At 43.4% G+C, this 121,896-nt stretch overlaps 1 protein-coding gene across 4 annotated transcripts; it reads left to right on the top strand.

Moving 5' to 3' along the window:
- The first annotated feature begins 7,026 nt into the window (after nucleotides 1-7,026).
- On the top strand, nucleotides 7,027-65,537 carry SS18 (SS18 subunit of BAF chromatin remodeling complex). Of its 4 annotated transcripts, XM_040354091.1 has the most exons (12): nucleotides 7,029-7,452; nucleotides 18,803-18,879; nucleotides 24,613-24,697; nucleotides 37,261-37,414; nucleotides 40,215-40,436; nucleotides 42,810-42,977; nucleotides 46,511-46,615; nucleotides 51,707-51,799; nucleotides 52,466-52,615; nucleotides 59,225-59,358; nucleotides 59,468-59,535; nucleotides 64,079-65,537. In XM_040354091.1, the coding sequence occupies exons 1-11, from the start codon at nucleotides 7,384-7,386 to the stop codon at nucleotides 59,531-59,533; spliced, it is 1,323 nt and encodes a 440-aa protein (XP_040210025.1). In that variant the 5' UTR covers nucleotides 7,029-7,383; the 3' UTR covers nucleotides 59,534-59,535; nucleotides 64,079-65,537. The 4 variants fall into 4 exon arrangements, with proteins under 4 accessions (XP_040210026.1, XP_040210025.1, XP_040210028.1 ...); XM_040354092.1 differs by lacking the exon at nucleotides 59,468-59,535 and having other exon boundaries at nucleotides 7,027-7,452; XM_040354093.1 differs by lacking the exon at nucleotides 51,707-51,799 and having other exon boundaries at nucleotides 7,052-7,452.
- Nucleotides 65,538-121,896: the final 56,359 nt, after the last annotated feature.

Genomic DNA, 121,896 nt, shown 5'->3' with positions numbered 1-121,896 from the left:
TTGTCGCTCTCTCGCCCCCTATATACGGTATGGGACGGTTGTCGCGCTCTCGCCCTCTATATACGGTATGGGACAGTTGTCGCTCTCTCGCCCTCTATATACGGTATGGGGCGGTTGTCGCTCTCATCGCCCTCTATATACGGTATGGGACGGATGTCGCTCTCTCGCCCTCTATATACGGTATGGGATGGTTGTCGCTCTCCTCGCTCCTCTATATACGGTATGGGGCAGTTGTCGCTCTCTCGCCCCCTATATACGGTATGGGACAGTTGTCGCTCTCTCCGCCCTCTATATACGGTATGGGGCGGATGTCGCTCTCCTCGCCCTCTATATATACGGTATGGACGGTTGTCGCTCTCTCACCCTCTATATACGGTATGGGACGGTTGTCGCTCTCTCGCCCCCTATATACGGTATGAGACGGTTGTCACTCTCTCGCCCCTCTATATACGGTATGGGCGGATGTCGCTCTCTCGCCCTCTATATATACGGTATGGGACGGTTGTCACTCTCTCGCCCTCTATATACGGTATGGGACGGTTTGTCGCTCTCTCACCCTCTATATACGGTATGGGGCAGTTGTCGCTCTCCGCCTCTATATACGATATGGGACGGTTTGTCGCTCTCTTCACCTCTATATACAGTATGGGGCAGTTAGTCCGCTCTCTCGCCCCCTCTATATACGTATGGGACGGTTGTCGCTCTCTCCTCGCCCTCTATATACGGTATGGGGCAGTTGTCGCTCTCTCGCCCTCTATTACGATATGGGACGGTTGTCGCTCTCTCACCCTCTATATACAGTATGGGGCAGTTGTCGCTCTCCTCGCCCTGTATATACGGTATGGGGACGGTTGTCGCTCTCTCGCCCTCTATATACGGTATGGGAGGGTTGTCGCTCTCTCCCCTCTATATACGGTATGGGGCGGTTGTCGCTCTCTCGCCCCGTATATACGGTATGGGACGGTTGTCGCTCTCTCTCGCCCCCTATATACGGTATGGGACAGTTGTCGCTCTCTCGCCCTCTATATACGGTATGGGGCGGTTGTCGCTCTCTCGCCCTCTATATACGGTATGGGACGGATGTCGCTCTCTCGCCCTCTATATACGTATGGGATGGTTGTCGCTCTCTCGCCCTCTATATACGGTAATGGGGCAGTTGTCGCTCTCCTCGCCCCCTATATACGGTATGGGACGGTTGTCGCTCTCTCGCCCCCTATATACGGTATGGGACAGTTGTCGCTCTCTCGCCCTCTATATACGGTATGGGGCGGATGTCGCTCTCTCGCCCTCTATATATTACGGTATGGGACGGTTGTCGCTCTCTCACCCTCTATATACGGTATGGGACGGTTGTCGCTCTCTCTCGCCCCCTATATTCGGTATGAGACGGTTGTCACTCTCACGCCCTCTATATACGGTATGGGGCGGATGTCGCTCTCTCTCGCCCTCTATATATACGGTATGGGACGGTTGTCACTCTCTCGCCCTCTATATACGGTATGGGACGGTTGTCGCTCTCTCACCCTCTATATACGGTATGGGGCAGTGTCGCTCTCTCGCCCTCTATATACGATATGGGACGGTTGTCGCTCTCTCACCTCTATATACAGTATGGGGCAGTTGTCGCTCTCCTCGCCCCATCTATATACGGAATGGGACGGTTGTCGCTCTCTCGCCCTCTATATACGGTATGGGGCAGTTGTCGCTCTCTCGCCCTCTATATACGATATGGGACGGTTGTCGCTCTCTCACCCTCTATATACAGTATGGGGCAGTTGTCGCTCTCTCGCCCTGTATATACGGTATTGGACGGTTGTCGCTCTCTCGCCCTCTATATACGGTATGGGAGGGTTGTCGCTCTCTCCCCCTCTATATACGGTATGGGGCGGTTGTCGCTCTCTCGCCCCGTATATACGGTATGGGACGGTTGTCGCTCTCTCGCCCTCTATATATACGGTATGGGACGGTTGTCGCTCTCTCACCCTCTATATACGGTATGGGACGGTTGTCGCTCTCTCGCCCCCTATATACGGTATGAGACGGTTGTCACTCTCTCGCCCTCTATATACGGTATGGGACGGTTGTCGCTCTCTCGCCCTCTATATACGGTATGGGACGGTTGTCGCTCTCTCACCCTCTATATACAGTATGGGGCAGTTGTCGCTCTATCGCCCTCTATATGGTATGGGGCAGTTGTCGCTCTCTCGCCCTCTATATATGGTATGGGACGGTTGTCGCTCTCTCGCCCTCTATATACGGTATGGGAGGGTTGTCGCGCTCTCTCGCCCTCTATATACGGTATGGGACGGTTGTCGCTCTCTCACCCTCTATATACGGTATGGGACAGTTGTCGCTCTCTCGCCCCCTATATATGGTATGGGACGGTTGTCGCTCTCTCACCCTCTATATACAGTATGGGGCAGTTGTCGCTCTATCGCCCTCTATATGGTATGGGGCAGTTGTCGCTCTCTCGCCCTCTATATATGGTATGGGACGGTTGTCGCTCTCTCGCCCTCTATATACGGTATGGGACGGTTGTCGCTCTCTCACCCTCTATATACAGTATGGGGCAGTTGTCGCTCTATCGCCCTCTATATACGGTATGGGGCAGTTGTCGCTCTCTCGCCCTCTATATACGGTATGGGGCGGTTGTCGCTCTCTTGTCCTCTATATATGGTATGGGACGGTTGTCGCTCACATCGCCCTCTATATACGGTATGGGACGGTTGTCGCTCTCTCGCCCCCTCTATATACGGTAGGGACGGTTGTCGCTCTCTCGCCTCTATATACAGTATGGGGCGGTTGTCGCTCTCTCGCCCTCTATATACGGTATGGGGCGGTTGTCGCTCTCTCGCCCTCTATATACGGTATGGGGCGGTTGTCGCTCTCTCGCCCTGTATATACGGTATGGGACGGTTGTCGCTCTCTCGCCCTCTATATACGGTATGGGGCGGTTGTCGCTCTCTCGCCCTTTATATACGGTATGGGATGGTTGTCGCTCTCTCGCCCTCTATATACGGTATGGGACGGTTGTCGCTCTCTCGCCCTCTATATACGGTATGGGATGGTTGTCGCTCTCTCGCCCCCTATATACGGTATGGGACGGTTGTTGCTCTCTCGCCTTCTATATACGGTATGGGATGGTTGTCGCTCTCTATATACGGTATGGGACGGTTGTCGCTCTCTCGCTCTCTATGTACGGTATGGGACGGTTGTCGCTCTCTCGCCCCCTATATACGGTATGGGACGGTTGTTGCTCTCTCGCCTTCTATATACGGTATGGATGGTTGTCGCTCTCTATATACGGTATGGGACGGTTGTCGCTCTCTCGCTCTCTATATACGGTATGGGACGGTTGTCGCTCTCTCGCTCTCTATGTACGGTATGGGACGGATGTCGCTCTCTCCCCCTCTATATACGGTATGGGACGGTTGTCGCTCTCTCGCCCTCTATATACGGTATGGGACGGTTGTCGCTCTCTCGCCCTCTATATACGGTATGGGACGGTTGTCGCTCTCTCGCCCTCTATATACGGTATGGGACGGTTGTCGCTCTCTCGCTCTCTATATATGGTATGGGACGGTTGTCGCTCTCTCGCCCTCTATATACGGTATGGGACGGTTGTCGCTCTCTCGCCCTCTATATATGGTATGGGACGGTTGTCGCTCTCTCGCCCTCTATATATGGTATGGGACGGTTGTCGCTCTCTCGCCCTCTATATATGGTATGGGACGGTTGTCGCTCTCTCGCTCTCTATATACGGTATGGGACGGTTGTCGCTCTCTCGCCCTCTATATACGGTATGGGACGGTTGTCGCTCTCTCGCCCTCTATATACGGTATGGGACGGTTGTCGCTCTCTCACCCTCTATATACGGTATGGGACGGTTGTCGCCCCCTATATATGGTATGGGACGGTTGTCGCTTTCTCGCCCTCTATATACGGTATGGGATGGTTGTCGCTCTCTCCCCCTCTATATACGGTATGGGACGGTTGTCGCTCTCTCGCCCTCTATATATGGTATGGGACAGTTGTCGCTCTCTCACCCTCTATATACGGTATGGGGCAGTTGTCGCTCTCTCGCCCCCTATATACGGTATGGGACGGTTGTCGCTCTCTCGCCCTCTATATACAGTATGGGACAGTTGTCGCTCTATCGCCCTCTATATACGGTATGGGGCGGTTGTCGCTCTCTCGCCCCGTATATACGGTATGGGACGGTTGTCGCTCTCTCGCCCCCTATATACGGTATGGGGCGGATGTCGCTCTCTCGCCCTCTATATATACGGTATGGGACGGTTGTCACTCTCTCACCCTCTATATACGGTATGGGACGGTTGTCGCTCTCTCGCCCCCTATATACGGTATGAGACGGTTGTCACTCTCTCGCCCTCTATATACGGTATGGGGCGGATGTCGCTCTCTCGCCCTCTATATATACGGTATGGGACGGTTGTCGCTCTCTCACCCTCTATATACGGTATGGGACGGTTGTCGCTCTCTCGCCCCCTATATACGGTATGAGACGGTTGTCACTCTCTCGCCCTCTATATACGGTATGGGACGGTTGTCGCTCTCTCTCGCCCTCTATATACGGTATGGGACGGTTGTCGCTCTCTCACCCTCTATATACGGTATGGGGCAGTTGTCGCTCTCTCGCCCTCTATATACGATATGGGACGGTTGTCGCTCTCTCACCCTCTATATACAGTATGGGGCAGTTGTCGCTCTCTCGCCCCCTCTATATACGGTATGGGACGGTTGTCGCTCTCTCGCCCTCTATATACGGTATGGGGCAGTTGTCGCTCTCTCGCCCTCTATATACGATATGGGACGGTTGTCGCTCTCTCACCCTCTATATACAGTATGGGGCAGTTGTCGCTCTCTCGCCCTGTATATACGGTATGGGACGGTTGTCGCTCTCTCGCCCTCTATATACGGTATGGGAGGGTTGTCGCTCTCTCCCCCTCTATATACGGTATGGGGCGGTTGTCGCTCTCTCGCCCCGTATATACGGTATGGGACGGTTGTCGCTCTCTCGCCCCCTATATACGGTATGGGGCGGATGTCGCTCTCTCGCCCTCTATATATACGGTATGGGACGGTTGTCGCTCTCTCACCCTCTATATACGGTATGGGACGGTTGTCGCTCTCTCGCCCCCTATATACGGTATGAAACGGTTGTCACTCTCTCGCCCTCTATATACGGTATGGGACGGTTGACGCTCTCTCGCCCTCTATATACGGTATGGGACGGTTGTCGCTCTCTCACCCTCTATATACAGTATGGGGCAGTTGTCGCTCTATCGCCCTCTATATGGTATGGGGCAGTTGTCGCTCTCTCGCCCTCTATATATGGTATGGGACGGTTGTCGCTCTCTCGCCCTCTATATACGGTATGGGACGGTTGTCGCGCTCTCACCCTCTATATACAGTATGGGGCAGTTGTCGCTCTATCGCCCTCTATATACGGTATGGGGCAGTTGTCGCTCTCTCGCCCTCTATATACGGTATGGGGCGGTTGTCGCTCTCTTGTCCTCTATATATGGTATGGGACGGTTGTCGCTCACTCGCCCTCTATATACGGTATGGGACGGTTGTCGCTCTCTCGCCCCCTCTATATACGGTATGGGGCAGTTGTCGCTCTCTCGCCCCCTATATACGGTATGGGACAGTTGTCGCTCTCTCGCCCTTTATATACGGTATGGGATGGTTGTCGCTCTCTCGCCCTCTATATACGTTATGGGATGGTTGTCGCTCTCTCGCCCCCTCTATATACGGTATGGGACAGTTGTCGCTCTCTCGCCCTCTATATACGGTATGGGACGGTTGTCGCTCTCTCGCCCTCTATATACGGTATGGGACGGTTGTCGCTCTCTCGTCCTCTATATACGGGATGGGACGTTTGTCGCTCTCTCGCCCTGTATATACGGTATGGGACAGTTGTCGCTCTCTTGCCCCCTATATACGGTATGGGACGGTTGTCGCTCTCTCGCCCTCTATATACGGTATGGGACGGTTGTCAGACGTTAGCTCCATACACATTGTATATAATTGGGAGAGGAGGGTGTTCTCAGGTCTCAGATGACACCAGGCTGACACTCACCAGCCCAGCACCAGGCCGCAGGTGACCAGGAAGCAGATGAAGACCACGGCGATGTAGAAATGGGGGGAATATCCATACAATGTACTGAGGACTGTGGCCGGTGTATTGTCACAGTCTGCTGCCTATCCTAGAATGCTCCGGAAGTCACGTGGCGGCCAACTGCGCATGCGCGATGCGTTCCAATTGATTCACGACAGTGCACACCAGTGAAACCTCGGTCGGCATCCAGGCTCATTCCTTAACATCCCCGTGGATTGGAGGATGTTAAAAAAAGAGCCAGGAGGCCGAGCGAGCGGAGCGAGGACGTGAGGTCGACTGGCCACTTTCCTCTAATTCCACGTCGCCCTGAATGCCGGGTTCGCTGGTTTGTACTGTCGTAAATCCATTGGAACGCATCGCACTTGCGTTTGGAACGCATCGCGCATGCGCAGTTGGCCGCCACGTGACTTCCGGAGCATTCTACGATAGGCAGCAGAATGTGACACTACACCGCCCCCTCCCCTCCTAGCACTTTTTATACAGCGGCGGCCATTTTTCCGGAGACATTTCGGCCCATATTATGAAGACAAATGTTAGCGATTACATTTGGGGTGGACCATTGCGCACATGGGGGTGTGCCCGGCACACAATAGTCCAGTGGTTTACACGGACATAGATAATGGAGTGAGTTGCGGTCACACGTTCCCACTTATCAGCCCGGAATTGTTCTATAGAACACCACAGAGCACTCCCGTTATCAGACCACATGCCGTATCGGCTCTTCATCCCGGACGGGGACAAATAAAGCCAATGGGGGGCTACATAAGAACACTGTACAGTTCTCTATCACAGCGCGTCATTCAAATAAGAGGAGGAGAAACATGGCACATTGATTGAATTGTACCCGCACCCCCCCTCCCCAGGACTGTACCAAGTGCGCGTTACTCATGCCTCAATGGATTCTGGGATGACCGGACCTGACCCAAATGACGTCAGAGGGGTGTTTGAATTTGTATGTAAGGATTTAGTAACTCTTACGGCTAAACTGTTACCTATGTGACTCCCCGGGCCGCTTGTATTCCCGTGCTCTAGATTAGGATTAGTGAATTCCCCTAGGCGAGGCATGAATAACTGAGGCGGAAGTTGGAAGTGTATTCCTCCTCCCCCCGTTATTGTTTAAGGTGGTACAGTCCGGGGGTCTGGCAGTATCTCGGCGCGGGGACTGTGCTCATCTCCAGCCGTTCTTCCTCCGGTGTGGTGTCCGTTCGGTGTGTACGGTGCGCGGCCTCTGTGGTGACATGTCGGTGGCATTTGCAGCTCCCCGGCAGCGGGGGAAGGGGGAGATAACCCCGGCTGCTATCCAGAAGGTGAGACACAAAGGAGGGACGATTGTTATCAGGGGGGAGGGGGTTCTGGTCACACTCACTGCCTATGAGACACGAGGATAGAGAGGGGGATGGGCTCAGCTGAGAGTGTAGGTTTATCCTGTGAGTGGAGAGCCCAACTTTATTTATATCTGGAGAACAATAACATCTCAGGCCAGACTTTCCCTCCACAGACAGACAGGGGTACAAGAGGGCCCCGCACTGACATCTCAAACCAGCCTTTCCCTCCATAGACAGACAGGGGTACAGGAGGGCCCCGCACTGACATCTCAAACCAGCCTTTCCCTCCATAGACAGACAGGGGTACAGGAGGGCCCCACACTGACATCTCAGAACAGCCTTTCCTCCCATAGACGACAGGGGTACAGGAGGGCCCCACACTGACATCTCAGGCCAGCCTTTCCCTCCATAGACAGACAGGGGTACAGGAGGGCCCCACACTGACATCTCAGGCCAGCCTTTCCCTCCATAGACAGACAGGGGTACAGGAGGGCCCCACACTGACATCTCAGAACAGCCTTTCCTCCCATAGACGACAGGGGTACAGGAGGGCCCCACACTGACATCTCAGGCCAGCCTTTCCCTCCATAGACAGACAGGGGTACAGGAGGGCCCCACACTGACATCTCAGGCCAGCCTTTCCCTCCATAGACAGGGGTACAGGAGGGCCCCACACTGACATCTCAGGCCAGCCTTTCCCTCTATAGACAGACAGGGGTACAGGAGGGCCCCACACTGACATCTCAGGCCAGCCTTTCCCCTCCACAGACAGACAGGGATACAGGAGGGCCCCACACTGACATCTCAGGCCAGACTTTGCCCCCACAGACAGACAGGGGTACAGGAGAGCCCCACACTGACATCTCAGGCCAGCCTTTCCCTCCACAGACAGACAGGGATACAGGAGGGCCCCACACTGACATCTCAGGCCAGCCTTTCCCTCCATAGACAGACAGGGGTACAGGAGGGCCACACACTGACATCTCAGGCCAACCTTTCCTCCCATAGACAGACAGGGGTACAGGAGGGCCCCACACTGACATCTCAGGCCAGCCTTTCCCCTCCACAGACAGACAGGGATACAGGAGGGCCCCACACTGACATCTCAGGCCAGACTTTGCCCCCACAGACAGACAGGGATACAGGAGGGCCCCACACTGACATCTCAGGCCAGCCTTTCCCTCCATAGACAGACAGGGGTACAGGAGGGCCACACACTGACATCTCAGGCCAACCTTTCCTCCCATAGACAGACAGGGGTACAGGAGGGCCCCACACTGACATCTCAGAACAGCCTTTCCTCCCATAGACGACAGGGGTACAGGAGGGCCCCACACTGACATCTCAGGCCAGCCTTTCCCTCCATAGACAGACAGGGGTACAGGAGGGCCCCACACTGACATCTCAGGCCAGCCTTTCCCTCCATAGACAGACAGGGGTACAGGAGGGCCCCACACTGACATCTCAGAACAGCCTTTCCTCCCATAGACGACAGGGGTACAGGAGGGCCCCACACTGACATCTCAGGCCAGCCTTTCCCTCCATAGACAGACAGGGGTACAGGAGGGCCCCACACTGACATCTCAGGCCAGCCTTTCCCTCCATAGACAGGGGTACAGGAGGGCCCCACACTGACATCTCAGGCCAGCCTTTCCCTCTATAGACAGACAGGGGTACAGGAGGGCCCCACACTGACATCTCAGGCCAGCCTTTCCCCTCCACAGACAGACAGGGATACAGGAGGGCCCCACACTGACATCTCAGGCCAGACTTTGCCCCCACAGACAGACAGGGGTACAGGAGAGCCCCACACTGACATCTCAGGCCAGCCTTTCCCTCCACAGACAGACATGGATACAGGAGGGCCCCACACTGACATCTCAGGCCAGCCTTTCCCTCCATAGACAGACAGGGGTACAGGAGGGCCACACACTGACATCTCAGGCCAACCTTTCCTCCCATAGACAGACAGGGATACAGGAGGGCCCCACACTGACATCTCAGGCCAGCCTTTCCCTCCATAGACAGACAGGGGTACAGGAGGGCCCCACACTGACATCTCAGGCCAACCTTTCCTCCCATAGACAGACAGGGATACAGGAGGGCCCCACACTGACATCTCAGGCCAGCCTTTCCTCCCATAGACAGACAGGGGTGCAGGAGGGCCCCACACTGACATCTCAGGCCAGACTTTCCCCCCCATAGACAGACAGGGGTACAGGAGGGCCCCACACTGACATCTCAGGACAGACTTCCCCCCCCCCATAGACGGACAGGGGTACAGGAGGGCCCCACACTGACATCTCAGGCCAGCCTTTCCTCCCATAGACAGACAGGGGTACAGGAGGGCCCCACACTGACATCTCAGGCCAGACTTTCCCTCCATAGACAGACAGGGGTACAGGAGGGCCCCACACTGACATCTCAGGCCAGCCTTTCCCTCCATAGACAGACAGGGGTACAGGAGGGCCCCACACTGACATCTCAGGCCAGCCTTTCCCTCCATAGACAGGGGTACAGGAGGGCCCCACACTGACATCTCAGGCCAGACTTTCCCTCCATAGACAGACAGGGGTACAGGAGGGCCCCACACTGACATCTCAGGCCAGCCTTTCCCTCCATAGACAGACAGGGGTACAGGAGGGCCCCACACTGACATCTCAGGCCAGCCTTTCCCTCCATAGACAGGGGTACAGGAGGGCCCCACACTGACATCTCAGGCCAGACTTTCCCCCCACAGACAGACAGGGGTACAGGAGGGCCCCACACTGACATCTAAGGCCAGCCTTTCCCTCCATAGACAGACAGGGGTACAGGAGGGCCCCACACTGACATCTCAGGCCAGACTTTCCCTCCATACAGACAGGGGTACAGGAGGGCCCCACACTGACATCTCAGGCCAGACTTTCCCCCCCATAGACAGACAGGGGTACAGGAGGGCCCCACACTGACATCTCAGGCCAGACTTCCCCCCCCCCATAGACGGACAGGGGTACAGGAGGGCCCCACACTGACATCTCAGGCCAGCCTTTCCTCCCATAGACAGACAGGGGTACAGGAGGGCCCCACACTGACATCTCAGGCCAGACTTTCCCTCCATAGACAGACAGGGGTACAGGAGGGCCCCACACTGACATCTCAGGCCAGCCTTTCCCTCCATAGACAGGGGTACAGGAGGGCCCCACACTGACATCTCAGGCCAGACTTTCCCCCCACAGACAGACAGGGGTACAGGAGGGCCCCACACTGACATCTCAGGCCAGCCTTTCCCTCCACAGACAGACAGGGATACAGGAGGGCCCTGCACTGACATCTAAGGCCAGCCTTTCCCTCCATAGACAGACAGGGGTACAGGAGGGCCCCACACTGACATCTCAGGCCAGACTTTCCCTCCATACAGACAGGGGTACAGGAGGGCCCCACACTGACATCTCAGGCCAGACTTTCCCTCCATAGACAGGGGTACAGGAGGGCCCCACACTGACATCTCAGGCCAGACTTTCCCTCCATAGACGGACAGGGGTACAGGAGGGCCCCACACTGACATCTCAGGCCAGACTTTCCCTCCATAGACAGACAGGGGTACAGGAGGGCCCCACACTGACATCTCAGAGCAGCCTTTCCCTCCATAGACAGACATGGGTACAGGAGGGCCCCACACTGACATCTCAGAGCAGCTTTTCCCTCCATAGACAGACAGGGGTACAGGAGGGCCCCACACTGACATCTCAGGCCAGCCTTTCCTCCCATAGACAGACAGGGGTACAGGAGGGCCCCACACTGACATCTCAGGCCAGCCTTTCCTCCCATAGACAGACAGGGGTACAGGAGGGCCCCACACTGACATCTCAGGCCAGCCTTTCCTCCCATAGACAGACAGGGGTACAGGAGGGCCCCACACTGACATCTCAGGCCAGACTTTCCCTCCATAGACAGACAGGGGTACAGGAGGGCCCCACACTGACATCTCAGGCCAGACTTCCCCCCCCCCCATAGACGGACAGGGGTACAGGAGGGCCCCACACTGACATCTCAGGCCAGCCTTTCCTCCCATAGACAGACAGGGGTACAGGAGGGCCCCACACTGACATCTTAGGCCAGCCTTTCCCTCCATAGTAAGACAGGGGTACAGGAGGGCCCTGCACTGACATCTAAGGCCAGACTTTCCCTCCATAGACAGTGGTACATGAGGGCCCCACACTAGCAGAATAGCCCATCCTTTCCCTCCATAGATGGGTACAGAAGGGCCCAGGCTTACAGGGTGGTGTACAGGGGGGAGGGGGTCCATCATTCTCACCTTCTGATCCTACTTTTCGCAGCATTCTTACTTGCTGGAAACACTGACCCTGAACAAACCTACCTCTAGCATTAATGCATGTTAAAAACGCACCCAGGGCTTCTTATTTTTTGTTTGTAGTTGGTAACAAGGCCTAATACATCAGAAATGTGTGCCGGCGCGTTTCATATTGCATTATTATAGACTTGAATGGAAGGAGTTGAGCTGCTTTAACTCCTTTTTAAACTCGACATGGAGCTTCATTTATAAAGCACAGCAACTCTATGCGACACAAACTCTTCATGTTTTCATAACATGAATGGCTCTGTGCACTGTCCGTATAATCTAATAATATAATAGAGACTGCTTTACAAGGCGTTCAAGGAGCGCTAAACGTGTCTCAAATGTCTGCTTTTAATGATAGTGTGACTTGGGGCATTAGAGTGTGATCTGTACATGGGAAGGGGTAATGTGGGAGAAGAGAAATGCGTAAAGTAGTTGTAAAGCTTAGACATTAAATATGAACAAAGCATATGCCTCTATAGCAGGGATATGCAATTAGCGGACCTCCAGCTGTAGCAGACAGAAAGCACACTGTGCTCTGGATTGAGACATACTATAGAGCAGGGATATGCAATTAGCGGACCTCCAGCTGTTGCAAACTACAAGTCCCATCATGCCTCTTGCCTCTGGGTGTCCTGCTTGATGCTGTCAGAGTCTTGCTATGCCTCATGGGACTGTGATGGGGGGGGGGGGGGGTGCTGTCCCTTCCCCTCCCCTCCAATCAGCTCTCTGAGCTCTGCAGAGTGTAATCTGGGAGCTCAAATAAGCTTTATCAATGCCAGTGTTATACAGAGTAATTGTACTCGTGCAAATGTTCCGATGCTTTATCCAATGACTAGGCAGCTTCACAGGTGATCAGTGAGGCCGTGGGGGGAGTTATAAACACCGATCTCCCTGTATAGCTTTCAATAATGCAGCAATTGTAGTTGCTGCAGCTCACATTTGCACTGGCACAGCAGTCCATTAATTTGTTTAGGATCCAGTTCAAACACTGCCTTCCAGATCCTGCAGTAGGTTTAACTGAAAAGTCTCACTTAAAAAAAAAAAAATTCATACTTGCCTTGATGGATGTAGCATCAGTTTGATGCTGCAACTGACGCACAGCGTCTCTGCACTGAGAACTAAGCAATCAAACACCATCGATCGCTTGGTTCTCATAGCTCCCCAAGCAGAGAGCTGCAGACTGTTAGTCACCGCCCTCTACCATGCCCCCTCCTCGCTCACTGGAGTGCTGAGCTGTGAGGCTGAGCCGGGTGTTGGTCTCGGGATCCATTCTGTGACGTCAGCAGAGAGCAGACTTCAGCCCGCTCTCTGCTGAAACCGGGTCACAGGAGTGCAAAACGATCTGCATTCCTGTGATTCAATAATGGAATTTCCAACAACAAAAATTTGAGAGCTGGTTCTCAAATTTTCCGACAACAAATTTCGTTCTCGTAAATTGCGATCGTGTGTGGACAATTCCTACACACAAAATTCCACGCATGCTCTGAAACAAGTACGAGACGGAAGGGTTCGGTCTGGTAAAACTATCGTTCGTAATGGAGATGGCACATTCGTCACGCACGTACGCGGCATTAGAATTAATAAAGCAGTAGTGCCAAAAAAAAGAGCTGCATTAGATACCGAAAACTGGCCAAGAAATAATTCATATAGTGTGAAGTCCAGTGATCAGGAAATATAAGGCTGCATTCACACCTATGCAGTTTTAGTGCTTTTTGCATTTTGCAGATTTGCACTACAGTCCATTTAACATGGTTTCCTATGGAACACATTCTGTAGTGCAAATGCACCAAAAATGCATAGGTGTGAATCCAGCCTTAGGCCTCATACACACGACCGAGGAACTTGACGGGCGAAACACATCGTTTTGCTCGTCGAGAAACTTGACAAGCCAATTTTCTCCATTCCCGTCAAGGAAATGGAGAACTTGCTCTCTTTTTGGCTCGTTGAGTTTCTCGACAGTTTCCTCGACGAAAATGTACACACAACCGGCTTTCTCGGCAAAAAAATATCTCCCAGCAAGTTTCTTGCTGGTTTTTGCCGAGAAACTCGGTCGTGTGTACGAGGCCTCAGTGAGCGAAATCCACCACCCAATGTGGAATGGACTCTTACCAGAATTACAGGACTCTATTACAGAGTCAAATGTGCTCAACATAATATATCAGCGGGAGTTCCAGATTGCATATCCTTTTCCAGAACATGAAGTATTAAGTGCTTCCAATAAACCTTGGTGGATGTACACTATAGTCGTATAAAAAAAAAAAAAATATATATATATATATATATATATAATTTTTTACAAAAGAAAACATCAACATAGTGTAAAAATCACTCTTTAAAGTTTATATAAAGGTATTAAGAGTTCTCACATTGTAGTAATAAAAACAATCCATGCATGGAGATGGAGTCTGTATACACCGGAAACAGCGTGGCAATCCGAGGCAACAGCGTCAGGCTGCCGTGGATGCATTTGTATTTTGGCTGGGCATAGATCTCACTTATCTTACCACCACTTCTATGTGGGCACCGAGAGGTTACCAAATCCATGTCAGAAGCAAAAACAAATAACTGTGCAGTGCACTGACTCTTGTGCATGATACAAATAACCTGGACCCTTGAATTGAAAAGAGTACAAATAATGCTATGCTGGACAGAGTCGTACGAGTCGTTCTTAACTCAGGGACTGCCTGTACAGTTGCCGTCGACGGGCCTCCTGTTTAAAGAGGAACTTCACCTCAATTGTACTCCATTCAGATACGTACCCACCCAGCAGATCTAGAATTGCCTGCTGAGATCCTCTTCTCTGCAGCCACCTCTGTTCCTTTGCCGCCATGTCCCCCTCTGATGTCATCGGGAGGCTGCCCCTCTCCTTTTAGTAAATGGAATGATGTTGATGCTCCTGGTTCCTCTCGGAATATGCACGTCACAGATCCCAGGAGACATTGGGGGTAGAGACGTAATTTGCCAAGGTGATCAGAGGGGGTAGGGAGAGTGAGAGTCTATTTGACAAAAAAAGTGAAAGGGATACAGTGGACTTTAATGACATCTCAGTCTGAATTTGTAGGGTTGAATATTGAGTTGGCCCACCCTTTGTAGCTATAACGGCTTCAACTCTTCTGGGAAGGATGTCCACAAGGTTTAGGAGTGTGTCTATGGGAGTGTTTGACCATTCTTCCGGAAGAACATTTGTGAGGTCAGGCACGGATGCTGGACGAGAAGGCCTGGCTCACAGTCATCTCAAAAGTATTCTATCGGGTTGAGGTCAGGACTCTGTGCAGGCCAGTCAAGTTCCTCCACCCCGAACTTGCTCCTCCATGTCTTTATTGGCCTACTTTGTGCACTGCTGTGCAGTTATGTTGGAGTTGCAGTTATTTATTATTATAAACCTTTCAGGGTGGATTTGATTTAAATCAAGTCGATTTACATCACTAGTAAAAAGGCTTGATTTAAATAAATTCAAATCAAAATTTTTAAAGAGCAACTGTCATCTCTGTCCCGCAGCGGCTCCTTTTCTGACCTGCTGTTGACTCACCGACAGTTCATTCGCTTTAGAGGGATGGCTGGTGATGCGGCAGTGACACAACAAGGTGAGAGACGTGGCGGAAGCAGGTGATGCCCACTAACAGGTGCTGCCATGATAGAACTGAAATTGCAGGTGCTCTTTAACCACTTCAATACCGGGCTTTAAAACCCACCTCCTTCCCGGGCCTATTCTGGCACTTCTTTCCTACATGTACAAATCCTCATTCTTTTGCTAAAAAATTACTCAGAACCCCCAAACATTATATATGTTTTTTTAGCAGACACCCTAGGGAATAAAATGGCGGTCATTGCAACTTTTTATCTTGCACCGTATTTGCGCAATAATTTTTGAAACGGCTTTTTTTTGTAAAAAAAATGGTTTCATAAATTAAAAAATAACAAAACGGTAACGTTAGCCCAAATTTTTGGTAAAATATGAAAGATGATGTTACGCCGAGTAACTAGATACCTAACATGTCACGCTTTAAAATTGCGTACACTCATGGAATGGCGCCAAACTTCGTTACTTAAAAATCTCCATAGGCGACACTTTAAAATTTTTACAGGTTGCCAGTTTAGAGTTACAGAGAAGGTCTAGTGCTAGAATTGTTGCACACGCTCTAACGCACGCGGCGACACCTCACATGTGTGGTTTGAACGATGTTTACATATGTGGGCGGGACTTGCGTGTGCGTACGCTTCTGAGCGCGAGCTACCGGGGACAGGGGCATTTAAATTTTTTTATTATTTTTTCTTTTTTATTTTACTTATTTCTTTATTTTTTACACTTTTTTTTTTTTTTCAATCGCTTTTATTCCTATTACAAGGAATGTAAACATCCCTTGTAATAGGAATGTGTGTGACAGGTACTCTTTAAGGAGAGATGCGGGGTCAATAAGACCCCACATCTCTCCTGCAGGCTGGAAAGAATGAGATCGTGAAAAAAAATTCACAGATCTCATTCAAACTAGCCACAATTGCGCTTTGTTTACTTACGGGGACCCGGGCGTGACGTCATCGCATCGCGCCCGGGCCTCCGACGGTCATAGAGATGACTGGTGACCAGATGGTCACCAGTCTTCTCTATGGCAAACATCCGGCGGACGGCGATCATCTCACCGGGCCCCCGGTGGGACGGGAGAGCCCGGAGAAACACCGGATGGTGGCGGGAGGGGGGATGTCCCCTCCCGCCGCCTGTAAGAACGTTCTAGCAGCGGAACCGCCGCTATGATCGTTCTTACGGTGCACAGGATCGCCGCCGCTAAAAAATTATATCTCAATGATGCCTCCGGGTGCAGGCATCATTGAGATATCCCCCCGCAAAGCCCATCACGTCATATGATGTCCACCCAGGATAACAGGTCCCCGTTTTGGACGTCATATGACGGCGTGCGGGTGTCAAGTGGTTAAATGTAAGACCTCATTCTTGCTGGTAGTTGAAATCTTTAATATTTGCAAACAAGTTTCCTATATAGAATAATAAGCTGTCAGGTTAGTAATACAGCGACATCAGAACTGATACAATCATACCGTTTGTAGTGTACATAGATTTGCAAAACAAGGAATGTTCCTGAACTTTGTTTTATCTCATGGTAAGGCCCCTTTCACACGGGCGGATAGAATGGTGCTTTTAGCTGCGGATTTTACCGTAGCTAGAAGCACACAATGCTTTCCTATGACATCATTCACACACTTTGGTTACCTGCGGTTTCGTTCCTCACGGTTTTGTGCGGATAGAAAAATAGATCTCAATGCGTCCAGCTGCGACATCCCGCAGCTATCGGCACATAACCGCAGTGCACTGCGTCAGCTGCGTTTGGTATGAATCTTGAGGGGGAACTCCACGCCAAATTTCAAATAAAAAACCGACATGGATTCCCCCTACAGGAGTATACCTGGCCCTTGGATCTGCTATGGATTTTAAGGAGACACTGTGTAAATGTCACTGGCAGTGAAGGGGTTAACACTAGGGGCAGTTAAGGGGTTACGTTTTCCCCAAGGAGGAGTTTCTAACGGGGTGGGACTGACTGGAGGAGGAGACCTATTGCTGTTCAAAATTACTGCAAACAGCAGATCTGTCTCTACTCCCCTGTCAAAGCGAGGATTTGTGTGCTTACACACACAAATCCCTGTTCTGGCTCTCGTGCCCGCGATTGCTGGTGGTCTGCAAATTGTGCCCGTGGGCCATGCGCATCGTGTCCCCCGGTGTGCAGCGTGCACGCCTGCTATGGCTTTTAAAGGAGCCACCATACATATATGGCGATTTGCGCAGAAGAGCCATCCTGCTGCCGTATATGTACAGAAGCTGGTCGACAAGTGGTTAAAGAGATAGCTTAAAATGCATCCCCCACTTCTTGCTTTTACTTTTTAGATTTCACAGTACGGTGCCTGTATCTCCCAAAAAGTATGTACTGTTAAAGGGTCACTAAAGGTAATTTTTTTGCTGAAATGACTGTTTACAGGGTATAGAGACATAATAGTTAACTGATTCCTTTTAAAAATCAATCATATAATGTACCTACAGTTTAGTTTAGTTTTTGCTGTTGTTTCCTGGTTCTCTTAAGTACAGAGCCAGAGAGCCAATAGAGGGCAGTGATGGTTTGTAAAACGAAACTGGATTGGTGCTGAGGGGTTTTAGACACATAGTAATCACACCTCCTTGGTTAGTGACCACAGAGAGAAATCTCCCAGTACTGTGGTGATCAGGAAACAGACAACCAGGAAGTGTCCAGAACGGAGAGGAATTACAGCAACATCAAAGCAAAAACGAACAATAAGGAGATGAAACCAGGACTGCAGTAAGGTAAAGGAAGCTATTTAGCAAAAAAAAAAAAATCCTTTAGTGACCCTTTAAGTTGGGGATGAGCTTTGCAGTGTTGGATAGACTTGTCCAAGTTCCAACTTCCATAAATTGTTTGAGTGAGAAGTTTGACAACCTTCTGGAGTATGTATAGTGACAGCATTGGGGTGCGCCAGCTTATATTTGCGGCCCCACAGTATATAGCACACTTTTTTTTTACTGGATAAGCCACTAATTTGGGCATAATTTATAATAAAAAAAAAAAAAAAAAAAAAAAATATATATATATAGCCCAAATTAGTGATTTATCCAGTAAAAAGTGTGCTACATACTGTGTGGCTGCTGTAATGATGGGCCTATTCACACTCATATGTTGTGGTGTTTGCGTGTCTATTTTGAATATAGTAGTGGGCAGCGAGCGTACCCATGCTATAACATGCCACAACTCATCATGACAATGCGCAGCATTGAAAAACATTTGCTTGTGTCGGTTTTTGGTTGATCTTTAGTATTATGGCAGCATATTTAAAATGAATGGGACTGTCTTGATGTAATGTCCTGTAACACAGTATTTGCAAATGTTTTTTTTTTTTTTTTAATAGGACAGGTTATAGTTTTTGTTCATTTTCATGTACATTTCCAGATGTTAACACTACAACTTTGCTTTACAGATGTTGGATGAAAATAATCACTTAATTCAGTGTATTATGGACTATCAGAACAAAGGAAAAACTTCTGAATGTTCACAGTAAGTAAAATGAAACAATCCTTCTGCTTCATAACGGTAACCCTTTCTGCCTATCCAACCTTTTGTAGCACTCTGTGCCCATTGCTGCTTCTTCTGGTGATGGGAGGAATCTGCAGAGATTGGCAGCATGTAATGACGCAATGCCAGGATCTGCAGAATTTTCTTGTTGTCTCAGGGCAGCTATAAGCCATGGTTTCTAAACACAGTGGGTGAGTATTGCTGGGAGAACATTGACGTTTTTAAGATTTTTTTTTTTTTCTTCTTCTTTTCAACACTTTCCTCTATATTGCTGCTATAGTTCTTCTTTTTTTTTTTTTTCATTGAATCCATGGCCATCTTCAGGCTGTTTTTTGACGTGTTACATTCAGACCTAGCTGGGCTGGTTGTTGGATGGTAAGCAATCTTCAGTCACCCCAGCATAGGGTGATTTTCAATTTTTTTTTTCATGACTGTGGTTGAATATGAATGTTGATTTGACCCCCCACTAATGATTCGAAAATTGAACAAATGTTTTTGAAACAAAAATTTTCTAACGTCTATATTTGTATGGCCAGTATTAGATGACCACCTGTTGATGGATCAGTCAGAGTGGGCTCTGTTGGTACAATGTGTCTTTGGCTGTCCAGACACTACATTAACCTCTTGACCACTGGGCACTTAAACCCCCTTCCTAACCAGACGAATTTTCAGCTTTCGGTGCTCTCACATTTTGAATGACAATTACTCAGTCATGCAACACTGTACCCATATGAAATTTTCGTCCTTTTTTTTCCCCACAAATGGAGCTTTCTTTTGGTGGTATTTGATCACCACTGGGTTTTTGTTTTGTGCTATAATGAAAAAAGACAAAAAATTTGGTAAAAAAAAATAATTTTTCTTCATTTCTATTATATGGCACTAATGTGGCACCGATGAGCACTGTAGTGGCACTGGTGCGGCAATGATGGAGCACTGACAGACAGTAGTGGCACCGATGGGCACTGTAGTGGCATCGGTGTGGCACTAATGGACACTCGCGGCACCGATGAGCACTGATAGAGCACTGGCGGCCCTGATGAGCACTGGTGTGGCACTGGTGGGGACTGTGGTGGCACTGGTGGGGACTGTAGTGGCACTGGTGGCACAGATGGGTACTGTAGGGGCACTGATGGGTAGTGTAGTGGCACTGCTGGGCACAGAAAAAAATGTCACTCACTTTTGTAATCTCTTCTCTCCTCACATGCTGTATCGATGTGAGGAGAGAAGAGAGTAAGACCTCAGCATGACCTTTTTTTGTTTACATTTTGATCACTCCCTCATTGGAGGGAGCGATCAGGTGGTGAAGAGCCGCTATCATTGGCTCTTCACCGTGATCCGTGTTGCGCCAGGTCCCATGGACCCGGCGAGCACGGACACTTCCGCAAGACAAGGATGTGCACGAGGACGTCCCAGGGACGTCCTCCCAGAACAACTCGACCGCGCTGTAGCAGTATTTTTGCTATAGCGCGGTCGGCAAGAGGTTAATTTTAGATGGTTCTTGAATAGAGGTTGACCGATATGGGGTTTTCTCTGGGCGATGCAGATATTTAGAAATTGCGGTGGCCGATATGATGCCGGGGTTTTTTTTTTGGATGGAATAATGGATAATAAAATAATGGATTTTTACTTGTAAGCAGCACATCGGAAAAGATATAGTCTTTAAATGGTTAAACTGAGCTTTCTACATAAGTTCATTTCTTTGACAAGTAGAAACATTGTATCTCTTTGCTTTTATCAGCGTTTTTTCTCAGACTTGGCAGGCTGCCCAGATAGAGACTCAAATCGCTCTGACGGAGAGACCACACATGTGAGCTATGGCCGCCATTGGTAGAGCGAGAGCAATAATTCTATTCCTCCTCTGTAACTCAAAACATGCAACCTGTAGATTTTTTTTTAAACGTCGCCTATGAAGATTTTAAAGGGTAAAAGTTTGTCGGCATTCCACGAGCGGACGCAATTTTGAAGCGTGACATGTTGGGTATGAATTTACTCGGCGTAACATTATCTTTCATAATATTAAAAAAAATGGGGATAACTTTTTTAATTAAAAAAAAGTGTAATTTTTTTCCCAAAAAAGTACGCTTGTAAGACCGCTGCGCAAATACGGCGTGACAGAAAGTATTGCAACGATCGCCATTTTATTCTCTAGGGTGTTGGGATAAAAAATATATATAATGTTTGGGGGTTCTAATTAGAGGGAAGAAGATGGCAGTGAAAAATGACATTCGAATTGCTGTTTAACTTGTAATGCTTAGCTTGTAATACCAACTGCCACCATCAGATGGCGCCAGCTCACACATCTGGTGGTAATAACTTGTAATGCCAACAGCTCACCACCAGATGGCGCCAGCTCACAAAAAAAAAAAAAAAATTCGCCAGGACACCATTTCTAGTCGCCATGGCGACCTGGCGCCCGTTATTTGTCAAGCCCTGGGGTGGGCTCCAACTAGCGATGTGTCATATGACACAGGAGAAGGAGGAGGAGAGAAAAGGAAACAAAAGAGACTTAAAAAAATTACGGAGTTTGAACGGTGTAGAAATAAATGTTTCAGGGATTAATCCTTTCTTCAGGTCACACGTTCATCATAGGTATACCTCAACTATGAGAGACAAAATGTGGAAACAAATCCAGACAATCACATTGTCTGATTTGGAAATAATTTATTTGCAAATTATGGTGGAAAATAAGTATTTGGTCTCTACAAACAAGCAAGATATCTGGCTCTCGCATACCTGCATCTTCTTCTTTAAGATGCTCCTCTGTCCTCCACGCATTACCTGTATTAATGGCACCTGTTTGAGGTTGTGGACAGGTGTCTTTTATACCGATAACAAGTTCAAACACTCCAAACTCCACTATGGTGAAGACCAAAGAGCTGTCGAAGGACACCAGAAACAAAATTGTAGACCTACACCAGGCTGGGAAGACTGAATCTGCAATAGGCAAGCAGCTTGGTGTGAAGAAATCAACTGTGGGAGCAATAATTGGGAAATGGAAGACATACAAGACCACTGATAATCTCCCTCGATCTGGTGCTCCACGCAAGATCTCACCCCGTGGGGTCAAAATGATCACAAGAACGGTGATCAAAAATCCCAGAACCACACGGGGGGAGCTAGTGAATGACCTGCAAAGAGCTGGGACCAATGTAACAAAGGCTACCATCGGTAACACTAGGCCGCCAGGGACTCAGATCCTGCCGTGTCAGACGTGTCCCCCTGCTTAAGCCAGTACATGTCCGGGCCCGTCTGAGGTTTGCTAGAGTGCATTTGGATGATCCAGAAGAGGATTGGGAGAATATCATATATAACCAAAGTAGAACTGTTTGGTAGAAACACAACTCGTCGTGTTTGGAGGAGAGAGAATGCTGAGTTGCAACCAAAGAACACCATACCTACTGTGAAGCATGGGGGTGGCAACATCATGCTTTGGGGCTGTTTCTCTGCAAAGGGAACAGGACGACTGATCTGTGTACATGAAAGAATGAATGGGGCCATGTATGTGAGATTTTGAGTGCAAACCTCCTCCCATCAGCAAGGCCATTGAAGATGAAACATGGCTGGGTCTTTCAGCATGACAATGATCCCAAACACAACAACGGGCAACGAAGGAGTAGCTTCGTAAGAAGCATTATAAGGTCCTGGAGTGGCCTAGCCAGTCTCCAAATCTCAACCCCATAGAAAACCTTTGGAGGGAGTTGAAAGTCCGGGTTGCCCAGCGACAGCCTCAAAACATCACTGCTCTAGAGGAGATCTGCTTGGAGGAATGGGCCAACATACCAGCAACTGTGTGTGACAACCTTGTGAAGACTTACAAAAACGTTGACCTCTGTCATTGTCAACAAAGGATATATAACAAAGTATTGAGATGAACTTTTGATATTGACCAAATACTTATTTCCACCATAATTTGCAAATAAATTCTTTCCAAATCAGACAATGTGATTGTCTGGATTTGTTTCCACATTTTGTCTCTCATAGTTGAGGTATACCTATGATGACAATTACAGGCCTCTATAATCTTAAGTGGAAGAACTTGCACAATTGGTGGCTGACTAAATACCTTTTTGCCCCAGTGTGTGTGTGTGTATATGTGTATGTGTGTGTGTGTGTATATATATATATATATATATATATATATATATATATATATATATATATATATATATATATATATATATATATATATATATATATATATATATATATATATATATATATATATATATAGTTAGCTCGGTAGCGGGGTGTGTGACCCCTTGGTTGGGTTCACCACACACTGAATTTATACAGACTGGCAGTCGAAGACTGTTGAAAACAAAGTTTATGGTTTATTTTTCCATCTTGCTGGAAAACAATTGCAAGCATCCAAACAGCATAAACAAAATCAAACATAAAATAAATCCTAGCCACTCTGGGCGTCTACCTTCCACACAGGAACCTAACACAGCCTTCTGCTGGGTAGACAGTGCTGGTCATACAGCACAAACAATAGTCTTTTTTGATTTTTATCACACAGAAAAATCAATGGTCTCCTCACCTCCTCGGGAGACCTTCAGCACTGGGCTCTTTCACTCAGAAAGCCTCAGCATGCAACAACTTAGTGGTAATCGCCTGGATTACTTATAGAGGTCTTAATTGCCTCATTCTGAACAGCTGGAGTCTTCCAATGCCCTCCAACCTTTCCTGGCTATTTCTGGCAGCCGACGCCTAATAATGATTGGTGTATTGTCTTTCAAGGCAGAAATGTATGTCCCGACTGTGACAACACCCACAGATTTACCTTACTTCCTGTCACATATATAATTCAAGACACAAAGGAACCATACATAATGATGGAATCTGAACACCAAATGGGGAGTAAAGCTCATGAATCAAGAGTGTGGGTGTCCAGTTCTTCCTTCAACCTGCGGGGAGAAAGAATTTAACTTGTAGATCCACATGGTTTCCCTTTTACATAGTAACAAGAATCTTTCATTCTCAGTAAGAGAACCCTTGGGGATGTGTTCAATGGGCAATACTGTCAAAGCTTTGGAGTCTCTTCTATGGCACTGGGAAAAGTGACATGGCTTGCTGTTTTATTGATGCCTTTTTTGGATAAATCTTGTGTTCCCCCAACTCTAGTACGTGTGTTTTATTTGGTCCAACCCACGTATAATAAATTGCACGGACATTTCAGAACACAAACTACGAATTGAGTTAAACACATAATGACATATCGTATAACCTAAACCTTGCCAGCCAAGTCTGTAATCAAAGGATGACCATGGGGGAACTTCTAATATTTGTCAGTTTGTCAGACAAAGGTTTAGGGATACTGGGGGCAAGTGTTTGTGTTTGTGTTTTTTTTTTTTTTTTTTTTTAAGCATTTGGGCCCTTAGCAATGTTGCTGCAGGAACAGCTTGATTTATTTTTAGCATAACAAGTACAGTTAGTGCCGGTTCACACAGGGGTAGAGTGACTTGCCGCACGACTCTGCAAGGCGATCTGCACACGACTTCAGAGACGAATTGCAAAATGACTTCTGTATTGAAGTCAATGCAAGTCGTACAGGAACCTTTTTCTTGAGTCGGGCCATAGAACAGGACAGGGCCCAACTTGTCAGGCGGCTAAGTCGCCCCTGTGTGAACCAGCACTTTGAGTGAAGAAGTAGAAAAGTAATTGTGACTTTTTATTTTTTAACAAAGCTTTTTTTTTTGTTTTGTTTTGTTCTAGGTATCAGCAAATGTTGCACACAAATTTGGTTTACTTGGCCACCATTGCAGACTCCAATCAAAATATGCAACCTTTATTACCAGCAGTAAGTTATGTACTGTGAGATATTAATAAACACACATTACAAGTTGTCTTTTCTAAATGCCACATATAGCGCTAGGATTTTATCCTGATAAATGTTACAGATGAATACTAACTCTTTAGACTATGACAGCTGCTAGGATGAAGCTGAATGGTCTCTTGGCCACTGTCAGTAGGCAGGAAATGCTCACTGATTGGTTGACCATGATATCCCCCTCTAACTGCAAACAGTTGTACTAAAACTGCCTATTTCTACTACACCTACTGCTCTAAACTGACCATGGTCAGACAGACCTGCTATGTTCTTTCACCATGGAGCGGTGGAGAAAAGAACAGGAAACTGCAGTTTTACTGCGTGAAAAGAGTTTTCAAAGGTAATCTGAAATTTCTCTAATAAAAAGAATCTTCTAGTGGAATTCTAGCTTTTGTGTAGCATGGGAAAATGTTGTTAGATGCTCAATGTTTCATTGCTGTCCATGTTCCCCTTCGGTAGAGTTTACCTATAGCTTGCCCCTTTTCCAGCTGGTAAAGAAAAAATGGTGAGGGAAAGCTCCCCAATAGATAGCAATTAAAAGAGAGAAAAAAAAAAAGAAGGGTTCCGTCATTGGGGAAACAAAAAGAAAAATTGTGTAGAGTTCAGTTTTAATCAAGATGTGGGTTTTTTGTTTAAACTTTATGTGGTTATTTTGAAGTTTTATCCCCCCCCCCCCCCCCCTTCTTCTTCTTTTTTTTTTTTTTTTTTTTTTAATGTATACACACAAAAATGTAGGAGTACCTTTTATTTAAATGTGTACTTAGAGGTTGTAAACTGGGGGTGTGTCAAACGCATAATGAGCTAGTATGCATCACATACTAGCTCATTATGAAATACTTGCCTTAGTAGGAAGCTGTGCTTAGTAGGATGCTCGTACACCAATGAGATGGCTGACATTTCCCCCCGCAGTTTCTTCTGGGTTTGTGGGCTCTGAAAGTATGATTGGCTGAAGCCGTGATAACGTCCCTTCCCGTGCATGCGCACCGGAGCCGGACTTCATGGCATGTGGCTCAGAAGGAACCGCACTCATGGCCGTTCCTTCAGAGCGCATGCACCAGTGATGTCACTGGCTGCATGTAATGGAAATCTCCCCTAAATGGTACATGTTTAGGAGATCCTTTCACTACCTAATAGGTAAGCCTTTATAATAGGCAAATGTCAACAGAGGAAGTTTTACTTCCCCCTTTAACCACTTAAGCCCCGGACCAATATGCAGCCTAAAGACCCAAGGTGTTTTTACAGTTCGGGACTGCGTCGCTTTAACAGACAATTGCGCGGTCGTGCGACGTGGCTCCCAAACAAAATTGGCGTCCTTTTTTCCCCACAAATAGAGCTTTCTTTTGGTGGTATTTGATGACCTCTGCGGTTTTTAGTTTTTGCGCTATAAACAAAAATAGAGCGACAATTTTGAAAAAAAAGCAATATTTTTTACTTTTTGCTGTAATAAATATCCCCCAAAAACATATATAAAAACATTTTTTTTCCTCAGTTTAGGCCAATACGTATTCTTCTACCTATTTTTAGTAAAAAAAATCGCAATAAGCGTTTATCGATTGGTTTGCGCAAAATTTATAGTGTTTACAAAATAGGGGATAGTTTTATTGCATTTTTTTTTTTTTTTTACTACTAATGGCGGCGATCAGCAATTTTTTTCGTGACTGCGACATTATGGCGGACACTTCGGACAATTTTGACACATTTTTGGGACCATTGTCATTTTCACAGCAAAAAATGCATTTAAATTGCATTCTTTATTGTGAAAATGACAGTTGCAGTTTGGGAGTTAACCACAGGTGGCGCTGGAGTTAGGGTGCACCTAGTATGTGTTTACAACTGTTTGGGGGTGTGGCTGTAGGAATGACGTCATCGATCGTGTCTTCCCTATAAAGGGAATGACGCGATCGATGCGCCGCCACAGTGAAGGACGGGGAAGCCGTGTTTACACACGGCTCTCCCCGTTCTTCAGCTCCGGGGAGCGATCGCGACGGAGCGGCTATAAACCAATAGCCGCGCCGTGGTCCCGGATCGCTCCCCGAGCGGACCCGACCGCCGCATGTAGCGGGGGGGGTCCCGATCGGACCCCCCACCCGCTAATAGGCGAGGACGTACCTATACGCCCATGTGCCTGTACGTGCCATATTGTGGACGTATATGTACATGCGGTGGTCGGGAACTGGTTAAAGTGATTGTAAACCCTTACTGTAGGTAAAAGTGATGTGTAAGCCATTAATAAGGCTTGACTGTATGTTTCGTGAATAACTCCTAAACTTGCACCGTTTAGGAGATCTTCACTGTATCAGCATGTGTTGACGTCATCGGCACATGCGCACTGAAGAAACGGCTCGCTTCCTTCCTCCTTGTTTGAGCAGCACATGAAGTCTTTCACATTTGGGTTAATATGGAACCCACAGGAAAAAAAACTGACAAAACACAAAAATTGCAGGCTAGCATCGGATAACCCCCTTCCTACCAACTAGTGGTGTGTTCTCTTCGATGACGGCAATCCAGCATAGCTGTCCTTGTCCTGGCTTTTTGGATTGCAGTGTCTGGACCCTGTTGGGATAGCCTGGAAATGATATTAATGCACTAGGTTATATAGTGTGCCATCTAAACTCTGTTCTGGTAGAAATTATTCTGCAGAGTACCTTCTTTGTTCATATTTCATGTCTGAGGTTTACAACCACTTATCTTTTTGGATGTGTGGACAAGTTGCATCTCAGACCTTTGGGTGCGGGAGTTGTTATCCCAGGGACACAAACTGGAGTTTTGCTCAACGCCCCCTCGTGGGTTACTCACCATCAGCCTACCTGTGTCACTGTTCAGATTAGCAGATTTCCATCAAGCCCTCTTTTTAAGGATTTTCGATCAACATTTTTTGTTCTCAACCCCAAAAGGGGGATCTGCCTCATCTTTGATCTTAAAGCTCTGAATTTCTGTTGAGGCCCGAAATTTTCTATGGAGTCTACCAGGTATCTCGTGGCCTTCCTACCTCCCTCCCCATTTTCCTATCGCATGGTTTTCTGCATTTTGCTGTGCTGTATAAATAGTTACAGCAAACTTTTTTTTTTTCTTTTGGGACAAAGGTTTTACATAAAAGCTGACCATTTAAAGCTCCCCCGTCAGTGTTTAAATGGTTTTGTCTCGTTCTTGTAACTGATGCAGTGTCTTGAAAAAGAACCCTTACCCCTTGAAATCTTCCACATTTTGTCACGTTACAAACGTAAACGTATAAATGTGTAGAAAGTGTGGCGTGCATTTGTATTCACCCCCCCCCCCCAGTCAATACTTTGTAGAACCAAATTTCGCTGCAAGTCTTTTTGGTGATGTCTCTACCAGCTTTGCACATCTAGAGTAAATTTTTTGCCCTTTCTTTGCAAAATAGCTCACGCTCTCTGATTGGATGGAGAGCGTCGGTGAACAGCAATTTTCAAATCTTGCAACAGATTCTCAATTGAATTTAGGTCTGGACTTTGGCTGGGTCATTCTAACACATGAATATGCTTTGATCTGAACCATTCCATTGTAGCTCTGGCTGTATGTTAAGGGTCGTTGTCCTGCTGGAATGTGAACCTCCGCCCCAGTCAAGTCTTTTGCAGACTCTAACAGGTTTTCTTCTAAGATTGCCCTGTATTTGGCTTCATCCATCTTTACATTAACTCATCTAATGATCAGCTTCCCAGTCGCTGCTGGAGAATAGCATCCCCACAACAAGATGCTGCCACCACCATGTTTCACAGTAGAGATGGTGTGTTCAGGGTGATGTGCAGTGTTAGTTTTCTACGACGCATAGCATTTTGCTTTTTAGGCCAAAAAGTTATATTTCTCAAGTCGTCTTCCAGGACGGCACCTTGAGAGTAGACTGGCTCCACCTGACAGGAAACACAATCAGAAAGAGGTTTAAAAGCCCCGCCCCTCCCCGTGCAACTCAGTTATTGATTGTGTTTCCCACCAGCGAAACAGTTTGTTATTTTTTGTCAGACCTAAGGCCTGGGGCTGGTGGTCCCCCTCCGGGTACTGAGCAGTGGGTCCTGGGAGGCCGTCCCTGCCTCAGCTAAAGGTGTAATGCCTGTCCCGGGGGGTTTTCCCCGTGTGATAGGGGGGGGGAGGAAGATTGCAAACAATACCCCCCTTCTTTCCTTTCTATAGGAATCCCTGGGATAGTGGCTATCCCAGTACTCCTATTTGGCCATGTTCCCTCTCCTCCAGGACCCCTTACCTGCTGGGCGGGTGTGAGGGCTTCCTCAGCGTGGCTCCGGTGTACTGTCCTCCCGGGGACATTTTCGAATGGAGCCAGCAGTCGACGCCGCGTCACAGGCGGCGCGCGGTGATGACGAAGCTTCCGGTCTTCACCAAAATGGCGGCCGCCAGCGGCGTCGACTCCTCGCTGTTCTCACTGCAGCAAGGAGGAGAGTGGCGCCTGCACGACTTCGCTATGGAGCGCGAGGATCGTTCGCTAGCAGCCGCTGCCGAGGACACCACCAAGGGTGAGTCTGCCTCAGAATGTCAGGGGGGCATATTGGACTGGGTCCTCTCCTTCCCCCCCCCCCCCCTCCTCTCACACTTGTATGTATGGACTGTGATATTTTGTTTTCTCTCCCCTTACAGGGGAGGAGGTTTCTGCCCAGGGGGAAGCTGCTAATCTCTCCCTAAAACACACTTCCAAAACCAAGAGGTGTGGTAACTGTAGCATTAAGCTGGCTGCAGATTACTCCAAACTTCTTTGTGCCAAATGCATACAAAAGCTGGCAGGAAAGGAAACTTCCCTGATTATGAAAGAATTCCTAACTGTCCAATCCCAAATGCTCTCCACATTAAAGGAATTTAAGGACGCCTTAAAAAATAGGGATCCTGAGCCCTTAGCAGCCGGCCCCTCTTCCCAAGAGAGCTCATCCACCCCAGTGCCACGAGTTTCCAGGGCCAGGGAGTCTCTCTCCTATCTGACACCGAAGATTCAGAGGCCCCAGAAGATGGGGTAATTGATAGCCATTCTGAGGATGAGGATGAGGATGCCAGATCAGGCAAATATATTTTTTCTGCAGATGACATGGGGGGTCTGCTGTCTGCTGTCTATGCCTCTGAAGGGGTCCAGCAGCCAGCAGAGCTGGTGTCGCCTCAGGACAGAATGTACCAGGGTCTAGCTAAACCCCAGCCAAAGGTTATCCCAGTCCATCAGTCACTCAAAGATATAGTTCTGAGGGAATGGGCTGAGCCTGAAAAGAAACTGCTAAGGTACAAGACCTGGAAAAAGCGCTGTCCCTTTAAGGAGGAGTTAGAAAATACTTTGTTTAAAACTCCTAAACTGGATGCATCTCTAGCCCAACTCTCCAGGCAGTCTGACCTCTCGTTTGAGGATGCAGGGAACTTAAAGGATTCCTTAGACAGGCGGGCAGACACCTCCCTTCGCAGGGCCTGGGAGGCTAATGCGGCCGCCCTTGGACCCGCTTTGGCCTCTTCCTGCATCGCTAGGAATGCAGATACCTGGTTAACCAGACTTCTGGAGCATGTACCTCAGACCTCCAAGTTTAAAGAAATTAGAGATTCTCTTAGTCATAGGCAGTGCGGTAGCCTATCTTGCAGATGCATCGATTGAAACAGTCCGATCCTCTGCTAAGACGGGTGCTCTCGTCAACGCCGCCAGAAGGGCGGTATGGCTCAAGACGTGGGAAGGTGATCTTGCCTCCAAGACCCGTCTATGTGCCCTGCCCTTTGAAGGCACTCTTCTCTTTGGGGCAGGACTTGATCAAGCTCTAACTAGGGCCTCAGAAAAGGGGAAACGGTTTCCCCCAAAACCCAGACCTAACGGGAGAAGATTTTTTTCGAGGCCCCCAGAATAAAAACCGACCTTCTGACCGAAGATCGGCCTTTAATAAGCGATGGATCACGGGAAAGGATAAGCCTAAAGGGGGTATCCTTTTCCCCGATCCCAAACCCGCAGGTAAGGACTCCAAGTGACTTAAGAGTCGGGGGAAGACTCTCCCAATTTTTTTCCAAGCCTGGGAGAGTATAACACGGAGTCCTCACATTTTGCAAATAGTGAGGGAAGGTTACAGATTGGAATTCCGCCAACTTCCCCCCCAATATTTCTCCTCACTCATCTACCCCAAGATCCCCTCAAGGCAGCTGCCCTTCTGGGAAATGTGACAGATCTAGCTCAGCAGGGAGTCATAATCCCAGTTCCGCCAGGACAACAGGGTCAGGGGGTGTACTCACATATTTTCATGGTGCCCAAACCTTCGGGGAAATTCCGATTGATCATAAATTTAAAACCTTTAAATACCTTTCTCCTCTACAAGAAGTTCCGCATGGAAAACATTTACAGTCTCAAGGGACTGTTGTTAGAAGGAGTCTTTATGGTAACCATAGACTTGAGGGACGCCTACCTCCATGTCCCAATCTTCAGGGACCATCAAAGGTTCCTCCGATTTGCCATTGCCTCCCCTCAGGGGATTCAGCACTGGCAGTTCACCGCACTCCCCTTTGGTCTGGCCTCCAGCCCAAGGGTTTTCACGAAGGTCCTGGCAGAGGTGGTCGCCTTTCTACATCTGAAAGGGATCTCCCTTGTCCCCTACCTGGACAACCTACTGCTTTTTAACCCCAGCCGAGAGCTTCTTCTCTCGAATCTGGCCACCGTCCTGACTACTCTGGAATCTTTGGGATGGATTGTAAACAGAGAAAAATCTTCTCTCCTCCCAGAACAGAGAAAAATGTATCTGGGGTTCCTAATAGATTCCGTAGAGAAAAAGCTGGTCCTTCCAGAGGACAAGATCCGGAGACTCGGGTCAGTGGTCAGGTCCATCATGGGTTCAATAGAAATTTCCCTCAGGCAGATCATGAGGTTACTGGGACTGATGACCTCATGCATCCCAGCGGTCCCATGGGCCCAGCTTCATTACAGAACCCTGCAGGCCTTCCTGCTCTCCTCCTGGGACGGGAAGGACTCATCCCTAGACTCCAGGGTCAGCATCCCGGAGTCTGTAAAATGCACACTGGGGTGGTGGCTCATTCCTCAGAATTTGGAGGAAGGCCTCCCATGGAACCAGACAAATCCTCTCAGGATAACCACGGATGCCAGCTCCTGGGGGTGGGGAGCCCACATGTCGGGTCTCCAGGCCCAGGGGCCCTGGGATCGACAACAAAGCAGGTCCTCTTCCAACTTCCGCGAATTATTAGCGGTCGGGAAGGCCTTGGAGGCATTCGAGGAGAGAGTCATGAACCAAGAAATACAGATTCTCTCCGACAACGCAACCACGGTGGCGTTCATAAATCACCAGGGAGGCACCAGGTCCCGTTCTCTCCTAAGGCTGTCCTTAGAAATTCTAGGTTGGGCAGAACAGAGAGTCCTCTCCCTTTCAGCAATTCACATCAGGGGAGTCTTAAACCTAGAAGCGGACTTTCTAAGCCGCCAACCCATCCTCCAGGGGGAGTGGGAATTAAATCGAGAAGTCTTCGACTGGGTTCGACATCGTTTCGGCAACCCAGAAATAGACCTCTTCGCGAACAGGAAGAACAGGAAGGTAGAAAGATTCTTCTCCCTCTCCCGGGATCAGGGATCGGAGGGTGTGGACGCGTTGGCCCAGGCCTGGACATTTCATCTGGCCTATGCCTTCCCTCCCCTGAGTCTGATCCCAAGGGTCCTACAGAAACTGAGTCGCTCACGAGGGAAGCTGATCCTGATCGCTCCCCAGTGGCCCAAAAGAGCTTGGTTCCCAATGTTAGAACGTTGGTCAGTTTTTTCACCCCCTTCCTCTTCCGGTCCGAGTGGACCTTCTGCGGCAGTGACCGATCTTTCACCCAGAGCCCGACTTTTTCAGTCTGACGGCCTGGTACTTGAGAGGTGGAACCTGCAGCGGAGAGGATGTTCGGAGAAGGTAATAAATACCCTTTTTGGCTAGTCATAAGGAGGTCACTAGAAAGATCTATGCTAAGACCTGGGGGGTGTTTTCACGCTGGTGTGCAGCCAGGCAAGCCCCACTACCTGAAATATCTGTCATCCTGGAATTTCTCCAGGAAGGAGTTGATCTAGGACTAGCCACAAGAACCTTAAGAGTACAAGTAGCCGCCTTGTCCTACTTTTTAGACAAGAGGCTGGCCCTGGATCGGCTGATCAAGAGGTTCCTGTCGGCTAGGGATAGGTTATGCCCTATTCAGATCTCCAGGGTTCCCCCCTGGGACCTCACCTTGGTACTAGACCATTTATCCAAACCTACGTTTGAACCGATAGACAGCATTCCGGTTAGGCTGTTGACATTTAAATTCTCCTTTCTTCTGGCTATTACTACGGCCAAAAGAATAGGAGACATGCAGGCGCTCTCAATCAAAGAGCCTTATTTTTGTCTTTTTGAAGACAGGGTAGTCCTAAGTCAGGATCCCCTGTACCTACCTAAGGTGGTAACGAAATTTCATAGGTCACAAGAAATTATTCTTCCTTCATTTTGCGCAAATCCACAGAACGAAAGGGGAAAGACCTTCCACTGTTTGGATGTAAGACGCTGTTTGTTAAGTTATTTGGAAAGGGTGAGCGAGTTCAGACGCTCATCTCACTTGCTAATTAATTTTTCAGGACAGAAAAAGGGTTGCCAAGCATCTAGAGCCTCTATATCTAGGTGGATAAGACAGGCAATTTCATTAGCATACATTAAGGCTGGCAAAACAGTACCTAAAGTCAAGGCACATTCCACGAGATCTATAGCAACCTCCTGGGCAGAGAGAAGGAGTTTCAGTGGAACAAATCTGTAGATCAGCAACGTGGTCAAGCCAGAACACCTTTCTCAAACACTACCGTGTGGAACTTCTGTCACCCCAAGACTTGACGTTTGGCAGAAGAATCCTGCAGGCAGTTGTCCCGCCCTAAAGTAGGCCTGAGGGTTACTTGCTTATCTCTCAAGGTGCCGTCCTGGAAGACGACTTGAGAAAATACCAGTTACACTTACGGTAGCTGTTTTTCTGTAAGTCTTACAGGACGGCAGGCCTATTTCCCACCCTGAGGAATTTATATGGTTTGTATTTTTATATACTGGTTCCCGTGCTCTAATGGTGGTTACTTTATCACTAACTGAGTTGCACGGGGAGGGGCGGGGCTTTTAAACCTCTTTCTGATTGTGTTTCCTGTCAGGTGGAGCCAGTCTACTCTCAAGGTGCCGTCCTGTAAGACTTACAGAAAAACAGCTACCGTAAGTGTAACTGGTATTTTTGGTCTCATCTGATCAGGGCACCTTCTTCCACATGTTTGCTGTGTCCCCACATGACTTGCAAATGGGACTAATGGCTTTCTTCTGGCCACTCTTCCATAAAGGCCACATTCACGGAGTGCATGGACTAATAGTTGTCCTGTGGACAGATTCCCCCACCTGAGCTGTGGATCTGTGCAGCTCCTTCAGAGTTACAATGGGACTCTTGGCTACTTCTCTGATTTAATGCTCTCCTTGCCTGGCCTGTCAGTTTAGGTGGACAGCCATGTAGGTTGGCAGTTGTGCTATGCTCTCTCCATTTTGGGATGATGGATGGAACAGCGCTCCGTGAGATGTTCAAAGCTTGGGATATTTTTTTATATAACCTAACCCTGCTTTAAACTTCTCCACAACTTTATCCCTGACCTGCCTGGTGTGTTCCTTGGCCTTCATGATGCTGTTAGTTCACAAAGGTTCTCTAACAAACCTCTGAGGGCTTCGCAGAATAGCTGTATTTATACTGAGATTAAATTACACACAGGTGGACTCTATTCACTAATTAGGTGACTTCTGAAGGCAATTGGTTCCACTAGATTTTAGTTAGGGGTATCAGACTAATGGGAGCTGAATACAAATGCTTGCCACACTTTTCAGATATTTATTTGTAAAAAAAAAATGAAAAGCATTTATAATTTTCCTTCCACTTTAAAATTCTGTGCCACTTTGTTTGTCCATAACATAAAATCCCAATAAACTACTTCCACATTTTGTCATGTTACAACCAAAAAAAATGTAAAACATTTCAAGGGGTATAAATACTTTTTTCAAGGGACTGTACATTCTGCTGGAGAACTTGTTCTTATGAAAAACAGACTTGCTTGCTGGATCACCAGGTGAAAATGTGGGGGGGCAGTACATGGTGGATAAAAACAATACATGGTGTCCTCCAAGCTCACACGTTTCTGCCCTGTGTGGGCCCACAAAGGGTAGAAGCATGTGAGCGTGGGGAAATATGTATTGTATTTATCCTGTTCTAATGATCAGGAGTGTCAAACTCAATTTCATTGTGGGCTGCATTAGCTTTATAATTGCCCTCAAAAGGGCCGGTTTCTATCTGTAAGATTAGATGTTCAGCGCATCCCCCCTCCCATTACATTAGATGTCAAGAGCCACCCCACCCTCCCTTCACAGTGCACCCTACTTACCTTATGCTGCTGCTGGGAAGAAGATGGATGCATTGCTTGAAAGCAGAAAGTAAGGGTCTGGAGTAGGACCCAGAGGAGGGCTGGAGCTCCCCTGCAGTTTCAGGAGAGATGCAAGGGCCACATGCAATAGCCTGGAGGGCCGGATTCGGCCCGCGGGCCTTGTGTTTGACACCTGTGTAGTAAAGCATGGCATGTAACTCCCAGGAGCGAGTGCCAGTGTCATGTGTTTCCACTGAAGACTTGGCTGACAGAAGCCTCTGTGCACCACCACTTGCACCCAAAGCAAGCTGTTTGGGTTGAGTAGTGGGTTTGTGTTTTCCTGGGATCTAGTACACTGACCTGTTAAAGCTCCTAGCAGACTTTTTGTGGGCTCTCAAGGACAGATTTACTACTCTGTACTAATCTTTGGCTGAATCCCAGGATTTTAGAGATGGGGCATCTCTGAATCTGTGGTTCCTACAATGCTAATTGCTAGGAAGGTTGCTTCCCACAAGGGCTATAATTGAACATGGCATACTTCATTTGCTGTGGGTCTTGTGGCTTTCTACATGAGATAAATCTCTGTCCTTCGGCACTATATGGTTTGGCTTTCATCAGTATCGAGGGCTAGGATTCTGCTTTCTTTTCCTTTTTTTTCTTCTTCTCCAGGTTTGAGACGCTTGGCATTTTTTCCTTGACCTTTTGTTCAGGGAGTTTCCGATGTATCTCCCACTGTGCCTCTTTGGAATGTCAAACTGATTCTTGCTGCACTTCAGAAGTTGCTATTTGAACACATTCAAGCCCCTTTTCTCTGCTCTCACCCACAAGGCGGTGGTCACCTCTAAAAGGCGTGACTGGACTAGTGACTTTATCCTGCAAAAGTAGGACAAGGTAACGTTTAAGCCCTGGTAGGTTTTGCATTTTACATTGTCCTCCCATCCCTTTTTTGTTTTTTTACTTTACAAAATCGCTTTAATTAAAATAAAAACCAAAAACCAAACCCCTCAATACTTGCCTGCTCTGTGCAATGGAAGCTTGCCCTGAAGCTCATTTTCCTGGGTTACCCGCTGGTGTTTCCATATTCCCCCTCTCTGTCCAGTGTCCCCAAGGGAAGCCTCTTCCCATTGGCACACCTCGTGCTTGCTTCCGAGTCCCACTGTCCCTTGGCACAGACAGTGGGATTCGGCCCTGCTCCCTCGTCACTGGAGTTGATTAACAGTGGCTGGAGCCAATGGCTCCTGCTGCTATTGTCTGTCCATTAAGGAGGGAGATGGCAGCGAGGGCAACATTCCTATTTGTTATCCTAAAGGAACGCTGCAGGGGTACATCAATTTTTTCTTCTATCTCAAGTTGGCTCAGGTAGACCATCCTCCAGCTTGTGGTTTCCAGGATCAGGTTCTACCCTTTCCCAGCTTCCTAAGGCTGCCCCCTGGTCTTCCATTCATGTTCTACTGGTGGGATTGGGGGGGGGGGGGGTGGTGCTGCAGCCTCATCTGATGCAAGCTGTGGGTGCAAGTTCCCTCAGATGCCTCTTTATGCTGCAGCTTGTCCCCAGGTCTCTTTTTTTTGGCCTGTTAAAGTTTGCTGTGTTCCCCTGTTTCAGTTGGACTGCTTTTGGGAGGGGTGAAGTTTTCCAATTCCCCCCTCAGTAGTCAAAGGAAATAGGATTTTTGTGCTCGCCGCAACACTCTTTTCTTGGAAGTCATAGTCATTGAGGGGCACAGGTCCAACCCCCTCTGAGTGTATTACCATGGTCTTGGTATGCTTTGCTAAAAACCTGAGGCATGCTGGTAGAAAGGTATATCGTGGACTGGCCTACAGGTCTTGGCTGTCTGTCTCAGTATAACCTGAAGATGAAAAACTTTGTGTCCCTTAATGGTTTTTACTAGAAGTACACAAATTCTATTTTGACAATGGAGTCAATATTTTGCAGGTGTTATTTTATTTTGCCATATTGTAAGCTGTAATGGTGCTACTGTTTAGAATGAGAAGTACTGTGTTGTGCGATAAGAAATCATGTAATTGCTCTGAGAAGTTTTCTATATAGCCACAGAGCCATTTTTGTAAGATGCAGTACACTGACATCAGTAGGAATATTTTCCTCTTTAAACGAGCCTGTGTGGCAGTGCGTGGAATTAAATTTGTACCCTTGCATTGAATTATATTTTTAAATCTCTTTTAGCTACCTACACCAAACATGCCTATGGGTCCGGCAGGAATGAATCAGAGTGGCACTCCACAGCCACCACGTTCACACAACATGCCTTCAGAAGGAATGGTAGGAGGGGGCCCGCCTGCACCACACATGCAGAACCAGATGAACGGCCAGATGCCTGGTAAGATTCTCATCCCCTAGGTATTAACACCATGGTTGCTAGGCAACCAATGGATGTGCAGGCTCAGGGGATACTAGATTGCTGATGACAAAACTGCCTTGAATACCCTGAAGTGCAAGCTCTCTTATAGTTTGTTAGCTACAGAGCTACGTGACCTGTATTCACTGTTTATCTTTCTGCCCCTGGGCTTTGATGTGGCTGACACGCAGCATTGCTGTGATGAACAGAACTGTCTAAATTTAGTCTGTGTGAAACCACACAGTACAGCTGGCTCTGAAAAGCTTTTTGTGGAGAGATTGTCCATCGGCTTCACAAAAAAAAAAATACCATTTTGACAGTGGAGGTGTGTGTTTTTTTTTTTTTTTTTTTTTACATATAAAAATATTTTGTTTTGCTTGTCACTCTTTACTGTCAGCTCATTAAGGTTTGCTAATCTTCCCCCTTTTTTTTATTACACATCAGCCTTTATATCTTTTATTTGGTCTGTTTTGTAGGATTCCCTGAAATATTCTAATGATAAATGGGGGGGGGGGGGGGGGCGATGCATCAAATTGGGTATAGAGAATATCTTTTTTATAAAAGTGTTATCCAGAACCACTAGCAACGTGTCATTAGTATGTCATAAGATACTCAGAAGTGAAATCGAAATCCGTGTTGTAAGCCAAGCCTCAAGGCATTTTTCATTAGTCAGTTTACCAGTGCTGCCATCTTTCCACATTGTAGTCCATGGGTATCCTTCAGCTGTTAGTCCCTTGATATAGTCCAAGAGAATTTACAAAATCGACCTCTCTAGCAAGCAGTCATGGGAAGTTATCCTGGAACACAGACACCGTGCTGAGAATGTAAAGAGCTGCTCATGCATGCGTGTACATTCTACAGAATGCTCGGAACATGTCATTTGTTAAGCAAGCCAATGTGAGCCAGGCAAAGCGGTGTAGGACACATGTAAGCAAAGACAGTCAGGAGGATAGAAGCACTTGGCCAGTTGATAAACAGCAGCTACAGTCTTTCTCAAGATCCCAAAAATAAACATTTCTCTTTCATTCATCGAGGTACACCGTGCCTCCTTAATCTTGACCATTGGGTTATATCTCCTCCGTAGGAGTAGAATTGGGCAGAACAAAAAAAAAAAAAAAAACACCTGGCTATGCCCATGGGCTGTCCTCAGTCAGTATATAACCCCCCTCCCTGCTCTAGGTATTCAGTTTTATTTTTGTCTAGTCAGGACCTAGCCCCTTGCTAGGATCTTTTGGTCCTAGCAAACTTTTTGCTTTTTGTCTTTCTTCCATGCATTTTCTCTTGAAAGATCTACAATCAACTGCCGGACTGGGCGACGGGCTGGATAATCTAGATCCAGTGGTCTTCCCAGTGCAGGCCGCGCCATAGCCTTAATGGACGGAGGCTGGCCCACGAGTTAAACGTCTCGCACAGTCGCATACGAATGGGCTCTGGTCCGAGTTGCGGTGGTCTCTTGGCCGACAGAGTACCTTCCTGCCTTAATCTAGGAAAGGGAAGGAGTTCCGTCGCAGATGGGGAGGGGGGGGATGGGGCCTTCCTTCTCAGACCATAAGAAATTCTTCCAGGCTCCCTGGACTGCAGGTCAAGGAAATGGATCTCTCAAGTCTTCCCTGGGAAGTTCCAAGCAATCTTAGTCTGTTAACCTTAGCGCAGGCTTCTCCCGAATCCACTGTCAAGACTGCTTCAGCATGAAGGCCTGCCCTCACCCATTGCTGGATTCCAGATTCATAGACCTCCTTCTAGAGCATCAAGTTCGTCCACTTCAGGGGGCCCTGTGTCTCTTTGTTCTTGTGCCCTCTGTGCAGTTTCTTCACTAGCAAGTGCTGTGACTGATGGCTCCCGTGCCTCTGGCCAGTCAGAGCCGGAGTTTGCAGGTAAATGTCACATAATCGGTTAGTATGCGATGCATACTAGCCCGTTATGCTTGTATTTTGCAGGGGGAAAAAAAGAAGTAAAACCCATCACGGTTACGGTTTACTTCCTCTTTAAGGCCAGCATCTTTTATTTGTATGTATGTACTACTTTTAAAGTAAGGTAGAGCTCATATATAAAATTCAGAACTGGCCTCCAAAGCTTCTGCATACAAGAATCCTATTGGCTGAATTCAGATTTGATTACATTTTATGAAACCTTTGAAAAGGTTTGCTCTTTTAGGACCCTTTCACACGGGGCAGAATTTATTCAAGCGGATCTGCCCGCTCAGCAAGGGATCTCTCTGCTGATCAATGCTGAGCAGACTGATGACAGGTCTGCTGTGCAGAGCTGAAACGGACACAGCCTGCTGTTCTCTATGGGGTGGTCAGATAGAAACGGACTGCAGGATTGGATGCTGGCAGGTGACAGCAGACACACAGAACAATGGGTGATCCGATTGGGTCCTCCTGAAAATCCGACAGATGGACACGATCGGTCTGCTGGTGTGAAAGGGGCCTTCTAGAAATCCACCTGTAATGCATCTTTCTTTCCATACTGTTACCCTATTGTTTTATGTTGTGTATTATGTAGTAAATGGTTATGAATAAAAGAGAAAACTGCTTTAAAGAAACACAGTGCTTGCTAAAACCAAATTCATTAGTGGAATTTCACCCTTCAATTACCCAATGTATAATAATCACCCACATGGTACATTTAGCTTTAAAAATCTTTCTCCGTGTTTCTTTTCTGTCCATGCCCTGGTTTATCGGTTTTCAAAGCTGCTGCTCATATCCCCTCCCCTTCATTTTACTGCAGTATTTTTTTCACTTTCACACACTTGAACATGGGTATTGTTTTCTTTATTCAGGACCCAACCATATGCCTATGCAAGGACCAGGACCAAACCAACACAACATGTCAAGTAGTTCAATGACTATGCCTTCAAATAATCATGGTTCCATGGGAGGATATAACCATGCTGTGCCATCTTCACAAAATATGCCAGTCCAGAATCAGATGAGCTTGTCTCAAGGCCAGTCAATGGGAAACTATGGTCCCAGACCAAGCATGAATATGCAGCCAAATCAAGGTAATGACTTTATTATAGAGTTGGGCTTTTGAAAGTTAAAGTAAAAGCCATGGAGTAAGCTACAGTCAGTGAAAACAACACTGTAACTGAATAACTACAATATTTTTATAACCATTTTAATATTTGTATCCTAAACTGACTGCACTGCTTTTACCAACAGAAAATGTTATGTGAACCTGTGCCAGGATTATGCACGCTATGAGCCCTGTATAAGGCTGCTTTCAAGTCATGTGTTGCGATTTACTCGCACTGTGGGTGCAATGCAGTGCACTTTCCTGCAGCTTAGCTGCACTAAGCCATTGACTTCTATTACATCTTGTAGGTGTGGTGCACTTTCTGAAAACACCAAAACTTCTGCATTGAGAAGTTTTGGTGTGCTTTCAATAAGCGCCCCAAACCCGCAGTATATATTAGAAGTCAGCGGCTCAGTGCGGCAAAGCTGCAGGTACAATGCGCGCTGCACCTGCAGGTCAGTGTGAAAGTAGCCTAATGGCCCTTTTTTAGATGTGCTAATCTGGCCATTGCAAAAGCGGTGTATATGTGATGTTTAATACACTGACCTTTTTCATCTTCCAGCTTCTGCTGGCATCACTCTCCAGGCTGCTAAAAAACGTGCCAGCCTAAATGCGCTTTGGATCACTGCCTGGGACAAGAGCCAGCGCTACAGAGGTAGTATCGGCTGATGCTCTGGGATGGTGGATCGGCAACCTGTTCGCAATCTGGTCTTGTGTTCCCGCCATCCCAGAGCATGGGCTTGCGCTTCACTTGTTTTTAGGTTGCACGTCACATGGGGGGGGGGTTGAGCACCCCTGGTTTGGGTGTTCTGGAGAAATGTAATTTTTCATTTTTTTAAATTTGACAACTGAAGCACAGAAAGCTTTTTTTTTTTTTTTTTTTTTTTTTTTTTTTTTATTGCTTTTGTTCATATCCGAATTATGGCAGTCAGCTAACGCTCCAATGTGCTTCTAAGCCAGTGGTTGCCCACTTTATTAGGGAGCCTTAACATCTCTAAATGTAATGTTTAGTACATGCTAGGGGAAATTGTGGTCATAGGGTGTACTTACTACAGATGTCTTGGAGGGTAAATAACTTCACAGTACAAGCAGCTATAGAGATCAGGGATAGCTTGTTTTAAAGATTTTACTAATTGATGATAATTGAGAAAAAATGTCTGTAGTCTGGGCACAGGTACACTCTAAGTATAATTTAGATTTTGTTTGCTATTCTGTGCAGTTTGACTACAGTTCCTCTTTAACTTGAATCTTTCCTGAGTGAAGCATTGGGGGCTGTTATGACCTCTCTACTAAAATGCTAATAGCCTAGCAAGTGAGCTGACTCATTGACTTTAATACATTCTGAATCACTGACCCAGGACAAGTGACAACCCTTAGAAAATCTGAATGCCTTATCTGCATGCTTGTTCTGGGACTTTGCCTTAAGTTTAAGAACCCCTTTACACTGAGGCCCTTTGCAGGCGCTAAAAATAGCGCCTGCAAAGCGCCCTGAAACAGCCGCTGCTGTGCCTCCAGTGTGAAAGCCGCGAGGGCTTTCACACTGGAGCGGTGCACTAGCAGAACGGTAAAAAAAAAAGTCCTGCTAGCAGCATCTTTGGAGCGGTGTGTATACCGCTCCTGCCTATTGAAATCAATGGGCATTGTGGCTATACTGCCAGCAAAGCGTGGCTGCAGAGGCGCCTTGTTGTGGTTTTAACCCTTTCTCAGCCGCTAGTGGGGGGTAAAAGCACCCCGCTAGCGGCCGAACAGCGCCACAATTGACAGAAAAGCCCCGCTAAAAATAGCGCCGCTTTACTGCCGCCACCGCCCCTGTGTGAAAGGGGCCTTAAAGACAGAAGGGTCAGCATTGCATCCAGGAAACTAGCATTCACAAATGGCAGCTTCCACTTCACTCGCAAAAGATTTTTGTTAACGTTTTGGCATATTTAAATCTCTGCAGGGCTTGAGGAACAATTATTTTTTTTTTGCTTCCTCCTGCTAATGTGCTAGGCACACACTTCTCAGTCTAATCAGTATGTAAGCACAGGTTTTGGCTCTACAGTTTCTTGTTGGCTAATTTTAAATTATTCATTGTCATGAAACATCTGGAGGATAGGTAGGTGGGCAGACTTTCTGCCAGGATTATAAAGACTTAGTTTTGTTCTTACAGAATATACAATGGACTGTGTAGGCAAATATTTTGCATACAATTTAGGATGGCCCCTGGAATATTTATTACAGGTTTAGAAATAAGTGAATCTGCAGACATTTGAAATCTCACCAGCACAATTGCTGCAGTCAGTGGCTTTGTATTATGCAGTGCTATATAGTTTAAATGTAAATGTGCAGGCCTTACACTATTTTTTATTTTGCTTTGCAGGTCCCATGATACACCAGCAGTCTCCCTCACAGCAGTATAACTTGCCTCAGGGTGGTGGACAGCATTACCAAGGGCAGCAGCCACCTATGGGTATGATGGGTCAAGTTAACCAAGGAAATCACATGATGGGTCAAAGGCAAATTCCTCCATACAGACCTCCACAGCAAGGTACTGTTAGCAGTATTTGTCTAAGACTGATGCTATAAGGTCACTTTCACACTGACAGCGCTGGGGCATCAGTGGAAAAGCGGCACTAGTTTTAGCGGCGCTTTACCGTTGTTTTAGAGACACTTTTCGGCAACTAGCGGGACACTTTTTTACCCCGGTTATCGGTCGAATAAAATGTGCTTGCAAAGCGCTGCTGCCGAGGCGATTTGTATGCGGTTCGCCGGCGATGCCCATTGATTTCAATGGGCAGGGATGCTTTAGGAGCGGTGTATACACCACTCCTAAAGCACCTCAAAGATGCTGCTTGCAGGACTTTAATGTCCTGCCATCGCAGCTCCCCAGTGTTAAAGCACTCTGCGCTATTTTTAAGCGCTAAAACACCTCCAGTGTGAAAGGGGTCCAAGAGCATCATGTTGTTAAAATCGGTGTGGTGTTTTGCTAGAAGATTACTTGGAACACCAAACATTTATATATTTTATGAAAGTAGAGGCCCCGGAAAATAAAGTGGTGGCTGTTTGTTTTTTTTTGTTTTTTATTATTACTTTTCATATTGCAGAATATTTGCACAGCCATTTATCAAATGCAGACGTTCAAAAAAAATACGCTTAACCACTTAACCCCCGGACCATATTGCTGGTCAAAGACACTTTTTGCGATTCGGCACTGCGTCGCTTTAACTGACAATTGCGCGGTCGTGCGAAGTGGCTCCCAAACAAAATTGGCATCATTTTTTCCCCCCACAAATAGAGCTTTCCTTTGGTGGTATTTGATCACCTCTACGGTTTTTAGTTTTTGCGCTATAAACAAAAATAGAGCGACAATTTTGAAAAAAAATTGTATTAAAATGTTTTGCTTTTTATCATAATAAATATCCCCCAAAAATATATAAAAACATTTTTTTTTCCCTCAGTTTAGGCCGATATGTATTCTTCTACATATTTTTCGTAAAAAAAAATCGCAATAAACGTTTATTGATTGGTTTGCGCAAAAGTTATAGCGTTTACAAAATAGGGGGTAGTTTTATGGCATTTTTATGAATAATATTTTTTTTATTTAAATTTTTGTCGGTACTGCGACATTATGGCGGACACTTTTGACACATTTTTGGGACCATTGGCATTTTTATAGTGATCAGTGCTATAAAAATGCATTGGATTACTATAAAAATGCCACTGGCAGTGAAGGGGTTAACACTAGGGGGCGGGGAAAGGGTTAAGTATGTTCCCTGGGTGTGTTCTAACTGTAGGGGGGGTGGCCTCACTAGGGGAAATGACTGATCGCTGTTCATACATTGTAGACGGTCAGGCATTTCTCCCCCTCGCTCTCCACAGACTGCAAAAAGTAGGTAATGAGAAAACCCATGCAGTTTAGCTTCTAAAAATATATACTAAACTTTTTGTATATGCATTTACCCTCATCACTTAAGGTTTTTAATATAGTGTGTGTGTGTGTGTGTGTGTGTGTGTGTGTGTGTGTGTGTATAGATATAGAGATATAGATAGATATTATATAATAATATATGCACTAAACTGCGTGGGCGTTTTAATTTCCTACTTTTTTCTGTCTATTCTATACAGCAGATACATTTTTTTTTTTGTGGTATTACCGTGTTTGGTTACATACACCCTTGCCATCAGTGGTGTAACTAGAACCTTCAGAGGCCTCGATGCCAGAAAAAAACCATAAAGGGACCACCAGACGGGGCCCTTTCCTCCGAGCCGGTAGTGGAACGCCAGGGCCGAGTCGCAAGTGCGATGTTTGTTTGTGTGGTAGTTCTGCCATAGGTGTCATTACACGGGGGCAGCAGAAAGAAGCTGGATAGGAGGAGCGGCTGCATATAAAGGAATCAATCTCTCAATTTTCCACGCTTCTCCTCTTCTCCCTCCCGCAGGCATTCAGTGGCTGCAGGAGGAAAGTGGAGAGATTGGTTCCTTTGTCAGTGTTTCTCAGTATTTATCCATTCAGGGCACCCTTGAAGTATACCCCTAGGTGAATGGGGCTGCACTGTTGCATTGCACACAGTTGCAGCATAGTGGTGATGCATTTAGGGGTTAAAACAGGTGGGGAAAAAGCGATCTGAGCACGGATCGCTTTTCAGAGGAATGGCTTTTTCTTGCTGGTACTTTGAACAATTATTTAAAAAAAAAAAATAGATTGTACACATAGGGGGTCAGGATTAAAAATGATGTACATGCATGTAAATACGTGTGTGTGTGTGTGTGTGTGTGTAATATAATGTATGCTCACACATGCACAAAAGCATACGCACGCGCACACTACATATATAGCCTTTTAAAAACCTACAATACTGTACCTCTCTTCCTGCTGGGTACTGCACTGTAGGGGGAGACAAAGCACCGCACACTACTTTCACTTTGGCTGTAAACCGTGTGACCAGCTCCCAGCAATGCCAATTTACAGTTCGCGCTGAGGATTGGGGAGCTCGGTCTCAGCCGCCCTTGCTGCTCTTCCTATTCAGGCACAGGCTGGGTTGGCAGTGGTTAAAAGCAACGTTGAGGCAAGGTTATATCACTCCTAGCTCTAAAGCTGCACTATAGGCAGTTTAAAATAAAAATCCTTAACTTTAAAACATAGCTAAAGTCCCAATGTTACTCAGTGCAAGCAGGCAGCTCATTTATTGCAATAGAGACATGCAGTGTCTGCAATTAAAATATATTTATATGCCTGCTCTTGGCAGTCGCTGGCTTCTAAAGTGAGCTGCAAGCGCATTTTTTTTTTTTTTCTTTTTTCTTTTTTAAATGCTTCTAAACATAGCATGTAAAAGTGGCAAAACTGACGTTTTTTTTAAGCGTTGTTTACTATCTGTCCAGTTAATTTTTTTCAGGGGAGGTTGTAAAATGTCGTGTGTACATTAAGCCTTACAGTAGTACAAATCTCAACCCCTCTTCCCCAAACAATACCAGACAGAGACCCACCCTGGCAAAGCACCTTTTTGCCTTGTTGACCTGTCTGTGGACTGGGTCTTATCGGAATCTGGAAGCCCTCTTTAACAATAAGGGCCCCCCCCCCCCCCCCCCCCCCCCCCCCCCCCCCCGATTATCTATAATTAATGTGTGGGTCCTTGTCCATCACTATGAATGAAGGCCACCAACAGCTGATTGAGTCACCGCCGATTGTAAGCATGCAGGCGGGTGCTGACAACCAGCATCTCTGAACTGGAAATATCCCACTTAGCAGTGATTGGAATTCCACTGATAACTATTTCACTTCCCGCTGGAGGGCTGGTCTGTAGTTAAAATGTGCAATATATAAATACTGCATGAATTATTTTAACGCAAAAAATGAATGCAGTATTTATCTTTTATTTAACCTCACAATGTCGCTCATGGAAGCACTATTATACAATGGACATACTTTGTCTTCTGTGCCAGTTTTGGCAATGGTGGAACTAAAACGGGTTTAGTTACTACCTATAAAAAAATTTGCCCAATGTCCTGATTTAAATGCCATTGGAAACTAACCTTACTTAAATTTATATCCAATTATTGAAAATTATGTGTGTGTAATTTTAGGTCCACCTCAGCAGTACTCAGGCCAAGAAGATTATTATGGTGAACAGTATAGTCATGGTGGGCAAGGAACTCCTGAAGGCATAAATCAGCAATACTATCCAGATGGTAATTATGTACATTATATTTATGTTTACATAAGTGTACATTGTTCTGTAGCTCTCAAAACATAGAATAAGTAGGGCATTTCATGTCTGTGCATACATGTTTTTTTTTTTTTGGGGGTAGTCAAACATATTTTTGCAAAGCATTTGTCTTTTTTGCGTTTTTTTTAAATGGTAGTATAGCAAATTTAGTTAACATGTTTGCTGATTTGGAGTCCTATAGCGTACAATGTTCTTGCACAGGGTCCCATTAGCTGAAAAAACATAATATCACACAAATTGCTTGTGGTTCCCTGCGCTTCTGTCCAGTGGGGGTAATCCACAAACACCCGGCGCAACGTAACTTTTGTCATTTAAGTTACACCGCCGCAAATTGCACAAGGTAGTGCCCGATCCACAAAGCACTTACCTTGAAATTTGCAGCTGTGTAACTTAAAATCTTCCGGCGCAAGGCGTTCCTAATTTAATGGGGCGAGTCCCATTTAAATTAGGCGCGCTCCCGCGCCGGACGTACTGCACATGCTCCCGACGTCATCTTCCCGACGTGCTTTGCGCGGTTTTACGTTGCGCCGGGTTTTGAGAATCGCGACAGGCGTAAAAAAAAAAATACGCGTTGCGGCGGGAAAAAAAAAATAAAAAAAAAAAGACACCGTCGCGGGAAAGAAGGGTCTACTTTTACATGGTGTACTAACTTTACACCTTGTAAAAGCAGCCCTAATTTTGCGATAGCAAACTAATACTTACGGAGAAAAAACAAAGCTGAAAAGCTTTGTGGATCTCCGTAAGTGCTAATTTGCATACCCGACGCGGCATTTCGACTCGAAATGCCCCCAGTGGCGGCCGAGGTACTGCATCCTAAGATCCGACAGTGTAAGTACACATGTCGGATCTTCTGTCTATCTATGTGAAACTGATTCTGTGGATCAGTTCCATAGATGGAAACAGGGATACGACGGCGTATCCCTTTTGTGGATTACCCCCAGTGTTTGTAAAGCCAAAATGTTCTTTGAGGTAGAGTACAGAAAGTTTAAAATCCCTGTTGGTTTTTCTTTTTGTTGTCTGTGTCCCTTTTTGGGAAGATTTCCCTTCACTTCTTGACTCTGATGTAATGGGAAGTGAGGAAATGTTAACATTTTACATATCCGAAATTATGTCCCTTTTTGTAATGTTTCCACCCGTTAAGGCGAAAACTGTAAAATTTGGAATCTCTCGTCACTTTCTTAGTTGGTGGTTAACTGTAACCAGGGCAAATACAGTGAATGAATCTATCTAGCGGGGAAAGATGACAATGAAAACTACACAGGGAATTTAAATCTTTTGCCACTCCATCTAAAACCTAATAAATGCCTTCTGGCTATACATTTACTTTAACCCCTTACAGACCGGAAGATTTGCCGGCTTAATGACCAGACCATTTTTTGCGATACGGCACTGCATCACTTTGCGCGTTCATGCAACCTTTCTTTTGGTGGGTGGTATTTGATCACCTCCTGCGGTTTTTTATTTTTTGCACTATAAACAATAAAAAATATCCCCAAAAATGTTTTAAAAACCAAATATCTATCGGCTTTGGCATATATATATATTGATTGGTTTGCACAAAAGTTATAGCGTCTACAAACTATGGGAAAGATTTATGTTGCGTGTGTGTATGTATGTATATGTGTATATATATATATATATATATATATGTATATGTATTTATATTCCTAGTAATAGTGGCGATTTTTAGCTGTACTGCGATATTGCGGCGGACAGATCGGACACTTTTGACAAATTTTTGGGATCACCGACATTTATACAGCAATTAGTGCTATAAAAATGCACTGTTTACTGTATAAATGTCACTGGCAGGGAAAGGGGTTAAGTGTTCCCTTGTTTGTTTCCAACTTTGGGGGGATAGACCTGACATATCGTTGTTCATAGCTAGTAGGTGCAGATCTGTCTTTCCTCACAGAACAGGGATTTGTGTGTTTTTATACACACACGCACGCGCGTCCCTGTTCTGGCTCTCGTGCCTGTAATTGCACATGGCCAATGGTCATCTTGGCCACACGCACCAGCTCCTTCACTTGCAGTTGGCGCACACCTGCTATAGGCATTTAAAGGCCCGACGTACAGCTACGACGGTTCACGTGATCGTACCAACCTGCCACAGTATGATGATGGCGGCTGGTCGGCAAGTGGTTCTGCTTCAATGATCTGACATCCACGAGGTCCTACACCAGCATTTTCTCCCTGGCTTCTTCCTGGTGCAGGTCTTTGGCTATCTTAATTGGCTGGTGTGGGATGACATCACTCCTGCACATGCACAAGAGTCCAGTCAGTCAGGAACACAGGCACTATGCCAGAATGTAAACTGAGCTGTGGATGTGCAGCTCTGTACATTCTACAGAACATGCCAGTTAGGTAGGTAGGTTTTTTTTTTTTTTGCCTTGCATCCCTCTTCTGCAATAAGAGCCTGCCTGCTCACAGTTTTTTAATTTTAAACTTCGTTTCACTTTGTTTGCCTTTTCTGTGCACAGGAATTTTTGAATTGGATCAGATTCTTTCAAAATATTTAAATGATTTATATACTGTCTTATACTTTTTGGTAAATATGTAAACTGCTTTTTATATATGTATTTAAAAAAAAAAAGCTTATACCAGTATTAAACTGATTTTTAATTATTTGCAATGATTATATTGTATTAATCTTGAAATATGTCTAGTATTCTCTGTTGTGCAGCCTACTGTGTATGATGCAAACAATGGAATTCTCATTCACTTTGAAGGGTATATTAAGTTGAATACTAAATACGACTTGGGTATGCTTTCTCTTTCTATGTATCTGAAACATTATACAGTACACCTTTTTTGGAAAGAAAATTATTATTATAAAGGCCAAGTTCACCTCTGTTCCCCTTTTTTTTTTTTTTTTTTTATAAATTCCAGCTCCCCTGTGTACCAATATAGCATTAATGTACTTATTTTGCAAAAATAAAACTGCTTTCCATTAATTCTGCACAGGCTTGCCTCTCTTCATAGCTGTTTAAACACATTTGTGATTACTTTTGCCTTACTCACTGAATTGACTCTAGAAAGAAAATCTAGTGCACACGGAAGGACACCTTTTTGCCTGGTGCTAAAAAAAAAAAAAAAAGCATCCGAGTTCCAGATAATACTCTGCTTATATCAGGCTTTTCTTCAGTCTGGTCTTCCAGTGCTTTGCTTTAAGCAGCCTTGAGCACCCTCAAGGGACAGGTTTTTACCCCGCACATCTTTTTCCAAAAACCCCCTTGCTTCAGTTTCCAAATGGCTCATGAGTCAGACAGATGTCTTTGGACGTTCTCACATGTCGGGAAGCCATTACGTCAGTTTAGGCATGTTGGTAATCCTTTCTTGTAAGGAACCTTTTCTTGTATTGCACAAGAACAAAGTGGTGTTGAGACCAAGACTTTCTTTTCTACCCAAAGTGGTCTCTTTCTTTCACCTCAATGAGGCTATTGTCTTTTCTCTGTCCTGCAGCCAAAACACACCAAGGAAACTGCCTTACACTGCCTGGATGTTGTCAGGGCATTTAGTGTACCTGGGAGACACTGCTTTTGTTTAACAGACTGTGTCCCTTTTTGTCTGCCCTTCAGGCCTTTTTTTAAAAAGGGCACCCTGGCTCTCACTCCACTGTTGCCAGGTGGATCAGGCAACGTAAGCCTATGTCTCATCACCGTACTGTGCTTGAAGTCTTCTGTGGGTATTAAGTCTTCCATTTCAAAGGGGTTGTAAAGGTTAATTTTTTATTTTCTAAATAGGTTACTTTAAGCTAGTGCATTGTTGGTTCACTTACCCTTTCCTTCAATTTCCCTTCTAAAATTTTTTTTTTTTCTTTTTGTTTTCTTTGTCTGAATTTCTCACTTCCTGTTCCTCCTTCAGAAAGGTGTTCAGTAAGCTGTTCTGGCTGACTTTCCACCGCTTGGGTGATGGTGGAAAGCTTACTGAGGAGAAACAGGAAGTGAGAAATTCAAACAAAGAAAACAAATATTTAGAAGGGAAATGGAAGGAAGGAAAAGGTAAGTGAACCAACAATGTACTAGCTTAAAGGAACCAATTTAGAAAATGAAAGACAAACCTTTACAATCCCTTTAACGGTCTCTGGACTGGCCCGTGACATCAGCACCGCCCATCAATAATAGGACACACTTTCCACCTAATACTGCGTTGTAGTACTGCCATGCTAACCTCCCCCCCCCCCCCCCACCCCCTTTTTTTTTTTTTTTTTTAACCTGTCTAGATGGTATATGGCTTAAGCTTATGCTTAGTACAATGTTTTGGTTAGCAGGGATCTTTCTTATTGCCGGATCTATGGGTATCACAGCTATAGATCTGCATAAATGTGTTTCCCTGAAGGCCCTTTCACACTGGTGCGTTTTTCCTGCGTTTTTGCGGTAAAATTAGCGCTATTAAAACGCTCCCCATGCCCCCTCCATTGAAATGAATTCAAAACCGCTGTAAAAAAGGAGTGTTAAAACACTGCGTTTTTACCGCGTTTTTAATTCATTTCAATGGAGAGGGGCATGGGGAGCGTTTTAATAGCGATATTTTTACTGCGAAAACGCCGCAAAAACGCACCAGTGTGAAAGGGCCCTTAGTCATTCCTATTGCTTTTCTGCATGCAAGACTTCCACAGCCCTTCTTTTGCTTCTTCCTTTTTTTTTAGACCATAAATCTATCTACTTGTGTGTTAGGCAATTTAAATGTTCACATTGAAACTACTGTTTCGTGTTTTTTTTTTTTTTTTTTTACTTCTATATGAATTATTTTGTTTCTATGATACTGTTTTTGTGGTGTCTGCTACAATAACTTTTATATTTTCAGTCTGTTAAATCAGTTAAGCCCTTTAATTGATAAGCAGATCTTTACAGTTTTATATTACTACTTTAATTGAGGTTGTTAGAAAAGCATTTTCAGCCATTATTGTGCTTCAAATTGCTTAATAACTTTCTCTAAGTCTTTTAATGTGAAAATATTCTTAGCATTCGTGAGCAAGTAAAACTAATTATATGCATCTCCAGCAAAAGGCCATTAACGTTTCTTCCTGTTTCTTGTCGAATTGATGTAGGTCATAATGATTACGGTTATCAGCAACCGTCGTATCCTGAACAAGGCTACGATAGGCCTTACGAGGATTCCTCACCACATTACTACGAAGGAGGTATCTATATACCTTCACACTCACACACACACATATATATCTATTTCCATTTGTAACTCCCCCGGAATGAGATCTTTCACAGAACATGTCCATATTAAGCTATATAACAGAGTTTTAAATTTTGACTTAGATTTTGACTTCACTACAAAGCTAGGTCTCAAACGACAGTTTTCACAAACACTCACTGACAGTAAACACTCACTAAAACATGGTAATTTTCTCAAGATTTCCAGAAAAGCAACCCATTCGATCTTTCTCCAAGCTATCTTTCTACATACACACAATTTTGTCTTTTAGGAACTAGCTTTCTGATCTTGTCTAGCTAGTCTGTGCTCCTTCAGCTGTCTCAATGTCTTTTACTTTACTCTTGCTATCATGGTCCCAAGACTGTGATACTTTAACTTTATTGCTCATTTGCCAAGGATGCTCCAACAATGCTGCAGTCCAAACTTGTAAAACTAGCTTTAAGTTTGTGGGCTGATTTCCTTATGTTTTATTTATTTATAATTTTTTTATTGTTTTTATGTTTTGGTGTTTTTAGCATTTTTATATTGGTTTGGTTTTGTATTTTTATTTTTCCCTGTTTTTGTTTGTGTTGGTTGTAAAAACTTGAACTAAAGGCAAGCATTCATTTTTCTTCCTTTTTCCTAAATCATCCATCCTTAGGTAATGCTCAATATGCACAACAGCAGGAAACCTATCAAGGTCCACCACAGCAGCAGGGATACCCATCTCAGCAGCAGCAGCAGCAACAGCAACAGCAGCAGCAACAGTATGCTGGCCAGCAAGGATATCCACCCCAGCAACAAGGATATGGTAGGTAGTAACCCATTTGTGATCACCTGTCGTAGATGTAAATCTCATAGGCTGTTTTTATTTAATGTAAATGGCCTAGCACAACAGCAAGAACGTCCATCTCAGTAATGGCAGTACCGCGAAGGGTGGTGGTTGTTCCGTTTTGAACAATGTCCTGTGCACACAATGCAGCCTATTTGACATAAGCAGATCTTTTTTGCAACTAGATTTGTATTTTTGGAAAGCTATTGGCACTCTCAAAGGCTTGGGTTTCCAGAGGCCAAATTTCTTTGAAGTAGTTTCCTTGGGGTACAAGATAATTTCTCTCTTGTCCACCGAACAGATTTTTTCCTTCCAACCTCCAGCTTCCTCCAGATCGCCGGAAGGATCTGTCAGGGGCTGTCCAGGATCTTCTGGTCAGGGGAGTGATTGTGTCTGTTCCCTCGATGGAACGGTTTCAGGGGTTTTACTCCAATATGTTTGTAGTCCCCAAGAAGGAAGGGGTCTGTCCAATCCTGGACCTCAAGGCCCGCAATTGTTTTGTCAAAGTGCAAAAATTCAGGATGGAGTCGATTCGCTCGGTGGTGGCAGCGCTCCATCAGGGGGACTTTCTGGCATCTTTGGATATCATGGACGCATACCTACATGTTTCCATATGCACAAAGCACCAGAGGTTTCTGCGCTTTGCGATCGGGGAGGACCATTTTCAATTTGTGGTCCTCCCGTTTGGCCTGGCCTCAGCACCACGGGTTTTCACCAAGGTGCTCCCCCCGATCCTAGCCCTGCTGAGGCAGCGCGGGATCGCTATTGTAGGATATCTGGACGACCTTCTCCTGAGAGCTTCCTCAAGCTCAGAGTTAGAAGAGGACGTGTCTATCACGTGTCGGAATCTCAGAGTTCGGCTGGCTTCTGAATATCCAGAAGTCAGTCTTGGTTCCGTCTCAGCGACTGGAATACCTGGGGTTAATCCAGGCGAGAGTTTTTCTCCCAACAGAGAAACTTCAGACACTGAGATCTGTGGTGCAGCAGTTGTCGACCCAGAAGTGTTCATCTCTTCGATTCTGCATGAGGTTTCTGGGTCTGATGGTGGCCTCTTTCGAGGCAGTTCCATATGCCCAATTCCACACCCGAGTGCTACAGAAGGAAATTCTGTCACGTTGGGACAAGCTCCCTTCATCTCTGGATTACCAGATTCAGATGAGTCACCTGGTCAAGTTCTCCCTGGTGTGGTGGCTGACGTCTCTGGTGCTTCGGACCGGGAAGTTGTTTCTGCCGTGCCATTGGATGGTGGTCACGACGGATACCCAGTCAGCCCAAGGGCGATGGACTCAGGAGGAGTCCCGGCTTCCAATCAATGTACTGGAGCTCCGAGCAATCAAGTTGTGCCTTGCCAGGTGGTCCCTGGAGCTGCAGGACCGACCGGTCAGGATCCAGTCCGACAACGACACGACCCGTCTCAATCGGAAGGTATCACGGTTCGTGGCCAGGTCGAGGGACCCGTGGGCAGACTCATCAGATGCGTTGGTGGCACCTTGGGGTCACTATCGCCTAATTTACGCCTTCCCTCATCTGAAGCTTCTTCCTCGCCTGCTGCGCAGAGTGGAAGCCAAAGGGATTCCAACAATCCTGATCGTCCCAGATTGGCCGCGCCGCACCTGGTACGCGGACCTTGTGAGTCTGGTGGCAGATGCCCCTTAGCGTCTACCCCTGAGAGAAGATCTTCTGTCGCAGGGTCCAATCTTCCACCCTGCTTTACAGTCGCTGGCTTTAACGGCGTGGCTGTTGGGCCCCGGTCCACAGTACCTGGCTCTCGTCGGGCTCGGTGGTCTCTACCATGCTGCGTGCACGGAAGTCTACTTCACAAAGAATTTACCATTGTACGTGGAAGGCCTACATCTCTATGTGAAGAGATGAAATGGCACCCCCGTACATACATGATGTCCCGGATTCTGCTGTTCTTACAGCGGGGGGTGGATCAGGCTCTCGCCTTGAGTACCGTTAAGAGTCCGATTTCGGCTCTAGCTGTTTACTTTCAGCGACCCTTGGCAGCGCACTCCTTGGTGCGTACGTTTGTGCAGGGGGTCCGGCATGTGGCCCCTCCTGTGCGTCCTCTACTGCCCCCATGGGACCTGAATTTAGTCCTCTCGGTGCTTCAACACGCTCCCTTTGAGGACATTCGGAAGATCCCTTTTTTGACTCTGTCACAGAAGGTGGTTTTTCTGGTAGCAATTATCTCAGTCAGACGGGTGTCTGAACTGGCGGCCTTTTCCTGCAAGGCTCCCTACTTAATCATCCATGAGGATAAGGTGGTGCTGCGGCCGCAGCCGTCTTTTCTCCCAAAGGTCGTTTCGGCTTTTTTACATTAATGAGGACATTGTGTTACCATCATTGTGTCCTCGGCCGAAAAACCCGAAGGAGGCCACTTTACATTCCCTGGATGTGGTTCGGGCCCTACGTGTGTACTTATCTGCTACGGCTCCGTTCCGGAAGTCGGACTCACTGTTCGTGTCGGTGAATGGTCCTAAAAAAGGTCTGGCGGCCTCGTCGGCCACCATTTCTAGGTGGATCAGACGGGTTGTGCTTCAGGCCTATGCCCTGAAGGGGCGGGCGCCTTCCTTTTCAGGTTACAGCGCATTCGACCAGGGCGATCGGTGCCTCTTGGGCTTTCCGTCATCAAGCCTCTGTGTTACAGTTGTGTAAGGCAGCGACCTGGTTGTCAATCCACACCTTCTCAATTTTACAAGGTGGATGCGAGTACATCTTCGGATGCTTCCTTCGGCCACAAGGTGTTACAGGCGGCAGTTTAAGGTTGGAGTTCCTCCGTTGAGAAACTCCTGGTTTTTGTTTGGGGTGTAGCTTGGTTTGCTGTGGTGTTTTCCCACCCTCAAATTTTTTTGACACTGCTTGGGGACGTCCCTAAGGTCAAAGGCTGCGGTGTCCGTCCATGAACGGAAGAGAAAATAGGATTTTTGTACTCGCCGTAAAATCCATTTCTCTGAGTTCATGGACGGACACAGCACCCACCCCTCCTTTTTGTTTGTACTGCTTGTTACAAACTGGAGCTGCTGAGGCAGAGTGTGGGTTATACCTGGGGGACCACGCCCCCTGGGAGGAGCTGTGCTGAGGAAAGTTTTTTTAACACTTAAAGTGCTGTTTTCTGCCTAATCTCTCCTGGAAGGAAGGATATAATACCCTAAGGTCAAAGGCTGCTGTGTTCGTCCATGAACTCAGAGAAATGGATTTTACGGTGAGTACAAAAATCCTATTTTTTTTTTTCTTTAGGCTTTTTATTTTTTTTCATCTGGTAATCAAGCCGGTAAGTCTGTTATTCAAGAGATAAAGTTGTCCTGCAGAATGTATCAGTTACAGAGATAATATGATAAGCTTTTATTCATGTAAAACCTTTATCCTGTCAGCTACAGTACCGGGAACAGGTTACACCCTATTTTAGGGTGTAACATGTTCCCAAAGGTGAACTTCTCCTTTAACCACTTCAGCCCTGAGCCTCTTTTTTTTATTTTTTTTATTTTTTATTTGTTGATTGTTCCCCCCTAATATCGTAGAGAATAAAATGGCGGTCGTTGCAATACTTTGTTACACCGTATTTGCGCAGCGGTCTTACAAGCGCACTTTTTTGGGAAAAAATAAAAATATACTTTTTTGAATTAAAACTAAAATAAGACAACGGTAAAGTTAGCCCTTAGGTTTATTTTTTTTTAATAATAAAAATATCTATCTATCTATCTATCTATCTATCTATCCCGTCGTATCTTTAAGTGTATTCTCAAAATGAGATACACTTAAATCTAGCTAAGATACGCCGGCCTGCGCCGTCGTATCTTAGCTTTCTACTTGGGCCGGCCGCTAGGGGCGTGAACGCTGATTTACGCCTAGAATGCGTAAATTAGCGAGATACGCCTATTCACGAACGTACGCTTGCCGTCGCAGTAAAGATACACCGTTTACGTAAGGTGTTTTCAGGCGTAAAGTTAGTCGAACAAAAAGCTGGACTAGCCAATGTTAATTATGGATGTCGGTCCCGCGTCGAATTTTGAAATTTTTACGTCGTTTGCGTAAGTCGTCCGTGAATGGAGCTGGACGTAATTTACGTTCACGTCTAAACCAAGAAGTCCTTGCGGCGTAATTTGGAGTATGCGCACTGGGATACGTCCACGGACGGCGCATGCGCCGTTAGTTTAAAACGTAATTTACGTGGGGTCATGGTTTATTTACATAACACGCCCACCTCTTCACAATTTGAATTAGGCGCGCTTACGCCGGCCCATTTTACGCTACGCCGCAGTAACTTAGGAGGCAAGTGCTTTGTGAATACAACACTTGCCTCTCAGACTTACAGCGGCGTAACGTAAATACGATACGCTACACCGGCTGAAACATACGCCGCCCTATGTGAATCCAGCTAGTGGTCTATGAATAAGAGCCCTATGCTGTATTCCAAAATGGGACATTTTACGGGCTAGTCAAAAAATTTTTTTTTTATGCAGCCTTAGTGTATAGGACATAAATGTTACTTTTTTTTTATTTATCATTCTGCTTTAAATAAATATAGCTGAACTCCTACCTGGTAGTAGTTGGTCACATTCAACTGAACTTGTTTTGTAATGTTGAAGAGATTACATGGCTTATTCAAGGGATTCTTTAGCTCTGAATCTCTGGCACATACCCCAACATTTATAGCCTTACAGGCAACTCTGTTGCATTAGTCCAGTTGCCATAGAATGTGTGAAGGCCCTTTCTCCTGTGCAACAGTTCTGGTTCTTGGTGTTTGCTGAAAGACAAACATTTGTAATCAGTAGCCAGAGCAATTTGGAACTTGAACTGCTTCCTTTCCTCATTCCTAGTGAGTGAGCTAGGTAAGGTAAGTATATATAGCTGGGGAGGAGGGTATCCAAGCAAATCTGATCCCTTTTTATCTGCATGGGCAAAGCCTAGGTTTCCTTAAAAGGAATCCTGAAGGGAAATGTCTAGGCTCTAACTGCTGGGCGTGAAGGAAGTAATTGCAAGTAATTTGTTGCAAACAGTTTGGATCATTAGCTGCTTTGCTTAAAAAAATAAAATGTGAAGAATGGGGTTCTTGGAGCTTCTGCATTTAAGGTGCCTAGTCCTAAAATTGTTTAGCTAGGACTTTCAATCCAACAAAAATGATCCCACAATGAGTTGTGTAAGACCCCTTTGACACTGGAGGGGTTTGCAGGTGCTATTGCGCTAAAAATAGCGCCTGCAAACCGACCTGAAACAGCGCCTGCTGTTTCTCCAGTGTGAAAGCCCCGAGGACTTTCACACTAGAGCGGTGCACTAGCAGGACCGCTCCAAAAGTCCTGCTAGCCGCATCTTTGGAATGGTGACGGAGCGGTGTGTTTACTGCTCCTTCCCATTGAAGGCAATCGGAAACCGTGGCTATACCGCCGGCAATGCGCCTCTGCGGCGGTGTTGACCCTTTTTTCGGCTGCTAGCGGGTGGTAAAACCGCACCGCTAGCAGCCGAATACAGCCACAATTCCGACTGTATAAAGCGCCGCTTTACCGCCACCGCACCTCCCGCCCCAGTGTGAAAGGGGCCTAACTGAAGATTTCAATGTTTGGACATACTGGTGGAAGTGGGTAGAGAAGTGAATTATTATATTGATTTGTGTGAAAGTTATAGCGTCTACAAGCTATGGGATATATACTAGAATTTTTTTTAAACTCCTTCCTTTTTACACACACACACGTGACTGCATTTGTGCAGAGGCAATCTGACGCTGGGGGGAACTGACTAACTGCTACTGACATTGGCAGTGACATTTTATCAGTGCCAATATGCACTGTCACTTTACTAATAACAATGGCCAGGAAGGGGCACCCTTAACACCCTAGGTGTTAACCCCTTCCTGGCCATTGTTATTAGTAAAGTGACAGTGCATATTGGCACTGAAAAAATAAGGGGTTAAATGTGTGTCTAACAAGTGTTTTTCTTTGTACTGCGTGCTGCTTTTACTGGGGATCTAGTTGCTTTCATTACTCTAATGAACAAACTAGCTCCTCTGTCACTGAACACAGCTCTGTGGTGTTTAATTTCACAGAGCTGTGTTCGTTGATTCCAATGACTGACCACCGTTAGCTGGCATGTTTTGTGATGAATAACAGCACCAGTAAGTGTGCGCCCCCGCCACAGCACGCGAATCACGTAACTAGGTACATGATCCAGCGCAGAGGGGTCGCTCAGCCGCTGTATAGGTAAGCTATACGGTCAGCAAACGTTTAAACCCATCAAACTGAACCACCCATTTACAAGCAGAATGGAAATTTAAGGGTTCAGGAGTTTCAGGCTTTGTATGTGTTGAGATGAACCAAAATTATGCGATGAATGGCTCCATAAATATGAACATCCAGAATGCTATTTGCATTGCAGCATATCCCAAATGTAACTTACTGTAACATTGGGCTGCTATGAGAAATGTCAGATTCTCTGGCCTGCTTTATTCCGTTGCAAAAAACAAAGTGATGCCCTGACATTTTAATTTTTTACTGCTATTGGAGCCCTAATATGACATGAAATGATCTGTGTATAGGGTAACATTTATAAAAGCTTTTTAAATAATACATATATTCTATTATACATTTTCCATAGGTCCTTCACAAAGTGGACCAGGTCCTCAGTACCCTAACTATCCTCAGGGACAGGGTCAACAGTATGTGCAATACAGGCCTTCACAGCCAGGACCCCCACAGGCACAACAGCAAAGACCTTATGGATACGATCAGGTAAATTCTAGACTATCACCTTCTATTGATTAGGCATCAAAAACAAGTTAAATGTCTGTGTATAGCTTGGTGTTCTTGCACTTAATATGTGTGTGCATTTTTGGTTAAGGAAAGTCTTCATGTGAATCAACGCTGTATGTTGCAACAAATACAAATAGTTCAAAAGCATGAGTAAAAGTAAGTATGCATTTGCAGTACAAGGTGAAGGTGATGTATTATTTTTATTAGAAAGGCTTTCTGTAAATACTCTTGTGTAAAATACCATGGCAAGACCTATAAAACTAAAATTTATGTGACCATTTAGAACCACTTGGGATCTTGTAACTTATTTCTCAACTCGACTTTTTAAGTGTTCATGTTTTTTAGACTTTTAGATCATTTATACATGCACAGCTAATTTTAAAGCTGAATTCCAAGCAGATAGTTTAAGTGCGCAGTTAAATTTTATATTTGTGAATGGTTTTACCTGCGTAGGGACTTGCTATAGTTGCGCAGACATTCAGATACCCCTGCTAGAGAGCACAGCTAAGTCCTGGAGACTATAATACACAGTTAAACAATATAGCCTCTTTAAGGACCCACCCCATGCCTGTTTTTGACAGTGACGGAGCAGTAACACATTCATGATGATGTCCCTTTTGTTCCCCCTTTTGTAAGCATGTTCACAGGTTTACACTGACAGAATGCTGACCATGTCTTTCATGGTCTGTGCACTGTGCAGGGAACTACATAAAGCCGATACCAGGAAAGATCCAGGTTCTAATGCCAAAAATTGCTAAATAAACAAAATAACATTGTTTTGCCAGTCTTGTGATCCAGGTTGGCAACCTCAGTTTTGGCAAGTGTTTAAAGCGGAACATTACCCGAAACAATTTAATAACAATTCATTTTCTTTAACGAAAGAACATACATTCCCCATTAATAATTATGCTGCTAAAATTAGTGTTAGTTGCCGGCAGTATTGCTTCTGTTTTTGCTAGAGACTGCCATTTTGTTGAAGCCCAGAGCAGTCACTACTTATTGGAAATTCTCTCCCTCTCCTTGGTCTCAAAAAATGTATGCCACATTTTGTAAATAAAATGTGTGCAATACCAGCCTTGATTGTATGTTTTGGCTCAGAGAGTGCATCTGACAGAAGCTGCACAGTGCTGATGTTCACAGGCTGGTGCTGCTGCCACCAAGGTAGAAAGGGGATTTTAGGGAGATAATAGACTCTATAGATTCCCTCTCTTTTGCATGTCTCTGGCAACAGAGTTTGTCCTGTCACCTCTCCTGCTTTGCTTTTCTCACTCCCTAATCTGTGTTCTTCTGACACAGTCTGTGTCATTCCCATCACACACACACACACACACACACACACACACACACACACACACACACACACTCCGTAGCAGTAAATCTTGAGGCTATCAGCAGATCGGCTTCTAGTGGCTCTGATTTTCGGCACTGTACCTATTTTGAATGTTTTGCAAAGCTATACCTGCAAAAGAGGCCAGCGTGAAGTATTCTATCAGGACTTAATTTTCTGACAAAATTTTCAATTTAATTGACCAACAGTACTGTTCAAAGCAGAAAAGTTCCAACCTAGCTCAAAGTGCGGACATGTCTAAATAAAGAAGAAAAAAAAAAAAAACCTAGTCATTCTTAGTTATGCTTTTAATCTGGGTTTTTGCCGCAACAATCACCTCTGTTGTTCACATTCAATGAACTTCTTAAAATATCCTAATCCTACAGTACAAAACACGGGCAGATTATTCATACACCATGGGTATAGGCATGTGCTTTCAACTGATTGGCGACTGGCAAAGCTTTTGAAGACATGCCCCCTGGAAGCCTCCCATATGATTTTTTTCCCACTCTGCTTTACTAAATTATTACATTTTTTTTTTTTTTTATGTTCAATCAACACTCACTGTCTTCTCATATAACATAGAAACATTTTATCCGGATCAGTGCAACTTTGGTAAAACCTTGGTAGTCATACCTGCACTCTTTGCTGTGGGAACAACTTGTAATGTTGCTTCAGGCAATGGAGGCTCATGCACGTTTACTTGGTGCAATGTGTTGTATAAGCTGCACGGTGCTTTTACAGGTCCAGGACCATAGTCAGTTGCTATGGAACCCACTCCCTGAAGACCTCTTCTGTGATATGCCCACTATGATGGGCGAAGCCTAGACTTTATATAGTCCAGCATCATAGACTAATAAGACGGGGTCACCCTGTACCTCTGACGGTCACTGTGTAAACAAAGCTATGTTAGAAATGTATTGCATGTGTGAACTTTTCAAACTTGGCACTTAAATTCAGCTACTTTATAGCTCAGGCTCTGGTAAATGACCATCACACCACTGTTCGCACACTTTAACGCTATTTCTGCTTGGAGCCATTATAGGGTACTCATGCACTTCCTTTCACCATGATAATTTGTTTCAGGACGTATTACAATTGGGTTACCGCATACTCCTTACCGACCTGTTAATCCTAAATAACACAGATTAAGATATCAGACAATCAAACTACCAAATACAAATAATACGCCACCCCAAATAACCAACACAATACCAACGTACTGTAAAAACAAACAATCCTGATCATAAACCAGAATTAAATCTTCACCTCCAGCCCTCGCAGAAAAGCACTGTATATCTTGATCGCGACAGTCAAAAATGATTTCCTGTGTCCCTCTGTGGTGCATCATGGGTGTAACAATCTGTCACTGATGGTACTTCGTAGACTGTCCAGCGTATATTGTGGAGTGGGTGGGAGGAATTGTCCAAGATTGAACAGGGCTTGCACATTATTCTCCTCTCAAACTTTAATAAAATACTCCAATTTCAATCCAACAACATTACTGGCCTTGCGAATCAGTTTGTTGAGTCTGTTGGTGTCAGACCCCCCCCCCCCCCCCACTTCTGCTTCCCCAGCATGCCACTGCATACAGGAGAGCCCTGGCCACCACAGACTCATAAAACATCTTCACCTTCCTATAGAGCACCTCGGTGTTCTTGCTGCAGTCCAGCTTATTATCTATGTGCCCACCCAGATACTTGTAACTCTCTACTACCTCCACATCCACTCCTTGGATGGAGATTAGGTTCACTGGTTGCTTCCTCTTTCTGAAATCCACAACCAGCTCCTTTGTCACATTTAGATACAGATGATTAACCTCACACCATGTGACAAAGTTCTCCACCACAGTCCTATACTCGGTCTCTTCCCCATCCCTGATACATCCCACTACCGCAGAGTCATCGGAAAACTTCGGAAAATGTCTGGTAGCTGATATCAGTAGTGTAGTCGTGTAGTCAGTAAAAAGAAAGGGGGAGAGAGAACTGCCCCCTATGGAACCCCAATATTGCTGATCACAACAGCAAGATTTGTCTCGAACACCACTGTCATCTGATTCTGGCTCTACTTCAGGAACAAGATCAGCAGTCTAATTGACTAAAGCAGAATTCTCTGCATCTGTTTCTTTTCTTCAGACACATTACGTTCCTAATACAGCCAGCCGTCTTTGTCCTTGGGACCTCTCAAGGGACAACCCGCTTCAAAGTCAACCCTTGCACGATGGATATGGAATCTGTAAGAGCTGACATTCTTAAAAATATATCTCCTCCTGCTCTTTTGGATGCCCACTCCACCAGATCAGTTTGAGTTTCCTGGGCATTTTGACTCCAAGCCACTGTATCCCAGTTGTGTAAGGCCGCCACCTGGCTTTCTGTTCATAATATTTTTCCAAAGTTCCCGGTGGATGTACAAATCTTCTGCTGGTACAGGTTTTGCCCGCACGGTTCTTGCAGCGGCACTCTGAGCTGTGTCTTCTGACCCTTGTTGTTTGGGCCTGTTGGGGTTGCCTACCCTTCTTCATTGCTTGAAGATGTTGGTATATGATCTCTCTTCCTGTGTCCTGTACTGTATGATTATAATATGAGAAATTTAGACTTTCCTCTAAATTCCATATCTTAGAGTACAGCACAGCACACGGCCACCTCCCCTTTTTTTTTTTTCTTATTATAAGGGAGATGTCCAGGAGGTATGTCCTCCAAAGCTTTGCCAATGTCCACAAAACACACTTGTAACCCATGGTGTATAACTAGGTTGTCCGTGTCCTGCGCTGTACTCCAAGATATGCAATTTACAGGCAAGTCAAAATTTCTCTTTTCTTTCCATGTTTGTATACATTTCCAAACCTAGTTGTGGGTTACCTAACTTTCACAAAGATTGGTGCTGCAGTGTGTGAGCACTTGTTCATGCCTATGGGAAGAACAGTAGGTTAAACTGGAAGGCGAGTCAGTAATGCAGTATTCTGTAAAGAGGAGGACCCTTGAGAACTAAGGACACTAAGAAAAATTAATATCCAAAATAAAAATAGTCACCTTAAACTTCAGGTTCCAGACACTTTATTTAGGCGATGGTATGGTTTTAAGGATCTTGGATACTAAAAAAAAAAATCCCAATTTCTCACAAGAAAGTCACCCTACATTGTACAGGAACAACTTTTTGAAGTATCTGTTTCCTGCTGTTTACAGGCCTTCTTTTGCCAGAGAGTTATGAAAAAAATGTACACCTTCTATTTTTTCACTGTATCAAAAAGACTTTCCTTTCAATAATATAATTTGAACTTGCTGTATTGATCTATTTTATGCTTCTAGATTCTTTTATATTGATTATTTTGGAATTATCACGGTCTTATTGTAATGTGTGTTCTCTTTATTTTAGGCTCAATATGGAAACTACCAACAGTAGAAACTCCCAGGTTCCTGTAGCCAGTCCTTGTAGCTCTTGTACTTTTTCCTCAGAACTGTGGTCATCTTCCTTTTGAAGAGCTCATTAACTTTATCTCTTACACTTGGGGAAAACGACGTGAATTGATGGCAGCTTCTAAGTTTTTTTTAGTCTTTATGTGTTAATCATGGAAGACTACAGTAATTCACATGCCCAGCCTAATTCACGTTGTGTACTCTAGGTGGTGATGTTGCATCACAGATTCCAAGACCTCCATGTGTCGCATGGAAAGCAGACCTTTTAAATTGTAAAGTTTTAGGAAAACTTTTTTTCCTCTTTGTGATAGAATTCAATTTGTTCTGTGAATTTTATCACAGTGTAATGTGTAAACCAGAATAATACGGCAGAGAACAGTGTATTTAAATGTAATCATGGAACATTAAATGTGTTATCTTTAAATAAATAAGTGAATAATTGTTTTCTATAACTTGAGTTCTTTGAATGTTTTCTTGCTATTGTCATTTCAATAACATTAGAGAAAGGAAAATCTGCACAAAAGTGAAGACATTGCCCATAGCAATCAATTAGAATTTGTTGCATTTTAATAAAAACTTGATTGCTGTTGGCTACACTGTTGTGCATTTTTTTTTCTTTGGTTTTAATAAATTTAGCCTCAATTATTTTTCATTGTCCTTGCCAGAGTATTTTACTGCTCCATCTTAAAGGAGATGTAGGTGGAACGGAGCTTAAAAAAAAAAAAAAAAAATGGAAAACAGTCTTGCCATCACAAGTCTATGTAAGGCTTTAGGAACTGCATGTTATGACAAAAGGAAGCATCCATTGTTTCCATGTTATCCCCCGTTCATCCAGCATTTTTGTGGCATTCTCCTTTTGAAGATGTCTATATTCTGGGGACCTGATCCAAATATTGCAGTCCTAAAAAGATGGAAGGTCCCTTTGCTTGTAAACTGAAATGGGATAATGGTGCTGCTACTGCAGTTTCACCAGCAGGTGGCGCTGCAAGTGAAATCTTAGACTTTTTATTTTTCTTTTGTAACTAGGAAGCATTGAAATATAACCAGTGGAAGACTTATGTGGCAAATAAACAAAGACCAAGTTTATTTTTAATTTTTTTTGCAGATAAGTTTTCAGGTAACAAAGTTAATTCTTGCAAAGTTGGGTATGTGATATAATGTATTTGCATATCTATCAAACCAGCACACAGTTTTACATAATATAGAGCACTACAAGTTGCAATACACGCTATTCTCCATTTCTAGGCAACCTTTATGCAATACAGTTCCAGGGGCTTTTTTGGTATACGGTAAAAATGCATCCTACACCTTTTTATTAGTATCTGAAAAAGTAAATGTTATGATATTGTATGTTATTTTGCAGAGGAATATTTTTTTTTCCTGTTTTAAAACCTAATAAAATACACAAGAAATGCAAACTAACCTAGTATGGGCAGTTATTGCCATTCATTTTTTGGGGTCTGTGCCAAACTTACACTTGTACGTACTTTGCTATTTAATATGTACTTTACAAGAATAAATCATTTTGTGACCCTCACTTTTTTTTTTTTTTTATATACTTTTTTTTAAATATACAAGGTGTGTATGCTTGTGTTTTTTTGGAGCATATGTTTACAACTTTTTAGAATCGTAAGATGTATTGAAGAAATATGCTCTGTACTTACAAGCCCTTCAAGCTTATAACACACTGTCTTGAAAGCATGCTGACAGAATGAATGGTTAAAATGTGTTTTTAGGTGTGGTGCTTTAAAAAAAAAATATGCTGCTTGCGGCATCTTTTCTGTGCTTTTGTCAATCCATTTTATAGCGCTAAGTGCTAATGCAGTGCACGAATGTGAACTAAGCCTAAGACCAGGTTCACACTGGTCGGCGGGAATGAAGCCGTGCGAGTTCAGCTGAACTCGCACGATTTTACTCCTGCTTGTCAGTCCCGATTTCACAAAAAGTAGTACAGAAACTAAATCTGTGCAGATGCAGCGTGGCACTGATTAGGACGGTGCAATTGCCACCACTTTGACGTGTCAAAACTCACCAGTGTGAACTAGGGCTAAAAGTATCCAAATTATTGACCAGGCTGGCATATTTTCCTGATGTCACCAGCAGATGGTTCCAGACACAACTTTCCAACCGATTACTAATACAAATTCAAAATGAGATGTTGATGGGTATGCAAGCCACAGATAGAATTTGAAAGATATCCACAAGGATATATATGGTAATGTCACTGGGGAGGGGGCGGGGGGGGGCAGAGGGTCTCTGCAATGGTAATGCACACTATAAATGATTTAAAGCTCTTATCCCCAAAAAATGTAATTGAGTTGCCTATTCTGAAAAGGGTATCTTTTGACTGGCCAAAGAGAAAAAGAGCAGAGAAGGCACCTCCTAAGTGTAGAAAGCCAGCAATGTTTATTTTATAACACCGTTAACACTTGACAACACTAAAACATGTTCCTGGTGGGGCTCTCACTGTATACCCTGACCAGCAACTGGAGCGAGGAGTAAAATGCCCAGTAAAGATGGCTGCCACTCTTCCGGGAATGCAATCTCTGGACGTGACATCAGGAAACGGGCATTGACACGTGGTGGAGCATGCGTACTAAGCTCCTTTTTAAAAGTTTTGAAGAATAAGGTTAGTACGCATGCTCAAACGTGTCACTGCCCCTTTCCTGGCGTCACTTCCTCTTTCCTGACGTCGCTTCCGATGCATGCGTTTCAAACACGCAGCTTGCGTTCAACCACGGTCCCGGAAGAGCAGCGGCCCATCTTTACTGGTCATCTTGCCAACACATTTGAGTTGCTGGTTGGTGGAGACAGATATACAGTGACAGCCCTGCCAGGAACCTGATGTTGATGAGCCTACCTTTATGCTTTTATGTCCTGTGCGTGTTTTTTAAATGTTACCAAATAAACATTGCTGACCTCTACACTTAGAGGCACCTTTGCCCTTTTTCTCTTCATGCTAGAGTCTCTTCTGCTCATAGTAGAACTGCTCAAAGGTCAACTGTGTATATTTCTCCTCGTCTTGATCTACACTGCCAAGACCCAGTAGGCAGAAGTGTCCTATTTCTCCTTTCGACTGGCCAAAGTGTGTTTAGGGCCGACATACACCTTTTGCAATTTAGTTGGGTTGCATTAATGTCTGTGTTAGCATGTTTCTGTGCCAGTCATATTGAATGGCACCCCAATGCACTAAGGCAACACGGCTCTGACACATGCTTTGCAGCTCCTCACAGTCCATGGTTATGCACTACAATCCATTGTTACACACTGCTTCATCAAAAGTCCACTTTTTGGTCTGTTCCTGTGTATTGGCAGCCCATATGAATGGGCTGCCATGACAGACTGCATGAAGAGGAAAGCTACCGTGTTTCCCCGAAAATAAGACCTAGCGTTATTTTCCAGGAGGGCTGCAATATAAGCCCTACCCCGAAAATAAGCCCTAGTTTAAAATGCTTGTAACATCCTATAATCCACTCTATTACAGTAGTATATAATGTACAATGTGTGTGTTTCTGTAATATAATTGCGGGGAAGAGAGCTCCGGCAGGTCACAGAAGCGCTGAACGGAGGTATTTGGCACAATTATATTACAGAAACACACACATTATACATTATATAATACTGTAATAGAGTGGATTATAGGATTTTACAAGCATTTTATCTCCGTTTACACTGGGGATTCCTGTTAGGCAGGGAGAGAGAGGGGGAGAAAAGACCGCACATTACATGGTAAGACCTACCCCGAAAATAAGCCCTACTGTGTCTTTTGTTGCCAAAATTAATATAAGACCCGGGCTTATTTTCGGGGAAACACGGTAGTTGTTTTTTGTGTTTTTAATAAAAGTCAATAGCTTGACTTAATAAACAAACACACACACACACACACCTGTCCCAGGATCCAGTGATGTGCTCACCCGAGGGGTATTACAGACTGGACCTTAAGTGCTTGATGGATGCATTTATTTTTTATTTTTTTGTATACACATTCTTGATTAAAACCACAGGAGTAGACTGAAATGGGACCTCTATTATGAATTGTTCCCTGTGTGCAAGGCTGACCTTATGGTGGTAAGTAGAAAGATTTCACTAATGGAACAATGTACCATCTCTCAATTTTCATTGCTTACAAGTCATAACATGCACTACAGCTACAAGAAGGCGTGGGCCTAGTGCATTTTGCCCAATGCTGGCTAAATTAATTAAACAAATGAGTATCCTACACACAAATAAAAGCATATCATACCATTTCTCCACATGGGTCCATGTGGAACCATCTTGCAGAGGCATATGCAAATGCATTTTGGAGAAAAACCTCTTTCTCCAGAGCCTACCGAACATGTCTAGTTTACATGATATGCTGGATTGATAACAGCCCAGGGGGTGTTCTCTGCAATGGATGGATAAAATCCTCAATCTGTAATCCTTTATGCTTTTCCCCATGTCATGCCTAGTGGGTGGATGGGAGAGTCTGTTTTATATGGTAGGGCTGTGGTACATAAGTGTTTCACTTTTTGATTTCCACAGGGCAAGTTATGTGTTTTAATGCTATCCCCTACATATGCCCAGTTATTCAAGATTCTGGTATAATCCGATGAGCAGTAAAGTCCCCGTAGGGGTAATCAAGCTGTGTTGTGCACGCGTGGACTTGACTAGCCACGATGCGATAGTGCGTGGTGCTGCTATCTGTCCTTGTCTGTTTCCATGAGGTTTTACCAATAGATTGTCCGATTTTCTAAAAGTGGCTATAGCCAGCAGAAAATTTTGTTAAGGTGGATTTTAGATCCAAGGCATGTGGTTCACCCTGATCGTTTGTGAGTTTGATGTCCTGATTGTAATGAAATGATGTTGCCACCTTCAGAATAAAGCGGTCCGAAGGTCTCTGGGTAAAAGACCATATAATGTTCTGTTATTATTAATGCTTGCATTTTCAAGACCCTAGCTGAGGTAATGGCGATGAGGAAGGTTGGCTTCAGTGTTAAGTCCCACAGTGAGATAGAGTTAACCGGATGAAAAGGGGAGCTTGAAAGTGCGTTCAAAACTACTGATGGATCCCATGCTGGAAACATTGACCTTGGAGGACTGATCTTTAAGCATGCCCTCATGAATTGAATGAGGAGAGGATGTGAGGCCCATCTGAAGCCTGTTTTTGCAGATAAGGCTGAAATTTGCACCTTAACCACTTCCAGACCTTAGGTGTTTTTCAGATTTGGTGTTTGCAAGACTAAAACAGTTTTTTCTGCTAGAAAATTACTTAAAACCCCCAAACATTATATATATTTTTTTCTAACACCCTAGAGAATAAAATAGTGGTCATTCCAATACTTTTTGTCACACCGTATTTGCGCAGCGGTCTTACAAGCGCACTTTTTTTGGAAAAAATTCACTTTTTTGAATTAAAAAATAAGACAACAATAAATTTGGCCCAATTTTTTTATATATTGTGAAAGATAATGTTACGCCGAGTAAAATGATGCCCAACATGTCACGCTTAAAAATTGCGCCCGCTCGTGGCATGGCGTCAAACTTTTACCCTTAAAAATCTCGATAGGTGAAGTTTAAAAAATTCTAGAGATTGCATTTTTTGAGCTAAAGAGTAGGCCTAGGGCTAGAATTATTGCTCTCGCTCTAACGATCGCGGCGATACCTCACTTGTGTGATTTGAACACCGTTTTCATATGCCGGCGCTACTCACGTATGCGTTCGCTTCTGCGCGCGAGCTCGTCGGGACGGGGCGCTTTAAAAAATTTTTTTTTTTGTTTTCTTATTTATTTTTATTTATTTTATTATTTTTTACACTGAAAAAAAAAAAATTATAATTTGATCACTTTTATTCCTATTACAAGGAATGTAAACATCCCTTGTAATAGAAAAAAGCATGACAGGTCCTCTTAAATATGAGATCTGGGGTCAAAAAGACCTCAGATCTCATATTTGGGCTTAAATGCAAAAAATAAAAAAAAAATAAAAAATGTCATTTTTTCAAATGACCAAAAAAAAAATTTGTCTCTTTAAGAGGCTGGGCGGGACTGACGTTTTGACGTCACTTCCGCCCAGCCGAGCTATGGGAAAGGGCGAAGGAGATTTTTCCTTTAGTCTCGTCCCCGCTCACCAGCCGACAGCACCCGATCGCCTCCGCTAACGGTGATCTCGCGGTGAATCCGCCGCGGAGACCGCCATTATCGGATTCCAGACCGCGCACACTAAAGATTGATACCTCGATTGTGGCAGCAGCTGCTGCCGTTACCGAGATATCAGTCTTTAAAAATAGGACGTACATCGTCGTGCGCAGGTCTGGAAGTGGTTAAGGATATTTGAGCTTAGACCCTTAGCTAGGCCTACTTGGAGAGATTCCAAAATGTGTATAAAGGGGGGAACTAATGCGCAAAACCAAACTAACCATGGGCAACTAAATATAGTATAATTAAAAATAACAATACTAAAATATGAAAGCAGCAGCCACTACCAAAACAGTGCTCACGCACCAAATGACATATGTAAAGAGGGGAGTGCAGTGGCGCTTGCCAGTGGAGAAATATAAACAGAGAAGCCTAGTTAAAAAAGCCAAAAAAGACACTACACAGCGACCCATCAGCGATCATTAATGAAGCACGTCAGAGACAAATTGGTGTTCAACCCACCAGGTTGTACTGTCCCCAACGTGTGTATCCAATGCGCCTCACGGCGGAGTAGGGATCGCTTACGATCGCCACCCCTGTAGGGTGCTTTAACATGTTCAATAACCATACCACGTAGTTCGTGGACCTGGTTGTCTGTTTCCTGATCACCACAGTACTGGGAGATTTCTCACTGGTGACTAATCAAGGAGGTGTGATTACTGTGTCAGCACCAATCCAGTTTCGTTTTACAAAGCATCACTGGCCCTCTATTGGCTCTTTGTCTCTGTACATCAGAGAACCAGGAAACGACGGCAAAAACGAAACTAAACTGCAGGTACATTATATGATTGGTTTTTATCTGTTTTTAATCATTTTTAAAGGAATCGGTTAACTATTATGTCTCTATACCCTGTAAACAGTCATTTTAGCCAAAAAAAATTCCTTTAGTGAACCTTTTGTAAAGGTCTGTTTTTTATTTTCTAAATAGGTTCCTTTAAGCTAGTGCATTGTTGGTTCCCTTACCTTTTCCTTTTGATTTCTCTTCTTTGTTTTATTTGTCTGAATTTCTCACTTCCTGTTCCTCCTCAGTAAGCTGTTCTGGCTGACTAACTACCGCTCGGATGATGGTGGAAAGCTTACTGAGGAGAAACAGGAAGTGAGAAATTCAGACAAAGTAAAAAAAACTTTAGAAGGGAAATCGAAGGAAAAGGTTAGTGAACCAACAATGCACTAGCTTAAAGGAACCTATTTAGAAAAAAAAAAAAAAAAAACCTTTACAACCCCTTTAGTTTAACGTCACCTATACGAGTCCCATTTCCTATCTGCCAAGTATGCCTAGACCACTGGTACATGGCTGCCCCCAGGAATGCTTTGTTCACTGGCCCGGGAAGTACAGGAGGTTGAAGAATGAAAGAACAAGAGTTCATGTGGTTCCAGAAGTGCAGTTGTCTGCATGGAATGGCTGGGACTCGTGACTTGCAGAAATATAGTCAGTCGGACATGCAGTTCAGGTAGCATGCAGAGACATGGTCAGCAAATAGACAAATAGGTAGGTCCAGGCAGCAGACAGAATTGTGGTCAATAAACAGGCAAGGTTTAGTACGGGCACCACTCAGAGGAAAACATTATTGGGTATCAGAAACATAATTGCTGGCTGCACTGGTCTGGTGACAGTGGGACTTGTTAGCGACGATCAGAACACTTGCTGGCTTACACTGGTCTAGTGACATTGGGACTGGTGTAGTGACAATCAGGGACACCATTGCTCACTTACACTGGTGTGGTGGTGATAAGGAACAATGTTGCTAGCATTCACTGGTCTGGTGAAAACTGTTGCTTGTTGCACTGTTCTGGTGTCGTAATCAGGAACACTGATTCTGGAGATGGTGTGGTGGTGACCAGAGAACTGTGACTGGCTGCACTATTAGAGCCTGCTCACATGCAGAGGGAGCAGCCAGGGTTGTATACGTGCCGCGGCTGCAATGCTTTGTCAATCGCAACCAATTCATGTGAATGAGGTACTTGTGCAGGGTATTAAAGGAGGTGATAGAATACCTTATCACTTCCTGTCAAATGAGCATCACCCATGTGAACAAGTCCTCATGGTGTAATGGTGATTGGTCACAGCGATCACATGGTACAGGGTCAATCACAGTGTCCCGCCCATTCATGTATGAACAGTGGTCAGGTGGGAAGAGTTTAACCATATAATATTTGGATTGTGTGATAACTGTTTTGTTTGGCTTAAAAGCCCCAAATCCAGTCCAATTTTTTTTTTCACTTTAAGGTATTTTTGCTGTCTTTCACGGGGGACACACTTCCTGCACCAGTTATGGGGTGTCACGGGGACAAGTTGTTTATAGGCAATCTCTCGAGGGGAATGGAGAGCATAAAAAAAAAAGCTTTCTTTAGTAAATTGTGGAGGAATTAAAACATTTGTGATTTGTTTTGCTTTTAGTGGCTTTCTGTCCTGATCACACCCTGGTCATCTAAAAACCCAGAAACAGAGTGGTTATGATGACAACAAAGTGTCTTTGAATGAGAGACATTTGTCCATTCTTTTTTATATAAGGTTTTACCCTTCTGGACTGGATTAGAGTACTCGCTGGCTTTCAAGTAAATTTATAATAATTATGATTTTCAGGACTTCACACTTATTTAAGCAACATTTGTTTGATTAAAAAAGATCCTTTATTATGAAAACAATACATTTTGTACCTTATTTGTACTTTCCTTAGTTTTGTTTAATAAGTAGTTTTAGGAAAACATCAATGACATTTTTGCTGCTTAGAAAAATAATTGTATCTACACGCTTCAATATACATACCTTAAGATAGGTATGGCGTAGAATAATTAAGAGGTAGGAACACAACATGAAAACACCAACAGATGTGCTTTGAAGAAGACATTTGGTTGGGAAGCACAAATTAGACAGGAGGTGTGGGGTATCAGATGGTCTGCTAATACTGATAGAAAAGGTGAGCTTCCACAGCTGTTTTGCATGGTGATTTACTGCAGACAAGGCAGAGCCTACGTCTGATAATTTATGATTTGAAAGACTTAATTTATAGCTGAGAAATTCCCCTTTAAATCTACTTTTATGTACCATGTGCCAGTGGAATTGGCTAAAGCAGCAGGAATACAATTACTGTTCCATATTCTTGTCTATTTGGGTGTGATTCATGTGATGATTTATGCAAACAGGAGGATTTCTGGGTTATAGTGACACCTTCAGGAGGCACTATAACTGGCAAACAAAAAACAGTAGGCCAAACTGTATAACCCCGCCTCTAATTTATGCCTCAGTGTCCTAGAAGATTGGATGCCTTTTCCTCAGCGCTGCTGAGGAAAATACTAACAATATTTGTATTTTACTAGACCTTTTTGTTGGATTTTTCATTCGATTTTATACTTAATTTAAAGTGCTCTGTAAACCATAAATAATTTTTCTCTTAGGTGATTCAATCAAGAAAACCTGCTTGAGCTAGTCTCTACAGAACAGCTATCGTGCTTGGCGTATCCTCAGCAAGGTTAAATTTACCACATTGCTGTCAGTTTAAGAGCATGAATGTTTTCCCAAACAACTTTCATAGAAAATGCTTCCCGCAAAGTAATTTGTGTCTAAAGTGCTGCAAAAAAGTCCTTTAGGTGCCCCAAATATAGACAATGTGCTTCGGTGCAACTGGTCTGGCTTCTTAGTGATGCATGCAATGCTGTTTTCCCAGTGTCACTCACCAGATACATTTGACTTTGTGCCTCTCAGCATCAAAGTCTCCAATGCTTGTGGATATTCCCCTCCCGAGTCTTTGCAAGGATGGATGAGCTGCACCATCTCTCCTTCACTGCTCCTATCCACCAACAGTCTACTCCAAGCTCTCTGTCTCAAATCCTGTCTCTCCCAAAGCCTTGCTGTATTCTCAGCAAGGCTTTGGGTGCCGTACCCAAACTTTGATAGACTGGAGATTGCAGATTGCCTGAAATGTGCCCTTGTGAAGGAGCCTTTTCCATATGAAATGAAAGCGAATGACAGAGGGCCTTGGGTCTCTGTAGACACTCCAGTCATTCACATCAACAAACATATGGATTGATTTGCTAAAACTGGAGAGTGCAAAATCTGGTGCAGCTCTGCATGGTAGCCAATCGGCTTCTAACTTCAGCTTATTGAGTTAAAGGAGTTGTAAAGTTAGAAGGTTTTTATCTTGCTGCATTCTATGCAGTAAGATAAAAAACCTTCTGTGTGTAGCAGCCTCCCCAGCCCCATCTCTCTCCAGTGATGTCCACGAGTGTCTTATCCATCCGGACTCTTCTCTTGATGGCTGAGATACAGTAGCCGTGACATTGGCTCCCGGGGCTGTCAATCAAAGTCAGTTAGCCAATCAGCGGGGAAGAGGGGCCAGGGCCCCATGTCTGAATGCACACACCGAGCTTTGACTCAACTCGGGTGCCCCTATAGCAAACTGCTGGCTGTTTGAGAGGGTCCACGAGGGACCCGAGAAGAGGAAGGATCCAGGCTGCTCTGTGCAAAACCACACAGGTAAGTATAACATGGTTGTTATTTAAAAAAAAAAAGTTACAATCACTTTAAAGTGGGAGTTCACCCATTAATCTATTTTTTTTAAACAATCCCCTTAGCTTCATGCTCGTTTTGTCTAGGGGAATCGGCTAGTTGTTTTAAAATATGAGCTGTACTTACCGTTTTCGAGATGCATCTTCTCCGTCGGCTTCCGGGTATGGGTCTTCGGGAGCGGGCGTTTCTTCTTGATTGACAGTCTTCCGAGAGGCTTCTGACGGTCGCATCCATCGCGTCACTAGTAGCCGAAAGAAGCCGAACGTCGGTGCGGCTCTATACTGCGCCTGCGCACCGACGTTCGGCTTCTTTCGGAAAATCGTGACGCGATGGATGCGACCGTCGGAAGCCTCTCGGAAGACTGTCAATCAAAATAGGAACGCCCAGTCCCGCAGCCCATACCCGGAAGCGGGGGAGAAGATGCATCTCGTAAACCGTAAGTACAGCTCATATTTTAAAACAACTAGCCGATTCATCTAGACAAAACGAGCATGAAGCTAAGAGGAAAAAGTATATTGTACGGGTGAACCTCCGCTTTAAGCTTTGACAAAAAAAAATGGAAGTTGATTGGTTTCTATATAAAGCTGCACCAGATTTTGCACTCTCCAGCTGTAGTAAATCAACCGATACTGCCTGCTACTGATGATCTTTTTTGTATTTCACTATCCGCTAGCAATTAGATTATCTCCCTCAGTGCCAGTCTGAGTTATCTGATATAACTGTCTGTCGCTTGTAATTGTAATATGAATAGAGGTGTATTGGAGGTGATGTATCGTGTCATGCCAACCTTTGGAATCCACATATTGGTAAAGTACATAAAGTGAAACTGTTAGCATGTGTAACCATGCAAATAACTAGGTATATTTTGTTACCCATTGAGCAACACAGGATGATAGTAATTCCTAGCTATTGGGGGTGTAGTGACACATTCAGGAGGTTTGGACACTGGCAAACAAAAAACATTATTAATCAGAATTAATCAGTTTTATTCAGTAAACATGATTGCTTATACCATTGAAATTTACTGGTATAAGCAATCATAATGTGAAAAAAAAAGTCCTGATCACTTCCCCAGAGAAGTACAATATTACTATGTATTGCTCTGGTCATAGTGTAATAAAACACAAAACTATTTTTTATTATTTATTTTTTCACATACTGTAAATGCACTTTTTTTTTTTTTTTTCAAACGTTTCGGCCTTTTTTCGTGTATTTAGCAACAAATAAAAAACCCAGTGGAGATTAAATACCACCAAAAGCTTTACTTATGTGGAAAAAAAAATTGGCTACAGTGTTGCATGACTGTGCAATTGTCATTCAAAGTGGGACAGCGCCGAAAGCTGAAAATTGGCCTGGTCAGGAAGGGGGTAAAAGTGGCCAGTATTGAAGTGATTAAATACAAGACAGTTTGTTGGCATAATCGGTCATATTTTCAATAGCAAAGCCAACGATTTCTGCCAGGGTATGCAAATGTCTGAGCACACCTGTATGTTTTTCTACTATGCAGAATTTCCATATGTACTCTTTAAATATCATCTGAATGAACTATCAATTTTCACTTTCCCAGAATGGGAATGGCCAGATAAACCATCAATTTTCAGTTTCTTGAATGGGAATGGCCCAACTTGTTTCAAAGCATTTTTCATCAGTTGAAAGGGGTAGATTAAAGATGGTAACCAAAAACACTTATCAGCCACATGAATTTTACAAATCACATTACTAGTGATGCAGTCACAGCAAACTTACCAAATGGCTGGGCAAGGAAGAGGTAGCCCACAAGAACCCAAGAATACTTGCTGGCAAAGGGGTCACTTTAGTCTATGCCAGACTTGCATATCATCACCATGATTGTCATGTGGGCTACATCCTCCTCTCCCAGCCATCTGGTGTGTTTGCTGTGACTGCACCACTTGGAGTGTAATTTTTAACATTGATGTGGCTGATAATTATTTTTGGTCATCAGCTTTAATCTGCCACTTGCCCCTTATGAAAAGGGTGCTTTGAAACACATTAGGCAATTCCCATTCAAGAAATAAAAAATTTATGGTTTATGCAATGCAGCCATTTAAGAAATTGATAATTGATTATTTATTCAATTAGGTCAAGAGTACATATGGGAATATGGAGCAGTAGAGAGAACATGGTAACATATTAGTAATATACTGTACATCAGCCGTAATGTTTTATGTACAAGCATTGTTTTTTTTTTATGTTTCATGTATAACAAAACTGACCTTGAGTCTTTTATTTTTTTTACTTATCTTTTATTTTATTTTATCAAATAGAAAACAGGAAACTACACCTGATAATAGTACACATACAGACCAGAATACATATTCCATAAAATTCACCGTACATCAGTTATAGATTTAAACAGTCACCACTCCTATTTCATTATTCTTTTTTTTAAAAAAAAAAAAAAAAAAATCCCCCCCCCCCCTCTCTTTCCCCATTCTCCCTCCTCCACCGAGATGTAGGACTTACGATCTTGAATTCTCCCCCTATCCACATATACCATATTTCCTCTCCTCTAGATTTCCTTTTCTCCTCTTAATTCTCTTCAAGCATCCTCTTCCCTTCGTCGGAGCCAATAAATAGGTTCCATCCTGACCAGGTTTCATTGAACTGTATCCTCCTATTATGAGTGGAGAGGACCAGATCTTCCATTGCTCCTACCTCCTGAATCCTATTGAACCAGCCTGTGATGGAGGGAGGCCTCGGGTCCCTCCACCTCAGGGTGACTCCCCCCCCCCCCTTGCCGCGTTAATCAGATGACACACTACCGACTTCCTGTACCTCTGCTCCGGTATCTGTGAGCAATGCAATAAAAAGAAGGCGGGGTCATCTGGGATCAAATATTCAGTACATTTTTGAGATATTCTCCGTACCTCCTGCCAATAATGTCTCATTTTTTGGCAAGACCAAAAAAATGTGTAAAAGTGTTCCTTGCTCTTTGCCACATCTCCAACACCTTTCCACAACTTGTTTATCAAATTTGTGTAGCCTTTCTGGAGTGTAATACCATTGTGTAAGAAGTTTATAGTTGTCTTTTTGAGTCTTTGAACACACCGAGGAGTTAAGTGCCAGGAAGATTATTTGTTTATGTTGGGTTGGGGTGACCTTGAGTCTTTTAATTATGGTTTTGTTACTTGGTACATACCTAAAAAGTCCCATTTTGTGTAGAGGATTGTCTGTATAATTTGTATGTGCTTTTGTCTAATGTATTATTACTAGTATTTTTATTATTATTTTTACTTCCATTGCCATCTGTAATTTTTCCTCTCCTTTTTTTTGTTCAGTTTATATGCCTAAGCACTGCCCCCCATTAGCACAGAGAGACGGTCTTAGACCCCATACACACTACAGTATTACATTTTCTGCAGATTTACATGCTGTCTTTAGTCTTATTTCAAATCCACAGCCTTGAAGCTCACAGCTAATCCACTGAAAAATTATTTATATTGGATCACTTTTCAGAAGGCATGTCATCTGTTAGAGGGATATGTGGCCTCCTCATTGCCTGTTTCTAACCTTTATTATTCTGCGGTTGTAGGGTGGTTGTGGTGCAGCCACAGCTGTGACCAAACCATTGTACAAGCCCTGAGCAGCTGTATGCCCTCATTCAGTCACCTGATTTTATCACCCCTCCCCCCCCCCAGTAGTTCATGTGAACAAGCACTAAAACCCTATTCCAGCTCTTGTAACTTACCAAAGAGAGTGCTCCTAATCTCAGTTCGTTACCTGTATAGAAGACACCTGGGAGCCAGAAATCATGCTGATTGATAGGGAATCAAATACTTATTTCACTTAATAAAATGCAAATCAGTTTTTTGAAATGCGTTTTCTGGATATTTTTGTTATTATTCTGTCCCTCTGTGTTAAAATAAATCTACCATTAAAATTATAGAATGATCATTTCTTTGTCAGTGGGCGAATGTACAAAATCAGCAGGGGATCAAATACCCTTTTTCCCTCACTGTACAAAAGTATTCACAGCCTTTGCCATAACACTCAAAATTGAGCTCAGGTGCACCCTGTTTAGTCTAATCATCCTTGAGATGTTTCTACAACTTAATTGGAGTTCACTTGTGGTAAATTCAGTTGATTGGACATGACTTGGAAATTCACTCACCTGTCTGTATAAGGTCCCACAGTTAGTGCATGTCAGAGCACAAACCAAGCCACGAAGTCCAAGGAATTGTCTGTAGACCTCCGAGACAGGATTGTATGGAGGCACAGATCTGGGGAAGGCTACATAAAAATGTCTGCAGCATTGAAGATCCCAATGAGTACAGTGGCTTCAATCATCCGTAAATGGAAGAAGTTTGGAACCACCAGGACTCTTCCTAGAGCGGGCTGCCTGACCTAACTGAGTGATCAGGGGAGAAGGGCCTTAGTCAGGGAGGTGACCAAGAACCCGATGGTTACTCTGACAGAGCTCCAGCGTTTCTCTGTGGAAAGAGAACCTTAGAGAAGAACAACCATCTCTGCAGCACTCCACCAATAAGGCCTGTATGGTAGAGTGGCCAGACGGAAGCCACGCCTCAGTAAAAGGCACATGGCAGGCCACCTGGGGTTTGCCAAAAGACACCTGAAGTACTCTCAGACCATAAGAAACAAAATTCTCTGTTTTTATGAAAAAATGTTTGAACTTTTTGGCCTGAATGACAAGCACATGTCTGGAGGAAACCAGGCACCACTCATCACCTGGCAAATACCATCTCTACAGTGAAGCATGGTGGTGGCAGCATAATGCTGTGGGGATGTTTTTCAGTGGCAGAAACTTTGAGACTAGTCAGGATCAAGGGAAAGATGATTGCAGCAATGTACAGAGACATCCTTGATAAAAACCTGCTCCAGAGTGCTCAGGACCTCAGACTGGGGCGAAGGTTCATCTTCCAACAGGACAATGACCCTAAGCACACAGTCAAGATAACAAAAAGTGGCTACGGGAAACTCTGTCAATGTCCTTGAGTGGCCCAGCCAGAGCCCAGACTTGAATTTGATTGAACATCTCTGGAGAGATCTGAAAATGGCTGTGCACCGACACTCCCCATCCAACCTGATGGAGCTTGAGAGGTCCTGCAAAGAAGAATGGGAGAAACTGACCACAAATATGTGTGCCAAGCTTGTAGCATCATACTCAAAAAGACTTACAGCTGTAATTGGTGCCAAAGGCACTTCAACAATATATTGAACAAAGGCTGTGAATACTTATGTACAAGTGATTTTTTTCATTATTTATTTTTAATAAACTTGCAAAGATTTCAAACAAACTTCTTTCACGTTGTCATTATGGGGTACTGTTTATAGAATTTTGAGGAAAATAATGAATTTAATCCATTTTGGAATAAGGCTGCAACATAACAAAATGTGGGAAAAGGTAAGCGTTGTGAATACTTTCCGGATGCACTGTAAATATCATGACTTTTTAAATTCTTGGTTAAATGGAGAAAAAATATTATACACCAAATAAGGACATGTAAGAACCCGATCAACTATGATTATGGCAGAATTGCTGGTTGGTGTATATTTTAGGGGTACCCAACCTTTTGAAGCGCGAGGGCCACTTAATCGACTTTGGTAACCGGTCATGGGCCACAATGAGCGGAGCGGGTGGATGGCATGTGTGTGTCTGCTCTGCTATACTCCTTTTTTTTTTTTTTTTGCAGATCGGATTGGAGGCAGGACACAAGTCGGTTTATGTCTGCCACTACTTAGAGGTGAATGGAGGGTTCAATTGGTCTAACTATCGGACTGACCATGTGAAAGGGGCCCAAGGCTGCTGATGTGCTGCTGTTTGCAACACAGTGTCACTTTGGCTTTCTTGCACTTTGCAATATTATCTATTATATACTGCAGGATTGGTGCACTTTCAGAAAGCTCACCAAACTCGCAGATAATAACATAAGTCTCTGGCTCAGTGCAGGTAACATGCAGGTAAACTGCTCTGCACCTGCGGATCAGTTTGAAAGCAGCCCAGTTACCACTGCAGAACAGATATGCCCATATATACACTGTGATTTTAATAACTGGGACCTTTAATAACAGTATTCTATTCTATCCCCGAGCAGGAGGTTGCGGGAAAAATCAGAGGGCTCCGCGGGCCACGTGTGGCCACCCCTGGTGTATATGATATGAAAAGGTGATTTTTCCTTTTCAGTACTATTTTCCATTCAATCGTAGTGATTATCCGTTTTTTCCCCTTTTTTGGGATTAGGAAAATTTTACCTTTTAGTCCCATTGAGCTTTGGTTCTGCCGTGATTTGAATTTGGTCTTTATGTCCCAGTGTCCACCTCAGGGGATTACCCCATTTTGTAGCTGTCGCCTCCACTGGTCCCAGAAGTAATTGTGCACTTTGGTATGTCAAATAATTGTAGACTTTGGGAAATGGAATATTGTGTTTATATGTAAACAGGATTTAATGTACATATTTGTTCTAAATAATTGTATTTCTATACTTAGTGGTTACTATTATCTCCACACTGGATCCTCAACTGGTCCTGAAGAAGCTTTATGAGAATTGCGTTGTTAGTAAGCAAAACCTATATAATATCTCAAATGTAGGGTAGAATGTATATGTAACAATATGTAGAGTCAATTTATAGGGAATGTGGTTCATCAGATGGTCAAATTTCTTTTAGGATCAAGTAGATGCATTCATACATTTTTTTTTTTTTAGCTTTTTAATAAAGTATTTAATAATAATTTTATCAATTTTGAGTGCTATCTCATTTTGCACCAGTAAAATCCATGTAAACCTCATTGAGGAATTTTTGGGAAAATAAGACATTTTTGGTATGTGGTACATTAGTTGTGGCCCCATACTAAGCAACAAATCTGACTGATGTTCTAACATCTCTCCGCTCTATTTGAAACCAAAACCAAAAAAATTGCCTTCAGTTATACTTTAAAGTCAATGAACAATAATAAATAGCAGCAACAGACTGATGTGTAGATTGCACTATTGTTCTCTTATCCATAGCTTCACTAAAATAAGCAATGACTTTATTGGTCTTGTGTGCTGTAATAGCAAGTGATTGCGGTTTTAGTTATGTGGTAGAACACAGTCTGCAACATGGCTTTTTCGTGGATTTTCATGGAGTTGGGCTTTAAAGCTAGCAAAATAACTTACAAGTTGAACTTAGTGAGTTGTAAACAGAGAAGTCTTTGGTATACAGACTGCTATCATTATCCTGCAAGCTTCTAACAATTTATGTGCCATGTAGCCCATGTTAGCCCCTCTAGGATAGTAATGCCAGTAGACTCCTCAATACACCTATTCCCATACCAGTTACGGAAAAAAAATGTTCAATGTACAAATTGCATATAGGTAAAGGGAATATCACCGCTCCAGGTAGGTCAGGCAAAGGTGAAACCACTCCTCCAGTTTGGAAGCTACAGGTACTTTGACTAAGCATTGTTTGTTAGTGTGAAACATTTCAGCTCTTCTGTCCATTCTGCTGTGGCATGTATTTTTGATTTCATTTTTTGAATGAGTGTGGCTGTCCAGAACTTCTTCCTATTTGATTACAAATTGCATATAGGATGATCTCAAGATGAGCTGTCAGAGCATTTTAGCTACAGTATCTCACAAAAGTGACATGTGCACATTCTTTGGTCGACTGTGGCGAGGCCTGTTCTGAGTGGAAGCTGTCCTGTTAAACTCGCTGTATGGTCTTGGCCACCATGCTGCAGCTCAATTTCAGGGTCTTGGAAATCTTCTTGTAGCCTAGGCCATCTTTATGTAGAGCAACAATTGTTTTTTTCAGCTCCTCAGAGAGTTCTTTGTCATGAGGCGCCATGTTGAACTTCCAGTGACCAGTATGAGAAAGTGAGAGCGATAACACCAAATTTAACACACTTGGTCCCAATTCACACCTAATACCTTGTAACAGTAATGAGTCACATGACACCAGTGAGGGAAAATGGCGTATTGGGTCTAATTTGGACATTTTCACTTAGGGGTGTACTCACTTTTTTTATCAGCAATTTAGACATTAATGGTTGTGTGTTGAGTTATTTTGAGGGGACAGCAAATTTCCGTGATGATGTCATGGAGGAGTGGAAGAGGAATCCAGTGGCAATCTGTGAAGCTCTGATGGACTCCATGCCCAAGAGGGTTAAGGCAGTGCCGGAAAATAATGGTGGCCACACAAAATATTGACACTTTGGGCCCAATTTGTAAATTTTCACTTTTGTTGCCAGCGGTTTAGACATTAATAGCGTTGTTGAGTTGTGTTGTGTGTTGAGTTATTTTGAGGGGGACAGCAAATTGACACTGTTATACAAGCTGTACACTCATTACTTTACATTGTAGCTAAGTATCATTTCTCAATGTTGTCACATGAAAAGATATAATAAAATATTTACAAAAATGTGAGGGGTGTAATCACTTTTGTGAGATACTGTAGGCATAAAAACACACAGAAAGCTATCATTAGTTTCTTCCTTTTTGTCTAGTGTGTATTTTAAGAGAATTGATGTTACTGTTTAAAAACATACTGTACATGCAGTGTTGCTTGACGGTAAGAAATGCAGTAGTTTTCAATACAGATGTTTAATTGCCAAAGTCAGGAGCTAAAGTCAGGGGCTCTAGCACTTGTTAGATGGTAACTACATAGGGTTTCAGATGGACTTCTGTGTTCACAGCCATTATTGATTTTCTTTAGCGATTGATCTTAGGATAACTAGAGCTGCGCATACATGTTTCTACAAGATAAAACAAGGTAAATGTAGGCATTTGATTCAGTTGCTATTAAACTATTATTTTTATGTCAGAACAAGCAGAACACAAACATGGTTATATTTTCTACCTATGGGGGTATGTGTGTTGCTTAACCAATGTTTGGGGGGGGGGGGGTGTATGTATACATGAAAATATACTGGAAAGCAGTAATTTTTGTGTGATTTGATGGGATTTTTTATTGAATAAAATAAAGTCAATTTGCAGCATACTTGATGGAAAATACTCCCAGATAATACTCCCAAAACTAACATTTGGGAAACATAATTGGGCAAACTGCTAAAAAATAAATAAATAATTAAAATATATATTTACTAATTTACCTTGCACAGAATTAGCAAAGCTGTTCTTTTGATTTACACACATCTGCCATTCCGCACAGCCAGGTCATAAATACATTTAATTGATTCCTGGTTTAGTAATGCAGCTATACCAATGAATTAGGGTAAGCCATGTCCAATTGGAAGGGAGGTGATCTAGAAAGAAGTGAAGCTGCCCATCACCAAGACGGGAGAAAAAAAAGAAAGGACATGTCACCAGAGCAGCAGGAAGAAAAAAAGTTTTAGGTAAAAACAGGTGATCAGCTAGAGAGGAGATGCTGCTGGTAGAAGCAGTCAAATAGAGACCCAATGGTATATGAGGGGTTATAAGATATAAGTCCTTATAAATGTCCTCTATAGCAAAACACAGGAGAAGACAGCAGCGACAATCTTAGTGTAGTATGAAAATGACCTCAATTTATTAAAAAGTATAAAACTCATAAGATGAAGGAGTAAATCGAGCATGTAACAAGCAGTGCACCTCTCTGCACAAATCCAGGCTGCTGCGCTTGGTGCCAGTTTCAGTTTCGGCTGCGTTGGTGGTTTCCAGGGCTCGAGGGCTGTCTAGGCTCCTTTTGGGGGGGGATTCACCTCTACTTGTCCTGTTTGTCATTATTGTTGAAAATAAAAGCAAAAGAAAATTTGGTTTGTTCCCAGAAAAGTAATAAAAGTGACATTTTACAGTGCTGGTGACCTGGGCGTCTCTAAAAGATTCCATTACTTTGCAGGGATAAATGAAAGACTCATGTAGCTAGGTGTGTAATTGCCATCATCCCTTGATCATAAGAAAGCGATAGACCTCTAAATTTATATTTTTAAGACAATTTGAAGAATTTTTTTTTTTAAATGATTCTATAAAAAAAGTTTATTTATCAATATGAATTGATTAAAGAATTATAAAAAATATTCGACTAGCTGTTCTGCCATCAGTATGTACTGTAATTCAGATGGTAATCAGTAGAAGGGATAACCCACGAGTTTCGAAATATATAAGCATAAGCAAAATCTTCTTCAGGGATTTATACCACTTCTGAAATATAAAATATTTTCATTTTAGAATCCATGTATATGAATTTCATATATAACACATATATCCGGTATATTGAAATTACATTGCATGAACACTTTATATATATATATATACAGTGCTTTAACTGGGCGGGAACGCGGTGGTACTCAGTACCGCCACTTCCAAAAATGGCCCTGGAGAGTACCAGCACCTCTCCGTGAGCCCAGTACGTGGGTTTACAGTACCGGAACGCAGCCGGTGGGCTTGTCGAGTTGCGGGCCGGTAATGTGTGTCAGACAGGCAGCGCAGTCACAATAGAAACTGTATGCCGCCCCGCCGGAGCCGACTCACTGCTGCCGAGTGCGCTCCTGGCTCCCTTTCCTCTGTCCTGTCACTCCTGTCCTGTGCGTTTCCTCGACCCCCCCCCATGGAGGAGAGTTGGTTCATTCCCCGGCGTGCGCCGCGTGACGTCACGCCGGAGGCGAGGTGAGAGGAGGACTCGCGCAGGGAGCTGTGTCGGCGGCAAGGAAAGAAGCCCAAGTCACGAGGAGCCTCAGCTCAGCCTGCGTCTACAGTTCCTAGTGCTGCTACTGTCTGGATCCTGGACTCAGGACTGCAACAGAAGAAAGTAAGAAAAGAATTGACTGTATTGGAGGGAGGGGGGGTTGGACTGAGGTGACCATCAGTTTTTTAATAAAGAAATGGCAGAAAAAAATATTTTTGAGTTATTTTGAGCTTGCCTTCTCTAACTAAAAAAACCCCCCATTAATTGCAGCCTCACTGTGCCACCAAACGCAGCCACTGTACCCATCAAACGCAGCCACTGTGCCCATCAAACGCAGCCACTGTGCCATCAATTGTCGCCACTCTGCCCATCACACGCAGCCACTGTGCCACCAAACGCAGCCACTGTGCCATCACATGCAGCCACTGTGTGAACACACGCAGCCACAGTGCCATCAATTGTCGCCACTGTGCCATCACATGCAGCCACTGTGCCAACTCACACTGCCACTGTGCCATCAATTGTCGCCACTGTGCCATCACATGCAGCCACTGTGCCCATCAAACGCAGCCACTGTGCCATCACACGCAGCCACTGTGCCATCACACGCAGCCACTGTGCCACCACACGCAGCCACTGTGCCACCATCAATTGTCGCCACTGTGCCCATCTAATGCAGCCACTGTGCCCATCAAATGCAGCCACTGTGCCCATCACACGCAGCCAAGGGTATTTTCATGTTCAGTATTGGGGGGGGGGGGGGGGGCACCGGCGCCTAATAGAGTACCGGCACCTCTTTTGGCCCACTTAAAGCACTGTATATATATATATATATAATCATTGGTAGAGGCATTCCTTCAGCCAAGGAGGGAAACATAAATGATCTGCATAACTTGCCCTTCACATTGTACAGGACCGCTGGATACTATCCAAAGAAAATGGATTCTGACTGCAAAAAAAAAAGAAGAGGCGATGAATCCACTGGGTTATATACATATCAACACAGTTGAATGCTTGATCCATATGGATAGCCATTATCCAGATGGAAAACAAGCAGCCCAAAATATTTTCACATGAAATGGGAAAAATACTTACTGAAAAGAACCTCCCAAAACATGCTGTCCAAGTGTAGAACAATCATCATAGAAGTCTGACCTCCTGCTGCCTACAGAAAGCGCGGCTCCACTTACATTCATCAATCAAAACTGTGTGGAAAAAAATAATGGCGCCAGCTGCAATCCCTGGCGTCTCCCTATATTGCGCATGCGTGCCATATTGACGTCAATGTGTGACGCACTGTACTGGCGTCATGCATATCTGATCTCCTGGATGGCAACATCCAGGGACCAGACTGGCGGCCATATTGGAGACAAAAGCCGCCGACACAATAATCTCTATTGATTAGAATAAATTCCAATACAACTTAGAGAAGAAAAACGTCCCCTAGTATGAATACAGGGGCCTTTGTGTGATGGGTACAAGTGTGAGAGCATACAGAAAAAACGATCCCCTTAAAACAAGCGATGCCTCTACAATTACAAAAAGAAAAGTAATCATGATAAACAAATTTAGATAAATATTGAACAACATATGTCCATTATATTAAATTGAAAATAAATACATACAAGAAAGAACCATTCTCACGAAGGACCCAGTTCCTGGGAATTTGGTGGCCAAGAATCTGAAAATTACATATAAAAAGGTTGGATCTATTGGTGGAATGCTCACAAAAAGTGAGTACAAGGGAGACTCAAGGACTGTAATACTTGGGGAACCTATCTCTGTGAAGCCTGTCATTGGGGAACACTTTTGTGTCAAACATTTTGCGAACTGCAAGACACAGGGCGTTGTAAATCTCATGCAGTGTCAGTGTGGTGCCTTTTATGTGGGTAAGACGGGGCAAAAACTGGTTCAGTGCATCTGTAAACACATGCATAGCATGCGAATACCTTTTGGATAGTATCCAGCGGTCCTGTACAATGTGAAGGGAAAGTTATGCAGATCATTTGTTTCCCTCTTTGGCTTAAGGAATGCCTCTACCAAGGATATATATATGTAATGTAAGTTTTCATGCAATGTAATTTCAATATACTGGATATATGTGTTATATATGGAATTCATATACTGTACATGGATTCTAAAATTTTAATATTTTATATTTCAGAAGTGGTATAAATCCCTGAAAAAGATTTTGCTTATATATTTCAAAATGCGTTTGATATCCCTTCTACCGAATACCACCTGCATTACATACCGATAGCAGAACAGCTAGTACTGTAGTTGAGAAATATCACTTCAGGACCATCAATTCATACTATATCATGCAACGTTTTTAATTATCGTGGTATTTTGTATATATGTTGAATATTTTCCATAATTCATTTCAATATCAAATTGATATTGTTAAATAAACTTTAAAAAAAATGTATTATTTTTTCTTCAAATTGCCTTAAAAAAAAATCAAAATTTAGAGGTCTATTACTTTCTTACTTTGCAGGGATTTCCTCTCACTGTTTTGGCAATGGGACAGGAAGTGATGGTAAACATCCCTAACAGGAAATAGATGGCAAAAAAACAAAACAAAAACGTTTTGCCTATAATTCTACTTTAACTTTATTTGTCACAAGGTTTGACATTCTACCATGTAACAATATAAAGTTAGAGACAGGTGATCTTTAAGAAAATCTAATAGATCTCTAAGGCCACCTCTGCCTCCAGCCAATGCAGATTTGAAACCGAAAGACCCCTCTCTGCAGTTAACCAGCATAGCACTTTTGAGTAGCCTAAGACTAGCAGATCAGTGAACAAGAGCTCACCAGTAACCTCTCACTGATCTGCAGTGCTCCTGGGCTCTTAAAAGAGCCAGCTAACTGCTGGGGTCAGGAAAGGGGATGTTTTTGCCTTCAGGAAGAAGTGATCAGCGGCTTTACACCAGGCATTACTAATTGGTGATAGTCCTATCTGAACCGCCACACCATGCAGCAGTCTGGGCTTTACTCTCCACTTATTGCTCTCCCCACCCAGATGCCCTGTAGCTCCACCACATACCCCCTTCCTTTCATTGCCCCATGTCCTAGCAACCAATCACATGCTTGTCAACAAGAAAAGTTGGCCTGCTCTCTCATTTCATCCAGACCTGCTCGGTCTCAAGCCCTCTACAATGCTGTGTAAGGTAGAACTGTAAGGGGGGCTTTAATGTGAAAGGGGCTAAGGGCACTGATGTAAAAGGAGGACTGTGATGTGAAGGGGGCAGGTGACACTTATTTAAAGGGGGAGAGATGATGGGGTGGGGCTATGATTTCAAGAGGGGCTGTGATATGACCGGGGCCTGAGGTTAATGTTATAAAGGGGTGACTGTGATGTAAAAGGGGGGGGGGGTGTCTGTAATGTCAAGGATCTGAGTGATAACACAAACATGAGATTCAAACCTCTGCTGAAAGAAAACATGACATTTAGGTTCTGCTGGAAAAAAAAATAGCTGTAAAATGTATTCAATACTCCTGGTTTACAACCACCATTACTTGCTATGGAGGCAATCTGGTTGTTTTTCAAGGCCCTGGACACCCACGAGGTTCTAGGAACCTTGCTGGTGACCCAGCTCTGTCACACATGAAAACAGAATATCAATACATAGAGAACATTTACAGGTATTACTCTTCAGAAGGGTAATTTATCACTGCTATATAAACTAAAAGAGAAAATATGATAGAACAATTAAAATGTTTGTTGTTAATAGTTTGTTCAGGACTATATGTAATATAGAATATGTAAACTCATACAGCTAATTTGTGTTATCATCACTGTGTTGGAATAATATTCACAAGAACCTATATCTGAAAGAAGTTAGGACCACAGATTACAGGGTGCCTTGACACGGCTCTGTGGCTCACGCATTTGTTTGCAAATGCGTGCGGACAAAACCCCTGTTTTTAACGCATACTGTTAGACAGGCTAATTGGTTGTTCTGCAAGCTGGTCGGTAAGTAGGCTTGGTTTTTCTCTGGGCATTCCCCAGGTTTTGATGTTATCTGCTTTAGCCTTCCAATGCTACTTACTGCGATTGCCAGCTATAGATGGGGGTGATGGACATGTTTATGTTTCACCTGTGGTGCTTGTATTGGTCCAGCAGTGCTCCAACACCTTTGCAGCCATTGTGCTACATGCTGGGTGTTTGGTGTGCTCCTGTACCTTTAATGAGGGGTGGCTCCCCTTCAGTGCCCCTATCTATCCATTAAAATGCATGTGCCTCCACTGTGGGGACGCTCATTGTTTAGTGTTAGGACCACAGATTACAGGGTGCCTTGGCGTGGCTCTGTGCCTCATGCATGCGTTTGCAAATGCGTGCGGACAAAACTACTGTTTTTAACGCATACTGATAGACAGGTTAATTGGTTATTCTGCAAGCTGGTCGGTAAGTAGGCTTGGTTTTTCCCTGGGCATTCCCCAGGTTTTGATGTTATCTGAAAGAAATGTCATAAAAAAACAACTGTCCCTGATTTGATTGACCAGTCAACTTTTTTTCTGCATAAAATAGTAAATTCTGTGGAACAATTTAATGTCTACATACCTATATGAAAAATTATATGAACAGTAATGGTTAGTGTAAAAATTTATTTTTGGGATATTCTTTTATTTATGATTAATTTAGTGCATTGTTGTAATAAAAAAATATTTTGTGTTTTGCCTGTGGTCTGTATTAGTCCTATAGACAGTAGTTCCACAGTGTTATCTGAACACACACACCAAATGAGCATATCAGTAGACAAGTACACGTGTTCATAGGCAGAGTACACCAGTAATGAGATCACTTAAACAGATAGTTGATCATCAGAACAAATTAATGGGACAAGTCCTCCCCTAATACCTTCCCATATATAATTTACAAACTGTACAAAGAAGTAATTTGTATTTTCTTTGGTGTTCTTTTAATATAGCTTCTAATTAGCCTTTACCGCACAGTAATAAGCATGGCATGTGGGCTGCTACAAAATACTTTTTTCCCTGAAAAATGAAGTCTACGAGGTGGTAATCAAGATGACTGAATTAGATTAATTAGTGGGATGAGATGTGGATGTACCAGTTCTAGAACGATGCAGATATATTACCTCATTTCAAATAAGCTCACCTGACATTAAGGAATAATTTGTCAACCTATCGTCTGTTTAAGGCTTACTCTCCATTTAATGGAAATTAAAATTACAGTTTTAATAAGAAGAATTTCCTCTAGGATTTCCCTCCCTGAGACACATGCATTCACGAGGCTTAATTGTTTTATAACAGTTCTAATTCATAAAAGTTTTTAATTGGTGGTGACAAAAATGATCTTATTCCTGCGATGGAGAGTCGGAAGAATATCTTAACCCCATAAGGGTTGGAAGGACCTGGAGGAGCCAGGGATGGGATGATTGTTGGCATGAGTTGGCATAAAGGTGTGGAAAGTGTGGGCTGTTATTAAGGTAACTGAAGTTCTGACAATTAAGACTTGGCTTAATCAAATGACTGTCTCTTTAGAGGAAATATGAAATTAGATTTATAACTCACATATATTTATATGATTTAGGTCATTGACTGGATTATAACATCCCATATGACCTAAAAATGTGTCTTGTTATGGCATTATATATTGATCTGTATTTATAAGGCAAGAATACTCATAAGTACAGAAATAATTGTTTGTGGTTGCTATCTATTCTATTTAATTAATGATTGCATATTTTTCATCTGTTTTCAACTCAGTGAAGATTCAATTTCGGAAACTAAGCAATTTAAGTTCAGTGGGGTAAGCTGAGTCAGGCATTTTAATGCCAACCTCCTTTGTATGCATGTATTTATGGTCCACATTGTATAAAAGTGGCTCTGTACACGTCCTCTACCACCAAGTCTGCCTGCACTTACCTAATTTCCAGACACTGAGGCCCCATACACACGATAGAATCCATCCGCAGATAAATCCCAGCAAATGGGTTTCTGCGGATAGATCCTATGGTGTGTACACGCCAGCGGATCTGTTTCCGCGGAGAAATCTCCTCTGGGATGGATTCCAGCAGATCGGATATTTGCTGACATGCACAACAAATCCATCTGCTGGAATCCATTCCAATGGATGGATCCGCTCGTCTGTACAGACTCACCGGATCCATCCGTACAAAGGGATTCCCCGCACGCGTCGTAATGATTTGACGCATGCATGGAATTCCTTATATGACAGCGTCGCGCCCGTCGCCGCGTCATAATCGCGGTGACGGCGCGACACGTCATCGCCAGAGGATTTCCGCGCGGATTTCAATGCGATGGTGTGTACACTCCATCGCATCGAAATCTGCGGAAATCTTTGAGAGGATTTATCCGTGGAAACGGTCCGCTGGACCGTATCCGCGGATAAATTCTCTCGTGTGTATGGGGCCTGAGTGTACTGAGTTATTTTAGTTAGTTTTAAGTTAGTTTTACCATCTGGTCCAAAAAGAGGACAAGCCGCCTCAAGAAGAATCATATCTACCTGGATCACCAAAGTGATAAGTCTTACGTATAAAAAACAGGGGCTGACGCCTCCACAGGCGATTAGAGCTTATTCTACCAGAGGGGTGGCAGCCTCGTGGGCAGCGTCTGCTAAGATAACAATTGAATATATAGGCAGGACCGCTAGTTGGAGTTCCTGCAAAACCTTTGCGAGACATTACAGTTTAGACGTGACAATGGCTAATGCATCGAATTTCGGGAACGCCATGGTGTCAGCACCCTTTCAAGCAAAATAAAATATTCACTAAAGCAGCATTTTCAGTTGTTGTCCGAGTCTTATATATATTTTCCCACCCTAGATGAGCTAAATTAAATCCCATTGTGTGCTGACGTGAGGCTGGCCAGGAAAACGGAAAATTGTTATCAATACTTACGGTAATTTTCCTTTCCTGGCCTGTCCTCACGTCAGCACATCTCTTTTCCCTCCCGATAAGCCTGTCGTCCGCCAGTAACTGGAGCAAGGGAGGAGGGGCCCCCTATTTATCAGCTAATAAGAAGGTGGTACTGGAGGACCGGAGGAAGGGATTAACCCATTGTGTGCTGACGTGAGGACAGGCCAGGAAAGGAAAATGACAGTAAGTATTGATAACAATTTTCCGTTATAATTTTTTAAATATTTTCTTTCATGTTCATGCAGTGTTTATAATAGAAATCTGTGCTGGGAGAAATTCAGGGGATGCCATTGCTGACCTCCTTCTGAAAATGTTCCATCTGACCCTCTTACTGACTTTGAACATGGATGCAGCAAGTAAAATCAGACTGATCAAAACACCTGATCTGCAAACTTGTTCTGGGTCAGTGACTAGCCTTAAGATCAGCACAGCAATCAGAAAACTAGAATTTTCAGAAAAATACATCAGCAAATGCAGCCTACATATTTCTTAAAGCACAGGTCTAATTTAAAAAGAATCTTCAGTCTGTTTAAAAAAAAAGAAGAAGTTGGGAGCTACACATATTGCGCACAACATACAAACCATTCACACATACATACAACATAGAAAGCCATTTACAACTTTGCTCTTGTCTCCAAATATCACCCCAAACCATCCTCTCTACTCCTCTCAAGACCTCCTGCTCTCAAGCTTCCTTTTCTCCTCCTCCCATGCTTGTCTCCAGGATTTCTCCAGAGCCTCTCCCATTCTCTGGAACTCTCTACCTCAATCGGTCCGGCTATCTCCTACTCTAGCTGCCTTCAGGCGATCCCTGAAAATGAATCTCTTCAGGGAAACCTATCACACCTCTAACTAATCTTTTACCACTTCCATCAGCTCATTCCCCACAGTTACAACTTTTTGTACCACCTTCCCCTCCCTTTTAGATTGTAAGCTCTTCTAAGCATGGCCCTCTTAACCCTCTTGTATTTTATTGTATTGTAACTGTATTGTCTTTTATATTGTAAATCTCTACGTAAACTGTTGGCGCTATATAAGTCCTTTATAATAATACTGTAGCTGCTGACATTTTAATAAAAAAACATTCACATAGTTACATAGGTTGAGAAAGGGCAATAGTCCATCTAATTCAATCAATAAAAAAGAAAAAATTGAAAACTTCCATATACAGATCCAAAGGAAGGAAAAAAAAACAATTAAGCATGATCTAATTCGCCCCAGTGGGGAAAATCAATTCTTCCGGATCCCTCATAAAGCAATTAGACATTCCCTGGATCAACTACTGTTATTACCTCTATATATTCATACGCAATTATATTTTGCGCATTTAGGAATGCATCTAGCACTTTTTTAAACAATCTACTAAATTGGCCAGATCCAGCTCTTGAGGGTGTCTGTTCTACATTTTCACAGCTTTTACTGTGAAGAAGCCTTTCTTTATGTGAAGGGTAAATCTATTTTCCTCCAGGCATAAAGAGTGTCCTCTCTTGCCTGTCCAGGGAGCCGGCTCTGTCCTCACCCAGGTCAGTTCTTCGATGACTGCAGCCACAGCATCAGAGCATGTCATTAGAAGGTAAAGCAAAGAAACAAAACAGGTAATATAACGTCACTAATACCTAGTTAAAACAACAAAAATATTTAATAGTGTACAATGTCCATCCCCCATGTGCCTGTATGAGTATTTCGCTAACTCCATACAACTCTGTAAAAGTACTTATTTGTCAAGAAGTGAAATTTGAACATTTTTATTTGGGTACAAAAAGTTGTGAACGACAGATATAGTGGAAGGATATGGTGGATGGTCTTACAATATAATTTTTGCCATATTCTGTTGTAAAATAATGTTACACCCAGTTAAGAAACTGTAACAAACCTGGGGGTATGATCAAAAGGTATGATAAAAAAATGCGTAAGCTAGGATTACCTTAAGTAAAACTGCACATCAAAAGGGTCAACCTAGAGATGTGGGCAGCTGAAGATATATTGACAATTAGAATTTTACTGTCAAAACCCAGCTTAGTCCTCCCTCTACCACCATCTCCTGAACCTTTCTGTTGGTCCCTTAGTGTGATGGGCCGACAGAAGGGGTGTGGCCAAGCAAGAATCTTAGGAAAAGTCGGTATTTGCATTTAACTTATTTGTCTACATCTAAAGGATGTTCCAAAATATGGTTTTCTTGGTTTAACAATTTTTTTTTATATTAAAAGGTATGAATTCAAAGTAAATGTCACCATCAGCCAATTATTTAGGCATCCTAAATGCTGCTGCCATATGTACAGTATATAAGGTTTGGCAGTATTCAGAAAGCAATACAAGGAGTCTAGATGATTTTCTGATGTGACCTGCTGCACCTTGCACATAGCGCTATGCTTCTTGCAATGTTTCTTGAGTAAGCCTTTAAATATATATAAGTACAAAAATCTACTAGATTTGTATCATGCAAACAAGATATGCATGACTGTAACTGACAATTATTGCAGCAATTAACAAAATAACAGTGGGTTAGGTAAATATCAGATTGTTTGGGGAGAAATGATAATGACTGATAATGTGTATAATTGTGTGGATATTCAGTCTTAATGATGAAGATAAATTACCAGCTAATTAAGCTGAAGACTACTGACACCAGTGAGATTCAGAGTCATTACTTTATTGACACAAACTTAAACAGGTTACAGGAACATACACAATACAATCAAACTGTACTTTATCAAGTGCCATAATGGGAATCATTTTCTTGAGTGTTGTTATTACCAGTAAGATGCAGACAAACCATGGCACTTCCATCATGAATTAGTGTGGAAGAGTTCAAAGAGGATATTTGCTCTTTTGACAGCCTTTTGCCGAGTACACACGATCGGTTTGTCTGATGAAAACGATCTGATGGACCGTTTTCATCAGACCAAACCGATCGTGTGTGGGCCCCATCGGTTATTTATCCATCCGTTAAAAAAAATGGATCTTGCTTTAAAATTATCTGATGGATAAAAAACCTATAGAAAAAAACGATCGTCTGTAGGCACGTCCATCGGTTAAAAATCCACACATGCTCAGAATCAAGTCGACGCATGCTTGGAAGCATTGAACTACGTTTTTTTTCAGCACGTCGTTGTGTTTTACGTCACCGCGTTCTGACACGATCGGTTTTTTAACTGATGGTGTGTAGGCACGACTGACCATCAATCAGCTTCATCGGATAACTGATGGAAAAATCCATCAGACAGTTTTCATCAGACTAACCTATCGTGTGTAGAGGGCATTACAAAATCTCCCCTGCAGTTTGTGATGGTTCTGATATCAAATGGAGGTTGGACCTGTCTATGAAAGATCCATAAGCCCACAAGTGGGAAAATGTAAAAGGAAAATTATAGGCAGCAACCGGTTTGGAAATAGAGAGGATTAGGACTCAGGGAGAGTTGAAGGACTCATGAATGATCCAAGGCTATGTCCTAATGTGAAACAGTGTACTTTACATGAACACAATGCAGTTGTGCTGAATTCCTGCCTTCTTGCCTTCCTTCTCTTCTCAGCACTGTTCACTCCACAACAAAAACGGGAGAAAATAGTTCCCCCAAAGAAGACCAAAATTAGAACACTATGGAAAAAACACTAAATGTTATTAAGTAGAAAAAATATAGTGCAACAAAAGAAATATAGAAAATGGCAGATAAACAGAGTGGTATCGCAGTTAAAAAAGACAACGTTGTCAATTAAAATCAAGGGAATCGCAGCTGCGCATCACACATATATAACCCAATGACCAAACACACCTGGTTCAGGCACACACCCTTATTCAGAGATAATGGTTTTGGTTGGATGGATGCGTGGAGGTAGATCTATCACTTTGTCAATAGGACAAATACTTGCTAATCACAATGGTAATAGAACTCAGATGCAGTCCATAGAGAAACACTAGTGTGATTAACGCAAGTATGCACAGGCTTCAATAGGTACATATATAGCACAAATATGGCGCTGGGCTGCAGATATGGGGGAGAGTATAAAGCACAGGGGTCAGGCTGGTATGTCCATAATGTAACACATTAGGTAGAGATGACAGAGCTCACCAGCTGGTTGGTAACAGTCCTTCACCTGTGTAGACTCTCAATACCCCATTATACTCACAGGACACAATCTGGGTTTTCAGTGTGCTGGGCGGCACACACACAGAAAAAGACAGCAGCACACTGCTTCTCCACTGTGTGATCCGTGCTGCAGTAAGACCATGCAAATAGCAGGCAAGCTTCGGGTGTGGTCCTGTGTGAAGTGAGGCAGCCAAACAGAGAGCGCAGGAAGCCGGTGGTAGAGACAGAAGATGTCCTCAGCAGCTGCTGGTTCCCAGAGGATGTGCTGAACGTCAAGCTGACTAGTTTCAACAGCCAATGAACGCTGTTTTCATCAGAGCAGGGAGGAGACTGTGAAATGGGCTTAAATAGCAATTCCAACGTGTTATTTCATTCATTCACCACACAATGTCAGTCAAGTCTCCAAGAGAACAATCAGCAAAAATAATAAATGGGTGAATATGGCACACGTGTTGCAATTCTTAGCATAATTATAGGTAAGATAGAGCAGTGGAGAAAACAAATAGAGAAAGTTATTTTTTTAAGAGATGGAATTTTAAACATCATTTGAATAGTTTATTTTACTCACATTAGACACATTAAATCGTGAATGAAATAATAAAATCTCAGTTAGGCAAAAAATAATAAAAAAATAATAATATTGTATTAGTAATAATAAATGAATCATATTGATTAAAAAAATAAAAAAATGATAATGAATATATGTAAATGGTGGTAGATTAAAAATGGAGGTAAAAACATATATATGTGCATAGATGTGTACTTCCAAGTACATACATTCATATACCTGAATAGTAAATTAATACCAGTAGGGCAAATTAAATGGTTAAAGCATACCCGGGAGACCACACAAAAGAACAGAGCAGGCATCCCCCAGTGGAGTGTTATTTCTCCAGAAAAGATTGTAAGCTACACTCTGTGTTTAAGCTTAGGAGCACCATTGCTCTCAGGTAATAAATTCAAATTTTTTCTTTCTGGAGAAGGATGGCGTCAAAGTCACCTCTTCTGGGGGGCAGGTTGAGTACATAGATCCCTTTGAATATAAGCCCAGTAGGGTCTCTATTACGAAACCGAGCAAAGTGTAGGGGAATGGGGAGATCATCGTCCTTTTTCTTAATGCTGGCAATGTGTTCGCCGATTCGGATGCGCAATTGTCGCTTAGTTTTGCCAATGTACATTTTTTTATTACAGGGGCAAGTAAGCATATAGATTACTCTAGTAGTAGAGCAGTTTATAAATTATTTAATTTTATAGTCCTTATTGCCATCAAAATCAGCGAACACTTTGGTTTTGTGGAAAAATTTGCAAATACTGCAGTGCCCACAGGCATGCATACCAGGAGGGGGTTTGGTCCTAGTGAGCCAGTTTTTATTTTCAGTCCGTTTTTACTCTGAATGCACTAGGGCATCATTTAGGTTACATGCTCTCCTGGCTGTAAGTAGAGGTCTAGGTCCAACTTTATCAGCAATCAGGGGGGCTGAACTCAAGATGTGCCAGTGTCGATTAAGAATGTTTTGGACTTCCGTCCACTGTGACCCAAACCTTGTGATAATTCTAGGGTAGGATTCTACATCGTTTACTGTTTTGTTTTTAGGGACTTTCTGGGGTATTAGGAGACTCTGACGTAAGCTTTTCAATGCCCTCCTCTTGGCCTTCCGTTTTTATACAGGTCCACAGATTCCTGTAGAAACTGGTTATCATCAGAGCAGTTCCTATGAATTCTAAGAAACTGTCCGGTGGGTATCCCATTAATGAGTGATTTTGGGTGGTGGCTCTGGGCCAAGAGGAGGGTATTGGCGGCGGTATCCTTACGAAAGGTTTGTGTGGTAACAGTATCACCCACCCGACTTAGCTGTAGATTCAAAAAGGATAGTGTTTCAGCATGGTAGGTAAAGGTGAGCTTGATATTTCTGAGGTTGTGGTTAAGTTGGGACATGAATTCTTTTAGCTGTTCTACAGTACCATCCCATACCATAATTACATCATCAATGTACCTCAACCAGAGGTGACTGTGGCTGAGGTACATTGGGGATTTGAACTCAACCTAATCCTCCCAGTAGCCAAGGTGGAGGCATGCGTAGGAAGGGGCCCATGGTGCCCTCATACTGGTGCCTCTAACCTATTTCCCCATAAAATGAAAGAAATTATTATTAAAGGGTCACTAAAGGAATTTTTTTTTTCTTAGCTAAATAGCTTCCTTTACCTTACTGCAGTCCTGGTTTCATGTCCTCATTTGTTCGTTTTTGCTCTAATCCTTCTCTGTTCTGAACACTTCCTGGTTGTCTGTTTCCTGATGAAAAGAGTCATGGGAGCTTTCTCTCTGTGGTCACTAATCAAGGAGGTGTGATTACTGTGTGTCTAAAACCCCTCAACACCAATCAGTTTCGTTTTCCAAACCATCACTGCCCTGTATTGGCTCTGTGCAGCAGAGAAGCAGGAAACATGCAAAAACGAAACTGAAACTGTAGGTACATTATATGATTGATTTTTATCTATTTTTAATAATTTTTAAAAGGAATCAGTTAACTATTATGTCTCTATACCCTGTAAACAGTCATTTCAGCAAAAAAAAAATGTTTCCTTTACAACTCCTTTAAGCATGAACTCCAAAAGCTCAGCAATAAATTCATTATGTGCCCCCATCAGGGGGTACTGTTGTTCAAGGAAGGACTTGGTAGCAGCAAGAAAAGCCTGAAAAGCAAAAGCCACAATGAGCTAGTATGCACTGCATATTAGCTCATTATGAAATACTTACCTCGGAATGAGGTGAAGAGAACTTACCTGGTCCACGCCGAGCGAGATGTCATCTTGACTCGGCGTGTCTTCCGGGTATCGCCGCTCCAGCATTGTGATTGGCTGGAGCGACGATGTCGCATGCGTGCGGGAGACTTCAAACCGGCAAGGTCCAGCGGCTGCCATCTCTTTAGCAGAGGATCCCCGCTGCGCGTGCGCCGCTGCAATCAGCGGCGCATTGCGGGGGGAATATCTCCTAAACTGTACAGGTTTAGGAGATATTCTTTATACCTACAGGTAAGCCTTATTATAGGCTTACCTGTAGGTAAAAGTTACAAAACCCCCTATACAACCACTTTAAGGAGAACATCCCTGCTGTCTCTGACAAAGGAGGGTAATATGTTTACCAAGTCCTTGATCAGAGAATCAACATATTTGCCTACTCTTTCAAGTGGTCCCTTTATGGCTGAGACAATCGGTCTTCTAGGGGGGATGTGAGTGATTTGTGCAGTTTGGGGATGATGTAAAAAGTTGGGATGGTAAAATCCTCAGCTTTAAGAAAATGGTACTCTTTACTAGTCAATAAACCAGTTTCAAAGCCAAATTTAAATTTTGTTATTAAGGGTAGCAACCAGAGAGGGAAACGTGGTACGGGGCAGTTCTTTATAAGTAGATTCATCTCCCAATAATTTTAGGGGACTCTTTTTCATAAAGTGTTTCGCTCAACAGAACCACATTTCCCCCTTTGGCGCTTTTCTTGATTGCTATGTCCGGTGCCTCCTCTAGTTCACGTAAGGCTTTTCTTTCTCCTTCAGTTAAATTATTAGACCCAACCCAGTTCCAGTTGACCTTGCCAAGGTCTTGTTGAACAAGGTCTAGTAATAGTTTAAGCCATTTATGTTTTGATAGAGGAGGCATTTTAGTAGATCTAATTCTCAAATTGGCATTTCTTCTAATGGGGTGACTAGTATCATCCTCTGAATCCTCATCCATATTTTCGTCCAATAGGGACATTAAGTTCTCTATTGCATCAATCTCCTCTTTGTCAAGATTTTCATCTGGTGTAAGGTTGATGTCTTGTTTCTTAGAGTGCCAAAGTTTAAAGAATACCTTCCTAAGGTAGAGACTGATATCTTTGAAGACCTCAAACTCATTCATAGGAGAGGTGGCAGAGAAAGAAAGACCTTTTTGTAAAAGGTTAATGTGATCTTGATTAAGTGTATACTCAGATAGGTTCACAATTTTGAGATCCTTCATTTGGTCAGAGGGATGGATGTTTAATATCTCTTCTGACTTCTCAGTCTCCCGCTCCTCCGGCTTCTTTCTGGCTCCCTTTCCTTTTCCTTCTGTGTCTCCTTTTCCTCCTTCCTTGTGTTTCTTTTTGGTTTGGCTGGGGTCTAGGGCTAAAGTCGCCCCCCCCCCCCAGTTTCTCTAAAAAAGTTGCAGATTTAAGGACACTATCTCTGTCATGGTCACTCTCTGAAGAGGATCCAGATCTTGTTTTTTGAGAACGTTGTCTCTGTCTGAAATTTCTAGATTGGCTCCTACTTCTAAGTTGTTTAGTTGGATCAAAAATATCACCACTCTCCCAGTCTGCTAAGTTCTGTCTAAATTTTTCCTGTTTAGTATGTTTAATGTTCTTTTGAATTCTTTCTATCTCTTTTTTAATGAACTCATTATTTTTACCAAAATCTGGATCGTCTTTGTGGGGTTCTAGTAGTTTAGCACTTATTTCAAGATCTACACGTAGTTCTTCTAACTGGAGTTCCTCTTCAGCGACAATAAGTCAAGTTAAGTCCCCTGTTTAGACATTTATTTTTCCACAGTTCAAGAAACCTAGGGGTATGTAAGTGTTCTGCGGGTATAACTCTCTCACGGAGGCCTCTAGGTATAGTTTTGTTTGAGATGTGGGAATTTAATGATGAAATATCCCACTTTCTATTCAAAAACTTTATCATCAGCTTTTTATGGTTTACTTTCAACTGTTCACTACACAGCCTTGCCCTTCTCTTTTCAGCAAATATTTTCTAGGCTTGTGCAATTTGTTTCGTAAAGAATCGAAAATTCTGACGAATTTAGCAACTTTCGAAGGTTCGGATGCATTCGAATTTCCGAACAAAGCAATTACGAATAAAACCGTATCTGAAATAAATTATATCGCAAATAGCGAATGCCCAAATGCCTTCGGCATAATTTGTTGTTGTGTTAATGCGGCCTAATTCAACAGCAAGTCGACTTGTTATGATCCCAATTACACATCCAACAATAACACTCTCTTCTCTACTCTGCTCTCTGCTCCTCCCTCACCGTGCTGAACTCCCTCTCAAAATGGTGTACAGGGGCGGAGGCTATAGTCGCATGTCAAAAAACGAAAGTAAAATACGAGATTTTGAATCGTTACAAATAACTGTATTTAGAACAGTACAAATCCATTCGAAGCACATTAGGCAGGGCCATTGTGAGAGAGACACGGAAAATTACGAATCAAAAAAAAGTTACGAATCAACAAAAAACAATGTACTCTACTGAAAGTACGAATTATAAATCAACTAAAAATAAGGCTTACATTAATACGAATCATTCCGACGAAAAATGACACTTGCCAAAATATGAATTAGTCCGAACACGAAAAATCCTGTTTAGCAAAATTACGAATGATTACGAATCAACAGGACGGAAAATAAACTAAACAAAACAAATTTTTCCGTTGTGCACAAGTCTAATATTTTCCCACAGAATTTGGCATAAACAACATGAAAGCATGGATCCATCCTGCCTTGTATCAATGGTTCAGGTTAGTGGTGTTGGTGTAAAGGGGGGGGGGGGTGGGGGGGATATATTTTCTTAACACACTTTGGGCCCCTTGGTACCAATTGAGCATTGTTTATATGCCATGACCTACCTGAGTATTGTTGCTGACCATCCCTTTATGACTACAGTGTACCCATCTTCTGAATGCTACTTCCAGCACGATCATGCACCATTTCACAAAGCTCAAATCATCCCAAACAGTTTTTTTGATCATAACAATAAGGTCACTGTACCCCAATGGCCTCCACAGTCACCATATCTCAATCCAATAGAGCACCTAGGGAGTCCAACCTGGTACTAGCAAGGTGTACATAATAAAGAGGGTGGTGAGTTTAAGTTTACTTAAAAGTCACATTCCTTAAGCTCCTTTATATTTCCACATGCAGGTTATATTTGAGCTAAACGGCTAATGATTTGGAAACTGTAAAAAAAAGTTTTTGTTTTGTTCAGAGTGCTTCTTTAAACTTGTAATTTTTTTCTGTTCTTGTCTATAAAACTGAGAATCTGCATAATGGTTTGTCATCTCACCAACTGCTATGTACCTCAATCAAGGTTATTGTATTGCAGCAGCAGTCATACGGCTTCCCAGCCCTTTTTCATAAAGTCCAACAGCTTATTTGTCATAATTCCTGCTTTTTCGTGCCATTTCCCAGTCCCAGGTGCATCATGCTGTTTTCAGGATGATATCTTTTGCTTCATTCCACAGTTCATTTCATCTATTTTTTCCTTCTGCTATGTTAATAGCATTTCAAACCCGTTGTTAACTTACACCCTGTAGCTGTCACTGATTTTTTTTCCATGGTTATGTTTTGCAATATAAAAATTGTTTTCTATTTTGTAATTTTCTCGAGTATGGATTCTCGGACATAGCAAATTAATGGTCATCATCATTGTCCTCCCACAAATATGTGAAGCTTGGTGCCCAAACACCGGAAAATAGCATGTTACTGACCAAGTTGTCAATGAGTATTTCATTTCTACTTTGCAGTTGGTTTAACTGTTTACTATATAAAGTACATTGTATACTTCATATACTAAATGTATATACTGCATGATAAATATTCTAGATCTTTATAAAATTATTATGGGCAAGTCGCTATGCCATTCTAAAGTAACTTTTTTTTATTGGTACAAGTTAAAGATTTATGGAGTAGTCCGATGCAGACTAATTTTTCCAAGTACTTTGCAGTCATTTAGGATTAATTCCCTTTGTAGGTTTAAAATAATATTAAAAGCAATTGTTTTCTTTAAAAATAATAATATAAATAATAATAATAATAATAATAATATAAATAATAATAATAATAATAATAATAATATAAATGTTATACTTATCTGCTCTGTGCAGATTTCCAAGTACTTTGCAGTCATTTAGGATTAATTCCATTTGTAGTAGTAATATTATAGTAATATTAAAAGCAATTTTTTTCTTTAAAAATAATAATATAAATGTTATACTTTTCTCCTCTGTGCAGTTGTTCTGCACAGAGCAGCCCAAATCCTCCTGTTATCTGGTCCCCCGCCGACGCTTCTGGACTCTCCCTCCTGCCTAGTGCCCCCATAGCAAGCAGCTTGCTGTAGGGGCACCCGAGCAGGCTCGCACCCAAACCGCTGCACTGTGTGTCCATTTACACATGGAGCGCAGCTCAGTCCTGCCCCAGTTCTCTCTTCATTGGCTCACTGACTGTGATTGACAAAAGTGGGAGCCAATGGCTTCTACTGCTGTCTTAGCCAATGAAAAGTCAGAGACCTGAGAGAGCCACTGCTCTCATGCACATGAGGGCTGGGAGGGCTGCTGCACACAGAAAGTATCTCCTGTCGTATCTATGCGGCTGATTCATAGAATCAGCTCCGCATAGATAGCCCTAAGATCCGACAGGTGTAATTGAATTACACCATCGGATCTTAGGATGCAATACTTCGGCCGCCGCTGGGGGGAGTTCGCGTCGTAATCCAGCGTCGGGTATGCAAATTAGCAGTTACGGCGATCCACGAAGGTTTTTCCCGTCGTTACGTCGTCGCTAGTAATTTTTTCCCGACGCAAAGTTAGGGCACCTTTAACATGGCTTAACTTTAGTCGAGCCATGTTAAAGTATGGCCGTCGTTCCCGGGTCGAATTTCAATTTTTTTTTTTTTCGCGTAAGACGTCCGGGAATACAAATGGACGTTACGCACGTCGCCGTTCTAAAAAATGACGTCACATCGCGCAAAGCACGGCGGGAATTTCAAAACTGAGCATGCGCAGTATGCCCGGCGCGGGAGCGCGCCTAATTTAAATGGTACCCGCCCCATTTGAATTGGGCGGGCTTGCGCCGGACGTGTTTACGATACACCGCAAGTTTACAGGTAAGTGCTTTGTGGATCGGGCACTTACACTGAAAACTTGCGGCGGTGTAACATAAACAGGTTACGTTACACGGCCGCAATTGTACGAGAATCTGGCCCTTTGAGCCTTTACAACAACTTTAATTTCAATTAAAGCAACGTGACTGAATGAACTTTGTTTTACATTTTAGCATGATGGACACAGGCTCCTTCAAAATAGACAGAAACGTAATAGACGTTTGCATGGATATTAATCCAACATTCAGAAGACCCTTTAGTTTCTTGATGTAGATATGTACATTAATTACTATCAGTCATACATTACTAACCCTTAAGCCTCATACACACGATCGGACTTTTCCGTGGATTTTTGTACAAAGGGCATTGGCCATGAACTTGTTCTGCATACACACGGCAGGACTTTTTCAGCCAACTTTCACCAAATCACGTGTTTTTCAGCTCTTTACCACCACCCTGTGGGCAACTTCTGCTATTGTTGTCTGATCTTTAGCATTGGTTCTGAGCATGCGTGTTTGTGCTTTGGACTTTAGTCCAATGGACTTGTGTACACACGATAGGATTATCCTCCATCGGACATTTGTTGCCAGAAAGTTTGTCTATTTTCACAGCGAACATTTGTCCGATGAAAAAGCAAAAACATTTGTCCAATGGAGTGTACACACGATCGGATTGTCCGAGCAAACATGTCTGTAGGACATTTGTTGTCAAAAAGTCAGATTGTGTGTATGGGCCTTAAGAATAACTGCCCAACCTCTTCCTATCAGAGCACCCTTATTCTACATCCAAGTCTACCTTTAGAAGAAAAGGAAGAACTGGCTGCTCAATGACCAGGCCATTTTTTGCGATACGGCACTGCGTCACTTTAACTGACAATTGCGATGTCGTGCAAAGTAATACACAAACAAAATTTATGTCCTTTTTTCCCCACAAATAGAGCTTTCTTTTGGTGGTATTTTATCACCTCTGCGTTTTTTTTTTTTTTGTGCTATTAACAAAAGCGACAATTAAAAAAAAAAAAAAAAATTTGTACTTGTTGCTGTAATAAATACCCCCAATTTCTTTTTTTAAAAAAAGCACATTTTTCTCAGTTTAGGCCTATGAATTCTTCTACATATTTTTGGTAATAAAAATTGCAAAAATTGCATATTGATTGGTTTGCGCAAAGGTTATAGCGTCTACAAAATAGGGGATAGATTTATGACATTTTTATTATAATTTTTTTACTAGTAATGACGGCAATCTGCGATTTTTATTGGGACTGTGACATTGTGGCGGACAAATTGGAGACTTTTGACACATTTTTGGGACCATTGGCATTTATACAGCGATTAGTGCTATAAAAATGCACTAATTACTGTGTGAATGTCACTGGCAGGGAAGGGGTTAACACTAGGGGGTGTTCAAGGGGTTAACTGTGTTCCCTAATGTGTGTTCTAACTGTGGGAGGATGGGACTCACTATAGGAGATTTCCCAGCTTGTAGGAAGTCATGATCTGCACCTCATCTCCTCTTAGAACATTGATGTGTATGTTAACATCACACGCCCGATATCCTGCTTAAATGGACCGACATACAGCTATGACGTTCCGTGGGAACAAACCGACCTGCCGCCGTATAATGATGGCAACTGGTCGGCAAGCGGTTAATAAAAAAAATAAAAAAAATAAGAATAAAAAACTAAAATAAAAAAACACCATCCACTGCTCTACTGATCATTTCTTTACCCCGAAGCACTGTTAAAATAAATAAATAATATATATATATTTTAAAATAATAGAAAATAAAATAATAAAAACAAAATACTACTGATACTGTCCACTGCCCTACTGACATGGTCCAACCATCCACTCCCCCCCCCAAAGTATTGAGAAAAAAATAATAAAAAAATAAATTGTAAGAAATTATAAAAAAAAATGAATTATAAAGATGAAAAAAAAAAAAATACAAATAAAAAACTACCGACACCACCCACCGCTCTACTGACCGCCATACACTCCACATCCCTCTGCTGAGCATACTACTCACTGCCGTAAACTCCACAATGTACGTTTCCTATTTAACGTTGCCCCATTCTGCACTATGTAAGTAATCTCAGACTCTATTTAACCACACCCCTCTAAACCACACCCAATATTTAGCAACATTTAAACCATGCCCACTGTTCACCGCTGTGTGCTACGTGCAGCACATTTATTTATTTATTGATGCCTAGGGCCCACTTGTAATTGTGCTCATGGGCCTACTGATTTATGATACGTCCCTGGGGATGGTGGCAGTTTTGGGTGGAAAAATAGATAGTGGACAAGACGCCTTTGATGCCACAGCTTCTTTTAGTTTGTCTAATTGGGTACTAGACTATATGAAGCTTGGAATCCAGTTTACATTGACAAAGGGGCTAAGTACTGTTTCTGCCTCTGACTCTCGACATGTCATACAACATCCCTGTTTGAGTTTAGTAAGCGGGATCTACAGTCTAGACAATGACCCCCACTGGTTATTCCATCCTCTTCCTTCTTATTTTCAGCTTAGTTCCCATACAAACCATAATTTATATCATCTGCTGCTGTTGTTTATGGTGCCCTGTTTCCTTCTACCGTGCTAGCAATCAGGCACTAAATTATTAATTAGAAAAAAGGTCTCCCTACAAAAAAATATATAAAAAAAGAGTTAAAGTGTTACTAAACCCAGGACCCTGCATTCACTATATCTGGTCTCCCAGAGTACACAGAATATGGAAATGCAATTATTTTAGTAAATATAAACTACTAAATACCTTTTATCATCAGCATTATATAGCAGTCTTGTGACTTTTATCAGTGTCTGGTTAAAGCTTGTAGGAGGACTTTTCATTCTCCTCTGACTATCCTATGAGGCTGCATGACCCCTGACCCTCTGTCTGGACAGTGCTGATAGGCCCTTTGCTGATCACATGCACCCTCCCAAGTAAAAAAATAATAATCTAGCAATACACACCAAACTAAGTGGCTCCAGTTGAAGATGGATTGGGGACCGTGCACGAAGGGGAGGATAAGCGAAGACAGGATCAAACAGCCTTTTTACACAAGGCGGAGGATTAACCCCTTCCACAGTGAGTATAACAAGCATGCTTTACTGCATATACAGACTGATTTTCCTGTTGTGGGTTTAGTAACACTTTAATACTTATCTGTCTCAGTACCCATGCTTCAGCTCTTTGGTCCCATGTAGAGCTACATTGGTTACTGTATCTTCAGCACCTGACATACGTCTAGGTCAAGGCCGTCTTTAATATGGTTTGGGCCCTGGGCAAACATTTTTTTGGGCCCCCCTCCAGCTTATTTTGGGCCTGGCTGGTTCACATGTATGTTTTGGGCGGTCCTCATTTGTGCAGGCAGGTGTATCGGATATTTGGTTCTCTGCTGTTCCATTAGGAACACAGGAGTTTGTCGAATTGAACCACGATGTGCAAACAGGTAATGAGGCAGCTAACACACCCAGACGTGTGTCAGCTAAGAAAGATTCTTCACTGTACCTGTTTAAGAAGGTGTTCATGGAAGTGAACAGAGAATAATAATCATAGCTTACTCATATGCACTAATGTAGGGCAAGCAATCAACATTTACTCAATAGTGAATGTACGCATTACATAAAAATAAACTTTTCTGAGGCTATTATCGATCATTTCAAATAATGATGATATGTTTATGCATATGTCACCAGTTCAAGATGAAATAAAACCAGCAAGGAGGCATATTTGTTTCCCTAAATGCACTGCCTTGCACATAGGCCTGTTGAAGATTGAAACATAAGGTTGATAAAAATCCATATATTTGATGCCTCCCACCAACCCAAGGCTTTTACTAGTTTAACTAGGCATTGCTTGAGTACACCAAGTCACCATTTCCTGTAATATCCTCAGTTCACTAATGACCAGGGAACATAAAGTATAACTTTATATTCATTATGTCTTAAAAAAATGTAGAAGGGTTACAACACAAAAAGCAAAAGGCAGAGGTTCCAACCCTTCCTCACATTCTCTTCATGTGTCCCCACTGGAAAAATCTTATGTTTCAGTGACCAACATCACTAGGACAGAACATGCAAAAAATATATATACACTATATTGTCAAAAGTATGGGTACACCTGCCTTTACACGCACATAAACTTTAATGGCATCCCAGTCTTAGGGCCAGATTCACAGAAGAAATACGACGGCGTATCTCCTGATACGCCATCGTATCTCTGTGTTACGGCCGTCCTAACTATGCGACTGATTCATAGAATCAGTTACGCATAGCTAGCCCTAAGATCCGACAGGTGTAATTGAATTACACTGTCGGATCTTAAGGATGCAATTCTAGGCCGGCCACTAGGTGGCGAGGCCATTGCGGTCGGCGTAGAATATGCAAATGACTAGTTACGGCGATCCACGAAGATCCGCGCGTTCGTCGCAATCCCGTACGTCGTCACTAGTCATTTTTACCCATCGCAAAGTTACATCTGCTTTAACATGGCTGATCTTTAGATCAGCCATGTTAAAGTATGGCCGTCGTTCCCGCGTCGAATTTAGATTTATTTATTTTTTGCGTAAGACCGTTTTCAGCGTACATGCCCGCCCGGAGATTTCTGTATGATGGCTGTACACACCATCATACAGAAATCCGCGCGTACACGATACGCGGTGACGAGGCCGCGCCGTCGCCGCGACGATGACGCGGTGAAGTGCGTGGCCCTGGAAGTTCAATGCTTCCACGCATGCGTCAAAGTCATTCGAAGCATGCGAGTGATGGCGGCCGCTCGGACATGTACGGTAAGTCTGTACAGACGACCGAACATGTCCGACGGGCAGGATTCCAGCGGGCATGTTTCTAAGCAAGTTTAGAAACATTTGCCCGCTCGAAAACTGTCTGGCGGGCAAATGTACGCTGGAATCCTGTCCGATCGGCCGTACACACGACCGAACATGTCTGCTGAAACTGTCGTTTTTTGTGTCAATGAAAATGATAGTGTGTGGGCAAAACGACGTTTCAAAACGACGTTTTTAAACCCGCGCATGCTCAGAAGCAAGTTATGAAGCTAGCTTCAATGGAAAAGAGTGCCGTCGTACGTGCTGAACGTAACCGCGCTTTGCTAGAGCATTTTAAAAAACGATGGTGTGTAGGCAACGTCGTTTTTGAAAATGAAGTTTCAAAAATGTCGTTTTATTTCATGATTCAAAACGTCGTTTTTTTTTTTATCACAAAAAACGACCATCTGTATGCAGCATTAGGACAATTTTGACACATTTTTGGGACCATTGTCATTTTCACAGCAAAAAATGCATTTAAAATGCATTGTTTATTGTGAAAATGACAGTTGCAGTTTGGGAGTTAACCACAAGGGGGCGCTGATGGGGTTATGTGTTCCCTGAAGTGTGTTTACAACTGTAGGGGGGCGTGGCTGTAGGTGTGACGTCATCGATTGTGTCCCCCTATAAAAGGGATGACAGGATCGATGCAGCCGCCACAGTGAAGAACGGGGAAACCGTGTTTACACACAGCTCTCCCCGTTCTTCAGCTCCGGGGACCGATCGCGGGACTCCAGCGGCAATCGGGTCCGCGGGTCCCACGGTCACGGAGCTTCGGACCGGGTCGCGTGAGCACGCCCGCGACCCACGGCTGGGTACTAGTACAGGACGTACCTGTACGTACATCTGCCCAGCCTTGCCATTCTGCCAACGTATATGTGCAGGAGGCGGTCCTTAAGTGGTTAAAGTTCATGTGGGTGTAAAGGCAGGAATCCCAATACTTTTAGTAATATAGTGTATATAGAAACACACACATTTATGTGGCTGCATTACTACTAAAGTTTGATTTAAAATTTTCTTCTTGTGCACTGTTTTTCCTTAGGGAGCATCAATGACTTTTCAATACTTACATTAAAATATATCTCTCTGCCTACAAATCTCACTATGAAGTTGCTTTTATCTACCTCTGTGACCTGATTTCCATTTACAATCCTCCTGATTCTGCTCCTCTACCTGAATAATAACCACTACCTTTCTCATTGTTGGTTTAATACATGAACTTGGCTTTTCCTGATTCTTTGATGTGTAATACATCCCATGAAATATTGCAGTGTGCCATTTCCACTCATTTGTGATGTTCAGTAGACAGGAGACATGTTTCGGGCATTTATGTCTGTCCAATTCTTCCAAGTAAAATACTATCCAGCTCACATGGTAGGCATTCATAGGTACACATCACCACCTTTAAAATTGCTACCAAGTACAAAACAAGAAAGGTTACCTGATGTTCAGAATACCAGTCTGTATTGTAGCCTTTACCCAAGCAGAGAGCAAGCACTTCAGTTGTGACATACCATCGGGTACCCTGCCAGCATCTGACCTGGTTTGGGTCAAAAAATGTAAAGCCTCTGGAACAGAGGAGAAAAAACGTAATAACGTAATAAGAATGACCCAGACAAATTACATTTCTGTATTCAGCTGTAATAAACGGTACCCTCTAAATTGGCTTTAGACCTTCATATATAACGGAATACAGAGGGTATACAGAGAGTATAACAGAGACACTAACTAACTTACACATTGAAAATATGGGTGAAAATTTAAGCAACAGTGTCCAATAGGGATCACCAAAGGTAATCGCAGGCTGAGCAGAGAGCCACAAATAGCTGCCATTGCACCTAGCCGCTCACCGCTGCAGCAGGAATCAGAATTCACACCAGCCAAATCGCCAGTGTGAATGTAGCCCTATGCCGCGTATACACGATCGGACATTCCGACAACCAAGGGCGGATCCAGAGTCTAGTCTCGGGAGGGGCACTGCCAGAAAATAAGGTGTTGCTCACAGAACTCAATTAGGTGTCCGGTGTGTCCGCTGCAATGTTGCAGTACCGCTAAAAAATCAATGATCGCCACCATTACTAGTAAAAAATATTTAAATATAAATGCCATAAATCTATCCCATAGTTTGTAGACGATTGTCAGGGACTGCAGACATGGTACAAGAGATGGTCAGAGACTGCAGACGTGGTACAAGAGATGGTCAGAGAATGCAGACATGATACAGGAGATGGTCAGAGACTGCAGACATGGTACAAGAGATGGTCAGAGACTGCAGACATGGTACAAGAGATGGTCAGAGACTGCAGACATGGTACAAGGGATGGTCAGAGACTGCAGACATGGTACAAGAGATGGTCAGAGACTGCAGACATGGTACAAGAGATGGTCAGAGACTGCAGACATGGTACAAGGGATGGTCAGAGACTGCAGACATGGTACAAGGGATGGTCAGAGACTGCAGACGTGGTACAAGGGATGGTCATGGTACAAGGGATGGTCAGAGACTGGAGACATGGTACAAGAGATGGTCAGAGACTGAAAACATGGTACAAGAGATCAATGCAGCCTCATCAGTGCCCATCATTGCAGCCTCACTGTACATATGAATGCAGCCCCACTGTATATATGAACGCAGCCCCACTTTTGTATATAAATGCAGCCCCACTTTTGTATATAAATGCAGTCCCACTTTTGTATATAAATGCAGTCCCACTTTTGTATATAAATGCAGTCCCACTTTTGTATATAAATTCAGTCCCACTTTTGTATATAAATGCAGTCCCACTTTTGTGTATAAATGCAGTCCCACTTTTGTGTATAAATGCAGTCCCACTGTTGTATATAAATGCAGCCCCACTTTTGTATATGGATGCAGCCCCACTTTTGTATATTAATGCAGCCCCACTTTTGTATATTAATGCAGCCCCACTTTTGTATATAAATTCAGTCCCACTTTTGTATATAAATGCAGTCCCCATTTTGTATATAAATACAGCCCCACTTTTGTATATGAATGCAGTCCCACTTTTGTATATAAATGCAGCCCAACTTTTGTATATAAATGCAGCCCCACTTTTGTATATTAATGCAGTCCCACTTTTGTCTATGAATGCAGCCCCACTTTTGTCTATGAATGCAGCCCCACTTTTGTCTATGAATGCAGCCCCACTTTTGTCTATGAATGCAGTCCCACTTTTGTCTATGAATGCAGCCCCACTTTTGTCTATGAATGCAGCCCCACTTTTGTCTATGAATGCAGTCCCACTTTGTCTATGAATGCAGCCCCACTTTGTATATGAATGCGGAAAGGGTGAGAAAGTGCCTGGTATCAAAGTGGTTAAAGTAGATCTAAACCCAATGACCACGATCTAATTAACGCATTAAAGTTTTGATGTAATTTTAGATGTTAATCTTTTAACTGCTTTCATACCGCCTCGCCATACATATACTGCGGCAGGGCGGCACGGCTGTGCAAAATCATGTACCTGTACGTGATTTTGTGCACACGGTGTAGGGATGAGCGTGCTTGCACTATGATTTGACACAGCGGGAGCCAATCAGCGAGTGGCTGGCGCGACCCACCCATCATTCTGTGGAGAGACGGATCAGCGGTATGCCTATGTAAACAAGGCAAACCACTGATCTGTCAGCTAAGCTAAAACACGATCGCTCTTTCCCTCCAGTCTGCCCCTCCTCCACATAGTAAGAAAACACCTCCCAGGCACACACTTAACCCCTTTATTGCCCCTGGTGTTAACCCCTTCCCTGCCAGTGTCATTTATACAGTGATCAGTGTATCGGTGTCACTGGTCCCCAAAAAGTGTCACTTAGTGTCCAATTTGTCCGCTGCAATGTCGCAGTCCCACTAAAAATCGCTGATTATTGCCATTACCTGTAAGAATAATAAAAAAATAAAAAGCCCCTACATCTATCCCATCGTTTTTGGACGCTATAACTTTTGTGCAAACCAATCCATATACACATACCAAAATTTACCAAAAATATGTAGCAGAATACATATTGGCCTAAATTGATAAAGAAATTCGATTTTTTTTTGCATTTTTTTATTGGGAATGCTAGCAGAAAGTAAAAAATATTGCTTTTTATTCAAAATTGTTGGTCTTTTTTTGTTTATAGCGCACAAAAAGTGATCAAATACTACCCAAAGAAAGCTCTATTTGTGGGGGAAAAAAGCACATTAATTTTATTTGGGTACAACGTCGCACAACCATGCAATTGTCGATTTAAACATCGCTGTGTAGTATCGGAAAAAAAATGACCTGGTCAGGAAGTGGGTTAAACCTTCTGGATCTATAGTAGTTAACCTGCAGCCTTCATTAAATGAATAACTGTTGATCCTGCTATTAAAGTTCTTGTTAAGGCATTTCTTGTTATGGGGTGACAACTGTCTCCCAATGGTGCTCCTGTGTTGTCACCCTATCACATGTGCAGCTAACAGTGGATTGAGTGAATGTATATAGAAAAGGAAGAAAGAAGTTGGAGGGGATCAGATGCACTGAGATGGAAAAAATGATTTTTTTTTTTTTTATAATGCACAGAGTTTTAGCAAACTAAACACTATCCAGTCAGGGTTTACCTGCTTTAAAGTGTCAGCAGGAGTTAAAATGGGGAATCGTCAGGTGCCTGTCATAGATATAGATATGACAGGTATGCTCCTGGAGACCCAAAATCAGAGGTGTTCTATCAAGCAAATTATTAACTCAGCATACAAAGTCAATGTAATGATCACCATTGAGCCTGCAACATTTGCTGGTCGACACTATTATTGTAACTATTGTCATGCTGTATTGCACGCTTGTACTAACCAAGAGTACATAAACTGCTGAAAGTCTAAAACTGAAGCGCAATACTGGAAGTTCATTGTCCAGACATGAATTTATTCCAAAATATGATACAAGGTTTTATTGCAAAGCCAATACATTTTTGTAATAAAACATTTTATCCTATTTTTCTATAAGTTTATGTCTAGACAATCAACTTATGCTGCGTACACACGATCGGACATTCCAAAAACAAAACCGTGGATATTTTTCCGACAGATGTTGGCTAAAACTTTTCTTGCATATACACAGTCACACAGATGTTGCCGGAAATTCCGATGGCCAAGATCGCGGTCACGTACAACACGTACGACGGCACTAGAAAAGGGACGTTCAATACCAAGTGTGCCACCTTTTGGACTCCTTCTGCTAATCTGGTGTTAGTAGAAGTTTGGTGAGAGACGATTCGTGCTTATACAGTTGTATTCAAAATTATTCAACCCCCACTGAAATTGATTCTTTTGGCCAGTTTGACATTGATTTTGATCATTCAGTCATCCTGCTTACAATTAAATCAAAGAGGCACGTGTAGGTCAGACAAATATAACATTTATAATGAAATAACCACAAATGTCTTTTCTGTGCTCACATCATTATCAGTTTTATTCAACCCCCAATTGACATTCAATCTTAGTACTTAGTACAACATCCTTTTACAGTTATAACAGCTTTTAAACGTGAAGCATAGCTTGACACAAGTGTCTTGCAGCGATCTACGGGTATCTTCGCCCATTCGTCATGGGCAAAAGCCTCCAGTTCAGTCACATTCTTAGGCTTGCGCACTGCAACTGCTTTCTTTAAGTCCCACCAGAGGTTCTCAATCGGATTTAAGTCTGGTGACTGCGATGGCCACTCCAAAATGTTCCAGCCTTTAATCTGCAACCATGCTCTAGTGGACTTGGAGGTATGCTTGGGATCATTGTCCTGTTGAAAGGTCCAACGTCTCCCAAGCCTCAGGTTTGTGACGGACTGCATCACATTGTCACCCAATATCTCCTGGTACTGAAGAGAATTCATGGTACCTTGCACACGCTGAAGCTTCCCTGTACCTGCAGAAGCAAAACAGCCCCAAAGCATGATTGACCCCCCGCCATGCTTCACAGTAGGCAAGGTGTTCTTTTCATCATAGGCCTTGTTCTTCCTCCTCCAAACATAGCGTTGATCCATGGGCCCAAACAATTCTAATTTTGTTTCATGAGTCCACAGAACACAATCCCAAAACTTCTGTTGTTTGTCTACATGACTTTTGGCATACTGCAGTCGACTCTTCTTATTCTTTGGAGACAGCATGGGGGTGCGCCTGGGAGTTCTGGCATGGAGGCCTTCATTTGCGAATGATGCTTCCTATGGTGTCTCTTGGTATGTTTAACATCTTTGCAATCTTCTTATAGCCATTGCCCTTCCTGTGAAGAGTAATCACCTCTTCTCTTGTCTTCCTGGACCATTCTCTTGACTTCACCATGTTTGTAACCACACCAGTAAATGTCTAGAAGGAGCTGAGTATCACAGTCATTTTAAAGCTGCCTAATTGGTGCTTATTATGCTTTATTGCTGCTCCCTGACATCCACAGGTGTTTTCAATACCTGATTGAAAACACTTCAATGAACCTCTGTTCTTCAGAGTGGTAGTCTTTAAGGGGTTAAATAATTGTGTAAATGAAGAATTCACAAAATACACATTTACTACTGTATTACAAAACCAATTGATGTCATTTTAGTTGCATATGGTTCTTTAAGAAGTCCTTGTAGGATTTCATTCTGAATACAATTACAAATGTACACTAAATTCCCTAAAACCCTTTACAGCATTGGGGGGGTTGAATAATTTTGAACAAAACTGTATGTCATCTGCTGCTGTTCCCGATCTCTCGGAGTCTCTGAGAAATCAGTTTGTCAGAACTCTGTGTGAATATCAGCAGCAAAACAACTTCATTATTCTAGCATTATAAAGAAGAAGAGAATGCCCTGCATTAAAAGATAAAAAAATGGCAGCTTGACGAATCTCGTTTACGAACACTAGTTTTACCAGACTAAGCGCTTCCGTCTCGTATTTGATTCAGAGCATTCGTGGAATTTTGTGCATCGGAATTGTCTATACACGCTTGGAATTTACGAGAATGGATTTTGTTGTCGGAAAATTTGAGATCCAGTTCTCAAATGTTTGTTGTCGGAAATTCCGACAGCAAATGTCCGATGGAGCCTACACGGTCGAAAATTTCAAGCTCTCATCGAACATTTTTTGTCGGAAATTCTGAGCGTGTGTACGTGGCATTACAGTTTGGCGCTTCAATCTCAGACTTTCTCTGTTACAATGGAGGCATAGGGGAAGGGAGATTTACTAAAACTGGAGAGTTTAAGATCTGGTGCAGTTCTGCAAAAAACAAACAGTCAGCTTCCAGGTTTTATTGCCAAAGCTTAATTAAACAAGTTAATGTTAGAAGTTGATTGGCTATCATGCACAGCTGCACCAGATTCTGAGTGCTCCGGTTTTAGTAAATCTCCCCCACTGGATATCCATTGGTGTGGAGAATCTGCCAGAATCCGGAAACCTAATCCAAATATTACAATTCCTACAGGCAATAAGAAATGTCTAATGCCCTGTACACACGATCGGTTTCATCTGATGAAAACGAACCGATGGATTTTTTCAGAAGATATCCGATGAAGCTGACTTTCATCAGTCTTGTCTACACACCATCGGTTAAAAATTCGATCGTGTCCAACGCGGTGACGTAAAACACAACGGCGTGCAGTGAAAAATGAAGTTCAATGCTTCCGAGTATGCAGATGGATTTCCCCACAGACGATTGTTTTTTTCTATCGTTTTTTTAACCATATGAAAATTTTAAAACAGGTTCTATTTTTTTTCACCGATGGGGAAAAAAACTGATGGGGCCCACACACGATCGGTTCGTCCGATGAAAACGGTCCATCGGTCCCTGTACACACGATCGGATAAACCGATCGTGTGTACATGGCATAAGGCTCCAGTGCTATTCTGAAATTCGTACAAAGTTTCTAAGCAAGCTGCTATTCAACCTGTAACTGATCAACAGATTAGTCTTCTTGTGCTCTGGATTTAGTTTGTCTGACTTCCGTCTGTTCATGACTTTAATTATTTTTGTAAATTGTTTGTTCTGTGTTTGTACTGTTTGTACTTAGCCCTTCTAGCTTATTCTGATCAGCTGATCAATTTTTTTATTTTTTTTTACGGCATTGATCTGTCTACCTTTCTGGAAGCTGGACTCTCTTTAGTATCTGATTGTCTGTACCTGTTCATCAGCCTGCTGACTCTGCTAATGTCTGCTGCTTGCTCTGACCGGGGCAGATCCACAAAGCACTTATGCCGGGGGATCTCGAGATTTGCGGCGTAAGTGTAAATATGCGCCGTCGTATCTATGCGCCGTATCCACAAAACGAGATACGCCTGAAAAATATGTTTTTCCGACCGACGTAATTTTTCTGCATCGTGGGCGCAAATATACGCTGAACGCACCATTGTTTTGCTATTCAAATATGCAAATGAGGGAGATACGGCGATCCACGAATGTACGTGCGCCCGACGCGGGCTACGTGCGCCGCGCATAAGACATACGTCCGATCTAAAGTTACCCCTCATAAAAGCAGCCTTAACTTTGCACCAGACGTGTGCAGGTCAGCTTCAGCAGCACCGTTAGGGACGAACTGAGCATCCACACTTGCAGGACAACAATCTGTATGCCAACATGCCAGGGACATCCATGGTCATAGCTATACTACTGGCTTTAGATGCGCATCATGCCTAGTCATGTCTGTGAATGTCAGTGTGTTACAATGCCTCATGGGATGTGTAGTTCTAAAACAGCTGGAGGGCCTTAGTTTGAGGATCCCTGGCATAGATGAACACAGAACAGAAATAGGAATTCTTCAATAAGACTATATCTGAACACATTGCAAAATATATTCCCATGGACAACGAGTTTAAAAGGCAAAAAATAAAACCTATGTGGCTCACTGACAAAGTTAAAAAAGCTATAAATAAAAATAGAGCTTTTAAAAAAGAAAAAAAACACTATCTTTGTTTAAATGTTACAAAGAACCTGCAAACAAAAGTAGGTGACTGGGGACAAAGAAAAGGCAAATTATTAATATTATTAAATACCTTCTTTATCTCTGTGTATACAAAGGAGCATGCCTCATGTTCATATTGTGGGTGGTATTGACACGGCCCCAAATGATCCACAATGGCTCAAAATTGATGTGGTCCAGAAATACTAAGCTAGAATAAAGGTGAATAAAGCACCTGGACCAGAGGGCATCCATCCACGAATCCCAAAAGAATTGAGCTCTGTCATTTCCAAGCCATTGGGGGTTATTTACTAAAGGAAAATCCACTTTGCACTACAAGTGCACTTGGAAGTGCAGTTGCTGTAGATCCGAGGGGGACATGCAAGGAAAATAAAAAACAGCATTTTAGCTTCCACATGATTGGATGATAAAATCAGCAGAGCTTCCCCTCATTTCAGATCTTCCCCTCAGATCTACAACGACTGCACTTCCAAGTGCACTTGCAGAGCAAAGTGGATTTGCCTTTCGTAAATAACCCCCATTGTGTTCTAATTTTTAGGGACTCTTTGATAACTAGAATAGTACCGCTGAATTTTGCAAAAGCGTTCGATACAGTTCCCCACACACAGCTAATGTGTAAGGTAAAGTCTACAGGCTTGGAAAAATCTGTTTGTAAATGGATAGAAAACTGGCTAAAAAACAGAATTTAGAGTGTCGTGGTTAATTATTCTTACTCTGAATGGTCTAAGGTTATTAGCGGTGTACCCCAAGATTCAGTGTTGGGACCCTTGCATTTTAAAATATTTATAAATAATATTGGGTCTGGGATTAAAGGTGCCATTTCAGTTTTTGCAGTTTTTGCAGATGACCACAAGCTATGCAGTGGAGTAACATTCTTACAGGATTTCTCCAACTTACAAGCCAATCTCAATGCACTGTTTAATTGTGCAACTAAAATTGATAAATGTAAAGTTGGGGGCTAAGAACTGGGTAAGTCAATGGTGGAGAAGGATCTGGGTGTTCTGTTAGATCATAAGCTTAATAATAGCACGCAATGCGAAGCTGCGTTTTCCAAAGCGAGCAAAATCCTTGTATTAAGAGAGGTATAGACTTCAGAGCAGTGGCGGCTGGTGTTTTTTTTGGGGGGAGGGGGCGGCAAACAATGCACCCACAGCCCCCCTCTGCAGGTCAGTCTTGTCAATTGCACCCCCCCTCGTCGGTAAGTCGGTCGGCCCCGCACTTACCTCATCAAGCAGGCAGGGTTTCTATCTGTGCGACGGGTGGTGGCTTCTCAGGTGTCTCCTCCCTCCTCCTCCTAGGCAGCTAATAGGATCGCCTGTCCTTTAAGACCCGCTTCCTGATTGGCCAGGAGGAGCATTAGTGTGACAATAGCGAATATTTATTCAACTGGGTGGGCTCAGGGCGCAGGGCCTATTAGAGCCTATGCATCTGGAGGAAAAGAAATGTAATCTTCAAATACGGAAAGGTTTCTTCACAGTTAGAGCTGTGAAAATGGGGAATAGACTCCCTCAAAAGCTGGTTCTGTCCAGCTCAGTAGATTGCTTTAAAAAAGCCTGGATGTTTTCCTTAATGTACATGATATAACTGGATACAAACAATTATAGGTAAAGTTGATCCAGGAAAAAAAACGATTGGGCCACTTGGGGGTTCAGAAGGGAATTGTTTCCCCTGCTGGAGCAAATTGGAAAATGCTTTGCTGATTTATTTATTTTTGCCTTCATTTGGATCAACTGTAGGTATAGGATTGTGTATATAGAATTTTATGTATTGTTTTCCTTTTTATTGGTTGAACTAGATGGACATGTGTCTTTTATCAACAATACTAACTCTGTAATTATGCAGCTGTGTTACTGTTGGCAGAATAAATATTGAAAAAAGCCTTTACTGTCCAGCTGTGTGGCCACTAAATTACTACTGTAAGCTGAAGAGGTAAGTATAACACTATTTCTTTTACAAAGTGAGTTTGCTGTGTTTTTTGTCTATATTGTTCTATGTTGGGAGAGGTGAAAGAACAAATATCCCCCAAAATTAGTGTGGGGAAAACTATGACTACGTAACTATAGATGTAGTCATCGTTTTCCCCATGGCATCAAGTATAATCCCACAGCCGCACAGCCGCACTACACCAGTCGGCACAGTACCTGGAGGTGCATGCAGTTTTACTTTTGTTGAATTGGTAGGTAGTTTCCCAATCTTGGCCTCAACAGTGCTCCTTTTCCCTGCCCTTGTCCATGATGGACATACGTCATGTATTGTTGGTCTTGTACTGATATAATTTTTGCATCTTTTGTTTGTTTCTATTATGTTTTTTGTATTTATTTCTTGTTTTTAGAATGGGTTCTGGTAGTTTTATCCTGACTCGAACATCCCTGAAGAAGGGACCCCACAGTAGTCCTGAAACGCGTCGGAATGAATATCAACCATTACCATGCACTAACGCTTCAACGCTGTATATTGTTTTCTTTATAAATTATAAATTTGTACCTGATCAATTTTTATATTCTTTATTAATAGATACTAATCAGATAATTTTCAGTTGATATCCTTTCTTTTTTGTTGCCTTCAAAGTCCCTAATACACATTTTGGGGGATATTTGTTCTTTCATATCTATAATGAGATTGGCAACTCCTTGGTCCCCATTGGTGGATTTACACATAATTATGTTGAAAGGGGCCTCCTGGGGACAATATACACAGAGGTGACAGGTCCTCTTTATAAAGAGACAACATGGGTCCTAATAGGTTCCTGATGCCTCCACTGTATGCTGGAGAAGTACATCAGGGACACGGAGCATGCACAATAGTTTTCAACTGCAAGGAGATTGGCAAACATGTGAAGCGAGACAATGGCGGCACAGCTGCAGTAGGAAACCCTATGGGCATAGACTGCCTGCCCTTCCACAATGCAGATTGGGATGGAAGGCAAATGGATAAGGAACATTATATTTCCAGGGAAAAGGGCAGGCAGCAGCAAGCTTAGGAATCTATGGCCATAGAATGCCCACCCTACCTAAAATAAGGATTGCTCCCATAATGCGCATCCCCCCATACCCACCATTCTGTTTGTCTTCTTCACTTCCTTCTTTAATTTCTGTACTTTCCTTCCTCCTCCTCCTCCTCTTGGCTGTAAGTGCAGCTGATGCACCATTTTCCTTCTCCTTAAGGTTCCAGGGCAGCCAGTTGCCAACAAGCTATGCTAATAGCCCTTAATTCCTTCTCCTTCCCAAGGGTGCAAAGTCACCACTTTCCTTTCTAGTGCTGTTAATGTGCCATTTTTCTCCTCCTCCACCTTGAGGGTGCATAGCAGACACTTTTCTCCTTCTCATGGGCACAGCCACTTTCTCTTAAGTAACACAGTTCGAGTCCCAACATGTGACTGGACAGTAAAAGGAGAAGCAGCATTGTGATTAAATTATCTGTCACCTTGCACTCTACTCCTATGAGCATGTTCCTCATTAACACATGGGCCCTACGCACAAAAAGATTGTGCTGCTAATCCCTCTCCTAGTCTAAGCCCTGCTGTACAGTGGATTTCAAGAGTCTGATATTAAGTCAAGCTCATGTCTTACACTGCTTGAAATGAAAGAAAAAATCTTATGACTTTTTAATGAATACAGATCTGCATTAATTTGTGCCTTTTAAATCTGCCTGGAGTTTGGCTTTAAAGCCAATGGGCATTTATTGGCCGTTAATACACAAGAACATCTTCAAGTGAGAAAGGTATCTGTCTGCTGTGAATAAGAAAAAAAACATTATTTTCTGTAAAATGGAAGAAAAAAGGTTCTCCCAGTAGAACATTTGTTGTTATTTGGAAATATGACTTTGCCAAGTACTGAATTTCCCCATGGTTGGTAAGGTGACAGGAACAAGCACAAGGAATAGGTCTCTTGCCATCA

This window comes from Rana temporaria, chromosome 5, assembly GCF_905171775.1.
Source record: "Rana temporaria chromosome 5, aRanTem1.1, whole genome shotgun sequence".
NCBI lineage: Eukaryota > Metazoa > Chordata > Amphibia > Anura > Ranidae > Rana > Rana temporaria.
This window is presented reverse-complemented; position numbering and strand designations above follow the sequence as displayed.

What these genes read in the sequence shown, in the direction of transcription:
- SS18 (XM_040354091.1), top strand. Translation starts at nt 7,384, where the DNA reads ATGTCGGTGGCATTTGCAGCTCCCCGGCAGCGGGGGAAGGGGGAGATA. An exon ending in TGCAACCTTTATTACCAGCA is followed by an intron (nt 24,698 to 37,260) that starts GTAAGTTATGTA and finishes AATCTCTTTTAG; the next exon opens with CTACCTACACCAAACATGCC. An exon ending in ACCCCAGCAACAAGGATATG is followed by an intron (nt 52,616 to 59,224) that starts GTAGGTAGTAAC and finishes CATTTTCCATAG; the next exon opens with GTCCTTCACAAAGTGGACCA.